Here is a 125,691-nt window from a genome sequence, read left to right as displayed (position 1 = left end):
CTGGAAGTTTAGAAGATTTGAGGAGACTAAGTTTAAGTTCATTGATAGAGACCCCCAAGGAACTAGCAGGAAACCTTTTTGAAACCTCTCGAGTAAGTTGTTTACATTTACTTTTGTCTAGATATTCCTGTGAGCAAGTTCTTGTGTTCTTTGAGAAACAACATATTGGATAATAGGCCTTGGCCACTTTCCTACTCTGAAAGGTTCTATGTGTCGTCAGCTTAGGTCTGATTACTAATTGTCCTGTGGTACTCGTTTGGCTAGTGGACTGTTTCATTTCAATTAGATAACTTAGAAAGTGAATACGTGATGTAGTAGTGCTTATACTATTTGTTTTTCAACTGATGTTACTATTCTTAACTTATCTTTTCTGGAAAAAAGAAAGATAGATTAGAAGGGAGAATAACTTTTGCTTACACCGGGTCCCCAAAATGTCCTAAAATATCTTTCGTTTAACGTACTGCTTAATATGTCATCGAGGAAACTTTAGATGATGGTTTTAATTTTTCTTCCGGATCCGCCCTTTGCCTTTTATGTTGCTCCAGCCGTGCTGAAGAAATGCGGGAGCTACTAGCCAACTTTCCAAGCTCAAGACCAAGAAATTAAGATTGAAGGGAGCATGTGTAAGGTTAGAAGAAAGCACTCAAAACAATGTATTTCCAGCGATCAGACATCGATAGCCAGCTGTATCTTTGTGTGGTCCTTTTTTAAACCTTTTTACTCTTGTTTGCCCCCAATGCAAAGGAAGTCAGTTGCCTTTGAGTTTATTTACTATTCTAGGAGCTGAACAAAAAAATGCATTTTTTAAAAAATTTAAAGATAGCTATCAAACATTTCATTCACAGAATTTAAGAAAAGGGGATGTCTTTCGCTGCCCAATATAAGACACTAGAGATTGTCTATGTGCAGAACTCCCAAATATGAACAATTCGCGGAGTTTTTTCGCTGGATTGTCTCCACAACAAACACCTGCCTGAACCTTTTCCAAACATCCCTGAAAGCACTCCGTGTCGCTGCCAAGAAACCAATCTTACTTTAAGCAATTACAGTTTGATATACGCAGGGTTTCTGCTTTCCCATCTTTGAATAGGTATTGATAGGCTAACAAAACTCTATTTTTTGACTTTTCCATCCATGATCAGAATTTTGCGCAGAAAGAACAGACAGGATAATCTCTACTTTGGTTAGTTGCTAATGTCCAAGCTGGTTCATTTCAGACCATTTTATGCCATATAATTAGGGAGACTTTGAATGATTCGTGTTATTGTCAATTCTTCTTAAAACATTTGCACTATACTCTTGCATTTTTTTGAGCTGCTTGATGGGTTTAGACAAAATACACGACCGTATTGGCCTCAGTCAGGACAGATGATTGATTTGATATCTGAAAAAAAAAACATGGAAACGTTATAATAACTAACTACATTTACAAGGAAAATCTGCACATAAATTATTATACAAACAAAATTTTATGAAAACAACATCCTCGACAAATATTGATTTTCTTACTTCTTTACATACCTGTAAATCAATTAAACCAAGATATTGTCGGTTTGGGTATATTCGTTCAGCCATTTATGTGTTTGCCGTTCGAATCTGGGCTTCTAAGACTGGCATGATGGATTTTCCTTTTACGCAACTTGTTGCCGCTTCAAAATAACTCGTTGTTGTAGTGTAAACAATTTTCTTTGCAAGTGTATGATCGTCCGATCTCATATGCCTGACAAGAGCAGAACGCTGATAATTCTTGGAGCCTGTTACAAACGCACATTGTTTTTTTAAAGTTTTTCGAGTGCTTGAGGCACGTTCACATGTAATACAGTGCATGCGATCATTCTCGTTTCGCAGCCAGTCCAAAATCTTGCAACCATTTTTCTTTGAAGTGTTTCTGTAGTTTACTGTTACTTTCAGTATCCTTTTTGGGGGCTGTTTTTGTTGTTGTTGAACAATTTTCTGTGTCACCAGATCGTTTTTGCTGTGACGGTCCAGCGACGAAAAAATCGGCAATACTTTTCTTGTTGTGCCATGACTGATACAGTGATGAAAGAAGAACGCTGATTGGTCAGCCAATCAGAAGCATCAAACCATTTTTACTTTTCACTTTTGATATCTAATTCGATCGACCTTTTGTGTATTGACCGGTTCCACGTTTTCTGCGTATCGACGATCGGATATAAAAGCAAAGGCTATTGCCAGTACGTTTTTTGTAAATCGCATGAATTTTTTTAAATTCTACGTTTTTATTTCAAACTGATACCTTAAAAAAAACGCACTGAGTACGTGTACGTGAATGGGTTGAACTGCTGCGTAACTCACTTTTAAATGCTAATTTATCGAACATGTTTACCTGTCAGTTGCTGCTGTCAAAAAAACCGGTTGATGCTGGTCATGATGTATGACCAGTAAACAAGTAAATGTAAATATACAGCCTTATGTGCTGTTGCTGGAATATTGATCGCTGCTAAATAGGTATTTGCTAGTCTCCCATAAAAAAAAACGACACTAGTCGCTAATAATTACGGGGACAACTCATAACAGCATTTGTGGTCGTGATTCTTTGCAATTATAATTGAAGTGCTCAAGAATGAAGGCAGAACAAGGGGGGGAGCACCTGTAAACATACAAAAAATGTTAAGCGACTTGTCCACGTACGACACTTCCATTCCCACGATTAGTCAGTTCACGTACGCGCAGAAAGTACTCAGGGGACCTCCAAAGGGAGGCAATCTCTACTTCTTGTTAGACATGCTCCGTCTATGTGAAAGTGCAATAGACGGCGAATAAATGTTTTTCCTGCACTATTTCAACTCGACAAACCAGTACTCAGGATAGCAAACTGCTATAGGCCATTGAAATATCCGTTCATGACGCACACAGGTTGACATGATCGTGTTCCGCAACCGGACAATCGCTTTGTTTAGTCTCATCCGTGCCGGCTGCTCACGTAGACATGTTGTAGAGCTCACATGCCACGGGGACTAGAAGAGGTGTGTAAAACAGTTCCACATATCCCAAACATGACAGATACTAAATAACTCATAAAAACTTAGAATACGCTGAACAGGAATCATATTATATTTATATATAAAATAGAAAATGAATAGAAAAAAATTTATATACAGCTCTCATGTTTAGATACATTAAATTAATCTATTTACTGGGCTATACCGTTGTATAGTTAAGAAGGTTTAATGAGTTATAGCACAATCTCAATGTACTAAAATAAGAATCACTTGTGTTTCAAAATAGCAGAACGAATGTTTTTATGAAATATTTCCACTGTCCCTTCTCAGAAAAATGCACCCCATCAGCACACAAAGTGTCAAGACCTTCTTCATTCCCCCGAGGCTTCCACATAATCTATAACTTCCATGGATTGTACCTAGTCTTTCAAGAATCTATGTTGGCAGAGCGCACCTTGGTTACATACTCAGGAAACAGGTAATTGTTACGACTGGTTTGCCCATTTTCAGTATAATGTGACCCGGGTGGGGTGTGTTGCTTGGTAGTCTTCGGCGGCATAGCTTCAAGTGATATAGCACTATAAAAAGGGCAACAGTTCCACTATAAAAGAAGACACAACACGAACATAACACTGTCTCCGAGTAACACTCTCACCTCGCGACAACATACACGCAACACACCGGCATACATGGACAGGCCGTCCTTACATGACTATATGCTGTTAATAGGACGTTAATAACTCAAACAAACAAACAAGAAAAGTATTGTCGCGAGGAAGCAGGAAGCTGAAAGCACAGTTAAGTGTGCATTATCAAAGGGTATTACGACACATTGTTAAAATTGTCAATAGTTTTTTAGAATCGTTTCCTTTACAGCTGTTGACTCGAGTCCAAATCATTTCACTCCCTATATGCACTAATCATGTGCCTGGGTCGCAGTGTCTGTACTTTGTGCCAAAAGCGAAAGAGGTGTTGTTGGTTGGGTCAAACTCGTCGACCGCTTTATACCTAAAAATGTTACTAGGGGACAATGGTCTATCGTGAATTCACATACTCAGATTGTAAGAGGATCTGACAACATTACATGAGGGGTTATGTTCGGATGACCTTTTACCACGTGTACTTTCTACACATTGCTACGTGGTCTCCATGAAAGCTGGGTCCACGTTCCGAGACTGGGATGGCACTTTTCTCATGCCGGAATGCGCACCACTTTTGGGGTGTCTGATGTGCATCCGCGTGAGTATCAGTGTAGCTATGAAGGCTTTCACAGTAGCTCCAATTTGAGCCCAAACCTGTTTTTGCCGTGGGTTTCATCCTCGTATCCGGGGGAAGAAAGAAGGGTCTGGTGGTTGAATAGGTTTTGCTCTTTTTTCTTCCTATTTTTTACTGCTACACACTACTTTGGCTTCAGACTCCGGTTAGACGAGAGGTAATATGGGCCTGTATTATCAATCGGCCTGGTCATGCCCGAGCCCTTGGTTCGTAGATCTCCAAGAAGGCGGTGGCTTAGGGTCAATCGTGAGTTTAATTTGGATTGTCTTGATTCTGATCGATTCTTGCAGGTGTACAATCTTGCGAGCGTGCTGTCGCAAGCTTGATTTGAATTATGTTTGTTCGAAAATATTCTTCCGAGTAATAATATCTGTTGTAACCCTGACACATTTGACATTGGATATCCACTTGTCATTCATGAGTGTCCCCCCTCGTTGGGCTCCGAGGTGGGTGGGGGCACAGCTAGCGCATTGTAATTAACTCTAAAGATGGCTTCCAAAAACAAACAAAATGAAACTACAACCCAAAATCTCCCCAAAAGGAATCAACACCAAATCAACAACACAAAAAGCGGCTACAACTCAAAAACATGCCCACCAGTTTCCGGTCATGTCTTCTACACAGATAGTGGCAAGGACCGACTGCCAGGTTTCTCACCTTAATTATTGCGAGAAGGGGCAATTCAAAGGCATTGCTGGAGTTGTTAAATCTGTGAAGCCTTTGCCGCTTGGGTGATATCCTAGATTAGAGGTTTTCCGCAAGGCATCAAGCGGAGAGAAACCTCCTTTGGATACCAAAACTGTTTTGTCCGGCGCTCAGATGTGTGTGTTAAAACTCCACACTCATCATTTTAAATTGCTGGCACGGTAGGTAATCAGGTGCCCAGCCTTGCGCAATGGACAAATGAGGCTGAGTCACTACTGTCATACTTCCAAGAGGAGAACCATTCCGGTCTCGTCCATGTTCAAACCATCCAGTGACGTAGGAAAGGTGGGAGCTTGGTCCCAACACACACATTTTATCCGTTAACACATTCGCTACACCAACATTACCACAGAGCGTAACTGCTTGGTTACCAACGTGTACAATGGTCACTGTCTACATCCACTAATCCATTGTGTGCCGTAAACTGCCGACGTGGTATACGCCATCATGAGAAACAATTGTAGACGGAAAATGGTATAGTCATGTACTGTGGCGACAGTGAGGTAGACGAAAAAAACGAATGTGACATTGTCAACCGTCATGCGTCAATTGCGGGGGTGACCATGCTGCGTCTGCTCGCACTGTCCCGCCTGGGACTCGGGAGAGGGAGATATTGACGGGTCAAATATACCCAAAGGTGTCTTCTTTCCGATTGCTTAGGAGGATAGTCGAGCGTTCAGACGCTGAATGTGGCAACCTGATGCTCAGATCACCCGCGCAAAGACGCCTGTTGACAGTGTCACCGTCAAACATGCGTCGGTCCAGGCCTTGGTTGACAAGCCTAACTGGGACAATGATGTCCCAGATATGGCTGATGCTAAGACCTGCAAAATAATCATGGGGGACCCGAACAGGTTCAAGTCTGGTCCATATAAGCCCCAACACAAACCACAACAAAAACCACAACAAAAACCACCTGGAGCTAAAACGCCAATCCCACCGGCGTCTCCAGAACTTACACAACACCAAACACCGAACATTAGGAAAAAAGTTACCGCCGCTCGTCATAGACGTGCTACATCTTCACCGTCTATTGACGTAAAAAAAACTCCCTGAGAAAGCCAAGCGACCAGCAAATACACCACCGCAGGAGCAACGCCAGACAAAAACCACCAAGGTAAAGCTGGCGAGGCTCCCTGCACTAAACAACAAACCCAGTAAGGGATCAGATGACCCTATCCTTGGACGGAACATCTATGATGTTCTATCGGACGACAGCGAGTTTGGTGACAACACATTTATCGCCACCAAACAACCTACTTCAAGCAGTCCTGTCGGTCCGACAAAGTATCCTCAGGGACCAATATAGAGACAAACACTATCATACAATGGAACATACGCGGATTTAAAGCGAACATAGAAGAATTAAAACATCTTATACAAACAAAAAACAAACAAAAAACCCATCCATATTCTGCCTTCAAGAAATAATGCTGAAAGACACCATCAATCTCCGACAATTTACACTATACACCAAAACTCCAACAACAGGTGGCCGCCCATCAGGTGGTGTGGCGGTGGCGGTGCATAAAAACGTTCCTCACAGACACATTCAGCTAAATACCACCTTACAAGCTGTTGCTATAAGCGCAACTCTTCACCGAAAAATAACAGTCTGTTCTATATATTTACCTCCAAATACTCCATTTAGTTGTGATGAACTGAGTAACATCGTATCACAACTACCAGTGCCATATATTATCATGGGTGACTTTAACGGTCATAATAGCCTCTGGGGCTCCCCAGGCACTGACGATAGAGGTAGACGTATCGAAGATTTTATTAATAAAAACAGCTTATGTCTTTATAACACCAATGCCCCAACATATTTACACCCTGCCTCTGGCTCGCTTACCCACATTGATTTATCGTTGTGCCATCCATCAATTCTTCTGGATTATGATTGGATGGTCAACGGTGATCTCTGTGGGAGCGATCACTTTCCAATTATACTTAAAAACATAGGGTCACCAAAACTTGAGGAGCCTATTCCTCGTTGGAATCTACATAAGGCGGACTGGGTTCAATTTAAAAATTTGTGCGCAGAGGAGCTCATTGAGGATAAATTTTTGAACCTCGATGACCCCATTAAAATTTTCACAGAGGCGCTCACTTCTATCGCTACAAAAACCATACCAAAATCCGTGCCAAAACCTACAAAGTTTCGTCTCTCAAATGATTCATTTATCAATAGATCTGGTAGAAATTCCGCTCTGAGGCGGTACTTGGCTTCGCCAACCGTCTCAAACTATAATAATTTTAAAATTTGGAGAGCAAAAGCTCGAAGGTCTATCAAATCCGACAAGAAAAGTACTTGGAAAGAGTACGTCTCAAAAATTAATTCCAATACATCTTCGAAGAAAGTTTGGGAAATGATTGGAAAAATCAGTGGGAAAAGAAAAGCAACACCATCCTCCCACCTCATTAACAACAATAAAATATTTTCTTCAAAATCCGAAATAGCTGACGCCTTTGCCAAAAATTTTGCTAAAAATTCATCCATCAAAAATCATTCCAAAAAATTTCAAAAATTTAAAAAGGAAAAGGAAAAGAGACGTCTTAATTTTAAATCCTCCAATAGTGAAAGTTACAATAGGCCTTTCGAGATACCAGAATTGCTCGAGTCCCTTGAGAAATCAAAGGACTCGGCAGCTGGACCAGACGAAATTCCATATATGTTTTTTAAAACAATTACCAGACTCTTCACTAAAATGTCTTTTAACTATATTTAATCAAATTTACTCTTCTGGCAAAATTCCTGAGTCTTGGAAGGAATCTACTATTATACCCCTTCCGAAGCCCGGGAAAGATGCTACTGATGCCAATAACTATCGTCCTATTTCATTGACGAGTTGTATTTGTAAAACTCTAGAACGTATGATAAATACCAGATCAGTTTGGTTCCTGGAATCAAACAATATTTTAAGTCCTTTGCAAAGCGGCTTTAGAAACCGCAGGGGAACGGTAGACCACTTAGTTAGACTAGAAACATTTATACGAGAAGCATTTGCCAAGAAAGAACATCTTGTGGCCGTATTCTTTGACCTTGAAAAGGCATACGACACAACTTGGCAATATGGAATCATGAACGATCTCCATGATATCGGTATACGTGGTAATTTGCCAAAGTTTATATCAAATTTTATATCTGACAGGCATTTCAAAGTTCGAACGGGTTCAACTTATTCAGAAACAGAAACACAGGAGATGGGCGTCCCTCAGGGTGGTATCTTGTCCGTCACACTTTTTGGACTAACAAGAGGCCCAGAGGGCCTGTATCGCTCACCTGGTTTGTAATGCCAAGTAATGTTCAGAATACAGGTTCATTGTTTCTTTTCTGAAGAAAATTTAATATTAACCTCTAAATCCCCTATTGGGCCCCACCCCTCCTGCCCCCAGGGGGTCAGAGCCAAAATTTATACAAGTTCTGTTCCTCTTCCCCCAAGGGTGTTTATGGCAAAATTTGGTCACAATCCAAGCAAAACTCTAGGACAAGTAGCGATTTATAGGATTTACCTCTATTTCCCCTATTGGACCCCACACGTCCTGTCCCCGGGGGGCCAGACCCAAAATTTATACAAGTTCTGTTCCCCTTCCAAAAAGGATGTTTGTGGCCAAATTTGGTTACATTCCATACAGAACTCTATGACTAGTAGCGATTTAAAGGATTTACCTCTATTTCCTCTATTGGGCCCCACCTCTCCTGCCCCCGGGGGGTCAGAGCCAAAATTTATACAAGTTCTGTTCCCCTTCCACCAAGGATGTTTGTGGCCAAATTTGGTTACAATCCATGCAGAACTCTTGTTATGACTAGTAGCAATTTAAAGGATTTACCTCTATTTCCCCTATTGGGCCCCGCCCCTCCTGCCCCCGGGGGATCAGAGCCAAAATTTATACAAGTTCTACTCCCCCTCCCCCAAGGATGTTTGTGACCAAATTTGGTTACATTCCATTCAAAACTCTATGACTAGTAGCGATTTAAAGGATTTACCTCTATTTCCCCTATTGGGCCCCGCCCCTCCTGCCCCCGGGGGGTCAGAGCCAAAATTTATACAAGTTCTGTTCCCCTTCCCCCAAGGATGTTTGTGGCCAAATTTGGTTACAATCCATGCAGAACTCTATGACTAGTAGCGATTTAAAGGAAATGTTGACGGACAGACGGACGACGGACGGACGGACGGACGGACGGACGGACGACGGACGACGGACGACGGACGCCGCGCCATGACATAAGCTCACCGGCCCTTTGGGCCAGGTGAGCTAAAAATTAACAGCATAACTAAATGTCTTGGCCAATCTACGGAAGGGTCTCTATTTGTGGATGATTTCTTGATCTGTTACAGATCAAAAAACATGCACACTATAGAACGACAACTACAACAATGTTTAGGCAAATTACAAAATTGGGCTGACGAAAATGGCTTCAGATTTTCAAGATCAAAAACTGTCTGTATGCACTTCTGTCAAAAACGAAAACCACACAATGATCCTGACCTCACACTCAATGGAATTAAAATTCCAGTAGTTGAACAAACAAAATTTCTTGGACTAATATTTGATTCGAAACTGTCCGTTGTTCCACATATCAAACATCTGAAGGATAAATGCTCGAAGGCGCTGAACATTCTTCGAGTTCTTTCCCATTCTGATTGGGGCACAGACCGTGAAATGCTTCTACGTATCTATCGGGCAGTTATTTGATCAAAACTTGACTACGGCTCTATTGTCTATGGATCGGCTCGCAGCTCCTATCTACAGATGCTTGACCCTATACAGAATCAGGGACTGCGTCTGGCACTTGGAGCTTTTCGAACAACACCTGTGAAGAGTCTCCATGTGGAAGCTAATGAGCCATCTCTAGACGATCGACGGAAGAAATTATCCTTACAGTATGCTGCTCAACTGAAATCCAACCCCAAAAATCCTGCATTTAACCTTGTATTCAATCCACAACATCAAGAAATATTTACACAAAATCAAAAGCTCATACCAACATTTGGCATCAGAATTTCAAAATTGTTGCTGGAACTTAATATAAATTTCGACACCATTGACGAGTACACCGTATCGGATGTACCACCATGGCTCATTCAAACACCTGATATCAATTTATCTCTATATGAGAGGGCAAAATCCAGTGCATTACCCGAAGAACACAAATCCTCCTTTCGGGAGTGCATTAGGGCTTTCCCTGACCATGTTCAGATCTACACTGACGGATCAAAAGATGGTGATAAAGTTGCGGCAGCATGCTGTACATCTGTACATCTAATCACTGCTCCTCTATCCGACTCCCGGATATTGCCTCCATTTTCTCTGCGGAAGCATGTGCTATCGGTCTGGCGCTTGACCATATCGAAGAACACCGCATTGAAAAGGCAATCATCTGTTCAGACTCTCTTTCGGTTCTTCAGGCTTTGAAATCAAGAAGCCCTAGAAATACTCTAATCCGAAATCTTTTAATCCGAACATTTCGATTATCTTCTAAAACTCAAATTACTTATCTCTGGATTCCCAGTCATGTGGGTATAAAGGGGAATGAACAGGCTGATGAAGCAGCTAAGACTGCTCTTCGCCTAGCACAAACAGATTTGAAACTACCATACACCGACATCAAACCTTCAATTCAGTCAGCCATCAAACACCATTGGCAACAAAGGTGGTCTACCGAAACAAACAATAAACTGTTTAAAATTCAACCTACACTTAATCCTAAACTGTCCAGTCGGAGAGACCGCAGAGAGGAAGTTGTACTCTCTCGGCTCCGAACTGGACACACATATTTTACACATTCCTATCTATTGAGAGGGGAGGATCCTCCTACATGCCATGCATGTGATTCTGCTCTGGAGCACAGTGGAGCATATTTTATTGCATTGTATTGATTTTAAACACATACGAGATAAATACTACGATGTCTCCGACATGTACACTTTGTTTCATGCCGTGAGACATAATCGTATTTTTAATTATCTCAAAGAGATCGGTATTTTAAGCAAAATATGAACGTTTTCTCATCATACATCGTATCAACTCAACATTTCATCGTTTCATCAACATTGTGCATGAGTTTTCTCATGTGTTTTAGCCAAATTTATTTTATCCCATGCAAACCTTTTTTTTTTATCAAATTAACGTTTACAATCTGTGTTTTAGTCCTTACTTGCTTTTTCTTACCCTGAACTTTTATCCTGATATTAATGCATGACTTGTAGTTTGGCCCTAAATGACCTTAGTTGTCGATGGGCCGTAAAACTCAAACAAACAAAAACAAACAAACCAAGGTGTAAAATAAGAGGAAACATACTAAAATCTTGGAAGCCCATTCTAATATTTCCCTATGATGTTATATGTCAAATGATTTTATATAACACCTTTAGCATTTTCCTTGTTAATTTGATGTTAATTGAAAAAAATCCATTCTTAATGACTATTGTCATCAAGTTCCTGGACCACAGTATCAGTTATAACAAGTATTGTTTTGCAGCAGAGAAAGACAAGGGGCATACTTTTCTATGCCAAAATGTCTTAAATATTAGATTATATCTGTCCTCTCAAAGAGACTTATCAATATCACCATGTGATTTTTTAATAAATTGGTCAATTGGTCTACTTTTAACAAGTTTTGTAAGATATTCTTTTGTAAAACAGCAAGTTTGATTGATATACATGGTATCCGTACTTCAATTCAAACCGGATAAACTTGTTTAGGCTCACCCATAGACCATGAAATGTTTGTACACTTTCTTAACTTCAGGATCGTTTTTACAAAATTACAAATGAATTTTTCTACAACATTTTTTTTTTTCAAATCCCCATTTCTCTGATGAGTATAATAAAACTGTCATTACAAGTGAATCAAATATTTTCAGTTTAAGATGAACAGGAAGAGATACATTCCTTTATTTCTTATAAAGGTTTTTTCCCTTTCTTTAAAAACGCTACCATTAACATTATTTTCTGTACCTAGATATGTAAACAATTCTTATAAATCTAATTCTGTATTCCATAGCATCAACTTGGTGTTGTTGTACCGGTTTAATCGTCTTGAGAATATCACATTTTTTTATCTTTTTGATATTAAAGGCCACTACCTTTCCGAAACGGCTTTTAATTTTAAAATGGGAATGTAAAAACAAGATCAATAATTTTTGTAGAGGGCTTAAAATTATTAACTTATCGTTAATACTACATTTATCATTACCTTCTGAACTATTTGATTAAAAATAAATAAAAATGTTTATTTTCCATAACGCGGGTCGTATTATGTTTCCCGCCGTCGCCCTAAATACCGCGCGGTAGTTGACTATCACTGCGCCAGACGGCAAAACAGCGAATTGACTCTCCACTGTATTCATATATTACGCAGGAAATCTTGCATATGTTTGGTGTCGTAACCTTATTTTAGGTCATCGGTATGCATTTTTTGATGTTATTAATGTTTTTTAAAAAATCTTTATATTTTGCTCCAGAAAGGTAATGGGCTTTAAGTTCTAATTTCCATGTTATGCAATATTGTACAAATTCATGTAATACTTGTTGTAGACCATCAGATATTTCTGATATCATAAGAGTGTTATTGGCAAATAATATGATAAAAAGTTTGGGATACATTCCAATACCATATACCGTTAAAAACTGGTATAATCTTGCGCAGGTAATTTTTAGGCTGAAAATGCTTTAAAAATCTACTATCAGTATATTTTGCGCATCAAAAAAATGGGGAAAACAATGTACAGGGAGTCCCCAAAACCGATGTATGAAGGTGACAATTTCAATCAATGCAAAATATTCCCATAAACGCTTGACAAACTTGCACAAAAAGTGTTGTACTTAGAAGAAATAACATATGAAAACCGCATTGTGGTTTGTTTTCTTTTATTGGCCACCTTAACCTGAAACTGAAATATCTAGCAGATGTCTCAAACATCGGCAGTCTGCTCCGCCGTTACTCCGTGCACATTGTCAATTGTTTGAGATATTACACATGAATAGTAATCAGGAATATTTGAAAAAGAGTAGAATATATTTACTTAAATTGGCACAATAAGTAATTAGTGTGTTTGGAGATCATTAACAATCAACTGCAATCAGCTAGCGGATACGTAGTTTAGCTTGCAACAATCACAGTGTGAATAATTTGTCAAGATTTTTAAGACAAAATATTCTTTTCCACCAGGTAAGATTCTAAGTCATAAAGGTAGATTGAAAATAAAAATAGGAAGGGAGATAAAAATAAACCAGATAAATATTTTGTAGCGGGATCAGACTGGGTTGATTATCGTTGATCAGGTAGCTCAGTCGGAAGAGCAACATTTTTTTCTCTCTCCTGTTTTTACAGAATTGGCACCCAACTAAAATAACCAACGGCTTGTGGTGTTTGAAAGGGTTTCGTATGTATTCAAAAATGGAGGGAGGTGTGTAGCGGGACTGGACTGGGTCGATTATCGATGACCACGGTAGTTCAGTCGGTTAGAGCACTCAGCTAGTGTTCGGAGAGTCCCAGGATCGAATCCCGGTCTTGCCGCTACATTTTCTCCTCGCCTGTAAATCAACAATGTTCGGTGATCTTGCAGAATTGCCTTACAGTGTTATAATGAATGAAGTAAATGTATGTCTCATTGGTGTGATTGATTTAAAGGCAGTTAATGTGGTGACCGAAAAAAAGGTAAAATCAATACTTTCAGAGTGATCAGGGAACATTAATAGTCAAGGTGGGGAAAACATAAGATGACCTGTGTTATACAAATAATGTTTAATTGATTTTTCATTAAATTGTCTCGAAGGTGATGATTAGTGTGTTATGAACAATTAGCTTACTATGTTTTGACAGCTAATATCATATTGTGTTTTAAATTTAAATAATCTTTTATTTATTCATTTCATTTCAAGCATGTACATGTCATAGAATATAAACAAATATCAGGTATATGCTTAAATCATATTACAGTTAAATTCACAATAAGGAATTTGAAGATGATGATAGTAATTATTTTCGGATTGAAAATCATTACAATCTTAAAGTGAACAGTCGGGCAAGGATGGCTAAAGTCGGTAAAAATGGTGTGAATGTATCCAGTATAATTTCTTATGAAATGGAAAAATAAAATCTCTCGTCAAAATCTGTCTGCGTACGAAGAAATTGATTTAAAGTTTGGGAATTCTAAAACGTCCTCCCGGTTCACTATGTCCGTGGTTACATTTCCAAAGCAGCCTCGCTTTCAATGCTTTCAACTTTTCTTTACTTTAATGGTCAGAACTGGGAAACTAAGCAGAACTTGACCGTCGTATTAATATGTGATAACTTTTGGAAGGCCAATGAACGCATTTAGACTGGTTTTCTTTGCCCGACTATTCACTTTAAGCTTCCACAGTTGAAAATTACTTCTTTTTGTTCATACAATTCTTCTCCTAGACTGTTTCCAGTTGAAATGATACATGCATGCTGACATTCTGTAAAACATAAGGAAACAATAAATGTATTAACAGAGTAATTACTGAAAAGGCTAATATCATATAATTAAACATTTTAATCATAAATAGCAATACCAGCATAGAGGAAATATTATTGAAGTTTAATTCCCGCTGTTCTTCAGTCCTCCTGTTCTTACATGTAATAGTTTTGTCCTTCATAAATTGATTGTAATGTACAGTCTATAGCAGTTGTTATATAATGTGCACAAAGAAGTATAAATACACACGTATGCATGGGTACAGTGGTACATTAATAAGTTATACAGAAAATGATGGTGCTGATCATGAAAAGCGTAAAGTCTATTTTGTTGAGTAAAAAGTTAAAAAATTAACATTGTTCACACCCTAAGATGTAATCGCACTAAAAACAGTGATCATTTGGGCTTTTGTGCGATTGCATTTGTAAGACTGTGCCAGGTGGTAGAGATTAGTTCCGCTCGAGTGATCACACAATGCAAGTGAGAGTCGGGAATATGTTTATGTAAGTTTTAATTGCTAATCTCTGATGCTTGTTGTAAAATATAAATCAGGATAATTGCTAAACAATTAACAGTTTTCTCTACATTTGTTACAGATTGAAACAGCTTTTTAAGTGCCGTTTTACGGAAGAATTATGAAGAAGAAATCGGCATTTTCGTCGATCTAGTAGTCCAAAAAATATCACTTCGAGTTATATGAACATTCCATATATGATTTATGTCATTCGGCCAAAAATTTACTTCGTATTACCTAGTTTAATGAATATGCTGTATGTATATATGATCAGAACGTCAAGCTCCTGTGGTGAAAATAACTAAAATGTTTTAAAAGTATGGTTTAGTGGTAATCTCTGAACGTGCTTTAGTATATAGATATAATCTGATATTTATACATGTGCTTATAAAATTATCGATAATAATGGATGTGGTAAATATTCATACCTTATTAACTGCCGTTAGTTTAAAAGATAACGCTAACTTGGTTCACCGTCTGTCACGTGCTATTCTATCAGTAGTCCAAGTTTGTCCAAAAATTTTGTTAGAGTTGTCTTTCTTCCATTGTGGATTTACACGTACATGTGGCATAACGCAGCCGTGATAAACAAATCTCAATATCGTCCTGAAATATATTTGCTCCCGAACTAATATGATTCAAAGTGCAAAAATCATTATTGTAACAATTTGAATGTTTGAGGTGAAATATAGATTTCATTTTTTTCCGTTGCGGGATAATTGTCACTAGTAGGGACTAAACGCGTGGGGCGAAGCGAAGCATTTTCGGGACGAAACGTCTTCATGTGTTGACAACAACATTTTCGGGACGAAAAGTCTAGATACATTGTACACAATTCAAGTGAAAATTTTCCAACCTAAGATCATTTGGATGATGTATATGGTAAGGATATGAAAGCAGTAATCTACTATTCCTATTTCAACATTACAGATACGCTTATTTCAGTAACTTTCATATTCAAAAATTTGCTATTTAAAATTCCCGGTAAAATCAAAGTTGTTGAACACACTGCCGCTAGGAGCGCTAGTATCTGCGAGCAAGTTCTTAGCCAATCATATTGAGGAAATTGACTGAAAGAGAATTTTGCAACCACGATCACAATGGCGAGGTGACCCTCGCCAAAAATGTGACACCACATTCAACAACAACAAAAATGTGACACCACATTCAACAATAACAAAAATGTGAAACCACATTCAACAATAACAAAAATGTGACATCACATTCAACAACAACAAAAATGTGACACCATATTCAACAACAACAAAAATGTGACACCACATTCAACAATAACAAAATTAAAATTTTGTATTGTCTGATTTGCCTTATTGTCTTTTTTTTTCTAAGTGATTTAACACTTTTAATACTGGAGTTTCGAGATCCCAAAACGATGTGGGTATAGTACAATTTACCGTCGATAAGTCCCACCTTCGGTGATTATGACGTCACGAAACTCACGTCAAATGACGACGTCATAATCACCAGAAGGTGGGACTAATCGAAGGTAAATAGTACTTTACTCACGTTGTTTTGGGATCTCGAAACCCCCGTATTATAAAACAGAATTATTGGAACTGTTTACGATTGTGTCTATGAATTTCAAACGGCAGATGAAGTTTAATTACTATCATTCAGATAGTGAATAAATCTTTTCCTGCACAAAAAATAGCATCTCATTTCAAGAGAAACAAATAAATAACAGGCCCAATTTGCTTTCGTTTTTAATATCATCTATGTTGAATGGTTGCAGGATAACCCGAGTACACAGAGTATCCAAGGTTTATTTTGGTGCTTAACAGGGAAAGCTGAATGACTCAAAAAAGCCTCGTGGTCTCTGCACCAAATTAAACTTGTGATTTAAGATATTAACCATGTATAATATCCCCTCTCTACGTCATAGCAAAACTAAAGTGACCACAGATTTGAAAGGCTTTAAGTTGGGCATCGCTCTCTGTAATCTTCAAAGGAAATTGTAGGCCCCGTTGACTCATCATTTATTTCTCCTGAAATGGCCTTCATCAGTTTCACTATGACATAGCCAAGGGGTAGTTATATGACAACAGTGATACTAACCCCGGCATAACAGGGATGTACAACTTTGTAATTATGCCAAATAATTGTGTTCTGTCAGCTGAGTGACAGAGGCCACATTTAACGTAGGACAAATGCATGTCATTGCCTATATGTAAACTCAGCAAAGACTAACATTGGTTTGTGCTTGCCCTTTAACTCAATAGTTTTTGTTATAGACTACTGGCAGGAGACCAATTCTCGCCATTGTTGTGAACTGCTATGATTACACACAAATTTTCAGACAACTTTTGGTGGAAATCACAATGGTAAATAAGTGTCCAATCCATTTAGCAATACATTAATATAATATCTTTCTCTGTAATTCATGTATATCTTGTATTGATTAATAAAATATTTTGAAATGAAATGTGATGGCAAGAACTGGTCCCCTACCAGTAATGGTGGTTTGAGCTAAGTATATTGATCACACCATTAACTTATTAGGTATGATAAACAATTGAGGACGGAGATGTGAAATTGACATTCTCACCTTCAGCTGTATAAAGAGGAACAAAGATCAGGAGATACAAACTAAATGTCATTGAGTTATGTCATTATTTTTATTTTGGATTATTTTCCGCTTCAGCATTCCAGATGGAACACCTAACGTTTTACATGAAAACATTTTTACTAAATTTAAAGATTCAGTATAAACATCACTATCACAGATATTCATATTGCACTTTTTCTTTTATCGTTTACACGTGTAGAAAGTGTTAGCTGGATTATCTTTACAGCACTGCTTTCGCGATATGAACATATGAATGGTACCATGACTACGCTCCACCTGTTCATGTATTGAAAGTTATAACATGTTGCAAGGATTTATAAGTGAGAAGGATTCGTGACTGTCTCTTTACATTACTAAACACCACGCGAGACGCCTAGGAACCGGGAATAAAAACCGTTTTTCTCAACAAATACTTGTCTTATCGAGTCAAACGAAACACCATTGTAAAGTTTATTAAATTTAACGACGTTTATTACTTGCTTTAAAGACGGAGTATTCAGAGGATATGTCTTAAATTTTCGTTAAAAAAAAATCAACAGCTCATGAAATGACGGTCACGCTTCAGAAAGTAAGACGGTAACCCTCGCACCCGCAAGCTACATCAAAGGCTGCGCCGGCGGATATCAAAGGAATATCAGTCGTCGCCCAACGTCACGGTCAGTGCACAAACACAAAAGCGCCTGCCTTGGACTTCCATAAAACCCAGTGTGACTTATCCTTCTCATATACGTCCTTGCATGTTGGTACGAGTGACCCAACAGATCTAACAGCAATCATTATGTACAACCAACACGTTAGGTGACAATTTTTACACTTAATTTAGAATTAGTAAATCGATTATGTCGTAAATAAATGAAGGACATTAGCTTCATTTCCAAAAGAAATCACTCCCTGTTATAGAAATTAATCTTAATTATTTCCGCGTTCATCACACACATGTCAGGAGGAAAACGTTACGATATCAGGCGGAGTGTTTGACATTTGCACGCGTGCTGTCACTTTCATTTCTTTACTGAAAATCCAAAACTTCTAAAACTGCAAATCGACACCAAAATGAAGAAATTACAAATCATAACTTAGTTCTAATTACTTACAGCCAATCAAAGTGACTGTGACGGCAGCTTGCATGCGTTTTTTAAATTTGTCTCTCCTAGCAGCCGGTCAACTCGGTATGTCAACCATTGATGTGATGCTGGCAAGTTCTCGTAGACATCGCGAGATTTACACCAAACTCTAGCTTGCGTAAATACGGCACAGGACAATTCATCGGCCGCTGTTTAGCGGACAGGGCTTCACACATGCCGAATATTTTCTGTTTTAGCGGATTTGACTATGATCGATTTAGGCATTTCAATAAACATTTGGTTTTACTTTTTATTTCATTGAACGGTTTTCAAAAAAGTTATTTTCTTCTTATTTTTCCTAAAAAAAAATAGTCCTAGTGAATTATCTCCCCTTTTCTCAATGTCTATTAGATTAACTTTCCTTATCATTTTCCTTGTAAAATTTGTTGTTGTATATTCTTAACTTTTCACACACGACAAACAGGTTAAATTGTAATATGGATAATTATCAAAAAGCAGCATGAATTGATAACTAAGCGACATAGTCATTCAAGATCCCCATCAAAGCTGAAGTAGGTTTGATTGTGGAGATTATGTGTATGAATTGAAAAAAACAGGAAAAAGGAAGTTGAGCTAAAGAAAGGTATGGAGTATAATTCAAGTTGGAGCGGGGCTGCAATTGTTGAATCAGGTATACAGCCTTGTAACACTTTATATTTGACTATATACACTAAGATGGGATGGAGTTTTGCCTACAGTAACATTTACATTTAAAAAAGGCCACTACTAGACCATAAGAACATATGTTATCTGGGAATTTCAATGGAAATATCTCTGCTGGTTTTAGACGTTGTGCTCCACGGACGGAAACGATTTCTTACACAAAAATCTGCCATTTTCAGCAATGTTTCCATGGTTACAGAAAAAAGTACAACTGGAGCTCTAAATCTAAACAAAATTAAATCAGTCTCATTTAAAGTAATCATTATATTATTAATATATTGTGTGTAAAATGTTGACTTTACTAAAACAAATTAAACTTTGATAGGTATATTGATTTATGTATTGATCTAATTAATATTACTTGTCCGCTCAGCCATGTCAACAAATTTTGACACATTTTTTTCCATTTGCCACTTGAGTAAATGTCAAATTATCTACGTTTGGTGTCCACGGCAACAGGAAACTTTAGGTGCCTTGAAATAACTTTCTATCGAAGAAATACAGACCTGGGACAAAGGCAGACTCGGAATCTTCACTGGAGTCTAAGGCTGAAAACAACAAAAACAACTAATGTATGAATTGTTGTATAATACAGTATATGGCAAAAAGGGTCAGCTTGTAGTTGACACAGAGGACCAGTACTTTGGCTTCATTTCCTAAGGGATGGCACCCTTATTGCATTGAATACGGTATATAGCATATATTTACAGACAATGACCATGTTTTCGCTATGTACATGTATGTTATACTCATAATTAAGATATTTTCATAAGTTTGCTACAATAACAAATCAAGACAAAGATGAAAAAAAGAAAATCTCCAGGAGGAGAAATTAAAAACAACCAACATCCTGCTATAAGTTCATAACATTTATAGTTTATGTGTTGTGGATCATCTTCTAGGTCAACTGAAGGATCCTAGTGGAAACAGAACCCTCTTGAAAACATTGTAAATAATCAAAATTAAAAGAGAAGCAACTCCTGAGTCCAATAGTACTGAATAAGCTGTGCCCTGATGACGGCCTGCCTTTCAGGCCAAACATGTCGGCAATTTGTAAGTACTGTAAATTAAAAGTCCATTTCCTTTCCGAAACATTTTTCTTATGGGAATATAAAACGAGATCAGTAATTATGTAGTGTTGATAACTTTTGCGACTTTACAAAATTATCGATGTTGTTTCACATTACCATTTTAAAAATTAAAAGCCGTTTTGGAAAGGTAGTGGGCCTTAAAGGCTTGCTGTCTTATCCTCTTGTAAAGTTCATCTCCTTACATGTATGTTATTTTCAAATAATGAATCATAATTTTGTATTGGTGATTATTGGTTTCACATCATCACTATTCAAGGGCGGCATATTACTATCACTGTTGACACATCCATCCCAGGTATGAAGTCTTATGTTTGTGACGACGGATGAGCAGGCAGTTTGGTAATTCAAAAATTCGGTATCGTAGACTAATGTACCCTTGGCTAGCAAAGTTGTGTTTTCTCATTGGCTCCTGATGAATATTTATTGTAAAAAAAAAAAAAAAAAAATCACCCAGAACAACAAACTAAACACATGATTTTGGGAACACCCTCTTTTTAATGAGGATAATGGACATAACAATATAATAATCCATAACAGTTTTATAAAAATATTTATTTGCAATTTTTAATCAGGTTATAAAATTGCTGAAATTATCATGTTTGTTTTTCCCTTCAAACCAGAAATTTAACTCAAAGGTACAAAGAAAAGCATACCGTATTAGACCAAATAAGCGCCCTCCCCCTTTTTGAGGCCTCTATTTCAATTGTCCACGCATAAATAAAGACCAAAACTACAAAATACTGTCTAGATTTGCAATAATTTCGTCTTATTAGCACCTTTTCATTTTTTTCAATTTTTTAAACGCCCTGGGTGCTTATTGGGTCGAATACGGTAATTGTATTAATTACAACACATTCAAAATGTAGGGTTTTGATGTCTTGAATGACAAAATTGTATGATTCAGTCCACATTGTACTTTGAGGCTTGAATTTGTTACACAGTTGAGAGTTGTAAAGTCAAGGGAGACAATCTGTATTGTATGCAATGGAAAAACCTATGGTACGACTGATAAAGATGGAAATGAAAATTAACTTCCAATATAATGATTTATTGAAATTATCTTGTGATAAGTATATTGTTACATGTACTGTATATATAGCACTAAAACCCTTTTCTACCTAAACCTCCTACTTTTGGCATGAAAAGGATCCATTTACTTTAATATATATTAATCTATGAATTAATGAAGAAAACCAACATTGATTTCTATTTCCTTTCATGGAAATAAGATACTACTAGTTCTACCATGAGATAATATCTCAGATTTTTGACACAGATATTTTGACTGACTAATGTAAATAAATGCAAGCAACAACGTCTGTAATCCTTTTACAAAAATACCTCTAAACTGTAAACCCACTTTCTTTCGCGTACAATTTAAGTTATTATCGCAAACTTCGCGACCACATTATCATCATAAAATCATTATCTTCCACGAAATCTTATACTATTAAATTGTTAAGTAAACTCTTTTAATCCACAAAAATTCATCTCCTTGAAAGAGCTTTGAAACAGACATTGCCAAACTTAGCAGCCATGAAAGATAGTCAGCAGCCATGAGTTGACAGTATGTGATACTTGTATGAAAACCAATCATTAGTTCAAAATCAATATACATTTAGCTGTAAGGACATTGCCAAAGATCTCCCAAGCTCTACAACCACAGAGAAGACAGTATCAAAATCTTTATTGTGTTTGTAAAAGCCAAAAAAATTTAGTATTAGTTTCTCAGGCCATTTTTTTTCCAAATCTAATGAGGCAGGCAGGTGTTGTTTTTTATTCATTTTTTATTCCCTACCAAAACAGCGAGGCAGGCACATTTTTTTTTTACATTATACACTGTATATATGTTCCTGATATATTCTACTTGCCATCATGAATTATATAGAAGCAAAAAAAAAATATATATATTGAAAAACGCTTTTAAAATATATCTTTTGAATATGGCAGTTTTATTATGGCTTCATCAACTGAGAATACCAATGCTATAGACATAATTAAATGAGATTTAAATTAGGACAGTTGTCTACACTCTTTCCGTACTCATTCAAATTTCCCATTCGCTACTGGACTGGAAGTACATATATGGGCTTCATGTATCTATATGCAGAGATCGTTTAAACATTGTTTTATGACTGTCTGTTACTTTGAACATCGGTAATATGTCTAATATTACCTGTAATTTACATATATAAACTTGATCGTCAATTATTTCATTGAAAAGAAACCAAAAATTATTTGACAGAATCCCGAGAAATACAACTGTTGACTGACAGATATATGTAACACGTGTGTAAATTAGCAATCATTCAGATCGTTTTTCCGCAATCTGTGGACATTTCTTGCACATGCATAATATCAACATAATATATTTAAGGTATTCTTTAATATTTTATAGTTTTTGACAATTTTTTTTTTATTTTCTCGATAACAATCACGCTGATATCCGTAGCAAAAGCAGTCCGCCACATGTTACAATTGTAAACAACTACAGCTTCAGTCTGCCGATTATCCATTTTACGGTTCAACGTTCATCTGGTACATGATTATTTTCATCTTTATTATATTTCGGATACATATTATATATTTCAAAACACTTTACCAAGATTATGCCAATGTATAACTTAGCTAAATCGACGAATAAAACATAAGTAAAACTTATGATTTTTGGACCATGCAAAATCCGGAACTTTAAGATGCCAGTCATTCATTTTTATTTATTTTGGTGATAAAAATAGGTGGTGCGGGTTTAAAAATCACCTGCGGCGGGACCTGAGAAACTACTAATTAATTTTTTTTGGCCTGACTACTGTAAACCAATTATCTTCCGCGGATATTAAGTTATGTGATTTCCGATTCAAAGCATTTTAACGGAAATAAAGTTTGGCAGATCTGAAATTGAATGGATATACCTTTGAATATCATGGTGCAAGAATATATAATATTTATTCAATTCGCAAAAATAAACTACACGTGAGAGAAAAAAGGTTTAAAGTATTCTGTACCAATAAAATAAGTTTTTCCAGTTTTAAATTTATAACTGGAAACTTATCGATAATTCAACCAAGCGTGGAATCATTTCAGGTATGGTCTAAGGGGAGGTAATTCTCAGTATTACACCTTTGGAGTAACATGTAATGATATGAAGGGGAGATAATCCTTCAGATTCTTTCTGTAATAGATATGTTCTTTGCATTAGAACCTTCTACCTCCTCAAACAGAGCTGTTGTTGAGTGACTTCCACTCATTACTCTTGTCAATAGGAATGAAAGAGAGAGCTTAAACCCATCATGCTGAAATATGGTTAGAAGAATACTCATTTGAGAAAGAAAACATCCTCAAGGATTTGACTTTCTTCCTCATCTCCATCTTCATCATACAGAGCCTCAGATTTTTGTGGAGTATTATACGCTGGACTGTCTCTCTGTAAATTCTGCCGAGGGCTATTCTTATTCCTGTGCACACCCCCTGACAATCCTGGGCTGTTCCTGTGACTGCGTACACTCCCCGACCAGGACGGACTTTTCTCCATTGTATTCAGTATCTCTATCACAGACAGTGTCTTGTTCCTGTAAATGGGGTTTAAATAGTAACATGGATATCGTTTGATTTCATAATGTTATACTATAATGTATAAAAATTTGATGATCATGGATGTTTTGACAGAAATGGGAAGGAAAACATATGTGTAAGTACATGTACAGTCAGACCTGCCTTAGTGACCACCTCTGTACAAAGACCACATATACCACTAGTACTTATATAACCAAATCCTTAGGGTCTCATGTGGTCAATTTCAACAACATGTGACCTGTGTATAAAGACTTTTTTTATCTTGGTCCATTAGATGGTTATCATAAACAGGTTTGACTATCACTATTGAGAGCAGACTTTCACTATTGAGAGCAGACTTTCACTATTGAGAGCAGACTTTCACTATTGAGAGCAGACTTTCACTATTGAGAGCAGACTTTCACTATTGAGAGCAGACTTTCACTATTGAGAGCAGACTTTCACTATTGAGAGCAGACTTTCACTATTGAGAGCAGACTTTCACTATACATGTAAATTGAGAGCAGACTTCACTATTGAGAGCAGACTTTCACTATTCATAGCAGACTTTCACTATTGAGAGCAGAATTTCACTATTGAGAGCAGACTTTCACTATTGATAGCAGACTTTCACTGTTGAGAGCAGACTGCTCAGAAAGCCTTCTTATACCCACCCTGCAGTTGGTTTGCTGACTGGTGACTGATTTGATCGACCTCTGTTGGACTGCAAAGGCAGGTTATTCTGGAATGACGATTGCAGTCCAGGGCTGCCCCTGGTGGCAGTACTGTGAGGTAAGGGGAGATTACCCAGTTGCTGTCCCAGTAAAAGGTCCTCTACTGACTCATTGTGTTTCTGGGTTCTAAATAAACAACATAATCAAATCCAGTTCTAACTTCAAAACTAAAATAATTTAACATATCATAAGTACTTTTTTTCTAAATTAATTTTCTCTTTCTTGCTTTCTTGTCTCAATCAAAGCAAGTAAATTGATATGTATTTCTTATGTATTAACATAGAGAAATACTCGTCAGGATATTTTTTATGGAGTTTGTAAATTAATTTCGAATGAACAAACATAAAACAACAATAGCTTATAATTACAATAATTAAACTGCAGCTTTATGTACTGAAATTTATTCCCAAACTCTTCAAAGAAAACAAATATCCTACATGGTGATAGTGAAATATATATATATATATATACGACTTCACCACATACACTGACCTAGGACTGATGTTGATATGAGAGACACTGGTCGCCGCGTCGACCCGGTGGGGACTGCTGGTTGCTCTATCGCTTGGTGACATCATCCTGATTGGTGACGTAGCCATCGACTGTTGATTGCGTTGTCGGGCATTGGGTGGAGTTTTCATCGCTTCGTCTGGAACTTCCTCACCTTCTGTATCAAAGTTTAGTTTCTTAACTCCATAATTGAACAAACTACCATCATCATCCCCCTGGGTCTGTCCCTGGGGGAGAGGCATGGATATAGGTGGGGGAGGAGGGACATTTTCCTTGGTGTCCTCTGGAACACCAAGATCCCTGCCAAGGGGGAATTTTCCATTTTTCTCAAAGAATTCCATCCGATCTTGTTGAAGATCTCGTTGTTGCTCTATCAAATTCTGTCGTGTTTTTATTTGAGCTTCTTGTGACCTCAAAATGTCTTTTAATCGTCGTTGCTCGTCTAGTAACTTCTCCCGTTGCCGCAGTAACTCACGTTTCCGGTCCGTTTGAGACAATTTTTTATAATAACTCATGTAACTTTTATCCCCGAACACCCCTGAAGGGTTTATGTTTGGAGAATGTACCTTATCAAAGTCTTCCTCCAGCTTCTCCTTGAACCCGACCTTGGATTTTTGTGAAAAGTCTCTGTTGTTCTCATTGTCAAGCACTAACTCATTAGACATGCGTGATGACCTTGGGCTGGGGTCAGGTTGTAGGGAATGAAAACTGCCCTCCTCTGAATTGAACACTTTGATATCAGCACTTTTCTGTGTACTGGACATGACCGGGTTTCTAAGGGCCAGTGGCACCTGATTGGGCAGATGTAAACGTGGGGGAGTTTGACCTTTGACTGATCCAACCTCTGACTGACCACCAATAGAACTGAGACCATCTTCACCAACCCCTGACCTCTGGTTGGCTATGGCTTTGTCTATTAACGATGTGTATAGCTTGTCATGTGATGAGCGTAAGTCACGGCCGTGACAATGTGATGTGTAGGGCAGGGAAGTCTCTGGTGACCTTGACCGCGACCTCGGCTTTTTATCTTTCTGCACCTGAAAACACAAACAGTTAACGGTAAGTGTTTGATAGCATCAGATGATTAAACTTCAAACGATTGAGGCAAACATTTCAGGGAAATATACCATCGAACTCAATAACACGATCTTGAAATGAAAAAACAAACAATCCCTGGTATGTTTTATGCTTTTCTTGTTTGATGAACGATTTTGTTGAACCACCAACAAATAGACAACTTTATGTAGAAACTGTCTGAAGACCTTTAATATTTAGCTTTTAATTATTTCATCAATTTTCCCATCCTCATGATTCCATGGGGTTACTTTCACTGTCGTAATGATAGGACGAGTGATAGTAACCCCTGGAATACTGGGGATGTCGTTTTCCTGAAAATAAAGGAACACTGATACGACAAATTATAATAAGAGATTTGAAAGAGATCTTGGCACCTATCACAGAATAACCTATGACAGTCAATAGAAGGAAAGGGCTTTTTCTTTTATTTTTCAATATTGAATATACAATGAAACAAGAGGCCCCATGGGCCTAAATGGCCATCTGACTGTTAATACAATATATATAGTAGAATTGTAATATTCAGTTTGTTTAACGTTAAATGATTTTAGCCTTTTTGACCTTTGTGACCTTGATTGAAGTTCAAGGTCATTCATTTGAACAAACTTAGTAGCCCTTCATTCCATCATGGGCTAAATATCGACGGACGAACCATGATGACTTAGGTCATCCTGACCCTTCAGGTCAGATGACCTGAAAATGCATCTGCACTACTAGGGTCCTATGGGAAACTATGCATGACATTTGAGACAGATCCCTTCTGTACTTTCTGAAAATTAGCAGTTGCTGGTAACAAACTTCAACAATAAGAATCTAGGATGGCTTTATCTTGTAGACCGATATGTCCCAAAATGCAATATGCACAACTAAAGGTACTAAGGAAATCTTCACACGGCAATATGAGAAAAGATTCATTAAGTACTTTCTGAAGATAGTGTGCTAAATATAAAGCTTGCTATCACTACTGACCTTTGAGGGGGTTGTGATGAGGTCGACAACCTCCTGCTGTTTCTGTTCAATTTTCTCTTGATATTTTGTCAACAGATCCTGACACTGGAACAGCTGGTTCTGTATCACTGTAACACAGTTATGTCCCCTTGTATCTCAATTCACAGTAACTCAGTTATGTCCCCTTGTATCTCAATAATTAACAGTGTAACACACAGTTATGTCCCCTTGTATCTCAATTAACAGTAACACAGTTATGTCCCCTTGTATCTCAATTCACAGTAACACAGTTATGTCCCTTTGTATCTCTATTCACTGTAACACCTAATACAGTTATGTCCCCTTGTATCTCAATTCACAGTAACACAGTTATGTCCCCTTGTATCTCAATTCACAGTAACACAGTTATGTCCCCTTGTATCTCAATTCACAGTAACACAGTTATGTCCCCTTGTATCTCAATTCACAGTAACACAGTTATGTCCCCTTGTATCTCAATTCACAGTTACACAGTTATGTCCCCTTGTATCTCAAGTTATTAGCTTATCGTTTATACTTAACTTATTATCACCTTCAAAACAATTGAATTCAAATAAATCAAATGTCAATTTTCACATATTATGTTTCCCACTGTCATCCTAATTACCGCGCGTTAGTTGACAATTACTTCGCTACATGGCAAAACAGTGAAACGAATCTTTACTGTTAACAAAGATTGTGCAGTAAAACTTTCCTTTGTTTGGTGTTGTAGCCTCATCTTAGGCCATCAATATACATTTTCTTATGTTACTATTGTTTTTACTGCCGTTCTATCATAAGATTGCACGATTTTGTTACAGTACTAGTGTATCGACTCACTGTAGGAGATTACATCGCTACATGGTACAGGTGAAGTGTCTATGTAACACGCATTGTGATTGGCTGAAGTGTGTATATAAATAAACGTTACACAATGCAACCTATTTGTGCAATCGGGACGTTGTAAGTACGTCGAAACAATTACAAATGTTCATAGATAAACATCTGAAAAATTAATATTTGTAAAATAGAAGTATTACGCTGTAAAAATAAATAACGCTGATATATAGAATTCGCGCTGTAATATACATGACTGTTGGGTGGTTTTTTCCGTAGTACACCTAGCACATGTGACGAACTTGACTGACAGAGTTTCCTGAAATAGCTGTTGTAAATATATAAATAAGATGATTGAAAAAAAATCAAACATGGAAAGAGATAACACACAATCAGGTTATACTAGCTGTAGAAGAATACATAATATTGATTTAAACATGATAATACTGGTACCGTTAATGAATAAATATGAAGGTCAAGAAGAAAGTATCTGCTAAAACAACTGTTCAGTTTCATAATTATGGTAAGGTATATTTAAAATGTCAATTTAACTCTGAATTTGAACTTTATACTGAATAAAAAAGTGTGGAAGTACTAAAAATCGTCGATCGCCAAGCTGCCAACGCGTGCATATTATAAGTTACCGGTAAGATACATGTGTGTTTGCACATGTGTAACGTTACGTTACACGTTACTATTTTAATCTCTCGCTAAAATTGCGCCAAAATTAGAAGCGGTTCAACCGATCACAGCCAAAATTAGAAGCAGTCCTCAACCGATCATATGTCGACATGTCAAAGCCACGAACCGATCTAAAAGTACGCGAAAGGGTAGTGAAAATGTACAATGATGGCATGGGGTGTCCTATGGAAATATATCTAAAGCGGCCGACGTTTGTAAATCCACCTGTCGGAAACATCGCAAAGTTGTGCGAGACACAACATGGTTCTCTGCTTCCACGTGTTCGGTCTATCATGACACCAACAAAGGTCAGTGAAGAAGTTGTTAAATTCCTCGAATATCGGAAGAAAATGAGACCAAGCATGGCAGGCTAAAAAAAAAACAGCTTTACTGTGCACACACGTTTTTCTCTTCTATTTTTAGATCAACTCAGCCAATCACAATGCGTGTTACATAGACACTTCACCTGTAACATGTAGCGATGTAATCTACTACAGTGAGTCGATACACTAGTACTGTAACACAATCGTGCAATCTTATGTTACTATTGTTTTTAAGAAACCTTTAGATTTTGTGTCGGAAAAGTAGTGGGCCTTTAAATTATTTTTATAGGGATTGAAAAAAATATTTTGATGTATGTACCTTCTCTTTCATTCAGAATTTTTTCTTGCTGGTCCACAAGCTGCAGAACCTGTCTCTCAAACTGATCTCTTTCTGTATGGAGTTGATCAATGGCTTTTTCCTTCTCATCACCGACTCTGAAACATAGACAAATTATTGTTCATCCTGAGAAATGATAATTCTACCATTATAATGTACAGAGTGCCAAACTACAATATCATTCCACACGATTGTTTTCTCCTGATGTATACGATGCTAGATTATTATACCACTAATGATTTGAAGATTTATGTGTCAAATTATTTGATAAATGAAAGGAATGTCAGTAGGTCATAAAGTTGTACTGTCTGGTTATTCTAACATTATATCAGAGAATTAACATTCTTACGTGTTGCCTTTATCCTAATAACTGTCATGTTGGCCTAACCTATGACAAAATTAACAACTGGTCGAGTGGTTCTGTCAATCGTCTGGAGGGGCAGAGTTCACATAGCCTACCCAACGTCAGGCGATAGAATGAGTGGGCGGAGTTATCTGACAATGTTCTAGAGTTTGATAGGCAATTTGGTCCCACCCCTAAGGCCCCTGGGAGTCAGTCATGGAAAATTTGTCAATAGGATTCAATGGCCATTTCATAGGGATAATTCTGACAACGTTTGCCTCATTTCCTTTGACAAATGACCAAATAATGCTCAAAAATGTGCTTTCCCTATATAAACTATAGTAAACTTAACCCCCTCCCCAAGGGGAAACCTGAGACCCCAGGGTCATATAATTCACACTTTTTGTAAAGGACCTTTAGACCTTTCTATCTATGAAGAGTATATGGCTGCGCCCGATAAGAAAAACGGTACTGACATTCTGAGAAACTTGATCTTTATTATAAAGAATTATCTTTTCATGATAAGTAAAAACAAACTGGTGTGACAACAGGAGGTTGTCATAAGATTATAAAGAATGTGACTGCACACGGGACATTTGACCCCGTCATCTGTTTATAGGAACCCAAATAAAATTACCAACAAAGTCTTACAGTTTATAGAATATGAGAAAGTTAAGCAACCTTCAATTAACATTCATGAGATAATAACCTGTTTATTGGAGAGGAATGTTCATACGGCGCAAAAAGTTCCAGAGATGACGCGAAAAATTATCCAGTCTATCCCGGCAGGCGGCTGAAACACGGACATCAGCTCATGAAAACCGTGTGACCACATTTATTGGGAGAGCTATGAACTTTGAAGCAGTTCTATGAATATGGAGTTCAGAATAGATCTATCACACGTGGGTCACACATATCACATGATATAAGCCACGCCCACCAACCAATCAACTCGCGTCTAGCATTAAATTGTAACCAAGTATGCAATAGGTATTGCGATATTGTGTGGAGTGTACGTCACGGTCACAGTCAGTGGTTAGGCTGTCACGACAGTAAATACCTCGCCAGTTCTTTGATGAGGTTGGCTATTCTTTTCTTCTCCTCCAGAGGCAAGTCTTTCAGTGACACAGATTTCTGTTTGTTGTCGTGGAAACCAGGTTTAATCCTGTGTGTTTCCTTGACCTTTACTCTTTCAGTGGCCTTGACCCCAGAACTGGTGGGAATTTTGAATTGGGAAGGTCTTGGTTTCTTTTGTATGTCTTCCTCCAAGCTCATATCCTGTTAATGAATACCATAAACTGCTACAACAACTATTTCTAATGTGAATCGTTGATCAGTCTGAATTTAAACAAGACATAATGGTGATCCTTGTTAGGTTAAACTCTCAAATAATAACTAAATTACTGTGAAATTTGAAGTATTGTTTAGGTGCTATCCAAACTTTTCAGTACTTTGATTGATTTGGTTTGATTGAAAGCCAGAGTTCCCAATTACTTACCGTATCCATAGACACAGCCAGTTGCTCCACTACAGGCTGAGTGATTGGGATTCTAACCTTTATCTCCGGGGTTTTTCGTGCGAGTAATTTCAACGGCCGCCGATTCCCTGGGGCTGAAACACCTACAATACAATGTATAATGGTATATATGGTATGTATTTTATATTCTGGAGTTTTAAATCTAAACAAAATTAAATCAGTTTCATTTAAAGTAATCATTATATTATTAATATACTGTGTGTAAAATGTTGACTTTACTAAAACAAATTAAACTTTGATAGGTATATTGATTTATGTATTGATCTAATTAATATCACTTGTCCGCTTAGCCATGTCAACAAATTTTGATACATTTTTTTCCATTTGCCACTTGAGTAAATGTCAAATTATCTACGTTGGGTGTCCACGGCAACAGGAAACTTTAGGTGCCTTGAAATAACTTTCTATCGAAGAAATACAGACCTGGGACAAAGGCAGACTCGGAATCTTCACTGGAGTCTAAGGCTGAAAACAACAAAAACAACTAATGTATGAATTGTTGTATAATACAGTATATGGCAAAAAGGGTCAGCTTGTAGTTGACACAGAGGACCAGTACTTTGGCTTCATTTCCTAAGGGATGGCACCCTTATTGCATTGAATACGGTATATAGCATATATTTACAGACAATGACCATGTTTTCGCTATGTACATGTATGTTATACTCATAATTAAGATATTTTCATAAGTTTGCTACAATAACAAATCAAGACAAAGATGAAAAAAAGAAAATCTCCAGGAGGAGAAATTAAAAACAACCAACATCCTGCTATAAGTTCATAACATTTATAGTTTATGTGTTGTGGATCATCTTCTAGGTCAACTGAAGGATCCTAGTGGAAACAGAACCCTCTTGAAAACATTGTAAATAATCAAAATTAAAAGAGAAGCAACTCCTGAGTCCAATAGTACTGAATAAGCTGTGCCCTGATGACGGCCTGCCTTTCAGGCCAAACATGTCGGCAATTTGCAGTACTAAAGGATTAGATGAACTCACGACTATACTACTTGAAAACCTGGCTCAGGAGTCGCTTCTCTTCTTAACTTGATGAAAGTTACCTGTGTTTTCTGTTGCCTCCAGTTTTATTACGAGATAGTCCAAGGGGGATCTTCAGTGATAGTAACCCCTGGAGTATCGAGGATGGAACTGTTTCAGATCATATTTTTAAATTTACAGTCTGCCTTCAAATGACTGTTAAGATTTTGAAGCATGTTACTATAAAGATGTTATGGAAATTGTTGAAATTTGTTTGTTTAAATTATTTTTGCTGTTATCTCATCTAAATGTACATTAGAAGAACAGAAAACTAGAAATATATTGTCTGTTTGACATTAAATGCTCGCTAAATACTTCCTAACCTTAATTTCCGGTATGAAATCATCCTCTGCAACAGGTGTATGTAGCACTTTCGCTCATTAACCTTGGGACTATTGCATGGAGATGGTTTACGTCCATGGTGTATCGTAATAAATACTTTCCTTTACTTCATCAGAACTTTAAATGTAAAATTACTTTAAACTTTTTTCAGTGTGTTCTTTGTTATAAAGAAGAGTGTGTTTATTATCATATTGATATGATAGACTTGTTTCGCTGATAAAAAAAAGTCGTCCGCTAGATCACTGTTCAGTCTCTTTGCACATGGTGACTTACCTGTGCCATGTACATTAGATCTAGAGCTCAGACACGTACTCGGACTGATATTTTATGATGTTTTTTCTTTTATTCTGTTTCTCTTACGTAACAAAGGCAGTGTAATTTAATAAATATTCATTATAACTGCATCAAATGCGGTCTGTGGTCACAGGGTTTAGTCAGCGATAGTGCAACGTACACCTATACGGTGATGTGAAATAAATCAAATATGCGTCCGGTACATAAAGTTATCCGTTTTGTCACTTTCTTTTATTGACTACATAAACCTCATTTGCATTGTATTGTTCTGGAAGTTTCCAAAGTCGATCAGATACTTAGAGTATCGTGACCGATGCAAGAGTTTGTATGATACGCCTGAAGTTTAATTTTACAAAACAAACGCGTTTATCAGTGCTGTGTAATGTCATTGTTGTTAATTTATAGTAGATTATCGGTGACAAGTATATCTTAGTATGTATATGAAAATAGTAAGCAATGCAGATGATTTATTTTGCGACTCTTACCAAAATTATGTACTGTACTAAGTTATGATAGTAATATAATGCCATGTCAAAATTTACGCCCTTTTTTGATGAAAAAGTTTAATACAACTTCATGCATTTTTTTACACGGAATTCCTCAATTGAGTAACTTATTGATCACTACAAACAGGTAACTATTGCCTATTAATCTGCAACTCTTTCTCAAAGATAGAAAAGGATCAAAACTGTTATATAACTTTTTAAACAAGACGTCCGATATAGTACCGTCTAGTCCTAGAAAATGGAATACAATTTTTAACAATACAGATTATGAAACTTGGTGTAAAATATATAAAATTCTATTTAATGTTACAACAAATACTAAACTACAGTGGTTCCAATATAGATTAATTCATTATATTTTGGCAACAAATTCATTTTTTGTTTAAAATCACAGTAGTTATCTCGAGCTCCCCTCTTTGTGCACTCTGCAATACTGAGCCTGAAACTATTACACACTTGTTATGGGAGTGTGAGAAAGTGCAAGAATTACTTGAAAGTTTTGACACATTATTACAAGCTCTCTTAATTCCCTTTTCTGTTAATACAAAATCCTTTCTTTTTGGACTCTTGCATGAAAATTATCTCCATAGTAATAGAGTGGACAATGAAATTATCATAATTATAAAGCAATACATTTACAGAATGAGATTTTTACACAACTCATTAAGCATCAACGTTCTTATCAACACAATTAAAGACCATTATACAATTCAAAAATACATTTCAAATAGTAAAGATGAAAAAGTAAAACTTAAATTTGAAAATGAATGGAGAAAATGGGAAAAACTAATCAAGTTATAATTGCACTTTGTCACACATTTACTTTATTAAACTTTTTAAATGCATATTTATAATTTATTTATTTTATTTTATTACATCCCCCCCTTCCCCTGCACAAAGCCAAAATTGCAATTTTTTTTAAAGATTTTTTTATACAGTTATAATTGTTCCTCCGTCTCCATCCTACCTAGACTCTTTTAACTTTTTTTTCATTTTCCTTTTTCTTTCTTTATAACTCTATCACTCTTTTCTTTTTCTTCTAATCCTGTCTTTGATTCCTTTCCTAATATTCAGTGCAATATAATTTTTCCCCTCATCTCCAAACTCCTAATTTGTATCATTTTTTCTCCTTATGTACTAGAAATTTAAGCTTCGTATTTGTATGTATGTGGATGTATATGCATGTGTTAAATATTTGAGTGTACCGTTTTTTAAGTAAGTGTGTATGTGTTTGAGAGTCTATTGAGTGTATTTGTATTTTTAATTGTACTGAATGAAAATTATGAATAAAAAGATAATAGTAAAAAAAAGCAATGGAGATGATTTATTTTGCGACTTTTACCAAAATTTTGTACTGTACTAAGTTATGATATTGATCACTACAAACAGGTCACACTTAATAACGACAACAAACGACAAGAAACGACAACAAACGACAACACGTTAAATACAAGGAAAAGTTAGTGACAACACAGGATATGTTATTCAGTACATTAAAATGAATATTTCTACCAAGTTTTATGAAGATTGGAGCAAAAATGAAGGAATTAGAGCGATTTGAATATTCTGAAATCGGCCGCTGGTCAACGATAGATCGAGTGACAAGAGGTTTGCCGTGACGGTATACCGACAACACATTGTAACATCGAAAATGTTTTGAAAACCTAACGACAACAGAAGATATGTTTTTTGTCATACTATAATGCATCTATGTACAAAATTTCATTAAGATTGGAATAAAAATGAAGACTTTATACCTGTTTTAATGTTACGAGATCGGCGACTGGTCAGGTTTATATCGTGAGTGTGTATGTTCAGTATTACCGACAACACATCATAGCATTAAAAATATTACAAAAACCTAACGACAACATAAGATATGTTGTTTGTCATACCATAATGCATATCTGTACAAAATTTCATTAAGATTGGAGTAAAAATACCGGAGTAATGACGATTTCAAATATGAAGAGACGCAGAGTGTATACATGTGTGTAAGCCAAGCTTACATGTACAGATCTAGATCCGACCGACAACACAAAATATTTTACGAAATTACGCAGTAATGTTACCGCAAATAATAATATATGTAACCTATATCTAAAGAAAGTAATTCATGCCAAGTGTAATGTATATTGATGAAGATTTGAATGAGTAATGATCATTGAAATTCTCAGTAGACCGACGGCTTGCATACAGTATACATAGAAGAAGCACACACGTGTGTATATTATCAGTGTGATTTCAGTTCGCGATTGTATTTATTGTTATGTAAACATATGGTGTTTATATATACTTCCCATATGTTATCTTAAGAAATACACTATTATATGTTTATTTTTTTTATTGTACATTTTTGTATAAAATATTTGCGTATATTTTCGAGAGCATGAATGAACGACAAAGAAAAAGCGCCGATAATGTCGTCTATCTTTGGCGAGGATGGACTGATCAATTCGGATACTATCAAAGAATTTGATTCAGTATCAAGCAAAATCGACGATATGTATGGTGAACGTATGGGTACATATTGGTCTGAAAAAACTTTACCAACTATCCGGCGCAGGGTGGTTGAGGCCCGAGTACGATGCCCCATATACCCAAAGGCTTGAAAAACAACAACTGCGAATCAATGAATGACATCATAAAGCTTGTTGGTGACTGGAAAAATTCGATTTGATAAAACGATTAGAGCACATACAAAACACGCAGTACAACCACGTTCGCAGATCGCTTCACGGAATAGGAGAGTACGAAATAACTCCGCATGCGCAACATTTAAAAATAAGTTCAGTATTTTGGAGAGAACTGCCCGTTGTAGAAAAGATAACGGAAAGTGCACAAGTTTTTGAAACTTGTGAAGCAGTAAAAGGAACTTATATCTTCCACTAATGGAATGCTAACTATTCCAAAAACTGCAGCCATCTCTAAAAAACCGGGTACGCGAAAACGTGTGCGTGGAAATCGAACAGAATCGCACGGTCCGTCTAAACACAAAAAAAGAATTCAATTCGTTTACCTTCTAATACTTTTCAAATGAATTACACGTATGTATGTGTGAGTAAAAATCAATCAATAAATGAAATATGTAAGTTCAGTAATAAAAAGTGTTAAATAAACGTAACATTTGTAAGCTTCCCGAAATTAAAACTTACGATACGCAAGCGAGATCTTGTGTGCCCGCAGGACGGGATTCAAGATAATAAAACTTAATCTTTCAAATAAAACGTATTAAATAAAGTCAAAGTTACCGCGTAAATAAAATAGTGAATTAATATAAAAAATATTTACGCAGCTAAAAATACACACACAAAAAAAACAACTAAATAGATTAGCTACACCAACATATAAAGGACCCTGAGTAGAACCACGTCCGTTCGTAGGGTCTGGAAACATATTCGTGTATTGAGTTCTACACCGACTATAATGATGTTTACACAACAATGGTTTAGACAAACACAGTATCGAGACTCTATGCACTCGTACACACGCGTGTACAGGTGTGTGCGAGTCGTCGATCTGTTGTCGGTAGTAAACCTGACCAGTCGCCGATCTCGTAACATTAAAACAGGTATAAAGTCTTCATTTTTATTCCAATCTTAATGAAATTTTGTACATAGATGCATTATAATTTATAGTATGACAAAAAAACATATCTTCTGTTGTCGTTAGGTTTTCAAAACATTTTCGATGTTACAATTTGTTGTCGGTATACCGTCACGGCAAACCTCTTGTCACTCGATCTATCGTTGACCAGCGGCCGGTTTCAGAATATTCAAATCGCTCTAATTCCTTCATTTTTGCTCCAATCTTCATAAAACTTGGTAGAAATATTCATTTTAATGTACTGAATAACATATCCTGTGTTGTCACTAACTTTTCCTTGTATTTAACGTGTTGTCGTTTGTTGTCGTTTCTTGTCGTTTGTTGTCGTTATTAAGTGTGACCCCTAAGTTATGATATTGATCACTACAAACAGGTAACTGTTACATATAAATGGATAACTGTTACCCATATGCAGGGCTGTACAGCCAGCTGATTGTAATCAGGAATATTCAATATTATTGGTTTCTGATTTCATCAACGGAGTTGATTTATTAAGATGCAAAGCTGTATCAAAGGAGAATGCAATTTTCCGCACATTTCCATCTTAAAACACTTGAAAGCTAGGCCTTTTGGCGAAGAAGACTGGATTCTTGAACAAGTCTAAACAGAACCGACCGATTCAAAACATGAGGATGCATACGTGCAGTCACCACAGTTTCACTCTTTGTGCTCCCCATTTGGAATATTTATCGCCAGGATAAAAGAAACACACTCTTCACGAAAACTTACCGTATTTAGACCAGTATGCCCGTCTCCCCGGCATAGCGACTTCTGTCATTTATATTTGGGTTTCCACATGAAAACATTACCGCCCTAACCTGTTGAATTCAGACGCTATTATCACAAGACAACATTTTAACTAGCGTTTCAGGTGCGAAAACGTTTCTGTGTTATTTTTTCAATATCTTTAAGACGCTTGTTTACTACGGCTTTTAGACACTAAGCGTATTTAGAGTGAAATCGGCCCAGAGTGAAGTCGGCCGGACCGATAGGCCTATGTAAGTTAAAATAGGTCCATAAGTTTATAGGCCTATGCATAACCATATGTCTTGTTTTGAGTATTGACTAACACTATCAATACTTCTACTATTAGATACATATTTTGAATATATAATATTAAAGAGTACAAAAACCAATTACCCTTGGAGGACTAATATTCGTCAGGGTAATAAAATCCCTTCGGATATAAACGAATCCCAGTTAAAACGGCCCCACTGTTAAAACGGCCCCAGTCAGAACGGCCCCACTGCAATAACGGCCCCAGTCAAAACGGCCCCGTTACAAAAAATGTTTAAAAAAGGAACACATGTTTATTTCAGCTTATATTCAGCGTTGATTTTGTTTATTTTATTTATAAGAATTTATATATTGCTTGTACATTATAATGATAGAAAAATACGAAACACGGCACCAAGGACGTATATGAGACATATAAATCCTTGACGGCACTAATTTGTAACTAATAATTTCATTATTCTACAATGCTTGTTACAGTGAAATTGTTTAATATCTTTGATAGGTTTTCTTGCTGTGTTTTGTTCTTTCTTTTGTACAACGTATTTTTTTCAAATTGGAAACTATTTATTCTAACAACACTACATCATAAATTATACACCTCTGTAAAACATTTCTTTGGCAGAATAAATGTTAAATTATGGATACTTTTGTTTCTGATATTTTATTATTAGATCAACGAATGATCAAATTGGACGCAAATAGCCGTGAAATTGGTCACGGTTCTAGCGATGTACATTTAGTCTTTTAATATAGTCAATGAAATATACGTGTTTATCACGGAGACTATAACGGACTGTGGGTCATAGACACAATCATATTTCATTCGAAAGCTTTAATTTTATTTTTCCATAGCCTCGGTAAAAAAACAAAAACATTAATACAGATGGCTTTTGCTGGAAATACTTTCGAATTAACTTCATACAAACATCTTATTATTGCATACATCTCGGTTATCTGCATAAGGTGTAAATATATATAGAAAGGAGAAGAGAAAGGAGAATATTGCATTTTGCAATAACGATAGTGAGAGTGAATTTTATTTCCTTAAAAGTGCAAAGTGTATGAAGATTTCATATTAGAAAACCATTTTTTGTCCGATATTCCAACATGTTTAAGTTGGTTCAATTACTTAATGCTCAATTACTTAATGCACAAAATATAAAAGAATAAAATAATCTTTGTAACTATATTTCATTAGCCCTAGAAAAGAACATTACTGTAATTAAGATTAAGACCAAGTTTTGTGCTCTCTTTCTCTAGTACAATACATTTCAATTTTATCAAGAATGTATGTTTTTATCAAAGTTGTGTGAGTGTGGCGTATATCGTCACTGTAAACCCAAAGCAAATAGAGAATCTGAACCCATAACAAGTTATGATTGACAGTTGTCACCACAAGATGAATTAGCCGTGGTCAGTGTATACCTAATTATATGGTAATTATATAGTGTATACGGTGTAATTGTAAAGGCGCTGATATCCCACAAAATTACGGTAAACTGTACGGGAAAGAACAAATCAAATCATGAATATTAGTAAATCAATACATGTCTATATATAAAGGATACAATTCAATTCTGCCTCATACATTCTGTTGGTCTCATGTAAAACTCAAGCCGTTCTCTTCGAAATTTCAGTGCATGTTATCATAATTCACATAATTAAAACTTATTTTAAACGTCTTTCATAACTAAGAACAAACATTTGCTCAAATTCACTAAATTTTTGACACATGTACATTTGATTTCTAATAGTTTAACAAAATGTTTCACATACTATCATTTGGACGTTTTCTATTTAATTAATGAGAAAGATAATCTATTTCTTGTAATTTCTTAGATACTGATATGTGAGCTACATGTAATTCGTTTTGTAAGATAATGTTACAAGCAAAACTTACCACATATTTTACAGTGAACATTTAGAAGACAAATGTATATAATCAAACACACTGAACATATTGAAAAATTTTGCAATAATTAAAGATTTGAATATATTTATTACTTTAACTGCATTCTCAATATTTTCCGTTTGTCAAAATATCAAAAACTCCTACTAAACAAGTACAAGTAATTTCCGAGTTAAATGCTAGCACTTTCCTTTTCAACAATATCTTCGTCTCAACCATACATGAATCGATGAGAAATCAATACTAAAAGTATTTTGAAGACATTTCAAATTGATTTCTTACTTGAATATTACATCTATCAAACGCTGCTAGAGATCGTGAACGTAAAAAAAAATCATCATTTGAAACATCATTTACTTGTTATGTAGGTATACAGTATTAACCTAACCAACCATCTTTAATAAGATAGACAACAAAAATGTTCATTCATTTAAATTTACTTTTAATTAATCTCAATGTGTTCCGTCATAAGCTTTGTCTTATATCTGCCTACATAAAAGTGAGGCCGTTTCGACTGGGGCCGTTTTAACTGGGGCCGTTATTGCAGTGGGGCCGTTTTAACCGTACTCCGATATAAACAAACCAGCAAGAAATAAAATATACCTGTTTTATCAACACAATTATATAGGCCTATAATATTTTGTCTAACTTGTGCAACAAGTTGTCTATCAATTCTTTATTAGCTCGCCTATTCGAAGAATATGGGAAGCTAATGTTGTCACCCTGGCGTCGGCGTCACCGTTGGCGACCCATTTCACGTTAAAGTTTTTGAGCAAGTTTCTATTTTGTCGATTGTTTAAGCTTAAGTCATCATAAATGTTTATGATTTTATTTTCCTAATGTGTATGGGTGCTGAACGTGATAATACAACCAATTTGGGGCCCTTTAGGGGGTTTTTGAGTCTGTTAATTGATGTCCTAAATACGCTTCCGTACATGTATTTAGGGGGTTTTTGAGTCTGTTAATTTGTCATATTTCCATGTTAAAGTTTTTGAGCAAGTTTCTATTTTTTTAAGCATAAGTCATCATAAATGTTTATGATTTTATTTCCCTAATGTGTATGGATGCTGAACGTGATAATACAACCGATTTGGGGCTCCTTTAGGTTTTTTTTTGAATCTGTTAATTTGTCATATTTCCATGTTTAAATAGTAAATACTTGAACATCAACTTCTTCTGAATATTCTGAATAGGCGAGCTTCGCTGTTCTCCAACAGCTCTTGTTTATCTATCGCGGTACGGACGATTTCTAACCGCCGGTCACTGGGTGATGGCCGACACAATCGGGACCTATTTTCGTCAGGGGGCTGTTTCGCTTATTACGAAAATTGAGATCATTCCAAATAAATGATGCGCAGCAGGCACTTGTGAGATCGTGTTTAAGCTGAAAATTTCTTGTAGTTACATCCATTTTAAATCTTTATGGAAAGTGGCGAAAACCTCTGTTTACATAGAATAACGTTATGTTTCCAAAAATACCGCACCAAAAATTTCGGTTAAGTTGAATCGCAAAAATAATTTAATAATGCTCCGACTATGGGTAGGCCAGGGCACCAGGCTACCAAAATCTGGGCTATGAATCACATGATCAGACATGTGACTTCCGGTACTTGTTGACATACAGCTGATCAGTACTAGTGCACATGGACAGTCAAACGCTGACTGTATTGTTTTGAAGTTTCATTTAAAATGGACTTAAGAAAATACCTTCATTTTGGGGTATATTCCTTCATCATATTGATAAAATCTCTTGGTTATAATACACACTCGCTTTTAAGCAAGACCAATCTTCCTGGATCAAATATACTTTGGCAGACGGCACTCTTTATGAAATCACGCGATAGTTCATGAGATATTAACATGAACATGACGAAAACAGGTCCCTGACGAATTTAGGGCACTTGACCATATACTATACTGAAGCTTTTAAATTTAGTAAAATGTTTTAATGTTAAATGTTAGGTGTTCCATCTGCAATGCTGAAGCGGAAAAATAATCCAAAATAATGACATAACTCATCACATTAAGTTTGTATCTCCTGAGCTTTGTTCCTTTATACAGCTGAAGGTGAGAATGTCAATTTCACATCTCCGTCCTCAATTATTTATCATACCTAATCAGTTATTGGTGTGATCAATATACTAAGCTCAAACCACCACTACTGGTAGGCGACCAGTTCTTGCCATCGCATTGGTATCTGTGTGGAAGTTGTGAGATTGTAGACCCGGCCGTGGCGGTGTGAGAGTGCAGTCTTTGTTGAATATTGTTGTACATATCTTTGACAGCTACCGGAAGGAGTGTTACTTCTATTTGTGTTCTACTTTCACTTTCAATCTGTTATCTCTCTTCTACATTGGCGCCCAACTAAATAACCCATGGTAGGTGGTTAAAGAGTCTCGGGTTGAGATTTAGGAAATCTCAAGAAAAACAGAGGGAGTAGTGTAAAAGGAGCGGGTCGGTGTGACTTGTACATAGTGTTAAATACGGTCTCTGTCACTCAGCTGACGGAGCATGCTTCTTTGGCTCAGTCGGTAGAGCCGTCGATTTCCACGCCGGAGACCCGGGTTCGATTCCTGGTCGGGACACTCGACAGGAATGTGTATTTTCCCTGTTCTTCTACATCTGTGTAGGACTACAACGCAAATTTACTTCAATAAAGTCATTTTCTGATAGAAGACACTTATTTACCATTGTGATTTCCACCAAAAGTTGTCTGAAAATTTGTGTTAATCATAGCAGTACACACAATGGCGAGAATTGGTACTCGACGAGAACTGGTTGCCTGCCAGTAGTCTATTACAAATCTATTGAGTAAACAGGCAAGCACAAACCAATGTTAGTTGCCTGTTAAAATTGCCTGTTATTTATTTGGTTTCTCTTGAAGTGAGATGCTACTTTTTGTGCAGGAAAAGATTTATTCACTATCTGAATGATAGTAATTAAACTCCATTTTACTGTCGTTGGAAATAAATAGACACAATCGTAAACAGTTCAAATAATTCTGTTTTTATAATTCAAAGTGTTAAATCACTTTGTCAAAATTGTTAAATAACTTTAAAAAAAAAAAAAAAAAAAAAAAAAAAAAAAAAAGGTAATACAGAATTTTTGTTATTGTTGAATGTGGTGTCACATTTTTTTGCAGCACAAAGTGACGTTACAATCACAAGAAGGTTAAAATTCAGGGTTGACAAGATAGAAAAAGTTCTTTCAGATGTACACATGAATCATATTGACAGCTGATAAAGCATTTTGTATCGACAGATACAGCATTTTGTATCGACAGATAAATTATTTTGTATCGACAGATAAATTATTTTGTATCGACAGATAAAGCATTTCGTATTGACAGAAAAAAGCATTTCATATTGACAGATAAGCATTTTACATTCACAGATTGAGATAAAGTAAATTGTATTGATGGATAAAGCATTTTGTATTCACAGATAAAACATTCTATATTAGACAGACAAAGCACAAGTTTCTATTTGTCAAGCAGTAGGTATCGGTCCGTATTGTAGGTGGCAGTTGTAGAAAAGTTCTTTGTTTGATGTGGATGATAAATTATCAACTTGACCAGATTTAGTTGGTAGTGGTAGGTCCAAGGTTGATTCCAATTTGAACAAGATTGTTGTATGATATGTTAGCTGTGTTCTTCTATACTGTCGTATGAGTGATTTCACCCTTTGAATGCATTTTTTTTTCTTTCAGTGATTGGATTTGTATCATAAACAATAACAACTTTAAAATCGAATTCATACCAAAAAGACTTGATCTGCATAAAAGATCCACCATGATGTATTACCAGTATGAAACAAAACACTTGACTCATGTACACTGAACCAAAACAACATTGAATGTGATGTCCTGTTAAGCGTCATGCATGGATGAATGCACCCTAAAGAATCCACTTGGAAAGCTAACTTTTTCTGTCGAGTGAACGGAATTTATAAGGACGCAGCCCTTCATGAAGGTTTGTTTGTTTGTTTGTTTGATTTATTTACGTCCTATTAACAGCTATGGTCATGTAAGGACGGCCTCCCATGTATGCGGTGTGTTGCGTGTATGTTGTGCGAGGTGAGTGTACTGGGAGACTGCGGTATGTTCGTGTTGTGTCTTCTTGTATAGTGGAACTGTTGCCCTTTTTATAGTGCTATATCACTGAAGCATGCCGCCGAAGACACCAAGCAACACACCCCACCCGGTCACATTATACTGACAACGGGCGAACCAGTCGTCCCACTCCCTGTATGCTGAACGCTAAGCAGGAGCAGAAACTACCACTTTTATAGACTTTGGTGTGTCTCGGCCAGGGGACAGAACCCAGAGCCTTCCTCACAGGGGCGAACGCTCAACTCAAGGCCAAAAGTGAGGCGGTGCCAAGGAAGGCATTAGGAAAGATAAAGTCAGTTAGGAAGAAGAGAAAAGATAAGATCCTAAATTTAGTCGCCTTTTACGATCATGCAATAGGGGCAGCAGGGTACAATTCTAACGTTATAAGGACGCAGCCCTTCGTGAAGGGCACGAAGTGCGAAGCACTTCTAAGGTAACGCATACATTAAAATAAAGAAAAAACACAATCTTCAAAATTCAATCCTACAAACTGACAGCAGAGATTTAAATAGTATTTAAATCTGCTGACAGCTTCAGTTTGCGGCCGCCATTTTTTTATCCACTGTAAAAAATCTCATCAGCGTGAATGCGATGCTTGAAGTCAGTTCATTATATAATCAAGCTATTCAAACGCTTTTAAGATCCGACGAACTTAATCTTCATCCGGCAGAAGCTCGGTGCTGTTGCTCTTTATTTGCAAGCGTTCAAGTGATAATTAAACTACCGTCCAATATAATCACCTGACCAAAAACGGCATACTTGTAACGGAAATAAAAGTTTCTTTCTTCTCTTAGGTGGGTTTCCGTCTCAAATGGGGGTTTTGGGACAAAGATAGAGTATGAATATATGGATACAAATAAACCAAAAATTCGGCTCCGTTATTTCCATAAATTGAACTTTTTAACATTGCATAATTTATGCTTACTGAAACATCTGGCGGCGCCCTTTAAGGCTTGCCTTCAGTCATATTATTCTGGAAGTTGAAAAGGGAGTTGGAAATCGAGTTAGGCTCACATAAGAGAAAGACATTTTTTTAATAATTTTCCGTAACAGATATTCCGTTTTGGGTCAGATGATTATACTGGAAGGTGGTCTATCAATTGAACGCTTGCAAATAAAGAGCAATGGCACTAAGTTTCTGCCGGATGAAGATTACGTTTGTCGGGTCATAAAAGCGTTTGAACTGTTTGATTATATATTGAAGTGACTTCAAAGCATTGCATTCACGCTGATGGGATTTTTCACAGTGGGTAAAAACATGGCGGCCGCAAACTGACTAGCTATCAGAGTGTAGGATTGAATTTTGAAGATTGTGTTTTTCTTATATTTTCATATATGCGTTACCTAAGAAGTGCTTCGCACTTCGTGCCATTCGCCATTATAATATGAAAGGCCGTTCATGTCAGAAACGAGATAATTTAACGCGTTTTAAAAATGTTAACGCGTAAACATTTAACGCGTTAAATGTTTATTTTATCACGTCAATAATTATTTTATCACGTTAAAACATTTAACGCGTTAAACTTGACAACCAATCAGAAACGTCGTTATGTTGGCACATAGGAAACTGTGTTTTTTCGCCTTTCCCATATGGCCGAAAACCCACAGCCGCTAGACAATGATATCAGTAACAGTATGATGACAATATTGACAAAAATTTACATGATCAAGTTTAGACATTTAAACGATAGAACAGTATTTTATGAAGGAACTTGACACTCGTTCCTCTTTAAGAAGTGAGAAGAACTTATTCAAATGTCTTGACAAGATGTTTTGATGGAAATTGCAAGGCTGTAACCTGGGATTATAACCGATTCGATTTGAATGAAGAATGATAGAAATTCCAAATTTATTTTAGGACTTTTTCCATTAATCATTGCGCCGTTATCTCAGCCAATTAGAAGCGACGTTGCAAACGGCTGTGTCATTTTAATTTGTTTCCTTTATGGGTTGATAAAGTAAATCTATAATTCAATGAAATAGCTCGTGGAAATGAATTATATGATAATATTGCTGAACAAATGTAAAAACCTATTGATTGTGACGATACATGTAAACATGACATCATAATCTTTGTGTGACGTCACATTACTAATGTTTCAGTAGATGAAAACGTACTTCTAAGCAGGTCCGTTTCATATATATGTAGAACCAAAATTAGAAATTCCGTCGAGACAATCAGCTGTGAGGTGGGCAGGACGTAATTCAGATCTCTTCATCAGTTGCCAGGCGACCGACGTGAAATATGAGCGGAGCTAGTTTCTGATCACGGCATCTCCCCTAACGTAACCAAATGACATCAGAATCTGGCGGAAACCAAACTCGTCATGTTCATCTTCTGAAATGAAAAATGTAATGAGGCTAGTAGACATAAACATATGTTACGTGTATGTATATCTGCAATCTATATGGTGTTATAACGCTTTAGTAGAATTAAATAATGTCTGAAGGCGGGTTTTTTTTTAGTTTTACTAAGGCCATTTAAGGATGTATTCCTCTGAGAAGTCAAAATTTTCTTGTATTAAACTTTTTATCTCATATAGATTTTTGGAAATAGGAGTTCATACCATAAAAGAAAATGGAAGAAAAAACATATGTCCGTGTGCTCGTTTTTGAGCTATTGTCACTCAAAGATACCTATAGCTAGTTGACAAAATATTGGATTTTTAGGGAATTTTGCCGTTTTGACCATGGAAATATCGCGCCCACATACGGTAATCATATTGCTCCGTTTCTGTTTATCAAAATAATACTCAAGTACATATTACACGATCTCTCCATTTAGTGACCGCATTCACACGAATGTTGAAGTACTCTACGGATGTAGCCAATGCTGGTTTGTATACAAGCCCTCAAAGTAAGGTCAATCTAAAGGAAATCTGGCACGTTAGGTACGTTATCAGATTAAAACATATGTATATTGTTCTTCCTCTTCAATTCAAAAGTTATATATGCCGTAATTTTTATAATAACGAACCAAGAGCGTTTAATATGTCAATAAACATGCCTCATGTTTTACAATTTGTGACAGATTAAACACTATACAGTAAATGTATTTTTTTTCTAAAATTTTGCAAGCCAAGCGAAATAAGGTTGTTGATTCTAAAAATGGAATAATAATAAGGGGTCAATGTCCTTGAACTACATTCAAAGGTTTAAAATAAACACCAATAGATTGTAATTTCACATTTAAATATATAATAATTTCATCACATTGAACACTAAAAAGATTCACAACAGAAAAGTCGTCGCACAGGCGATGTAAGGAATGTTTGCAGTAAAAAGGAGTGAAATTTATCCTGATAACAAAGTATTAGAAAAACTCTTTTTGGCCGCCATAATGGTCATTTCTAAAAATTCGTGTATACAAAATCTATAATTGCAATTTGCTCCAAATACAGAAAAAATATTTATTGAAAATTACAAAAACTCTTTGGTTGATGTTGGTTTGGAAACCTCACCAGATCAGTCCTTAAAATGATCAGAAATAAATTTGATTGATGATATCGACGACTTTGTCGACGATGATGATAACTGGTCTGGGTCGATACGGGCAACTGTAAATGGTTATATAGATGAGAATGACAATGAATGCTTTTTTTTACTTCTACGGTCGATGATAGGTGGCTATGATTGATGTGGATTAATAGAATCTTATATGGATCTGTAAAGTGGACAGGGATATCTCAACCCGAGTGAAAAATTTTGGCTGGTCAACCCGAGGCTTGCCGTGGGTTGATGGTCTAAATCTTTCACGAGGGTTGAGATATGTCTGCATGTCCACTTGATAAGTTGATAGACCCATGTTTGATTCTTTTTCTCCCATACTCTAACGAAACATTATGAAAAAGCAGTTTTTAGAAACATTTTCAAAGCACCGCAATCAAGGGAACGTCCCAGTGCATCAAAAGACAGAGTTTTCTTTTCCCAGCAACCGCGGGATAACCCTGTCAAGTATGGGAGAATATGATAATGATCATGTGAACAGTTTAGGGGATAACTAGGATGAGGGGTATGGGGATGACAGGATTGATAAGCACGATGAGGTAGATCGATCCTTTTTGGTCTGCATATACTGATGAAGTTGTTATTGGAAAGCATAAAAACAATGACAAAAAAATAACGAAAAAAACAATCAAATTGCTACTTGCAAAATTTTGACAGTGAATTTCAGGGACGAAATAGTTTGAAAAAACTGTCATAATTATTTTGGTTTACGTACTCATCTCGCCCAAAGAGCACGATAAAGCTCATTGTTTATGTATACTGGGACGAAATATCGTTTTCAATGGATGTGACAGGTGTAGAAAATGTATCCTGTATGAAGACCACGTGGTATAAAGGTCATCTGGACGTGACCTCCTATGGGATATTGTCAGATCCTTTATATAACGGAGTGGTTATAAGGATCTGTATTTTAATCAGATTGAAAATTTACTAGTGCTATAAAACATAATAAAATAATGGAAAATGATGTTTCAAGCACTTAATCTGGCGGGCATAAAGCACTTTCTTGACGATTATAGAAATATATCCATAACAGGAAATGAACTTTGAACTGTTAATTGAGTTTCATTTTTCCTGGTTTAAAAAGAAAATTGCATAACATTGTAAAATCAGTTTCACCATGGCTGTCTACAGGGTCCTGTTGTTATTCATGCTGTTTTGTACAACGTCATGTCAAGGTAGGATAATCAGCCTTTAGAAAATTTCACCATCAGATTAATTCGGATTTTTGTATAAAACTAAACTTGAAGTGATTGTTATACTTATCTTTTTATCTTGATCTAGACAATTTAACTGTATTTATTTTATTTTTATTATATTTCATTTATTGTTTATTTTCATGGTACTCGTGATGGTTGAAAGGCAAGATGGTATATTTCATATTATCCCCTTTTACGATGATAAATTTACATCAGTTTAGGATGTACTCCTCTGAGAAGTCAAAATATTTCTTGTATTAAACTTTTTTTCTCATATAGTTTTTTGGAAATAAGAGGTCATACCATATAGGAAATTGGAAGAAAAAACATATGTCCGTGTGCTTGTTTTTGAGCTATTGTCACTCAAAAATACCTAATTGACAAAATATTGGATTTTATGGGAATTTCGCCGCTTTGGCTATATACACAAGAGATTAAAGCCATAATTTCTTAATGAGGTATTTAGTTTAAACAGTATTTTATTCATATAATGATACATATGTAAATACAGTAAATAAACACATTTCGGGATCGGAAAACAAGCTTAAAGCTTATATAAATTCCTTTCCCTGGATTGATATGTATGGATGTTTGTAGAATTTATTTTCCATTTGTCTTCTTTAAAAAATAAACCAGTTTTGATTAATAAGATTTTTTTTTCTCATAATAACAACATATGCTACCCCTACCCCTTAATTTTGAGCTACAAAATGCACCATTTTCAGCCATTTTGCCAAATTTAACCCTTTATTGAAAAAGATCTGGTATAAAACTTTTGTTAATATTTTGCATATCAACAGCGAAAGGGTTGTTCTTTCTTAATCAGGCAGTGAAATTGGGGGTCAATGTGCTTATTTTTTGCGCCATTTGAATATCTGTTATTTTTCTGTATTTTAAAGTAAAAGAATTGAAGTGCTCAAATGTAAAATAAAATGACAAAAGTGTATAATTTGACACATTAATGCCTAATAATTTTAATTACCATGAACCCAGTAAAGATTTACAGCAAAAATTAGCTCAATACAGCTAAAAATAAAGGCGCAGTAAAAACAATTTCAGTAAAAATTGGTAAAATTTGTGGCTCTACTCAAAGCGAAAAAAGACACAATTTCAAAATGACCGCCAAATGGGCCATTTCTTAAAATCCCCGTATAAAAATTTTACTAAAACAGAAATGTGATGTTTTTGAAAAAAATTGCAACTGGCAACTTAATACAGATATTGATAGATTTTATTTTAAATTTCAAAACTTCTTTGATCTATGTCGAAACGAGACTTCAACGAGACTGAATCCTCAGAAGGATACATCCTTAATGTATTTTGTCAAATAAAGCCCGATATTTTCTAATGCTATTGCACATTTAATGAGAGTCTTAACTGTATAAATACTTGCCAGAACAATCAGTTCCTCCAGTCAACCTGTCGGCGGTATACGTAGCGGACGGCACCATCATAGTAACATGGGGCAGTCCCGATGGCTTAGCAAGATGGTGGATTTCTCAGTTCTTTGTCTTGGTTACTGAAGCAGAAATAACTATGGATTTCGGCTATTTATCGCCAGATGAACATATGTATAGATTTAATAGAACCAAACCAGAAACGACCTACACGATCAAAGTATCAACACTGATTAGCGATATAGTCAGAGGCTCAGCAATAGCAAATATAACCACAGGTAAGTCTTCGAAAACAAATGAAGAATTTTAAACAATCTTTTCTTTAATTTGGAATCTAAAATATTATGCATGTAGCATAACACAAGTTTTAGCACATAAATGAAGAATTTTGAATATCATATTCTTTATCTTGAAATTTTAAAGCAAACTGGTATTAACAAATACATGCATGTAGCATTACATATGTTTTAGAACACAAATGAAGAATTTTGAATATCATATTCTTTATCTTTAACATTTAGTCTTAGGCGTAATTTTAAAACAAATATTCTTTATTACATAATTTTGTCACAATAAGAAAGTCTTTGAACAAAAGAGGAGTTTTTTTGAAAAGCATTTTCTTTGTCTTGGAATCGAAAAGAAAAGAAAAAGTTGTTCATACATAGCATTACATAATATTGTCACATTTACGAAAGCCTTAGAGCAAACAAAAGAATTTAAGATATTATTTTCTTCGTCTTGGAATTTAAAAAGAATCTTTCATACATAACATTACATAACATTGTCGCATTTAGGAAATTCTTAGGGCAAAACGAAAGCTTTTTGACATTATTTTCTTTGTCTTGGGATTTTAAATCTTTCATATAGCATTACCTGATTTTTTCACATAAACTAATAAAACAATTTCTTTAGCTTTAGAGATTCACATCATATCATATGCATTATACCTTAGAGCTTTACCTGCTGTCAAAGTCTATTATTCATAGGCGTTCGTCGCCTCTCCGACCTTATCTTTTGTCGAAGTCTATTACTCATAGGCGTTCGTCGCCTCTCCGACCTTATCTGTTGTCGAAGTCTATTATTCATAGGCGGTCGTCGCCTCTCCGACCTTATCTGTTGTCGAAGTCTATTATTCATAGGCGTTCGTCGCCTCTCCGACCTTATCTGTTGTCGAAGTCTATTATTCATAGGCGGTCGTCGCCTCTCCGACCTTATCTGTTGTCGAAGTCTATTATCCATAGGCGTTCGTCGCCTCTCCGACCTTATCTGTTGTCGAAGTCTATTATTCATAGGCGTTCGTCGCCTCTCCGACCTTATCTGTTGTTGAAGTCTATTATTCATAGGCGTTCGTCGCCTCTCCGACCTTATCTGTTGTCGAAGTCTATTATTCATAGGCGTTCGTCGCCTCTCCGACCTTATCTGTTGTCGAAGTCTATTATTCATAGGCGTTCGTCGCCTCGCCTCCGACCTTATCTGTTGTCGAAGTCTATTATTCATAGGCGTTCGTCGCCTCTCCGACCTTATCTGTTGTCGAAGTCTATTATTCATAGGCGGTCGTCTTTAACGAAATGTTTACACGGCTGATTAAACCTACTAACACGCTTTTAACCGCGATTTGGGTTATTTGGAAACGGTAGGAACGAATTTGCTGAAATTATGCATGCTGATAAATCTTGGCGTGATCTATCTTTTGACATAATTAAATATAACTATGAAAACTCACCCGAGGGAGAAATTTTGGTTCAAACATGCAAAAATCAACAGTTTCATCGATAGTTTCTGTTTAATTCGACCTAGCGAACAAACGTTGACAAACTGAGATTCTACAAATTGAAAATTTAAGTAATTCCGAATAAAACGGTATCTTTGGTTTTTGAAAATATTATGAACTACCACAAGACGGTCTTGGAAATTGGTGGTATTTCGCAGACCTGTTCCCAGTAAATTTCCACGGCAGAGGAGATTTCGGGACGTGGGCCGCCTTCCTTCAATGCTATTCTGACCGATTGGATCGACGAGTGAACCATTCACAAATTGATCGTATTTATGACAATTCTGTTCATTTTACTATATAACTACTTAAATTTATAAAACGTTTTAGAAGTCTTGCAATGATATTCAAATATTTGTTGGGGATTGCGTGTATTGTGGAAATGAGTGCTGTTTGGGGCGTTCAACCGCACAAAGGAATAATAATAATGTTATACGACAAGCGCCACCTGGTAGAAAGAATGTGCATGGTAACGTTGTGTCACTTGTGTATCTGGTTTGAACCGGTTCGGATTGATGTTGAAAGCCGCCGCGCTTTTCAAGTTACAATTAAGGATTAACTTGAATAGATTTTTTATGTTATGGAGATATAACACAAAAATCTGAGTGTACTCTAAATAAACCGCGAAGCGGTTAATGATGAGAGTACACTCAGATTTTTGTGTGATATCTCCATAACATAGAAAATCTATTCAAATTAATCCTTATAATTCATTTTACTAAAGATAATCTCTTCAACATTTAAAATTCATTTTGGGACTCTTTTGTCTATGGAATTATTACGCCGTCATCTCAGCCAATCAGAAGCGACGTTACAAATGGCGACGCCATTTTTTCCTTTATGGGCTGATAAAGTAAATTTTTAAGCCAATGAAAATGCTCGTAACAAGCAAAAATGAATTATTCGGCAATATCAGTAAGTAGGCCTAGTTATGTATTTTACTTGTTAAAGCTATCACTATCGGCGGATGTTAGTATTATTCGCTATCTAATATTTGAGGTTGCTGTTGCTTATTATGATTTTTTTCGTATGCCTATTGCAGTACCGAATCTGATCATGACAGCGACTGAATCAAGCGTTAGGCTAGGCAACACTACAAGGATTAAATTTTAAAACAACGTGTATTGTGTATTGCTTGATTGTACGATTACATAAGCCACAGTTGACGGCTTGACGAAGTAACACTTGTTGTTACGACTGCCGTCTAAAAATAGCACCGATCTTCACTTGTGTCAACATTTGCACTTGTGTACATAGTCCGCGATATCCTTTTGACGAGTCCGGTACAAGGCGTAATATATAAGATTAAGTGCAGCAGTTAAAAATTTGAAGACTTTGAATTAATTTCCTTGACTGAGTCAGGACATTTTGATTTCCTTGACCATACCATGTACTGATGACATGATTTAGTAGGGTCCTTAGTTTGTGGTGCAGGAAGTTGTTAATACTCCTGGTCCATTTTTTTTCTCTGGGTACTCCGGCTTTCCTTGAGCATCTTAGCACGTCCAAATGTGTAACATGGAAGATGTACAGTAACTGGACGGATAAAAGTTTCAAACATTGAATACAATCCCAACAAAGACAAGAGATTTAAATCCTACATATACTGTCACATGTAGAGATATATAGGCCTACATGTATACCAATATATGTACAAGATGTTTGTGTTTATACATGACATACAATTACGGAAGTTAAACGAAAGTTTTAAAACTAAAAGTGAATCACATTTATACATATCAGACCATAATGTTACCATATACCGGTACTGGAGAAACTAAGTTTTCTTTTTTAAGAGAATTTCTTCCATAATCTTGATTTTTTATTTTTTTTTATTTAGAAAAATGAATACTAGATATTTCAAAAAAAATCATCAATGTAAGATATCAAAAATGTAATATTTTTCTGATTCTAGAACCTGAACTAGATCTAGCCTTTCATAAAATCATTGTACAAACTCACATAGTAAGCAAAGTATTATAGCCTAATACTAAATGTTGAACATAAATTATATAAATTAATATCTCTCTCTATATATATAAAGCCATATGTAGATCGCTGCTATACAAACAAATATTGCAGATGTACATATGCTAAGAATATCTCATGTAGCTATATTCTGAACACAAATATAACTTAATGCAAGTTTAAGTGCTGGCTGGTGCTCAAAATCTCCTGCAATACTGAAGTTATCTCCCCTACTAACAAAAATACAAATACATGTCTATGTATTCACTGATTGAAAATGCTTTACAAGAATTCATTGTAATTTGTTACACATAATATGACTGAAGGCAAGGCCCTAAAGGGCGCAGCCAGATGTTTCAGTAACCATTAATTATGCTATGTTAAAAAGTTCAATTTATGGAAATAACGGAGCCGAATTTTTCACTCTATCCTTGTCCCAAAACCCCCCATTTCAGAAGGAAATCTACATCAGAGAAAGAAGAATTTTTTATTTCCGTAACAGATATATTCCGTTTTGGGTCAGCTGATTATATTGGAAGGTGGTCTATCACCTGAACGCTTGCACATAAAGAGCAATTGCACTGAGCTTCTACCGGACGAAGATTACGTTCGTCGGATCATAAAAGCGTTTGAACTGTTTGATTATATATTGAGCTGACTTCAAAGCATAATCATCGCATTCACGCTGATGGGATTTTTTACAGTGGGTAAAACAATGGAGGCCGCAAACTGATGCTGTCAGTGTGTAGGATTGAATTTTGAAGATTGTGTTTTTTGCTTATATTTTCATGTATGCGTTACCGTAGAAGTGCTTCGGGCACGAAGGACTGCGCCCTTATAAGATATATTACATATGAAACTCTTTAAAATCTGCAAGTTTGATATTGATGACATGATTTAATCATAACAGCATTTTAATGTTTTACTGCAGTTTTACTAAACTTAAAAAATAGACTTACAATGCTGTAACTTTACACAAGACAAACATTCTTCAAAGACCAGTATTATAAACGCAATTCTAACAAGGCATGGAAAATAAATGTTGGAAGGATATGGTATAGGTAAGGGGTCATTTGAAATTTGCCCACGAACCATTTTTATTAAAACTAAATGTTATATGTAGCAACATAAATGCAAACTCTTTAAATACGTTTAAAATTCAAAAGGTCCCAGGGGCCTGTGCTATGGCCAAATTAAAGTTGCCTAGTAGAGGTGTATGACAGGGTTCCCTTTTTGATCGAAAAACGTATCAAAATAATGGTTTTATGTCATAAAACTGTATTATTTTCTAAAGAGTATAAATATTATAAATTACATATTATGATCACAAATATGAAGGCAAAATGTAACAAATAAAATTTTGGCTACATTTTTAAGACAAAAAATGTTGAAATTTTTGGTGTTATTTTCGGCAATGTCAAATATTAACAATGGTGATTTATCCACTTGCAGTTTGAGTGCACCAAAAATATTTTCTAAAAAGTTGGCTCATTACCTGAGGATAATATTGTGAAATTTCAGAAAAATTGTGGACCGGTAAATTTGTCGTTATAATATGGCAAGGTCTACTTTCATAACGTTACGTAATGATATGAATATACTTATTTTGGATCATTCATCACGAAACGGTTTCAACATTAATATCAAATCTTATACTCATCTGTAACGCTTGATATGATTTCAAATTCATTTATTTAGTAATATTTTGTAGAGTTTTACATTATTAAAATTACAAAACATTTCGACGTTTTAAGACCTTAAGCTGTTTTGCATTTGAAGCAGCTTCATTTATATTTCCTGTTCTAATGATTTATTTTGTAATTATGGAGCATATTACCAGTGAAGAGATTGATTAAAATGGGATTCTGTAACTGTGTGGTTTGAGAGCGAAGAGTTACTAGGTTACATGGATTATTTGTTACAAACATTCATTAGTTCAATTATTTGCACTTCTGATATATTACCATTTATGTTGATTCATGCTAACAAATGTAAATCTCATCACTTTTACATATTAAATTGTTTTAGATTTTAAGTTTAATTTGGTCGTTGCACTCATTTAAATGTATCATTTTTGATTTAGATACATTAATGCCAAATACTTCTTTAATCTTACAAAATAACTAAGTGAATGTAGTAGTTTTTATAATGAAAATACACGTTATCTGAAAGTAGATCATCAAAACTTGATTATATGTTTATTGTCAATAATCATATTTGAATTCCATGTTAGTATTATTTGATAATTAGAAAATTAACAGCTTTACTGAGTATTAGACACAAAGGAAAGGCTTCAATCACAGTACATGTACATGGTGTATATCCCTGTGGCAAAGAGTGTGTGGCGATGAAACCGTTTTATTCCATACTATATAAACTGACTTTGAGTTTAGAATTATATGAATTTTATAAGTAATTCTGATGTAATTCTTATTGACAAAAACATCTCTAGAATATTAATTGGCGGATATGGTATTAATCGTACAGCGATAATGGAGAAACAGTCAAACAGGAAATAAGGGGGTCTGATCAAACTGGAAATCATTTAGATGCAGTGTATTACACATACTGTATGTTGCTTAGCTTTGTGTCACTATAAATTAATTTATTTGGCTCCCTCGACATTTATAATTCATGTTGTGGCAACCAAATGTCTTATACATGTAAAATCAAAATTTAATACATGAAACGATAACCTTGTGCCATTTTGATTGATAGTACTATGTACGATACACAAAGCTAATTATGAAAAATAAAGCTGTAGATGCTTTTAGTTTTTAAACTGAAAAAAAACTCAGTTAACCTTTCTGGAAATCATGAAAATTCTGCTAAACACAAAAACTTGTAATGGTGTAATTTAGTGCCAACACTTTGAAAGCACAATATTTTGAGAAAAAAACAACAACATTATACATATATGTACTAATATACTGGATGTGTGAAAATTGGTAAAAACTTGATTCTTTTACATAATAATCAACTCCCACTCATTTTTTTCTAAATTTTGTTATTATTTTACTTCATATGCCTTTCAGTTGTAAATAAAAAGAATATTTCTGAGAATGCAGTTGCGATCATCATCTAGCTTGAAAAGTGGATGATAATGACCTAAATTTCCTGAACACTTTGTTATTGTGATTCAATATTTTGATTATTCTACAATATAAAGTTATAAAATCATACTTTACATTGAATGTAACTAATGAGTATAAATTAAAATTAGTAAATAACTTCTTCGTTTTCGTAACTTTATGATTGAAAAGGGCCGTGGTGCCACCATAGTGTAATATTGCTAAAAATAGACCTTGCCTCACTATGCCCTTTAAACGACAAATTTACCGGTCTACAATTTTCTTAAATGTTTTACTACATTTACTTCAGGTAATGAGCCTTTCTAGAAAATATTTTTGGTGCACTCAAACTGGAAGTGGATAAATCACCATTGTTTATAATTGACATGGCCGAAAATAACACCCAATATTTCGACATTTTCTGTCTTAAAAATGTAGCCAAAATTTTATTTGTTACATTTTGCCTACATATTTGTGACCGTAAAATGTGAATATTTATACTCGTGAGAAAATAATACATTTTGACGACAGAAAATAAGTTTTTTTATACTTTTTGGATAAAAAAGGGAACCTGTCATACACCTCTACCGGGCAACTTTAATTTGGCCACAGCGCAGGCCTCTGGGACCTTTTGAATTTTATAAACGTATATCAAGGGTGTGCATTACACAAGTTATACACAACGGAATATAAATGGAGAAAAATGACACAAAATGATAGAGGAAAGTGTAAATTTAAATAAGCCCATCCTTGCATATGAATATGATATGTACTTTTTAATACTCTTCAGAAAATAATACAGTAATGACACAAAGCATTGTTTTGATACCTTTTTGGATAAAAAAGGGAACCCTGTCATATTAAATTTTTAAATCTTTAATTTGGCCACAACACAGGCCCCTGGGACCTTTTGAATTTTTAAACGTATTTAAAGGGTTTGTATTTATGTTGCTACATATAACATTTAGTTTTAATAAAACTTGTTCATGGGCAAATTTCAATTGGCCGTGAAAGACGTCCTTTCAAAAATCGTCTTCTCCACTCGCAGATATGGTAGAATAAAATACTCTTCATAGTTTGAAAGGTCCCAAGACCTTGTACAAAAAATGTGAATTTCAAAGCCCTGTGGTCTCAGATTTTCCTCAGGGGAAGGGGTCAAATTTACTATAGTTTATATAGGGATAATACATTTATTTGCTCAATTTTCCCTGACTGACTCTCAGGGGCAAGAGGGTGGGGTCAAAAGGGATCAAAATGGCTAAAATTTAAAAAAATCATCTTCTGAATTAAAGATACGATGGATCCAAATCATCTTCATATATTAGTGGTCCATGGGTCGCCTCACTAATATATAATATTCAGCTTTTTCATCAACTAGGTTACAAAGAAATACTAGAGAATATCTTTAGTAGTATTTCCGAGCTGAAACTAGACAATATTCCTAGTCCGAGTACCGAATATTTATAAAAGTTTGCACTAGATTCTACTCTTAAATTTTAAAAAGAAAGGTTTACATTTTGGAATCAAATTGAACATTAGATACGTCATATTATATTGTGCTACAATAACGTTAAAGAGTCAATACATTTCAACCTGAAGAAAATGGTTTTTAAGACTCCTCTTTGAGATTTCGAATATTGAGATTTATCTAATTTCAAAAGATTCATATTCAAGAAAGCAATAGCATTTGATTTCTGGTAGAAATTTACTTTGACACGAAGCTATCTTCGGGATTTTGTTTGTAAGATAGTCAATTAAATTACTCTGAATCTTGTACGACATTTACCAGTAAAACAGACGTGTCTTTCTCTACTGTGAACGCGGAAGTCAAATAAATTACACTGAATCTCATATGACATTTACCAGTAAAACAGGTGTGTCTTTCTCTACTGTGAACGCTGAAGTCAAATAAATTACACTGAATCTCATATGACATTTACCAGTAAAACAGATGTGTCTTTCTCTTCTGTGAACGCGGAAGTCAAATAAATTACTCTAAATCTCGTATGACATTTACCAGTAAAACAGATGTGTCTTTCTCTATTTTGAACGCGAAAGTCAAATAAATACTCTGAAACCATATGACATTTACCAGTAAAACAAATGTGTCTTTTTCTATTTTGAAAGCGAAAGTCAAATAAATACTCTGAAACCAGTATGACATTTAACAGTAAATCAAATGTGTCTTTCTCTACTGTGAACGTGGAAGTCAAATAGATTACTCTGAATCTCGATTGACATTTACCAGTATCACAGATGTGTCTTTCTCTGCTGTGAACGCGCAGAAATCAAATAAATTACACTGAATCTCGTATCAAATTTACCAGTGAAACAAATTCGTATCTAGTGTGAACGTGGATAAAATCGCGATTGTTAATTTTCCGTCGTTTGTAAACATATCGATAAGGTTTCATTTCCGCGATAAATACGTCTGTTAATGTTAGTTAGACAAGAACTGAGTGACGTAGCACACAAGAAGTGCTACGTCACAACATATATATCGTGATCTATGACCTGTTTGTGCTGGTTACAGACAAGGTTTACGCGTGGGGACATTTTTTTGCGGTTAGAACGTCTCCGCAAAATTAGCGTAAATTCGCTCTCGACTAAATTACCACTAGCACAGTATAAAGAAATAATATATCGCTTAAATTCTACATTATGGTTTTTAAATACAATTAAAGTTTTGCAATTGCTTTTTATGTCTTGGTCATATTCAGTGAGCTTTATTATAGTTTTCCGCTGTTATGTTGAATTTTTCCCCTGTAGATTCTGCTACCTACCTCAGAAAAGGTGACCAGATGAAACTGCTACTTCCTAAGCCGCCAAACACAGAGAAATATGTCATTGCGCTTAACACTAGGACCATTTTCCAATTCTTTGACGGAGAAATTGATGGAGGCAATACAACGGAGGACGATGTAAATGTCCGTCTCACATCAGAGCACGCTGAACTGGAGATAGACAGTACAAACGTAACACATGCTGGGTATTACTACACAAAAATAATATCTGGAGATATTGTACTTGGAGGGACTCTTATAGTTGTTACTGGTAAGTACACTACGTCGTTCAAGTATTTTAGTACATTGCAAACTTTCAATATTGACATGATCCGATTTTGCCTCCAACACGTCGTTTTCAAATTACTTGAGTAAAGAACTATTTACCTTCGATTAGTCCCGTCTTCCTTCTGATGATCGTGACATCATAATTGAAGAAATGTTTGTGAGGTCACAAATACCGGAAGGTTGGAGTAATCGACGGTAAATAGTACTTACACCCTGGTTTGTTTTGGTATCTAGACATCGACGTATTGCGGGCCAAATCGAATCGATATTGAGAATTTTTCAATAAAGTAATACTTTAACCCCTAAAATATTAAAAATTTGTTATTATGGGATGTACATTTTGTTCTTCCTTTTCATAATGTTTTTAAACACATCAGCAATGTAATCCATAGAAGCCTACGTACGAACCCAAAACCGTTATTATATATATTGATGCTCATTTATTTCCTTGTAGAATTTCGCTCTATCAATTTTAGTGAAGTTTGTGTAAAATAAGTCATTGTATGTAATGTAGATTTAACCTGAAACTGATCTGTGACTACTAGCCATAAACTACTGACAAAAACTGTGTGCTTTGATCAGCAATACGAAATGTTTGAAAAAAATATCCAATATTTCATGCTATAAACACTACAAATATAAAACAATATCAACTTGTTTCTTCTTTCTAACATTCCCTTTGACACTTTTGGTCTTCCGTTGAGCGATCGATGCCGAGAGGAAAGCGCTGGGTTATCTCCCTTCGTCAATGTTGTTATATTTCTGCTTCTCTAGCAACTACAAAAACTACAAAAACTACTACATCTTTATCACAGACATCCCATATCATATAGAATATTTTGATGTGAATGATTTTCAGACACACCGACAGTGCCGACAATAACTTCCTTCAATACTTCCCCTCTTGTCGACGAAACTGTGATACTGGAGTGTGCATCGTCTGTATCACGGAGTAATCCTGATAACCACGGCTTGTCGATGACGTACAACTGGAAATTGAACGGAAGTTTTGTTACCGACACAAGGTTCACTGTCAAAGACACAAGCCTCGTTATCAGTTCAGTACGTCCTGAGGACAGATACAGCAGGTTTACCTGTCAGACGAGAGAGGAGACACGGGGATACAGCGGGCCGCCCTCGGAGGACAGCGACGAATTTATTATAACACCTCTCTGTGAGTATATTATACCAAAAGAATAGAGGAACTGTGTAAAATATATTCCTCTACCATTGTACAGGGTATAGTTCAAAGATCATCTAGATTATCATAAGATTGTCAATCTTGTGTGTCGTAGGCGTTGGATTTACAACATATATAAAACTCAACATTTTTGTGAGTGGCGATGTATAGATATAAGTGTATGGAATTGACATAAGTCCAAAATATTTTAATCCATTCTGTTGCATATGTCTGTCATTTTGTATGCTATGGACAACATAACATCGACGTCTACGTATTGTACGTAATTTAAAATTCAAGCTAGAAATTGAGATTAATTTTATATTTTGGAACTAGTAATGCATTCTGGTAAATTTATTTGCAATATTAAAGATGCTACATCGCTGACGAATAGTATAAAATCTATAAAAAAAACCCAGGAGCAGTCGAATTAGTTTTTTTCACTGTTAAAAAGTTATTGAAAAGTTTGATTTTTTTCTTTTTTTCTTCAAATAAAAAAATCAAAAATAACAAGTTGCGCTCCAAATCAAGTCCATGACATTATGTCCTATTTGAAATGAAGAACTGATTGCGCATCTACCAAATGAAAAGTAGTCTGTATTAAATACACATACAAATATACATTTACATGAGTGAATACCAACTATTGTTTAAGCGATGAGAAGCGTCGATGTTTTGTCGGCGATGGAGCATCTTTAAAAAATTGTAATAGTAGATATTTTAATTTAGACACTCAGACAAGCAAATTTGGAACGTATGTTAGCATAACAATAAATAATGGATCTGATGAAAATGTTATTAAAGTCAAAATATCAGATAATTGTATTCTGCTACGATATGGTTGATAAGGAAATCGAATGGGCGAATATTGATAAATTCTTAAATAAGAAAGAATTTGGCATTATTTTAAATATTGGCAATTAAAAATAAAATTGAGAAAAAAGATGACTATCATATTGTGGCATATTTTCTATCATCGTGTTAATGAAGGTTTCGCTACTGTACTTAATTGGTAATTCTGTTGACCCATCGCGTTATAACAATTGAGATATTCATTCGGCAAATCGACAAATTTGACACGACTTGTCGACATTATCATCTTGGAGAATTGTGGTTGACTATCGTAGACCTTGTGGTATTAAGCCAAGAAGACATTTCAAAAACTAAGTCGACCTACTGACACAACTATATCGACAAGGGCCTTAATAACCCGACTGATCAACATCATTACCTTTACAATCTCGACTTCAAATAACACGACGGCAGAAATATGTCATCTTTCTATTCATTGGCGTAAGTAGACAGAATGGGATCCTTCTATAATCAAAAGTGTCACAAAAACATAATTATGTTATGAGAAATCGGTTTTGAAAAACTTTGAAGGGAAATGATATTATAAATTTACTATGCTAAATGACAGGATGTATGTTGTGATTCGAATCACAACATTGCACGTTATGTCTGTCACAGACGGACCTCAGTTTGTTGATATAGAGGGCGCTGACGGTCGGTCGCCGCTGATCATTGGAGATGTATTTGGTCCCGTGATCTGTAAGACTGACTGTAACCCCGCCTGTATGATGGAGTGGAGGAGAGAGGGCGTTTTATTACGACGTACTCCGACTTCTGATAATACGCTGGTGCTGAGGGATAGCCAACTTCCTAGAAAAAGGAAGGAAACTTACACCTGTACAGCACGAGTGCCGACAAATGCAGGATTCACTACATCGGCAATGGAAAAGAATGTCACAATTGAAATACATTGTAAGTATAAAATTCCCAAAAGGTGGCCTGAATGAATGCCATTGTGACAAATATCTGGGCCAAGTTCTCCAGACTAAACACAATTTCTTACCATCAGAAAATTGACCACGAAGATGTATAATCTATACGAGTTGTCTCAAAATTGAAAGTCGGAGATTGGTTTGTGATGTCGACAGGGTTGGGGTAATTAAAAATGTAATTGTAATTAATTGCAATTAATTACATTTTTTCAAGTAATTGAAAGTAATTTGTAATTAAGAAATATCTCAATTACATGTAATTGTAATTGTAATTAATTACATTATAAAAATGTGTAATTAACAATTACATTTCAATTACTTTTCAATTACATATATATTTACTTAATATGTCTATATATACTAATACTAAGATTGATGAATGTATGACATTTATTTCGCTATATTTAGAATTCTAAATATGTGAGGCAGTGACCATAGTATACACTATATACTTGTACCTGTTCTACCTGTAGTTTACCCCTCAGGCAATATACAGGTGTGAACTAGTACTCATAGCCTGTGATTACAACTCACAAATGTCTTGCTTATATAACACCTGTTGAATCAATATCATTTCACAAGTAAGCCTATAGCTGTGATGGCTTCACAAAATACACTGAGCCACTTTTACCTACCAAAGGATTTAAATGGAAAATTTAAGGCAAAGTGCAAACATTGTGTAGCAGAGATTTCAGGAAGCCTGAAAGTAACTTCCAACTTTGTTACTCACATGAAGGTAAGTTGATAACTCCATTTTGTTTTGAATTTTATGATATAACTATAATGATAATTGTACAAATTAACACAATCAAACACCAGTCTTCTTGATAATAATAATTTTAAGTCCAAATCCAATGCAAGTTAATACATAATGTTTATTAACTAATTGCTGAGAATTATGTATTCATCCGACCACTTTTTAAGGTCTAAAAATGAACTTATTAAAGATACAACCTGTAATATATGTATAACCCTCAATATCTGATAAATATATAATATCACTAATTTCAGAGAAAACACAGAGAGATATTGTTAGAGAGAAAACATATCCAGGGCCCTTCTAAATCATCAGATCAAGACCAATCTGCCTGTTCACTTGATACATTTGTGACAAAAGCCAAGAAATACTCCAATTCTGATTCACGACAACATCAAATAACTGATGCCCTTCTGCATTTTGTTGCTGGAAATTTACTTCCACTATCAACCATTGAAAGTGAAGAATTCAAAACTTTAATGGCAAAATGTGATTCCAGATATCAGGTGCCCAGCAGAAAACATTTCACAACCAAACTGTTAAAGGAAAAATCCACGGAAGTTCAAAACAATGTCAAACATCAATTACAAAGAGCACAGAGTGTTTGTTTGACCATAGACCTGTGGTCAAATCGACAAATGAGAGGATTTATGGGTATCACTGGACATTACATTTTGGATTGGACCATGAAATCAGTCATGATTTGTTGTAAGCGAGTGCGTGGAAAGCATTCAGCAGAAAACATTAGGAATGAATATGAAGAAGCTATTGCATGTTTTGGAATTGGCTGCAAAATTGCTGCAGTAGTTAGTGATAATGCATCTAATATGGTGAAAGCATTTTCACTTCCTGGGTTTGAAAACATGAAATCTGATGATAAGAATGATGATGATGTTGATGAGGATGATGACAGGAGTGAATGTTGTGATGATGAGTCTGAGAGTGAATCATTAGAGGAACAAATTCTTACTGACAGTTTACCTACACACTCTCGTTGTTATGCACACACCTTGCAACTAGTTGTGAAGGATGGTCTTAAGCAATGTAGCTCACATTTAAAAAATATTATAGCCAAAGCTTCCAACATTGTTTCTTTTGTTAGGAGATCAATTTCAGCTTCTGATATCCTAGAAAATGAAGCCAGGTTACAGGCAGCAAACGCCACAAGATGGAATTCGCAACTAATAATGTTACGATCAATCTTGAAAGTACCAGAAGAAAAATTAAATAAAGTTGAGTGTAGGCAAACACTTTCTACCTATGAAAGAAAGTTACTTTCTGAGCTATGCTCTATCTTAGAACCATTTGAACATGCAACTGTTTTAGTACAAAAGGAATCTAATGTCAGTGGTAGCTTGACAATTCCTGTAACATTAGGTCTAGAACATCAGTTAGCTTTGGTAGAAGTGAATTACAGCTCTAAAATGATATCTGCTCTGAAATCTTCCATACAAAGCAGACTATCACACTACAAAACAAGTGAAAACTACATTCTAGCATCACTTTTAGACCCAAGGTTTAAAACTGTATGGTGTAAGGGAACAGATCTTCACAACAATGTCAGTCTCTTAAAACAGAAGGTAGATCACCTGATTAGTATATCTAAGGAAGGCAAAACTATAGATGATAGCTCAGATGAGTCACCGCCCCCTGCCAAGAAAATTAAAACAGAAGACTTTTTTAGTTTTCTTCCAACTACACCCTCACGAAAGAGACATCACTCAGGTCTTAAACCAAATGAAGTAGACATCTACATTGGTGAAGATTGTACAGAGAGATGTTGTGACCCATTACAGTTCTGGAAAGATAATTCTTGCAGATTTCCAAATTTGTCTATTTTAGCTAGCAAATACTTAGCTATACCAGCCACTTCAGCTCCAGTGGAGAGATTGTTTAGTGTTGCTGGCAAAGTATTCCGACCAGACAGAAACAGACTGTCTGATGATAATTTTCAGACTCTGATGATGATAAAATGCAATTCAAAAATATGAATACCTGGTACTTAAACATTTGACAATATTACTGCAAGTCCAATAAAATTGTACATGTAATACTAATACACTGTATAAAACTTACCAGTACACTCAATTGTATTGTATGTGGTTTATGTGAAGTGAACATGTGTATTATTAGACAGAATTTACTGATAGTGACATATATATGTATAAATGCTTCATTGTATGACTATACAAATGTGTATATGTTATTAAAAATAAACATATTAAGAAAATGTAATGTGTAATTGTAATTAATTACTATTTGAATGTAATTGTAATTGTAATTAATTACATTTACAAAACTGAGTAATTGTAATTGTAATTGTAATTGAGTTTTGACCAAGTAATTGTAATTGTAATTAATTACATTGCAATGTAATTGACCCCAACCCTGGATGTAACTATGTTAATGCGTTGTTATTAGCCTCGAATTAGACTCTATTCGCCATTGAACAAAAAAATGGGAACGAGAGTCTGTTCCGGTCCACGTTTGAATTTTACAACCGGTAGAGGGCGCATTGACACCGTAAAAAATGCAAAATACACCTTCTGTGTGCTTAACGACATTCCGAATAATGGAGTTTTGTACTTTTCGTTTTTCGAAAATTTAGTGTTGCTGACAGTGCATTTTTCATACGGATGTGTTTCTTAAATTTGTTTACCGATTTTCGATAAACCTTGATTTGATATTAAAAAAGATAATAATATGGACTGATCCAGACTCTCATTCAGCGACGAGACTACGATATAACCTGCCCGATATGACTCGAAATGAAAGTTGAAGATCAGTGATTGACATATTTTCGGCACTGCTGATGAAAGCACACGTGAAACATTCACAGTTTATTTGACAATTGCCTCACATAAAACATGTCTCTGTATTTCATATCGTTAATGTTGAAAACCACTGATGTATCCAATTTTTGTTCTCTAAGTTCCTGCCCGAATCACAAGACTAAGGTATCAAAATGAAACAGAGGAACTGAACCCTGTCGTCACGAATGATGTTATCAGACTCCCTGAGGCTGATAGTCTGGTACTCAATGTTGATGCAGACAGTAACCCAAATCCTAACGTAACCCTTATACGTCATAATCACGTGATCACGTGGACAGATGTTGCTGGCGTTACTGAAGGATATGAGTTGGTATTAGACAATCTTAAATGTGATGACACTGGGACGTATGACGTCAGAGCGAGCAATGACATCACTAGGAATACTTCCGAAAGACAGCTTGAACTTCAGGTCACTTGTAAGTATAATATTATGTCTTTGCGTGTTAATGAATTACCTCCCTTTCGAGTATGTATCCATTGTGCCGTCATTGTTGTGGGAGCGTTATTTTCCGAGAGAGCAATCTGATTAAAACCAGCTCTTCAATACGCTTCATAGCGTAAGCATATTGAAGAGCTGGTTTGAATCAGATTGTCGAGAGAGGTACATGATGTTATTCTCCCAAATATATAACGTCTTACTCAGTACCTACCAGCAAGGGCAAATAACTGTAATATGCAAATATAAAATTCTTAGCCTGGTATTAGTAATCGAGCTGGAATTCAATAATCTACATAATATTATCTTTATCAAATGATTTTGAAATATATAATCAATAAATATCAAAGTGTGGTGAACCGATATTTTAATTGCGTTCAACGTCATATTAACAAATATTTCAATTCAAGAGAGAAACTTTTTTATCTCTACAAAATCATCAATAACATTCCTATTCAAAAAAATAAAAGTTATTTTGGAAAGGAAGCGGGCCTTTAACGGGCGATTTAGGTGTTGCTATATATATATCAGTGAATTCACTCGATGGTTGTCATTGGAGACTCAGGTTTCATTGCCGGTAATTGTCTCTCGAGTACAAATTTCATACATTATAGCGTTATCCTTTCTCGATACTCCAGGGGTTACTATCAATGTCGTAATATCCACCTAAGGACTATGTCAAAGTAAACTAAAGACAGTTCATGATAAAAAAACACTGACCAATCAATCTACAGAGACTTGTTTTGAAGAGATATCTAAAGCAATGTTTTGCTTCAAATCCATACACTTGTACCATTATTCGATCCTTTAAATGTACATTGAAAGGCCAAACTATCGGATTCATCTGTTATCGCACAGAGAACCTTCAGTTTTTCTCATGACAAAGTCCAAATAATTCAGCAAGTTAAAACTTGTCGAAAAGAGCATTTGATTAAATACCAATTATAAGTGTACCATATGAGTAAACCAAAAGATGGGGAACCAATAATTAAAATGGCGATTCCTTATCAAAACGTTATTTTGTTTTTGTTTTAGGTGCACCCCGGAGAAGAGATTCCAGTAATAGTACAATATGTCTGACGGGAAAGAGAGACCAGATCATTCCACTCGATGTCATTGTGATTGTGAACCCGTCACCCACTGTACATTGGTCTGATGGTGTGATGGACACGTCTATAGTACAGAACAACAGCTATACATATAATCTTCAGGGATCCGTCCTGATCACGTCCGCGGAGGGATACATGTACCGTCAGGTTAACATCAGCAACGGCGTAGGAGAGTTATTGACCATCATATTCAAGATCCGTGCAGAAGGTAAATACATATCCGTAAAGCAACGTGATTTGGTTCGGATTTATAGTACAGAAAATAACGTCATATTGGCATCAGCCCTCTTACTCGGGTTGACTTGAACCAAACATATCTGGATTTGGCCCGAAGGATGATAAAACAGTCTTACATCCATTAATTGTATCGTACTATTTTATCCAATACAATAATATTTTATACAAGATCTTTCCCACTTTTAGCACAGGAATGGATATAAATCTAAGTTTTTTTATGCATGGGTGTAAGCAGAATTTAACATTAGCTTGAGCACCACAGTTTTTAAATGTTTTTACTTATTCAATATTAATATTGATATTTTGAACCTAACTTTTAATCTTGATTTCCCATCACCTAGGATAATTACCTGTAATTAACCAGCCAAAAAGTGGTCCATATATATCCGGTGTACTATCGTCAAGGATCATTTCTAATGTCTATTTTTAATTTATATTAGTGTTTCCTATATAACACTCATACAAGGAAGATATCAATAAATAAACTGGTCTTCATCTGCAGCCCCAGACAATATACAGTTCAAGCTGCCTTTTCTCATTCTGGCTGGACTTGTCGGTATTCTAACTCTGACGATTATTGTCCTTACCTTAGTAATCAGAAGACAGCACACTGATAAAGGTAAAACATATTTTTTCTGGAACTGATATTGTCCTCTTGTTTCTATCTCTTTTCATTGTTGCTGTGATTCTACCTAGTTTAAGTTTTATTTGAATTTATCAAATTCTTTATACTTATATTCACCTTCTTTTGCCGAAGATATTATTACTTCAAAAAATATTATGTGATAGATAGTATTACTCTCGTGACTATGTAGTATGAAACTTTTTAAACTCGTTAAATAATCTGATATGCCACTAGCCTAAAGGCTCGAGGTATATCAAATTATTGAACGAACTCGTTTGATAATTTTCATATAGCCACTCATGTATGATCCTCTATTCATCAATTTCGATAATTTCACTCGCTTTTGACCAATCGGAATGCCGCATGATAGTGGAAATATCATTTTGATTGTTACGTCATCAGTTTTTCGCGCAAAAATGACGTTTTGTTTATGTGTAGAAATAAAAAAAAAGATACCACGTAATAATCGCAAGGACAAATAACTCTATACAATACAACGGCGAAATAACGTTTGGGGGAACTAGAAGTGATGATCTTCTGTAAATGAAAGCGAGAAAACATATGTTTCTTGATGAATACCATAACATCTCGTGAGGTGGGAACTCTGATATTTTTCACGAGAGTATATCAAAGTTTCGACCTCACTCGATGAAATATAACTAGTATTCATCAAGAAACAAGGAATGTCCTCTACTAAAATATATATATATCGTTAATATTTCATTATATTTAACAGAAAAGAAGAGAGATGGGAATCCAATTTCTGCTAGAAACCACAGACTCCAAAACATTGCTAGTCCTGAGGATGAGAATGGTAGATCATTTTTCGTTTTAATAATATTTACGAATACTATTTTTTTTCAAATTAAACAGGCAATCATAACAATTTTTTATTATTATTATTATTTTGATTTCTTTTTTTATGTGTTTTTAGACATTCATTTTACAAAGGTATGTTGCTATGTGGTCAAAGGAGAAAAAATGTCTTAATTCTTAATATTCAGACCATTGTAATGTATTTATAAATATTTTAGACAGATATAACCATAGGTATAAATGACTACGTATGTAATTGGACAATTAGTATTGTGAATGCAATGTTGGAAATACGAACTGACGCATGGCCAATTATCTAGATGAAATGGATGAATGATCTAATAACTTTGAATTACTAACGATGTCTTCTGGTATTCACAGATCACGTGTATGCCTCTGCGGACGAGATTGGAAGGGAGAATGTTTCAAACACAGCATCAAACCATGGAACTCAAACGGAGAGCATCAAACGTAACTTTAATTACTATTACATCAATTAAAATGATTATTGCAATGCATGGCAATATTAAATTCAGCGGAATTATATATCTCTCTATTATATCTATTATATTATATTTCTTTTTTATGGTAAGTAATCTTGCTGGAATATGAATATTTAAAAAAAATATTGATAAGAAAAAAGAAAAGAAACACCACAATTGATACTGATGTAAAATGTTCTGAATATCATAATTATTTATCTGCAAGGACCTCTTTTTTCTATTCTTTTTTTACTTTAACACTTTGTTATATATTCATTACAGGACAACACTATTCATATGCGTATTTTAGGGACCAAAGGCAGACAACACTCAACAAAAGTAAGATAAAGATTTTTATTATTATCTATTTCTGGTATATATACATAATGCTGTCATAGTTCTCTTTGTGGTTGTGTTTGTCGTTGCTGTTTTTCTATCCCATTTTATATATCGTTTCAATTTCTTAAATTAGAAATTTACCTATGAAATAAAATTGTATTCGCTCTCTTGTCTCTAATATATTATTATGTCAAAAACAGATTAGCCAAAAGTCGTTACAATAGGTGATTTTTTTCTTTTAAAATAATCTTACAGGAATATAAATATGAAAAAGAAAATTCTTTCAAACCATTACGCCGTTGAATTACGCCGTTGAATAGGCCAGCCAGAGGCGGCGTTAGCACATTTTAAACCTAATTGAAATGCTCGTTACATAGTTAGCACATTTTAAAAGCCAATTGAAATGTTCGTTACATAAATGATTGAATCACTGTATCATAACAAGAGAAAATATGAGAAAAATATTGTTTGAAGTTTGGCTAAACAAACAAACAAACATGAAGAATAACAGGCAACGTTGAACGTTACAAAAGTGTAAATAAGGAGATCATAATGATGCTATTCTGTGATGACGTTAAGCCCGCAAACTGATGACGTCATAGTCAACACCTACCTTCAAGAGCGAAGATAACTCTGTAAGGCCAAAAAATATGTTTGTTTATGCTTACCCGAAAGATACTAAAATAAAAATCCCTACCTACCGACCCTATTTTTGGTAAATGTAACCCTAAACAGACATTTGTTTGCCTAATAAGCAAATTTATACGGAATACTTAAAACATATTGAAGTCAGCTTTATTCGAGTTACAGCTCAGATTTCAAAAGGAAATTTATCTTTACGTTTTTTTATACATTAGGAGCCAGTGAGAATGTAACGTCAGATGACCAGGAGTATATAGAGATGTATCGACCTGCAGGTATATATTATTTCGTCTTTGTATATTACAGAGTTAGCTCCCTTGCGGGTAGGTATCAATTGTTACGTCATTATTTTGTGAGAACAATTCACGTCATTTTCTCCGAAAAGTATGACGTTACGCTCGCAAAAACATGACGTCACAATCAGTACCTATCCGCAAGTGCAGATAACTCTGTAATATGCAAACCCGAAATATGCTTTGTTGGATTCGTGCTATCAGTGTTAAATACGTGTAGATAATTCCGTGCAAAGCAGACAATTTGATTAAAAACGAATCGTCTTTTATCAATAGCGCTAAACCTGCTTTTTTAATTACTAAACATGAGAAAATTAGTTTTGTATAACAACAATAACATTTCTCAATATTTTAAATTATTTGAGAGATTCTTTTTTTCTTTGAAATCAAAACTCCTACTCCATCATATAAGCTACTCAGCTGTGCTCGGGCCTCATCACACTTTCCCGTTTGAGCAAATATTCAAAGGGGGGATAAATTCGTATTTTTTATCTTTTTAACTCAAGTCCGCGGTAAGAAAACAAACAAAACTGACTGGACGTACCAGGACTTGTATCAGACAACAGGTATGTATATGATAAGATTAATTAATGATATCAATGTTATGGACCATTGTGATTGATTACTGAATTTCAAGAATTGTATAATTGAGTTTCTTTCTTTCTAATGACATTTTTTTTTGTTTTATAACTGATTTGTGTGCTTACAACAATCATAAAATTATATTTTTAGACCCTGAACACTTATATGGATTTTAATTTGGATGAAGTTGAAATGTAAGTAGAATGACAATTAGAAATGATTGACATGATCATATTCAGACAGAAACGTTTAAATTTATACGTGTCATAATCTTCATACCCACTAATCTAGAAGAGTTTTCAATATTTTATTCACTCCCAACAAACCTTAATGAACCGCGAAGCGGTGTACGATTAGAGCACAGTTATAATTTAGTGTAATATCTCCATACCATTAAAATGTTCAAATTATTTCAGATATCTCTTCAAAATTCAAAATTAATTTTAGGACTCTTTTTTTCTATGAAATCATTACGCCGTTATCTCGGCCAATCAGAAGCGACGTTACAAAAGACGATGCCATTTTATACTTTATGTACTATAAAAGTAAATTTTTATGCCAATGAAAATGCTCGTTACAAGCAAAATTGAACTATATGATAATAATGTTTAGTACACGTATGAAACCAATTGTGTAGTAAAAGTAACGTTATAAATATGTGTGACGTCACATTACTATATTTTGGTAGATGAAAGCGAACATCTAAGCAAGACTTCACTCGTCTTATATAAAAACAAAACTGCAAATGTGGCCAACAGAACACCGATATTTAAAATAATAGATATCATACTAATGTGTAATATCATATTTGAGTCGTGCAATATGTATAAATATATACATATATTTTTAAAGTCCCATTATGTTTTAATGAATACTCTACAAACTAAACATCGATGATCCTTATAAATTTATCTTTACTTAATTTTGTTCAAATGTGTACAGTTTCGATAAAAATGCATTAGTATTAAAATATGAATTAGAAATATATATAAATAGAACACGTAAATGTGTTTGCCTGAAAATAGCCTATGTGTCTGTACGTACCCGGATGATCACCAGGTAAATCCCAGCGACTCCAGGGGGGGGGGATTTAGAACATGTTTAGATTTATTCAATGTTTTACAATGCTCATCCTTATAAAACTGGTTCTTCTTTCCAAAGTAAAAAACCAGACTTCAGTAGAACTATATACTCCATTCTGACGACTTTAAGCACGCACTTGTACGCAAAAACTATAAAAGAGCGAAGTATTACTGGCTGCCTTCGACTGGCAACTCTCGAGTCGACAGAGTTATTACTCGGGCAGCCGAACGCGCACGCAGGGTTCTTACTCGAGTATGCTATATATAGATTTTATACGGAAAGTGAAGGTCGTTTTCAGAATCCTCGTATTTGGAGAGTTTGATCTGAATCAAAATGTCGGAACGAGGCTGGCCGTTTTCATTTATTCGTAACAATCGGTTCCGACGTTTGCTAAAGTTATTATTTCAAGTATAAATCATCACTGACCTATAGTTTTTTTATACAAGCTTACGAAGGCTTTGTCAACGCTCGTTTGAAATAATATATATAAAATATTCAAATCCGTCTTTAATTCACAAAAAACAACTAGAGGTCCAATCAGTCAAACCGTGTAAACGAAAACGGCCTTACTCTCGGAGTGAAGCATTCGACTGACAGAGAGTTTGACATTTCTATAAATAACCTCATTCATTCTCGAGAGTTGCCAGTCGAAGGCAGCCACCAAGAAAAGAATTCCCGTCAGTTGCCTCTTCATCGAGCGCGTATACCAGCTTCACTCTAATTGATTGTTCGCTTCATACTTGCTTATTTCCGAGTAATGTAACTGACTTTCCATGGTTAACTCCCTTATTGTTTCATATGACCAATCTCTGGTAATAGTGTTTAAAGGATTTGAAGATTTTAAGTAGGATTTTAATTAATGTTTATAGAGACTCATTGATAGAAACGATGATAATAAGACGACAATGCATTAGCATTCTGTCAACAAATATAACTGGGGTCAAAGGTTATACAACGCAGTCCTCATGTGTGATTTTACCCACGTATGGACTGTTGCACAACAGATCGTAAATAACTGAATCCACTGTTATTCCCCCGCCACAATCCAGATTAACTAAGGCATTTTTATATATGAAATATCGCCATAAGGTAATCCACTCTATCATTTGGCAAAGTTTAGGATCTTTTACGACTAAATATTACGAAAACATAATGGGGCTTTAACGTTGAACTTGTTAGATTATCACATCACACACCTACCTATCGCGTATGTAAGATTAACTGAAAAAAAATGAGTGATTCCTGCTTAATATACTTCTTTTTATTGGTAGAAACCAACAACACAGACCTGGAAATGATGAAAAGAAACGAAACAGACAACGGACATCTTCCCATGTCATGTAGCGATACTAGGAATGTGTGTTTTTGTTTTAATTTTGAAAGTATTTTTAAAAACTATTGAGGTAAATCCCGATGGTAGCAAGTGTTCGAAAATGATGATTTAAAAAATGACTTACATCAAGAATTGACGTTCTAGCTTTAAAGCAACCGTTGAATGAAAATAACTTCAAATAGCACATTAGAAATGTTAGAAGTCATTTTGATATAGAAACAGAAGCATGTTTGTATCTCATGTCAATGTATGTTACATTATCACCATGATATCAAAACTATCTTGCATCGTATTTCTAGTGTAATTTACCATTTGTCATTTTCCATTGACTGTACTAGACAAGACATATATTATGACGTCATGATTGGCGTTGAGGAAATTGATTTAATATATACTTTTTTTTTAATTTTTCACATGTTACTCTACTAGTGTAATATAGCCTGGAGCGATTTCATTAGCTGACAATTAATTGCGACGTCATGATAAAACAATAAAATGACGTCAGGAAAGATGACGTGACGTCAGGATTTCGAGAACGGCGGAACAAAATTGCGGCCTCCGCTGGATTTTTGCAATACATTTTGACGTAAGATTCTTTGAAATATAGCTTTTTTGTAGTTCTGTGATAAAAAAAAGTATCTGAAATTTGTGTTCATTTAATATGAGAGATTTGCTCACCAAGCGTCGCAAAAATAAAAAAATTCTATCAGAAAAAAATTCTATATTTACGCATACACATTATATAAGGAACAAAGAATGCTCATCACCGACAATGAGAATTCGGAAATGGGAAATTTGTTGATTACTTTCTTGTACCTTGTGGTTAAAACATTACTACTTATATTAAAATGATACAAAGTTTATCAATAAAGCTGAAGGTACTCGCCTGACACTAATGCTATAATTGTGTTACATGATGTCTCAGACATGTACACGTGTCAGCCATTAATGCACAAAACACGTGGATATCGTAAACAGCGCCTATACCCGACAGCAAAGCTTAAAATGTTTGGTTGTATTGGTTAAATGTCCTAATGACAGCCAGGGTCACTTAAGGACGTGCCAGGTTTGTTGGTGGAGGAAAGCCGGAGTACCCGGAGAAAAACCATCGACCAGCGGTCAGTACAACTGCCCCACATGGGATTTGAACTTGTGACCCAGAGGTGAAGCGCATGTGGTACTATGTCAGGACATCTTCACCAATCGGCCACAGCGGCCCACATGCTTTAAATATTCTACAAGCATATAACGAATTGGAATTAAACGGCAAAATCTACAAACAAACACAAGGTGCCGCAATGGACGCAGTAGCCCTGACATATGTGACACACGAATGTCCGAAATTATAACTGTATTCATATGACTCATCAGACAAAATAGGAAAACCTGACCCACTCAAAGCATTTAAAATCCGACTTAATAGGGGAGAGTTTAAAGCATCAGAAATTGACGAGTCTGACAAAAAAAACGAAAGTTCACAATCCAGCCTGATGAAAATTCTACCAAAGACTGGGGTCGTGTCCCATCGATCACCAAATATAATCCAGCTCTACGGAAATTAGATAATAGGGTTAGAACGTGCGAGAACACGTGTATTGGACACCATCTCGTCCCTTGCCTTAGGAACAAGACCCTGGTAGATTAATTAAAATCTTCATGCAACACGGTTTCCAATGAATGTCAATGTTTTAACTTCGACTGAGAGCCGTATGTATTTTCAAAGTACGGGATCTAACACGCGTTTATCCTTTATACTGACCAATATTGGTTGAATCGGCCTAACTAGTCTTAACATCTTGCATTGATTATCACTGATGACTAATCATTCAATAAATACGTCATGTTAAACAGGCCTCAGAGAGGAATGCAAATGCGATACCGGTATTGAACTAAATGGAAAACATTGCTATAGTGGAGCGGCTAAGGTCTATTTTTCGGCAAAATCGTTTAAAGTTTGGAAAAAGCATGTGAGTTATGGGTTACAGAAGGTGGTTTTTGGTGGCCATTTTCAAAAACAATATGGCGGCCGCTAGGGGCCATGATTTTTTGGGGTCCATTTTATTCCTGAAACCTTATGTCCTGAAGGAGCCATATGCAAAGTTTCATGCTTTCTTCAAACTTTGAACGATTTTCATGCTTAGCCGCTCCACTACTAGCTTGGTACCAAATCAGCCTATCCTACAATTAAGATATAAACTGGTGGGTCTATGATCAGACCATTCGTAAATACTAAAATTGCTCGAAACCTGTAAGGTCACAAAGGTGTAAACTCTTATGGAGTCGAGTGGTAAATTCACTTACATCTGATCAGCAGTACGCATTGTTACTGATACACCGTTTAGGCGTATATATCGATTGTTACGTCATTATTGTGTGAGCGCAATTCATGTCGTTTTCTCCAAAAAGTATAATGCAACGCTCGCAAATACGTGACGTCACAATAAATATCTACCCGCGATTTTTTCCCTTTTTGTCGTTGATGCCAATATTATAAGAACATTACGCTAGAGGTCCAATTGCAAACACTGAAAATGCAATTCCCATGGGAAGCAAATTGCAAACGATAACATAAAACGTTTATACTGAATGATACTGACCGATTCTTGACGACTTTTGTATCGCTATTCACATAAAAAATAGCCTTTTTTCACAATTCGAAGAACGCACAATCCCGACTTGCAAGCCTAGACACTCATGGTCACTTTTCCCTACTGTTATTGAATCCATGTTCACTTTGGTCCCATCTGAGTACACCCAGTTGTCGTCGAGTTTCATTCCATCAATAGTGTACAATGTACCCGATTCTACGGATGGAATGACGCTGTTATCTTCACGATTTCCTAATCCTCTGACAGACAGTACTTTACTGCTTCATCGCTTCTGTTGGCCACACCCATAACTTTAAATACGAAGCGAGTGGCGTCTTACTGGTAATATTTTCTATCTACCTCAGGCTTGAAGTTGTCCATTCCGTGTTTATCTGACATTTGCTAGAATTTGATGTTTCCTCAAGAGCAAAATACCCTTTGTCATAAGTGTATTCAACTTTTGATGTTACAAGTAAACTGCCAAATGTCCGAGTTGAATTTGGAATCAAGGGAGGTTCAGCACGATTCTTGTTAAGTATGCTGGTCTCTAACGTTATTGCTATAAAAGGTTGGTATCCGTTACGCCTATGTGATTTCGGCATTTGTTGAACATTCCTGTCCAATCATAAGCACAAATGACTACATCATGCTCGCTGATCGGGACCATACAGCATAACAGACACCCCGGTTATATTGTATAGGAAAGAAATCAAGAGGTCTGTTAATCAATAAAAAAGCAGTAGCATATCAACATTACGACTACCATATACTTACCTGTCTATGACATGTATTCCTATGATAATAAACTCTCGCGCTAGCAACAACAATACATGCTATTTCTGTATATGGCACAAATGTTCCGAATTTGCATATTACAGAGTTATCTGCACTTGCGGGTAGGTATTGATTGTGACGTCACGTGTTTGCAAGCGTAACGTCACACGTTTCGGAGAAAACGACGTGAATTGCGCTCACAAAATAATGACGTAACAATCGCTACCTACTCGTAAGGGAGCTAACTCTGTAATATGCAAAGACAGCATACATTCATTCTGCGCTTTCAGAGTGTTAAATTAATAATATGGATAGTGAGTTATGACAGTGTTCTTTGTTTGTTATGGGTTGAGTGCAATAGTGCCAATATACAAGAAATATTAGTACATCACGTGACAGAATCCTGGATTCTGATTGGCTACACACAAGGGAACTATTTGCAATAGTGCCCGGACAAGCGGGCACTATTGAAGTGACGTGAATTGAATGTGAATGCATTGAGACGTCACCATTACATGACGTCATTATAACGTTGCGCTTCGACCAAGACATCAAGATGGCGGACAGGCTGTTGTGTGCAGGGGTGGAAGCAAATGTTAACGTTGCTTCTCTACGAAAGACTCGTGATGAGATAGTGACCTCGCCTTCGGCTCGGGCACTATTTCATTCCTCAACATTACTATGAGGCAATAGTGCCCTCTCAACCAGGCCATAATAGATAGAGATTACAATCATTATGTCTCTTATTGATATTGTAACATCCACAGGGTGTCACAACCTGCCCGGTCTACTCCGATAGTGTCCGTATGATTCCTTTGCATTATCTACATAATCGTTAGCGACATATTCTGGTTCTTTCCGACAAACCTCACACAGATACCATTTTCAACACAAAATGTATAGGGACGTCTCTGCATACAGTCTCAACTGGGTAGCTCCATGTCTGCTCCATTATTTGCTTTTTGAAATTTCTGTCTCGTTCTAAAATGACACAGATTGCGATAAAGACATGGAACTAATCACACCAAACTGCCTAAATAGTTTTTCTATAGTCGCAGATCCAAGGGAAAGGGGAGCGGCGGAACCAAATGCAACAGAAAATGTACGAAAAAATGAAAATGTATATCTAAAAGTTTCTTATTAGATTTTAAAAAGATTATCTCAAGATGTAGAAGTTTTTGAGAATTTCTACTATACTATGGGGGTCTGGATGACCCCATGGCCAGTTCCCTTCCTTTTTTCGTTTCAACAAAAACATACCTTAATGTAATATATTGGCCGGTTTCTCGGTCCGGTGACAGGAACGACCCAACTCAATGAATGGCTGCTACACGTGTGTTTTTTATTCAGAACTCCCCATAAACATCATTCATCAATTCTGTAACTTTTAACTCAGATCATGACATTAGACGTCAAAAATGATCAACTGTCATGCTTACATGGCTTCAAATACTAAAAAGTGTACATGTAATCCTCAGAATGCAGATTTATCATTTATTCCAGAGCTTCTGGGTGGCCCCACACCCCCGCCCTTTTTTTCGCATTATGCTCTTGTAAATACTAGTTTTAAAAGTTTTGGTATTGTACTCCAATACTGTAACATAATGGAATTTTTTTTTTTTAAAACTTAAATTCAAAATGTGACGCTAGACATGAAAGCGATTATCTTCTGGAAAATACGTTCATAAAATCCCCAGAATACAGGATTTGCAGCATTCATTCGGTAGCCTCTTGGGTCCCTAGGCCTCCAGACAGCTCACCTTATTTGCTTGGTCTCAAGACCCTTTAACCTCCAAACCCGAGTCCGCCCCTGCTCTATAACTTTGTTGAATAAGGTATTTAGTTCCTTACACCACTATCTATGGTTACTTAGTACCACAATCTATAGAAGTGTATATTATCCTTGTTATACAATAGGGAAATATCAAATGAATATAGTCGCATGGAAGATTATGCTATCAGTGTCAGAATTAGCTGTAAGGTCAATAGTTGACACCTCCATCGTGATGTGTTGTGAGAGCGGTTTCACATTTGGAGGCTTCGGTATAGGTATTAGTCATGTTGAGTCTCCGTGTGATAGCAAATCTTTCACATTCTTGACAACATATACATTTGGATGAATTTTGATACATACAAAGGAATATGGTTGGGTGGTTTTTGACTCTTTTGATATTGTGATTTCACATTCTGTAGTGATATGTTATTGGAGCACACTGTTAAATAAACTTAATAACATATCCTGTCATATAACGTTATACTGAAAGTCAAAACAAGATATGAATATTAAAAAAGAGTTTAGCATAAACGTGTTAAAAAAGACCATAAATATTTATGATATATTATAAGCTGATACTGCATATATACATGTATATATATATATCAAAGCTGAAATTGTTTTATGAATTTTAATTTCCAGTTTTATATGCAGTTTATATTAAACCGTCATTTAAATTAAGTTCAATGCATACATGATTTTATAATCTCATTTGCGGTGACTAGTCAATCTGCGATATCCCAGGGCTTATGCTCATTTTTTTCAACTACTGGACTATGCCATAATGAAACTCAATTATTTCAGGAACAGAATCCTCTCTCAAATATTGTCGCGAATAGAACCTTCGGTTTTGATATGAAATAGTCAAGGGTTGGATATAACGACGGTTAAAGTAATCATGTATATTTACAACGTCAAAAGGCCATCATTATTCATACATCATTTAAACATCTTTGCATTTATTTCTCTTTGATACCGGTAATATCGTATTAATATTAATCGCTATACATTTTAACCACATGAATAAGAACACTGCATATAGATGAAACATTATTTGAAAGCATCGTTTGCAACCATCGAACCACATGTTTATGAATTGTAAATTATAGTGAATCATTTGTCTCTAGTTCGGGCAAGAGTACGAACCGTCTGGTTGATAGCAGGCTTAAGCTGAGTATGTGGAATATTTTCATTCGAAAGATACCGCAAAGTTTAAAAAAAAACATTAATAGTCTACTTGTCGACGGACATGATCATCATGAGAGCGATTAGGAATGATTTTATTTTGAAGTTTATTATTCTGTCTGCTATGGCAACCTTTGTTGTTTCCGAACGTTGTACGTTCTTCGAAAATTTAGATATATACAACGTGACAAATCTAACGGACTTTCACTCAATGGGACTTCAGCAGTGTGAACGAAAATGTCTATCGTCCATGAGGTGTGACGTCATAGCATTTCACGTTCCTTACCTTACCTGCTACATCGGCATGGATAATAGAACAACCCAAACTACTGGCGGAGGCAACCAACTTGTTGTAAAACGGCGTTCTGAAATCCAGTCATCTGGTCATACTCCATGTGCCAATTACCAGTGTGACTCAGGTCACGTTTGTGTTACATTATCTAGCGGAATAACTCACTGTGTTGGTTGATGACGTGGCGATCCACTCGTGATTTCAAACTCAATTCGATCTTTAGTTGAGGCAGCAAAAACTATACTGAGGTCGGTATTGTTTTTAGAGTAATAGTTCATGGAAATAGAGCAGTTGACGTAACATCACACTGCCAATCAGAATATTCGTAACTAGTGAAGACCAATACTACAGAAAAACTTACCCTTGTCGATTTGTTCGTAGAATCTAGATCGATGAATACTGTTGACGGACGTAAAGTCAGCAGATATGAATGGTAGTCTTGATGTCGATTCGTTCGTAGATTCTAAATTATCTTGTTGACGGACATCAAATCAGCAGCAATTACTAGGAATATTCTGACGCGTCAGTAACAGTTTCTTCATTCATGGGAGTAATACTCATAAATGTCTCGATGTCAAAATCGGGGAAAAGAGCTCTAACAGTAATCAGTCTTATTGATGTATTTGTGAACGTCGATAAATAAGAACAGAACATTATTTATGCTTATTCATACATGTATCTGATACGAAAACAACGAGGAAGGATAACAGCGTCGTTAAGATGGAAATGAAAGTGTGCAGTTTTCACACAATCATAGAAAAGTTACCATACCCGTAATATGAAGCTAAACATATTATGTATACTGAAATATACATTCATCACACAAAACTAACATCTGAAGCGAAGCAAACGCTATATACTGAAATGTCTCGTGTATTCATTTAAAAAAGGAAAAAAAAACATTCACAGACATTAACAACGCAACCGTGGTCACACATCAGATTTCTGGGCTGAAGTGGATCTATTCACATTTATCGAAATTGTACACTAAGAATCAGACGTCTTATATTACCTCTGAACCGCGGAGAAGGAATAAAGTCACTCACATGTCGGACATCAAACACGAACTATTTCGGTTTCTCACGACTTTAACTAAAGAAACTCTGACTACATGATACAAATGTTTCTTATCATTGTTTATATGATTTTCCTTGTTACGCATACCAATCACTATAACATTGATTATAGTAATGACGCTTTGTGACTGACTGAAGCCTAATATACACAGTTATCATAGTCAGTTTTGTGTATTCTCACTTAAAGGTGAAGGGAATGTCTTTTTATATTCATGTTTCTCTGTATGATATGCTGAATGGTAAATATCTGCGCCATAAGAATACAATGGAATCATAAATAGTTACAATGCTGCTACGCAACTCCTGTTCACTACTACTCATTTTCCTATTTCATGAAAATTAAAATAATTTATAATTCGTATGTAGTGTGTGTCGTTTCGAAAATTGAATAATTATTATGTGAAATGCTATTGTGTTCACATGTTACAAACCTTAAAGTCAGTTAATATAGAAATAAACAAACTTAACAAAAAATGACAGTTAAATGCAATAGTTTATTCGTTTATTTCTGTTCCTTCATTATAGTGTTTGTGTATCTGTAATACGGTTTGACTATAAATAAATATGTATGACTTTCTTATGAACCATATAGTTGTATGATGACCAGGATGATGATGCTATGCTATTGCAACTAAAATAAGAACAATGTCTGTGTTCCAAACTCTTGTTGTTTTGAGTTTTAATCTCAGGGCTCAGTACAAATGGAGTGGGACCACTGGTTGATCCGTTGTCAGTATAATGTGACGATGTTTAGCCTAGAATATTCAACTAACAAAACAGTTTTTTCATGCCTTAGCACATCCTCGGTACTCCAGGGGTTCCGATCACTTACGATCTCTACACCCCTGGACTATCTCATAGTAAAACTGGAGGCAACAGAATAGAACAGGTAATTTAGTTATTTGATGTACATCAAAAGAGCCGTATAACGGTACACTGTGGTTGACTGTGTGGCTTTGATGTTAGGCGTCGCTCTCTCTGTAGTCTTCAAAGGAAATCTTTGCTAGCCTGTGATTGGTCAAATGTTTTCCGCTGAGCTGCCTTCAATTTCTATGAGATAGTCCAGGGGTGTAGAGATCGTAAGTGATCGGAAGCCCTGGAGTATCGAGGATGGCCTTAGCAGTCAACAGTCAAAACTCTTTTCCCGAGGTGTTGGGACCAACCTGACTGTTTTTCCGAGGTCGCATTTAAACAATAGCTTAAATCGTGTTTAATCGTGTAATATGTGTCTAAATAACACAAAAATGCATATAAAACAAAATGCATATAAAATAATTTTATGTGGTTTAGGTACATGCACAATGAGTACTTCATTCCATATAGGGCATTGTGCCGTGTATTGGTTTCGGAATGGAATTAAATATGTTTAATATCTTATCAAGTAAAATAAGATGCTCAAACTTTTCAACAATGGTAATGGTGCAAAATAAGAAACTTTTGTAACTGAAAAAATACGAATTCTTCCGCTCCTGTTTTTAATAGCGAATAATACCATTCATCAGCGGTGGAGCATCTTTCACGATACCTTTAATTTGTCGATACTGTATTTAGACCGGTAGAATCGTTTGTAACAAGCGTATGTTGTATTGCTCAACTTGTTTGTATCTTTGATAAAGGTAGTCATATAGTCTCATTGTCGGTGATGAGCATTGAGCGCTGGTTGAAGTTGGAAAGGAAAATAATTACTTTTATATTTCTTTCTTCATTTAATACCGCAATAAATATATCGTTGTTCCATGACAAGTATCAAAGAATGCCTTAAACACAGTGAGTTCAGTTCACATGTAATATAAAACCACAAATAAATACTGACAGAAAAAAACATTTACTAGTACATTGATAGTATTTTAAAGCTAATCCAAATATGATATCTGTGACAAGACATTTCATAGCAGTAAAAGAATTGGTAAAAAGGCAACAATACACGTTATACTTTCTACATAGAATTTTTTATCATTCTGTTTTGTAACTTTTTGATGGATAGTCAATAAAATCAACAATGCAGGAAGGGCATTATAAGGGAAGCAAATATACAAAGGACTATGAATGATTTGTGCCCTTTTTGGCCCCGAAATCCATCTATTTTTAAACAAAGGAATAAAAAATATAATCATTGCAGTTGACATAGTTAGTAAATCCCTGATTTATTTATTATAACTTTTTTTCTCCCAATTTTTCAGCTTTATTTTGCCATGATTTGATGGTTACCATCCGAAATATGCATAAATTGAATAAATTTGAAAACTTTATTTTTGGCCTATTTTTTTTATTGTTTGAGCGCAACCTTGAATAAACTTCACATTTATTTTGAATATGTAGGTACCTAAGATACATCTTTAGGAGAAATATAAAGTTTGTTCAAGGATGCACTCTTATGGTTAATAGATGAAAAACTTACCAAGATATAGCCAATTTATTGCATAGTAAGGATGGCTACGATAGGAACAACAACTGCAATGATACATCATTACCATAGCTATTATATCAAAAATGTATTCGATATATACTTTTCACAAACTTGCAATTTAATCACTAAATATTTGAAAATTCTGATTGATTACCGTACATAGTGCTATATCAGTTTCATCTTTTGGTTTTAAGTAAATTATTTTAACGATTGTTCAAAGAAAATGTGAACAGAATAAAGTTTAACACAACTATTATCCACTTTTAGAAATCTGATGTGTGACCAGGGTAGCGTTGTTAATGTCTGTGATTGACTTTTTTCCCTTTTTTAAGATGAATGCACGAGCCATTTAAGTATATACCATCTTCTTCACTTCAGATCACAGGTAACGTAACACGTCTATGATTCTGTAAAAACGTTATCTTGTTAAAATTGCACACTTCCATTTCCATCCGTAAATGTGGAACCGATTATAGGTAACGACAATGCTGTAGCCGAGCTTCGTTGTTTTCGTGTCAGATATACCCGTAAATAAATCTGAATAATGTTTTGGTTTTATTTATCGACGTTCACAAGTAAATCGATAAGGATGATAACACACAACAGTTCGCATTAACCCGAATTTCATTCCGAGGCATCCATGACTATGACTTTCGTAAAGGAAGAAACTGTTATTAACTCGAGATCCGTCAGAATACTCCCATTCATATCTGTCGATTTTACGTCCGTCAACAATATTCATTGATCTAGATTCTACGAACGAATCGACAAGGGTAAGTCTTTCTGTTGTATTAATCTTCACCAGGTGCGAGTATTCCGACTGACAGAATGATGCTGCTTCAGCTGCTCTCCTAACCTGAAATATGGGTTTAAAGACAATACCGACCTCTGTATTATTAAAATAATTCTGGACACACCGAAGGCTTGGTGATGTCCAGTTCAAGTTTGCCTGACAAATACTTGTTGTGGTTGTTCCTTCAAGAGCGAAATATCCTGAATTGCAAGTATATTCGGTTTCTGCTGCCACAACTAAACTATTAAAAGATCGAATGGAGTTCGGAATCACGAGTGGGTCTCCACAGTATTTACCAACACAGTAAGCTACTCCGCTAGATAATGTAAAACAAACGTGACCTGTGTTACACTGGTGATTGTCACATGGAGTATGACCAGATAGTTGGATTTGAGAACGCCGTTTTACAACAAGATGGTTGTCTCCCCCGGTAGTTTGTGATGTTCTGTTGTCCATGTCGATGTAGCAGGTGAGTGAACTAACGTGAAATGCTATTAAGTTACATCTGATGGACGATACGCATTTCCGTTCACACTGCTGAAGTCCCATTGAATGAAAGTCCGTTAGATTTGTCACGTCGAATGCATCTAAATGTTCAAAGAACGTACAACGTTCAGAAACGATGAAAGTAACAATTGCAGACAGAACAATTAAATTCAAAGTAGAATTGTTCCTAATCGCTCGCATGTCTGTCGTTTCTGTAGACAGGTATACTATTAATAACTTGTTTTAAACATCACTCTGTCATTCGAATGAGAATATGCAAAATGTTCTCATCTAAAGTCTGCTCTCGACCAGACGGTTCGAACTCTTGCACGATCCATTGACAAATGATTCTGTCTCTTTCATTTACAAGTTATAAACATGTGGTCCGACGGTTGTTTACGTTGCTATCAAATAAAACTTCATCTATATGCAGTGTCGTTTTTATGCAATTAAAATATATAGCGATTATTATTAATAGGACATTACAGGTATAAAAATAAGAAATAAATGAAAAAATGTTTAAACGTGAATAGTAATTGCCTTATTACCCTGTAAATATACATGGTTACCATAATCGTCGCTATATCCAACCCTTGACTATGTCATCTCAAATCCGAAATTTCTTTGTGGTACAATAAATCAGAAAGGTAGTTTGGTATTTTATGTATGTTGACAGATTTTATTTCCTGAAAGATTTTGAGTTTCACTATGATAACGAAAATAACCCCTGCAGAATGACTTCTCACTGCACGTGAGATTATAAAATCATATATGCATTGAACTTAATTTGAATGGCGGTTTAATGTATATTGTATATAATTCATGAAAACAATTTCAGTTTTGATGTAAATATCTAGAATCAGCTTACTGTTATAACTATTTTTGGTCTTTTAAACACATTTCTGCAAAACTCATCCTTTTTAAAATTCATATTTTGTTTTGACTTTCAGTATCAATTTTTATGACGGATTTGTTATTAATATATATTAATATTCCCTCATATAAATCAAAATTATTCAAATGTGTATGTTGTCAAGAATGTGAAAGATCTGCTATCACACGGAGACTCAACGTGGCTATTCCGGATTTGCATATTACGGAGTTATCTGCACTTGCGGGTAGGTATTGATTGTGACGTCATGTTTTTGCGAGCGTAACGTCATACTTTTCGGAGAAATAAATGACGTGAATTACGCTCACAAAATAATGACGTAACAATCGATACCTATTCGCAAGGGAGCTAACTCTGTAATATGCAAAGACGGAATGGCCCGCGGGAAGTAAAATAGGGCATTTTTGATGAATTTTTAAAATAAATCCCAGGTAGCCCGCTGCGGCAGATTATCCGCGTTCCATTGGTTGTGATGATAGTTTTTACTATTTTTGCTATCAAATGACAGAAATTCACAAACGGTTGCCTCTTATTCAGTAACTATATGAATAGCATTTGCATTTGAGCAATGTCGTTATATCACTTCATATTTATACAGTCAGTATTTTTATAAAACTCTATTTTTGTTCTGATGTATTTACACAACAACCTCTACAGATCCGTTTTTATTACACATTGGTATTGTTATAACCATAAACACATTTTCATATTTCAGCCTAAAAGTAAAAACCGATGTAATAAGATAACAAACACTATACGTATTATCTCATCTTCCAAAAAAATACGGATGCTGTGGAAAACACTGCGGAAGTCAATACTATCACAAAAATATGTATAAATGTAAACATTGTTTCAACAAATCATTTATACCATGGCGATACGATAAAATAGTAAAACAAATGTATACATAAGCGCTCGGAATTGGATGGTACTTGAAAAAAACATCCACTGGATAATTTTTCCATTTTCCGTTTTTGGTCCTATTAACAAGTAGGTATTCCGTCTTTGCATATTACAGAGTTAGCTCCCTTGCGGGTAGGTATCGATTGTTACGTCATTATTTTGTGAGCGCAATTCACGTTGTTTTTTCCGAAACGTATGACGTTACGCTCACAAATACATGACGTCACAATCAATACCTACCCGCAAGTACAGATAACTCTGTAATATGCAAATTCGGAATATCTAATGAAAGGATAAATTCAGATCTTCTATCAAGCCAAATTACCCACGTCAGCTATTTTGTATTGCTAAACGTTAGTGAACTTACAGACAATAGGTAATATACACAAAAAGATGGCCTAACAACGCACATACCCGAAACATGGCAAACTGACCTGAATATGTTGTTGTGGTTCTTTATATTATCTTTCTGAAAATAGGTTCATAGGGACCTCAGTTTGCCAGAGATTTACAATTGTAAATAAAAATGTATGTGTTGCCGTTTGTTTCTTATTTGGATCCAGGTATGACTGATCAAGTATCACATGATATAAATACATTATTTTAGCTTTTAAATTTTTAAATTTATCCAAATTGTTGTGAATATATCTTCTCAATTTTTTTCAGATGGTAAACGACGCCTAAATTAGCATATATTTGAAAAATAACAGGTTAGTGTTGAAACTTTAGAAACTATGATGATAAAAAGAGAAAACCAAACATTTTCCACTTGTAGTATAGTACTGACAGTCCGATCCATAGCAAGGGTCTGGTACACAGTGTAAATATCTCCATCAAATAAGTGTCTATTTTTACTTTCCATTTGTAATATAGTACTGACAGTCCGATCCATAGCAACGGTCTGAAGATTTGGCTCACCTTTAATGATAGTTTTACATACCGTTGAGGTCACATCTCTTTTTAGTATCATTTAGGTGAGGTATTTTCGACGGGTCGTTGATATTGATAGCCATTAAAAATGTCCTGTGCATTTAGCGATGATGAATCCATAAGTGATTTACAAGAAATATCACATTTGTAAGGCGTCTTTCCATTATGTGTTTTGAGATGTAAATGGTCATTTTGTGCAACATGTGAATCATTATCACTAATATCTGAATGTAGTTTATTCGTTTTTTCTTTTCTGTATGTGTCCTGAGGTGTGTCTTTAAACTACATTTCTAACTAAACCCCTTATTACAAACATCACATTTGTAAGGTTTCTCTCCTCCGTGTGACATGAGGTGTGTCTTTAAATTACATTTCTGGCTTAAACCCTTCCCCCAGACATCACATTTGTAAGGTTTCTCTCCTGTATATGTCCTGTGGTGTGTGTGTAGGTTTGGTGCCGCACTAAACCCCTTTCCACAGACGTCACATTTGTAAGGTTTACACTTTTGTGGGTCCTAAGGTGTGTTTGTTGGTATTATGCCAAACTAAACCCCTTACCATAGATATCACAGCTGTAAAGTTTCTCTCCTGTGTGTATCCTCAAATGACTTTGTAGGGAACCTGACCCACTAAACCCCTTATCATAGATATCACATTTGTAAGGTTTCTCTCCTGTATGGTCCTAATATGTGTATGAAGGGAACCTGCACGACTAAACCCCTTATTACAGACAACACATTTGTATGGTTTCTCTTTTAAATGTATCCCGATGTGTGTCTGTAGTTTTTGTGTCATACTTACCCCTTACCACAGACATCTTATATGTAAGGTTTCTCTCGTGAATGTGTCCTAACATGTGTCTGCAGGCTTCGTGACACACTAAAATCCTTGCCACAGACATCACGCTGGTAGGGTTTCTCTCTTGTACGTATCCTGAGGTGTTTCTGTAGGTCACCTGCCTGACTAAACCCCTTACCACATACATCACATGTGTAAGGTTTCTCTCCTGTATGTGTCCTGATGTGTGTCTGTAGTACATCTGTCCGACTAAACCCCTTTCCACATATGTCACATTTGTAAGGTTTCTCTCCTGTGTGTATTCTGAGGTGTGTCTGTAGGACATCTTTCCGACTAAATCCCTCACCACAGACATCACATTTGTAAGGTTTCTCTCCTGTATGTGTCCTGAGGTGATACTGCAGGTGATGTGCCACATTAAACCCTTTACCACAGATATCACATGCGTAAGGTTTCTCTCCTGTATGTGTCCTGAGGTGTCTCTGTAGGCTACCCGACATACTAAACCCCTTACCACAGACATCACATAAGTAAGGTTTCTCTCCTGTATGGATCATAATGTGTGCCGTACTAAACATCTTACCACCGATATCACAGCTGTAAGGTTTCTCTCCTGTATGTGTCCTTAAGTGTGTCTGTAGGACATCTTTACGACTACATCCCTTGCCACATACATCACATTTGTAAGGTTTATCTCCTGTATGTGTCCTGAGATGTGTGTGTAGGGATTGTGAGATACGAAACCCTTTACCACAGACATTACATTTGTAAGGTTTCTCTCCTGTATGTGTCCTAATGTGTGATTGAAGGTGATGTATCATACTAAACTCCTTACCACAGACATCACATTTGTAAGGTTTCTCTCCTGTGTGTTTCCTGAGGTGTGTCTTTAAGTGACCTTTCTGACTAAACCCCTTACCACAGACATCACATTTGTAAGGTTTCTCTCCTGTATGTGTCCTAATGTGTGATTGAAGGTGGTGTGTCATACTAAACCCCTTACCACAGACATCACATTTGTAAGGTTTTTCTCCTGTATGTATCCTGAGGTGTGTCTGTATGTGGCCTTGCTGCCTAAATCCCTTACCACAGACATCACATTTGTAAGGTTTCTCTCCTGTGTGTGTCCTGAGGTGTTTCTGTAGGGCATCTTTCCGACTAAATCCCTTACCACATACATCACATTTGTAAGGTTTCTCACCTGTATATATTCTAAAGTGTGTCTTTAGGTGTTGTGTCATACTAAATACCTTACCACAGAATCACATAGGTTTCCCTTCTGATCGTGTCTTCAGGTTTGTACGTATGTCTTGTTGTTCCAGATCACCAAGCCTTCCACCAGATGGATACCTGACTTATCAGACTGTTCTCCTGAATGTGTACTGTTGTGTAGGTGTAGGTTTCGGTTGTCTATCTCCGGTAAAAGTTTTTTTGATATTCACTTCGAATGTTTGCGTCATCTATTTCTGCGTACGGTATTGTCGATATGGTTTTTCTTTTTTTCTGCTAAATTAGTCATTGACTGCTTCCGTATAGTATCAAAATTAAAATGTTTATATCATTTCTAGTTTTATATCAACAATAACTGTTTTTGATTTCAACATCTTTTTTCAACATTAACTGACCGGTTTAAGATCGTCTTTCTTTTCACTAATCAAGTCCTTTTTGTTTAGCTTCTGAAACAGAGAATAAAAATACTAGTGTTATTCGTAACAATACAACAACTTAATTAGCAAACGTATATACATATATTTACATTTTGCCACATCGACTCCCATTACTCTAATGATAATCGTGATCTGCATTATAAGCCAATAAACGCAGCGTAGACTTGGTGTAGTAATATCTACATAAATGGATGTTAGTCTTGTTGACTGACACCATGTTAGTCCGCGGGGGAAAATTGACATTGTAGTTGAATGAACCAGTTTGGTTATGAAACTATAATGAAATCTTTTAAATGTCTGGATAATTGAAAGTAAAACTGAAAAGTGATTGAAAAACATTGAAATTTTGTTGTCTTTCCAATTTTTATAGGGACTTTATTTTATCACTTTGAACTTGACTGTTGAGGTTAAATGGCTGAAGCGGGAAATTCAAATGTTCACTCGCATCTAAATTATGTTTTACTTTGAACTAGAAAGTAAAATGTAAATATAACAATTAAAGGATTGTTAACGGTCGCTATTCTTTTTATCTGCCACCCAAATTGCATTTATATCTCCAATAAATGCAATCTAACAATCCTTTAATTGTTATTAACAAGACTAACATCCATTTATGCAGATATTACTTTAGTTACAAAAGTTATTTACTTTACACCATTACCACCATTGGAAAGTTTGAGCTTCTAATTTTACTTCAAGATGAAAATATTAGAAAAAATGAATTGCATCCCGTAAAAATTCTTTGGCACTATGTACAATATAGAATGAAGTTCTGACTGCGCATGCACCAAAAGCAAAATAAATTATTTTATATTATTTTTTGTGTTAATTAGACATATATATACACGATTAAACACCAATTGTTGTTCATATGATGAGTATCATTTATGGTCTGTCGGCGGTGGAGCATCTTTAACCATATGTCATATCTAGAGTAATTAACTGAAACAGGCGTAAATAGATATATGTAGCTTTATAGTATATAATGTCACAAGATGAAAACAAGAGATCCCACAGGGATTTTGGTGCCTACCAAAGAATGATCTATATCTGACATGTGACAGAGGGATATTCTATCTGCTTTTTACAATTTAACTATCAAAATCCAAGATGGCGACCTATCGGCCATCTTATTGACCAATCTGTCCCAAAATGCATTATGCACAATTAGGGCCAAAGGGGAATCTACATATGACATTTACGACAGATCCCTTCAAAACTTTCTGAGAAATAGCAGTAACAAACTTTAACTATCAAAATCCAAGATGGTTGCCTCACAGCCATTTTGTTGACCGTTCGGTCCCATAATGCAATATGTACAACTAGGGCGCTAGGGGAACTTACATGTGAAATTTAAGATAGATCCCTGCAGAACTTCCTGAGAAATAGCGGTAACAAACTCTAACTACCAAAATACAAGATGGCGGTCAGTCGGCCATATTGTTTACCGATCAGTCCCAAAAGCAATATGTACAACTAAAGCCCTGGGGGAAGCTATATGAGCTAAATTTGAGAACGATCCCTTCATTACTTTCTGAGATATAGCGTTAACAAGAAATGTTAATGGACGGAAGGACGGACCACGGACGAAAGGACGGACCACGGACGGAAGGACGGACCACGGACGGAAGGACGGACCACGGACGAAAAGCGATTTGAAAAGCCCACCATCTGATAATGGTGGGCTAATATAGTTTCGAAAGTTTGTGGAAACTAAAAAAACTATTGAATTAAAATATTGACCAAGGTTTACAAAATAGCACTGTTATCATAAAATCATTTAAACTATCATATGCAAGGAAGTTTGCCATTGAAGGTTACATCTGGCGTATTTATACATATCAGTATTGACACTATGCGGTTCACTTGATTATACATAAAACAAAATATTCAACTTGGGAATAGACGTATATTTTTGGTTATTCATTTTTTCACTAATTTTGGAAAATTGAATTTATGGAAAATGATATTTACCATAACTTTTGTATCCAGGTATATCAATATTAGGATACAGATTCTTAGTCTTGTTCATTATTTAATATTCATACAATGGGCATACATACATGATACGAGTATATTCGTCTTGTGGTTAAAAATGGTTGATACAATTTAATTGTATAAATATTTCATTTTGAAATAAAGTTCAGATAAGCGTAATATAAAGACTCGGATTATGAATCAAACTTCATCATTGGAAAGCAAACTATGTATACAAAGATTTTCATTTACAAAATACATGGGAATTAATAGATATGTAGCTTTGAATTAGGGACTGCTTAATAAATGTTATAAAAAGAAATATGTATACTCAGATTAAACAATTAACTTCTGGTTTTGCATTTATATTTGTACTTTGGTTTTGATAACAAATATACATATTTTTTTGTTTTAATTTATCGAACAAAATGGGAGACTGTTTAACTTGCCAGTATAATTGCATTATGAAAATTCTATGTTGCTATGACAACTAAGTACATTCCATAGTACCATTACAAAACTTAAAGATGCTCCACCGCCGACAGAGCATACATGATATTCATCACTTGAACAATAATTGGTGTTTAATCGTATATATATATATGTCTAATTAACACAATAAAATTAAATTTTTAATGATATCTTATAGGTTCTCTGTCATAGCACTACAAAATCCTCATAGGGTTTGTTACTTTGGATCGTGGGCAAAATTCAATGGTAGCTGTAACAGTTCCTTGGTAGATAATTCACGAGCATAGCTTCTATCTCATTAACAACAAAAATATGTCTTAAATTTATTATGAAGAAAAGCAAAGCTTCTTTTTTTTAAATACGAATAAATATTCATGTACATGTATGTCATATCTGTTAAAAAATACATATATCATAAAATGTTTTGTTTTAAATTCCGTTGATACAGCTAATTTACCTCAGACGAATGGTGGTTTGAAAAACACAGGAAGATGTTTTAAACGTTTGGAATTATGAATATCAACCTAGTCAAAATGTCAGATTATATTTCATCTAATCTTTGACAAAAATATGTCGATGATAAGTCGTTCTGATACACGACAAATTATTAATTGATAATACAAATATACAGAATATTGAACAATTGGGAACTGTTTGGGCATGTGAGCCCACCCTTGATAAGCAGGTATAGCATTGGTTGGTCACTCTGCGGATTTGTTATTAATATATATTAATATTCCCTCATATAAATCAAAATTATTCAAATGTGTATGTTGTCAAGAATGTGAAAGATCTGCTATCACACGGAGACTCAACGTGGCTATTCCGGATTTGCATATTACGGAGTTATCTGCACTTGCGGGTAGGTATTGATTGTGACGTCATGTTTTTGCGAGCGTAACGTCATACTTTTCGGAGAAAAAAATGACGTGAATTACGCTCACAAAATAATGACGTAACAATCGATACCTATTCGCAAGGGAGCTAACTCTGTAATATGCAAAGACGGAATGGCCCGCGGGAAGTAAAATAGGGCATTTTTGATGAATTTTTAAAATAAATCCCAGGTAGCCCGCTGCGGCAGATTATCCGCGTTCCATTGGTTGTGATGATAGTTTTTACTATTTTTGCTATCAAATGACAGAAATTCACAAACGGTTGCCTCTTATTCAGTAACTATATGAATAGCATTTGCATTTGAGCAATGTCGTTATATCACTTCATATTTATACAGTCAGTATTTTTATATAAACTCTATTTTTGTTCTAATGTATTTACACAACAACCTCTACAGATCCGTTTTTATTACACATTGGTATTGTTATAACCATAAACACATTTTATATTTCAGCGTAAAAGTAAAAACCGATGTGATAAGATAACAAACACTATACGTATTATCTCATCTTCAAAAAAAATACGGATGCTGTGGAAAACACTGCGGAAGTCAATACTATCACAAAAATATGTATAAATGTAAACATTGTTTCAACAAATCATTTATACGATGGCGATACGATAAAATAGTAAAACAAATGTATACATAAGCGCTCGGAATTGGATGGTACTTGAAAAAAACATCCACTGGATAATTTTTCCATTTTCCGTTTTTGGTCCTATTAACAAGTAGGTATTCCGTCTTTGCATATTACAGAGTTAGCTCCCTTGCGGGTAGGTATCGATTGTTACGTCATTATTTTGTGAGCGCAATTCACGTTGTTTTTTCCGAAACGTATGACGTTACGCTCACAAATACATGACGTCACAATCAATACCTACCCGCAAGTACAGATAACTCTGTAATATGCAAATTCGGAATATCTAATGAAAGGATAAATTCAGATCTTCTATCAAGCCAAATTACCCACGTCAGCTATTTTGTATTGCTAAACGTTAGTGAACTTACAGACAATAGGTAATATACACAACAAGATGGCCTAACAACGCACATACCCGAAACATGGCAAACTGGCCTGAATATGTTGTTGTGGTTCTTTATATCATCTTTCTGAAAATAGGTTCATAGGGACCTCAGTTTGCCAGAGATTTACAATTGTAAATAAAAATGTATGTGTTGCCGTTTGTTTCTTATTTGGATCCAGGTATGACTGATCAAGTATCACATGATATAAATACATTATTTTAGCTTTTAAATTTTTCAATTTATCCAAATTGTTGTAAATATATCTTCTCAATTTTTTTCAGATGGTAAAAGACGCCTAAATTAGCATATATTTGAAAAATAACAGGTTAGTGTTGAAACTTTAGAAACTATGATGATAAAAAGAGAAAACCAAACATTTTCCACTTGTAATATAGTACTGACAGTCCGATCCATAGCAAGGGTCTGGTACACAGTGTAAATATCTCCATCAAATAAGTGTCTATTTTTACTTTCCATTTGTAATATAGTACTGACAGTCCGATCCATAGCAACGGTCTGAAGATTTGGCTCACCTTTAATGATAGTTTTACATACCGTTGAGGTCACATCTCTTTTTAGTATCATTTAGGTGAGATATTTTCGACGGGTCGTTGATATTGATAGCCATTAAAAATGTCCTGTGCATTTAGCGATGATGAATCCATAAGTGATTTACAAGAAATATCCCATTTGTAAGGCGTCTTTCCATTATGTGTTTTGAGATGTAAATGGTCATTTTGTGCAACATATGAATAATTATCACTAATATCTGAATGTAGTTTATTCGTTTTCTCTTCTGTATGTGTCCTGAGGTGTGTCTTTAAACTACATTTCTAACTAAACCCCTTATTACAAACATCACATTTGTAAGGTTTCTCTCCTCCGTGTGACATGAGGTGTGTCTTTAAATTACATTTCTGACTAAAACCCTTCCCCCAGACATTTGTAAGGTTTCTCTCCTGTATATGTCCTGTGGTGTGTGTGTAGGTTTGGTGCCGCACTAAACCCCTTACCACAGACGTCACATTTGTAAGGTTTACACTTTTGTGGGTCCTAAGGTGTGTTTGTTGGTGTTGTGCCAAACTAAACCCCTTACCATAGATATCACAGCTGTAAAGTTTCTCTCCTGTGTGTATCCTCAAATGATTTTGTAGGGAACCTGAACCACTAAACCCCTTATCATAGATATCACATTTGTAAGGTTTCTCTCCTGTATGTGTCCTAATATGTGTATGAAGGGAACCTGCACGACTAAACCCCTTATTACAGACAACACATTTGTATGGTTTCTCTTTTAAATGTATCCCGATGTGTGTCTGTAGTTTTTGTGTCGTACTTACCCCTTACCACAGACATCTTATATGTAAGGTTTCTCTCGTGAATGTGTCCTAACATGTGTCTGCAGGCTTCGTGACACACTAAAATCCTTACCACAGACATCACGCTGGTAGGGTTTCTCTCATGTATGTATCCTGAGGTGTTTCTGTAGGTCACCTGCCTGACTAAACCCCTTACCACATACATCACATGTGTAAGGTTTCTCTCCTGTATGTGTCCTGATGTGTGTCTGTAGGACATTTGTCCGACTAAACCCCTTTCCACATATATCACATTTGTAAGGTTTCTCTCCTGTATGTATTCTGAGGTGTGTCTGTAGGACATCTTTCCGACTAAATCCCTCACCACAGACATCACATTTGTAAGGTTTCTCTCCTGTATGTGTCCTGAGGTGATACTGCAGGTGATGTGCCACATTAAACCCTTTACCACAGATATCACATGCGTAAGGTTTCTCTCCTGTATGTGTCCTGAGGTGTCTCTGTAGGCTACCCGACATACTAAACCCCTTACCACAGACATCACATAAGTAAGGTTTCTCTCCTGTATGGATATAATGTGTGCCGTACTAAACATCATACCACCGATATCACAGCTGTAAGGTTTCTCTCCTGTATGTGTCCTTAAGTGTGTCTGTAGGACATCTTTACGACTACATCCCTTGCCACATACATCACATTTGTAAGGTTTATCTCCTGTATGTGTCCTGAGATGTGTGTGTAGGGATTGTGAGATACGAAACCCTTTACCACAGACATTACATTTGTAAGGTTTCTCTCCTGTATGTGTCCTAATGTGTGATTGAAGGTGATGTATCATACTAAACCCCTTACCACAGACATCACATTTGTAAGGTTTCTCTCCTGTGTGTTTCCTGAGGTGTGTCTTTAAGTGACCTTTCTGACTAAACCCGTCACCACAGACATCACATTTGTAAGGTTTCTCTCCTGTATGTGTCCTAATGTGTGATTGAAGGTGGTGTGTCATACTAAACCCCTTACCACAGACATCACATTTGTAAGGTTTTTCTCCTGTATGTATCCTGAGGTGTGTCTGTATGTGGCCTTGCTGCCTAAATCCCTTACCACAGACATCACATTTGTAAGGTTTCTCTCCTGTGTGTGTCCTGGGGTGTTTCTGTAGGGCATCTTTCCGACTAAATCCCTTACCACATACATCACATTTGTAAGGTCTCTCACCTGTATATATTCTAAAGTGTGTCTTTAGGTGTTGTGTCATACTAAATACCTTACCACAGAATCACATAAGTAAGGTTTCCCTTCTGATCGTGTCTTCAGGTTTGTCCGTATGTCTTGTTGTTCCAGATCACCAAGCCTTCCACCAGATACCTGACTTATCAGACTGTTCTCCTGAATGTGTACTGTTGTGTAGGTGTCGGTTGTCTATCTCCGGTAAAAGTTTTTTTGATATTCACTTCGAATGTTTGCGTCATCTATTTCTGCGTACGGTATTGTCGATATGGTTTTTCTTTTTTTCTGCTAAATTAGTCATTGACTGCTTCCGTATAGTATCAAAATTAAAATGTTTATATCATTTCTAGTTTTATATCAACAATAACTGTTTTTGATTTCAACATCTTTTTTCAACATTAACTGACCGGTTTAAGATCGTCTTTCTTTTCACTAATCAAGTCCTTTTTGTTTAGCTTCTGAAACAGAGAATAAAAATACTAGTGTTATTCGTAACAATACAACACCTTAATTAGCAAACGTATATACATACATTTCCATTTTGCCACATCGACTCCCATTACTCTAATGATAATCGTGATCTGCATTATAAGCCAATAAACGCAGCGTAGACTTGGTGTAGTAATATCTACATAAATGGATGTTAGTCTTGTTGACTGACACCATGTTAGTCCGCGGGGGAAAATTGACATTGTAGTTGAATGAACCAGTTTGGTTATGAAACTATAACAAAATCTTTTAAATGTCTGGATAATTGAAAGTAAAACTGAAAAGTGATTGAAAAACATTGAAATTTTGTTGTCTTTTCAATTTTTTATAGGGACTTTATTTTATCACTTTGAACTTGACTGTTGAGGTTAAATGGCTGAAGCGGGAAATTCAAATGTTCACTCGCATCTAAATTATGTTTTACTTTGAACTAGAAAGTAAAATGTAAATATAACAATTAAAGGATTGTTAACGGTCGCTATTTTTTATCTGCCACCCAAATTGCATTTATATCTCCAATAAATGTAATCTAACAATCCTTTAATTGTTATTAACAAGACTAACATCCATTTATGCAGATATTACTTTAGTTACAAAAGTTATTTACTTTACACCATTACCACCATTGGAAAGTTTGAGCTTCTAATTTTACTTCAAGATGAAAATATTAGAAAAAATGAATTGCATCCCGTAAAAATTCTTTGGCACTATGTACAATATAGAATGAAGTTCTGCCTGCGCATGCACCAAAAGCAAAATAAATTATTTTATATTATTTTTTGTGTTAATTAGACATATATATACACGATAAAACACCAATTGTTGTTCATATGATGAGTATCATTTATGGTCTGTCGGCGGTGGAGCATCTTTAACCATATGTCATATCTAGAGTAATTAACTGAAACAGGCGTAAATAGATATATGCAGCTTTATAGTATATAATGTCACAAGACGAAAACAAGAGATCCCACAGGGATTTTGGTGCCTACCAAAGAATGATCTATATCTGACATGTGACAGAGGGATATTCTATCTGCTTTTTACAATTTAACTATCAAAATCCAAGATGGCGACCTATCGGCCATCTTATTGACCAATCTGTCCCAAAATGCATTATGCACAATTAGGGCCAAAGGGGAATCTACATATGACATAGCAGTAACAAACTTTAACTATCAAAATTCAAGATGGTTGCCTCACAGCCATTTTGTTGACCGTTCGGTCCCATAATGCAATATGTACAACTAGGGCACTAGGGGAACTTACATGTGAAATTTAAGATAGATCCCTGCAGTACTTCCTGAGAAATAGCGGTAACAAACTTTAACTATCAAAATCCAAGATGGCTGCAATATGTACAACTAGGGCCCTAGGGGAACATACATGTAAAATTTTGAGAAAGATCCCTCCAGTACTTTCTGAGAAATAGCGGTAACAAACTCTAACTACCAAAATACAAGATGGCGGTCAGTCGGCCATATTGTTTACCGATCAGTCCCAAAAGCAATATGTACAACTAAGGCCCTAGGGGAAGCTATATGAGCTAAATTTGAGAACGATCCCTTCATTACTTTCTGAGATATAGCGGTAACAAGAAATGTTAATGGACGGAAGGACGGACCACGGACGGACGGAAGGACGGACGGAAGGACGGACCACGGACGAAAAGCGATTTGATAATGGTGGGCTAATATAGTTTCGAAAGTTTGTGGAAACTAAAAAAACTATTGAATTAAAATATTGACCAAGGTTTATAAAATAGCACTGTTATCATAAAATCATTTAAACTATCATATGCAAGGAAGTTTGTCATTGAAGGTTACATCTGGCGTATTTATACACATCAGTATTGACACTATGCGGTTCACTTGATTATACATAAAACAAAATATTCAACTTGGGAATAGACGTATATTTTTGGTTATTCATTTTTTCACTAATTTTGGAAAATTGAATTTATGGAAAATGATATTTACCATAACTTTTGTATCCAGGTATATCAATATTAGGATACAGATTCTTAGACTTGTTCATTATTTAATATTCATACAATAGGCATACATACATGATATGAGTATATTCGTCTTGTGGTTAAAAATGGTTGATACAATTTAATTGTATAAATATTTCATTTTGAAATAAAGTTCAGATAAGCGTAATATAAAGACTCGGATTATGAATCAAACTTCATCATTGGAAAGCAAACTATGTATACAAAGATTTTCATTTACAAAATACATGGGAATTAATAGATATGTAGCTTTGAATTAGGGACTGCTTAATAAATGTTATAAAAAGAAATATGTATACTCAGATTAAACAATTAACTTCTGGTTTTGCATTTATATTTGTACTTTGTGTATGATAATAAATATACATATTTTTTTGTTTTAATTTATCGAACAAAATGGGAGACTGTTTAAGTTGCCAGTATAATTGCATTATGAAAACTCTATGTTGCTATGACAACTAAGTACATTCCATAGTACCATTACAAAACTTAAAGATGCTCCACCGCCGACAGAGCATACATGATATTCATCACTTGAACAATAATTGGTGTTTAATCGTATATATATATGTCTAATTAACACAATAAAATTAAATTTTTAATGATATCTTATAGGTTCTCTGTCATAGCACTACAAAATCCTCATAGGGTTTGTTAATTTGGATCGTGGGCTGTAACAGTTCCTTGGTAGATAATTCACGGGCATAGTTTCTATCTCATTAACAACAAAAATATGTCTTAAATTTATTATGAAGAAAAGCAAAGCTTCTTTTTTTAAATACGAAAAAATATTCATGTACATGTATGTCATATCTGTTAAACAATACATATATCATAAAATGTTTTGTTTTAAATTCCGTTGATACAGCAAATTTACCTCAGACGAATGGCGGTTTGAAAAACACAGGAAGATGTTTTAAACGTTTTGAATTATGAATATCAATCTAGACAAAATGACAGATTATATTTCATCTAATCTTTGACAAAAATATGTCTGTGATAAGTCGTTCTGATGCACGACAAATTATTAATTGATAATACAAATATATAGAATATTGAACAATTGAGAACTGTTCGGGCATGTGAGCCCACCGTTAATAAGCAGGTATAGTATTGGTTGGTCAGTCTGCTTGACCATTACAGCACCTAAAGTGACATTAAACAGTACAACGTAATTTTAATATCACAATGATCAATATAACGAGCTAAATTTCATGATTGCTAGATAGAGTTCAAATCAGAGTTTGAAAATATAATCACATGCGTAAACTGCAATGTAACATACAGGTATTTAAAAACATTATTTTACTTACATTTCTGGATCAAATTAATTCAATGTAACAGAGAAATTCTGGTTCACGAATTACAATGTGGTGCAGTAGTCACTGTTCCAGACCTTGAGTATAACATTCCGTGTGTAAATGTGGCTAACACGAGATATCAAATGCTTTAGTACAGTGAAGACCAGCCGAGGGCCATTGTAATTAGTCTGTCAATCAAGGTTTGACTACAGTATGGAAGTAAGGGAGGTTATCCTTTTATTTATTGACATGTATTGTATAACTGACAATACCCGAGGCTTGATTTAAAGATGCTCCACCGCTTACAAATGGTATTTTTTTACTATCAAAAACAGGAGCAGACGATTTAGTAATTTTCTTCATTTTCAAAAGTTACTTACTTTACACCATTACCACCATTGAAAAGTTTGAACTTTTTATTTTACTTAAAGGTAAAAAAAATGAAAAATAATTATTTGCATCCGAAAAAAATTCCATGGCACTATATCCTATATGGAATGGACTACTGATTGCACATACACCTAAGACGAAACAAATTATTTTATATTATTTTTATGTTAATTAGGCATATATATACATGATTAAACACTACTTATTGTTCAAATGATGAATACCATTTGTGCTCTGTCGGCGATGGAGCATCTTTAAAGGGCCACTACCTTTCCGAAACGGTTTTTAATTTTAAAATAGGAATGTAAAACGAGATAAAGAATTTTGTAGAGTCGCAGAAGTTATTAACTATACGTTTACAAGCACTCTTATCATCACCTTCAGAACTGTTTAATTAGAATAAATAAAATGTTAATTTTCATAACGCGGGTCGTTTTATGTTTCCCGCCGTCGTCCTAAATGCCGCGCGGTAGTTGACTATCACTGCGCCAGACGGCAAAACAGCGAAATGAATCTCCACTGTTATCGTACATTAGACAGGAAATCTTGCATATGTTTGGTGTTGTAACCTCATCTTAAGCCATTGATATATATTTTCTTTGTTATTAATGTGTTTAAGAAACCTTTAAATTTTCCTCCGGAAAGGTAGTGGGCCTTAACAGCAATAACAGCAATTAAAAATAAACAAAACATATGACTGACTAAAACGCGAGATTAGCTGACATTTGTAACAATATACATGCATATATACACTGGCCAATATCTACAGTGATTAAACACCGCTGTTTAACTAGGTATTGGAGCACTTGTATAGCTATATTGAGAACGTCACAAAGCATATCTGATACGATTGACTATAGCTAACAGCGTTATCTGATCGGAGCGTAACCTACCACAGTTCTACAACGTAGGTACACCATGCTCGAACGACAGAGGGTTAGATATAAACAGTGCCAGCATGCCATATATCTATCATATCATGGATTTTAGACATTACTTGAATAATTACGCCGATGAAATTGGATTTCTCAAACGTGAAACTCAAGAAATTGAACGTCTGCGGGACCACATATGATGGGAAGACAGGGTACAACGCTTGATATCATAGCACACAGGTATGTTACTTAGATTTTAACTCGATTTTGTACAAAAAACGAAATGGTAGGTAAACTGATCAAAATCATATATAATTGACCAACCGACCGACTTAATCATAATAACTTACGAATGGACAAAGGGCATATTCTATACTATCATACGTTGTCTATATAAAGTAACTTTGGACGAAGATAGTTTCCTAAGTTATAGCGCGTACCAAATCCAATTTTTATATTGTGAAAAATCGAATAAGTATTAAAGACAACCAGACGAACAAACGTAAAGGTCAAGTCGACAATAAAAATGACCAAAACATGATTTAAAAAGGGCGAAGAACAACGCATGAAATATGATCACCAGCACACTGAACATAGACGAACAAAATACGTTATACTGACAATTAAATCCGTCGATTGAAAATACAAGGAATATCACGCAAATACGCAAGATAACGTTAAAAGAACAGCGAAACAAAACGAAACACGACATCAAACGAAATGTGACAAACTACAGACGAAATGTTACAACGACAAACATTTCACAGACGATATGTGACAAACGACAGACGAAATGTGATAAACGACAGACGAAATGTGATAAACGACAGACGAAATGTGATAAACGACAATCGAAATGTGACAAACGAAAAACGAAATGACAAACGAGAGATGAAATGTGGTAATCGACAAATACACGTGATATACAAGATTTGTATGATGCCCTATCTATTTATAGATCAATTTAAATAAATGACAAACAACTGACAAAGTGTGACGAACGACAAGCCAAATGTGACAAAAGACAAACGAAATTTTAAAACGACAGACGAGGAGTACTGAGTAAAAACCGATGCAGTCAATTAAGATAACAATGAAGTCGTGAGCAACGAATTTTCGTTTGTACTTATTTACTATTTTAAACTAAAACATTATAAAGTAACTGAGACAATCTGTTTTAATTAGAACAGATCATCATTCTCACTCCGTTGCGTAGGGGGTCTTACAACATACCATTAGGGGTCACGTTCTGGTGACCCTTATGAACCCTGTATGTCAATTAAAAACCTGTAATCGACATTTCGTCACAACATGCAAACATTTGAAGTTATGTTGAATTAAATGAGCGAAATGACGTCATACGCGAAAACAGTCAATTTAAAAGATCACCAAAACGTGATCCCTAATGGTATCCTCTCAAACTCTCTATGAAATTGGATGATGGTAAGGATTTTTATTGGCAGCAGATTGTAACTAAAATGTGATTTATTTTTCAACTGTTGTATATTATGAATGAGATAATTCTCGTTAACAGGTCACGGTACTGACTTAAGTTCTATATAATCACCCTAGCAATGGACAAGAATCATCTAGCAGTCCCGTTACAGAGAAATAACGACAGATCTAAACAGATACCGGAACCGGAAACTGGATCCAAAGAAAAAGAACGACACGGACGCACAAGTCACAACATAATCCCTCTCCGGAACCCCGACGGGACTCTTGCTAAAGTGACGAGTTTTGGCGATTCCGCAATCGACCATCTTCATTACGTCACCGTATTCGGTGAAGATAAAAAGAGAAGGAGACATCGCCATTATGATGACGTAGAACCCAGTGGTGACATCCTTGACAACGGAAATGTAACTCTGGATAAGTTTCGGTTTGACTATTTATTTGGTGGTGAGTCTAAAAGTCCTAAACCGGACGACGATCATGCGCATGCGGAACACCATCATTTCAATAGAGGTGTAAGTAAGAATATACCATATTATGGATCGCCGGAGATAATTACTACGTTCACCACTTCCCGGAAGCTTGGAGAAGTGTCTAAAATAGTCCCGATACAGGACGGGAAGGCCTGGATCAATACAGTCGGTGATCCATTTCTAACGCTCATTGACCAGACTGGAAAACGATTGAACCGATCTCCGGTTTATGATAATTGTATCTGGGATTTTACTTTAAACTTTAAACACAAGATCTTCATGACAATAGATCGGAGTTCCCTCGTGCATGCATTGACGCCGTACGGAGAACAGACGGCTGCCGGGAACTTCCTTGGGTATCAGCCTTACGGAATTGACGCCACTGAAGACGGTAGACTTCTTGTTTGCATTCGGCCATTAGCTGGGACTAAAGGTCATAGCAAGCTAGTTATTATTGGCAAAAATGGCCAAATTATGCGTGAAGTTGAAACTCGCGAGGACAAAAAGACGCCGCTGTTTCTGGATCCGTACAATGTCCACAGCATTAAAAGCGGGAAGATTTATATACGGGACGGGAACACAAAAGTCGTGTGCTTAACTGAGAATGGTAAACACCTCTACACGTGGTCAAATCACCCGGATGATGTTGACCCAGAAGAAGAGGAAGTGTTTAGCCCCTCACGTTTGACCTCCGACCGTCACGGGTCATTGATTGTGTCGTCCAAAGATGCCAATAAAGTGTACATTTTGACGGTAGACGGACAGGGACTCCGATGTCTGCTGGACCACACCCATGAGATACAGGCCCCGTGGGGACTGGGGATCGACAGGGACAAGAATCTGTGGGTGTCGTGTAAGGATCGGAAAATACACATTGTAAAGTACTTCATCAAATAAGGGATATGTGGTTCTCCACACCGCTACCACCGTACTGATGGAGTGAAACAAAGAAAAATGATAATTGACATTACTATCTATTGATATTCCTATCTATAGCACTGATGTCATTATTTCATTGTATAAGATGTGTGTCCCTTTATCAGATCTCCACGGGTGACCATAACTCTCTGTTATATCCACGACACTGGTAGAGTAACCCATTTAATTCAGAAAATGCAGTAATACGGATCATTCTGTATTTGCGTATTAGAGAGTTATCTTCCTTTTACTGGTATACATGTGGTATATTGTATCGTCGTGTGTTTACGAGCGTTACGTCATACATTTAGAGAAAACGACATTAGACTGAATTGCCTGTCGTGGTTTTTCTACTTTCCGCTAGGGTTCGCTCCGAAAATACTAATAGTATCTTTGAGTACGGCTTAACGAAGAGAATTGGTACTAAAGCAGGTAATACAGCAAAAAAAACGACGTAAACTCACAAAACAATGACGTAACAATGGATACCTACCCGCAAGGAAGGTAATTCTGTAAAATGCAAAGACGGAATTGGCACCGTGTACATAAATCGATCAGGAATTTTCCAAGATGGCGCTGTCCCTTTGAAAGATAGTTTCCGGTATATGTTTTCTTCCATTAACACATATGTTAACGGATATGGGACGAATAGCTCAATAGTTTCACTCTTTGTTGAAATACATATGTACGCGATTTCATGAATATTTCCGGTCTTGGTTTGATAAACGAAAACTCTCCATTCCAAGTTGTACGCTACTAAATATACCAATTAAAGCTGAAAGGGAAATATTTTTTTTTCCTTTTTGTTTCATTTGTAAATTTAACAAATTATATCTTTTTACCTGTGACCAGATTTTATATGCGTTTACCATCACGATTTTGTCTCGTGCTGTGTTGAGACACGTCTTCGCGGGAGACATAGATTAAAAATCGTGAGTCTACCACCACAAACATGATTTTTTTTTATTAAAAGTAATGTCCTATTTAACAGCCAGGGTCGTGTAAGGACGGCCTCTCGTATAAGTGTAGTGGGTGGTGTGTGTTTTGGGAGACTGTGGTATATTCGTGATGTATCTTCTTGTATAGTGGAACTGATGCTCTTTTTATAGTGCGATATCACAGAAGCATACAGCCGAAGACACCAAGCAACACACCCTACCCGGTCACATTATACTGACAACGGGCGAACCAGTCGTCCTGCTTCCTTTTTGCTGAGCGCTAGGCAGTCCTGAGCAGAAACTACAACTTAAAAAGTATAGGCTATAGTTGCTGCAATATTGTAGCTCAAAAGACTTTAGACGTGAAATAGTGTCGTCTTTAGAAGATAAAGTATAGGCGGGTTACGTATATTTGTTCTAAGGCTATGGTGTGTCTCGGCCAGGGGTTAGAACCCAGAGCCTACCTCACAAGAAAGAGCCCTCAACAGGAGGTCAAAAGTGAGGCGGTGTCAAGGGAGACGTTTGAAAGTAGAAAGTCAGATAGGTAGATAAGATAAGGTCCTAAGTTTAGTCGCCTTTTATGGTCATACAATGGAGGGAGCAGGCACACAATTCAAACGTCCTACCTGCAGGGCTTGTAAACAACTATGTATGTTTTGCACACGTGTTTCACACCCCAGCAACATAAGTGATCCACATGCGTCACGCATGATCACTAATTCAATAATAAAAGTATCGAATACTCGGAATGTTATACAAACGTTGGTGTACCAAATGCTAATGTCGTGGTTAATATACCCGTTACCGTGACCACTGATACATATCATTTACTATAGAATAGATGTGCGAGACCGTAACGCCTTGCTGGTACTTGTAGGGCTCTGCCCACCCCTACTGTTAGTTGTATAATTTTGTTATAAATCTAATATAACAAAAGAATAATGGGTAATGAATAATAATTAAGTTAATAAAAAGCATCGGGTTGCACACTTTGTTATGCCATCCTATATTTAACATATAAATGAATATTTATAAGATATTTTGTATATACTAGTACTTATACTTGTACTTATATTATTGAACAAATAACTATTTATTATTGTAATGTTTACTTTGTATTACTCTTATATTTAAAAATGCTTTGTATATTTGTGTTTATTATTCATGCTTTTGTAATCTTCAAATTTGGAGGCAATAAAGAGAATAATAATACACCTCGCGAGACAACCCCTGCCAATTTGGTGACGTCGAGCTGCAACACGGATGTGATCAGCTATAAGGGCGCGGTCTCCAGCGATCTAGATATATATTACATATAATACCGGGTAAATCAGGTAATGTTTGTATTTTTCTATGGTTTTGTTATTGGGAACGATGTGATGTATTTATATTGATGTTGTAAACATGTTACATTTTTTGTATGTATATTATAACTATGTCGATGTATTTGTTGTATAATACCAAATCGTTATGGTTAGCAATAATAGTCATCGGCGTATTTACGGGTATGTCATAAAGGAGGGTAAATGTCAGGCTCCGCAGCCATGTGTACATATGTATACTACACCACTACTTCATCTTATCGATCCCTTTGTATACTTAAAGAACAGAGCTAGCTACAGTCAAACAAGGAAGTTTTAGTCAACGTACGCGTGTGCACCCTGTATGCTGGACCTGTGGAACACGCCTCCTACTAAACAGGAGTGGATGAAGTCCCTACTTTGTAATATGTCTTTAACAACCGTTTAAATAAGCATGGTTACAAAGTACCTTTCTTACCTGTTTTATAACAGTGAATTATGATGGATCAACTATATCATATAACCGCTACACCAAGAGTAGTCCACCCAATATTGATATCTTGGCAAGGATCTCTCTATATGCATTACGTGTTTACCCGCAGGTGTATAATTAGCATATACAGGTATATTTGGATGCGTACTGGTCATTGAAGGGGAACATGAGTAAACCTCAGTGTATGGTGTACATCAGATATGTTTTAATTCAGACATATATTCTCATTATGTTTCATAGAGGATCTGTCAACATCGCATTAGGCAGGGGCGCAGGCATCCTCGATATTCCAGGGGTTCTGATCACTTACGATCTCTACACCCCTGGACTATCTCCTAGTGAAATTGAAGGCAGCTCAGCAGAAAATATGTGACCAATCACAGGCCAGCAAATATTTCCTTTGAAGACTACATAGAGAGCGACGCCTAACACCAAAGCCACACAGTCAACCGGAGTGTACCGTAATACGCCTCTTTTGATGTACATCAAAGGACTAAATTACCTGTTCTATTCTGTTGCCTTCAGTTTTACTATGAGATAGTCCAGGGGTGTAGAGATCGTAAGTGATCGGAACCCCTGACGTATCGAGGATGGGGCGCAGGACGCGCGCGGGGAGGGGACGACATTCACAATGATTATTTCTAAATGCAGGTAACTTTAAATCGGAAAAGTAAAACTACCGTTTTAAGAACGCTTTAAAATCATCAAAATACATTGAAAAACTCATCTCAGCCATTCTCATCGTAATATTTTTCCAAACAACAAAATCTCGCGCCTTCGGCCCTCGCAAATTCATCAAAATGTATCGAAAACTCATCTCAGCCATTCCTAATTTTCCATGGGGAGACCCCCGGACCCGCCAAACACCAAAAAATCGTGCCTTCGGCGCTCGCAAAATCATCAAAACACAATGTACATCGTAAAACTCATCTCAGTCATTCTAAATCGTAATATCTTTCCAGGGTCATCCCCCGGACCCCCAAACATCCAAAATCTCGTGACTTCGTCGCTCGCACGCTAATTTGCATATTCATAAATTTTCTGTTAGCGACGCCACTGTCGGTGACCGCCTTATATCCCTACGGCCCAATAGTCCGAAGGCCCATTAGTCCTAAGGCCCGTTAGTCCGAAGGCCCAATAGTCCGAAGGCCCGATAGTCCGATAACAGATGATATAATTAGGATTTATATGCGAACAGTACTTGAAATGAAACAAACGTTTATTACAGTTTTCGATGCAAAAGATTAGTTGTAAACTTGCTAAGGTAGACTTACATGTATGTGACTATAGAATTGATACGGAAAATGATATGAAACAACGAAATGTAGCGTATTTTCAAAAAGAGCATAATCTTGAAATACATTAACGTATCTGATATTAAAGAGTATTAATTTTTATAGGTACATTGCAATCCTGCTTAATATTTCCCCAAAATAATATCATTATGCGGACCATTTCCATCATTATGGGTAGAATAAACAATTCAAAGAATGGGGAAGTCGTTAAATACATGTATATATTGTACAATATAACGACGTTTACAGGTATAATAAAAGCCATTTTTCGGTAAGATTTGATCATATACATAATTTATTCATGGAGCAATGTTAATCCTAATGCAATACAGTGTACAAAAGGCTAACAATCGGACATTTTAAAGCTTGCATGTTTGTAAGATAATCCATAGAATGTATGCTTGTTAGAATGTAAGATGTTATTATTATTATTTTTTTTATTATTTTGATGTAATTTTGACCTGGCATTGCTCTATGAAGAAATGACAACTTGCTGTCCACAGAAATGTCAGATCAGCAGTGCCGAAAAATGTTTTCGTCAAAATACGTTAATTATAACAACTCTATAACCTGCAATATTTACTAATTTTCGAACTAACGGGCCTTCGGACTATTGGGCCTTCGGACTAATGGGCCTTCGGACTAATGGGCCTTCGGGGGCCGTAGGGATATAAGGGTGTCACCCCACTGTCTATAGATGTGCACAACAATAACATGTAACGATATATAAAAAAATATAAAGTATCTCCTGTGGGTGCGGGACGCGCAGGGGGGGGATTACAAAATATTGAGGACCTTTTTAAAAATCAGCAAAATGAATATTATATTTCTGGTTGCTTTTTAGCTGATATACAGTAGTGTGTTTACCTTATTAGATGTTATGTATAGCATTGTTTAACGTGCGCGACTTTGGCTCGGATATGGGTACAGCGTACATGTTGTACCTGCTTAATCATATTGATCAATCATACGATTTGGAATTTCAATAGTATCAATCAAAATACTTAACAATGTCGTGGAATTTGTCAATATTTTTTGTTATGTATTTCATAAAGAATGTAGAACAATACACTTATGTCATATTTTGCTTCGTGGTTATGTAACAGTTGTAGCCTCACTGAATTGTCCCTTTAATACAGTTCTAGTTGGTTTTTTCTTCTTTTTTTCCTTATACGGGCGCAGCCCTTCGTGCCGAAGGGCACAACGTGAGAGCACTTCAAAGGTAACGCACACTTGAAAATATAAGAAAAAACACAATCTTCAAAATTCAATCATACACACTGACAGCTTCAGTCTGCGGCCGCCATTTTTTTACCCACTGTAAAAAATCCCATCAGCGTGAATGCGATGCTTTGAAGTCAGTCCAATATATAATCAAGCGGTTCAAACGCTTTTATGATCCGACGAACGTAATCTTCGTCCGTAATCTTCGTCGGTAGAAGCTCAGTAAATTGCTCTTTATTTGCCAGAGTTCAAGTGATAGACCACCTTCCAATATAATCAGCTGACCCAAAACGGAATATCTGTTACGGAAATGAAAATTTCTTCTTTCCCTTATATGGATTTCCTTCTCAAATGGGGGTTTTGGGCCAATGATAGAGTGAGATATATGAATAAAAATAAACAGAAAATTCGGCTCCGTTATTTCCATAAATTGAACTATTTAATACTGCATAATTAATGGTTACTGAAACATCTGGCTGCTCCCTGGCTTTAAGGCCTTGCCTTCAGTCATATAATATATATTTGGGAAAAAACCTTAAAATTATAAAGACAGGTTTAGCTGACTAATACTGTGTGTACTGGTTTGGTGATGTACAAGGAATCAAAACTTTCCGGAAACCGGAAGTCGATAACTAAATAGAGAATTAAGATAGGTAGCCGGAATACAATAACCTACTGATGGTATTGAATAATACATTATGTACAATATACCATGGTTATGATATCTCATAATTATAATAATAATCATGCTGTAGAATTTCCGGCATCGGTCGATACGACACCTATCGGGGAAAATGGGCAGTACCAAGTCATGGACAATTGGGCTGTGCGTTTCAGCAGCAGTCATTACTGCTATTGTCGTAGTGGTGATGTGTTTCAGCTACCTAGAGTATTACGAGGTACGTATGCTTTACATACGGTCATACTAGATCAGATAAAGTTAAAAGTAATCAAGAACATTCTGCACTTTCTGTAAACGAGGAAATGTTTTCTCATTTACCGAAAATGCTGATTATTCCCGACTGTATCAAGCTACTGTCTCATCGCTTAGTTGTATAGTCCTATATTAATACAATTATCTTTTAATATGAGTGTCACTGTGAAGTCATACTGATCTGTCGGAGTTACCTCCCCGTACTGTGACTGACAGAGTGGAACGAAGGGAGGTAACTCTATATAAATCAGAATGTATTAAGTCAACACGTACCTTTTTTCAAAGGCCCACTACCTTTGCGAAACAAAAGTTAAAAGTTTCTTAAAACAATAATGATATACTCGTACGAAAACGAATATTAATGGCCGAAGAGGATCCAAATGCAGGATTTCTTGCGTTATCTATGTTAATCAGTGAAGATACACGAGGCTGTTTTGCCGTCTGGCGCAATGATAATCAACTGACGCGCGGTAATTAGGACGACGTCGGGAAACATAAAACGACCCGCGTTATGAAAATTAGCATTTAATTTGTTAAAAAGGTTATGGTAAGTGTAGTATTAACGGTAAGTTTATAACTTAAGTGACCCTCATTAAATTATCATTTTAAAATTTAAAAGCCGTTTCGGAAAGGTAGGGTCCTATTCAAGTAGTCAATATATTTTCTAGATTGATGCTAACAGTTATTTTGTGTGTTCAGTTTGCTATTTTCCACCACTCGGTATTTTTCGGCTGATTCCGTACCTAACGGAATCCGTCGGTGTTTGCTGAACATTACTCCGTGTTTTTCATTTTTGCAGTTCGGATTTATCCGTCAGAGATCGACAGGGATCGTGGATTTGAGCAAGGTACATACGGCCGGGAGGCAGTTGCTTGGTCATGATTACGAGTTTAAGGCGTTTCAAGCAGACGCTCACCTCATCGAGCTCGATGACATCGACGTTTTTACGTCAGATAAACTAGAGGTCAAACTGACAGTGTATTTCCAGTATTTCCTGAGAAAAGAGGACTTGAGCCTTCTACATGCTGCCTACGATGTTTACTACAAAGATCTAATGAAAACAAGTGCGGAAGACGCTGTAAAGGTGAGATTTATAATTTTAGAGTTAGTTTCATTATTGCGTGTTTCGGGGGTCAGCGGTCATACATTTTCTGTATTTACATATTTCATATGTGTAGTTAATTTTTGCGAGTAGGAATTGATTGTGAGATCATGTGTGTACGCGCAACGACATAGTCTGCATAGAAAACGCAGTCTCGCATAACCCTTGCCGCTAAACGGGACTCTGGGCCTGGCACCGTAAAACTATTATCGGATAGATTTTTCACTCAAGTGTATGATTTGACATAGACTTGAGTAAAACACCTGTCTGAAAAAGTTTTATAGTGCCGGGCCCTGGTCCGGTTTGTATATATACTTCAGTTTTGTGATTTCAAATCGAGGCTTACCAAAAAAAGGCAAAGCATTCCATCAGCTGATAGAAACACACTCATAGATATGACGCATCCTGAACTCATCGGGTATTATCTATTCCACGAGGAGTTCCGGATGAGATATGGCGGACACATTTATAAAAAACACAAATGTTATTTCAGTTAAAGATGCTCCACCGCTGACAAATGGTATTTTTTCACTATCAAAAACAGGAGAAGACGATTTAGTATTTTTCTTCAGTTACAAAAGTTACTTACTTTACACCATTACTACCGTTAAAAAGTTTGAGCTTCTAATTTTAATTCAAGTTCAAAATATGAAAAATAATTAATTGCATCCCGAAAAAATTCCGTAACACTATATCCTATATGGAATGAAGTAATGATTGCGCATGCACCAAAGGCGAAATAAATTATTTTATATCATTTTTTGTTTTAATTAGGCATATACATACACGATTAAACACCAATTATTGTTCAAATGAAGAATATAATTTATGCTCTGTCGGCGATGGAGCATCTTTAAAGGGACAATTCAGTCTAAGAATACGTTCAAATTTGCACATATTTCGGAAACAAACCAGTTTTAATAGAAAATTTGATATTGCCAGAAAAGTCCACCGCAATGTATTATGAAATGTATGTACAATGTAAAATGTTCAAACTCGCTTACTGTCCGCCATTACGCATAGTGGTCGGATGTCTTGTATACCGAACCCTGGCCCTTGTCAGTGTAGTAAATATTTTTTTGTCTAGAAATACTCACCTTATTAGATGCATGTTCTTGTCTAAAAATTCTTTCATCAACTCCTCAGTGGCTATGTTTTGAATTTCTTTAACGTACGTGTCTTTGGCTCTTTGTTTATCGGTTCAGCGCGCCCTCTAACGGTTGTAGAATTCGAGTTCAAACTAGACTGGAATACCTGCCTTAGTACCAATTCTCATCGCTACGCTGCGCGCCTATTATATTTTCGAGCGAATCCTAGCGGAGATTAAAAAAAATAAAAAATACGGCAGGCAATCTAGTCTAAATTCAAACATGACCCGGACAAGAGTCCTACTTGTAATGTTCTTATTGAGCGGATTTGTCGCCGATCACAGTGTATGTACCAATGTTGGCGCTCGCTTTCGGTGCGAAGCACTTCTAAGGTAACACACACATGAAAATATAAGAAAAAACACAATCTTTCAAATTCAATCCAACACACTTACATCTTCAGTTTGCGGCCGCCATTGTTTTACCCACTGTAAAAAATCCCATCAGCGTGAATGCAATGCTTTGAAGTCAGCTCATTATATAATTGCCTTCAGACATATTAATTCAGAATTGTTCATACAAAAGAACGAACCTTTTAGCGGCAATGCATACATGAGGTTTCCGATAGGATGACAAATGAAGTTTTAGAAAGGAGGGATACGCGACGTGACGGTATATGTTCGATTCCTCTTGGTCATATGGATGAACCAATGAAATTGATCATTACTTGTGTATGATTATTCTGTATTTGCATATTGAAGAGTTATATACCCTTGATGGGAGGTTTCGATTGTGACGTCATGTGTTTATATTTACAATTTCACTGCAGTTCCACTATGTTACCTTACCAAGCGCAGTTGGCAGTCACAAAGACTATGAACTTCAATCGCTTATTATTAGCGTCACGTCACACTTTTCTGAGAAAACGACGTGACTTTAGCTGAAAAACAATGTCGTCACAATAGATCTACTCGCAAGGGAGGTAACTCTGCAACATGCAAAGACGAATTAAGAATTACGATAATAGTATTAGTTTGATACCTTAGGGTGCCACAACGACCTTCAACACCCGTGACATGATAACGAACCGAGCCGTTCTGGAGGCGACACTTTTCAAGGCTGTAAGCGACAGACTTGGGGGAACCTGCTGTCGACTGAACTGCTCTGCATTTTTACACGGTACTCAAACTTCTTTCTCTTGGCATAAAATATTTCGGTGCACAACGGTAAAATTGCGGTACATCAGGCTGGTTACTAGGTCGAGTCCAGGGTTACCATGGATACCGTTTTTTCATTAATTAATGAACAAAATGTCCCCCGTTATTGCTGTAGAAGGTATGATTGTTTGTTGTATGGACCGGTATGGTAGCTCCGTCAGCACTGAGAAAGTATTTGCACTTATAAGCCCTAAGGCTAAAAGTAAGTTTATAAGACAATCAATTTTCGAGAAGAAAAAAGATAGATTCTATACGCAGTTTTATCAATGAAATAGCAGACGAAAATTTACCCTTTTATATACCTGCCTAGCCCTTAGCAATAAAAGTAGTACGATTGGTTTGTCCGTTGTCAACATAACGATATGTATTTGCCAATATTTACGTTTCCGTTTTCTCTTTGCTATATAAGCTTACCAACTGCGAAATCGTTTACACTTGCGTAAACGCAGTGGTTGACGCGCAAGAATACACACACCGGAATACTGACTTCCGCAAGTAGTACGAATGCGTACCGATTAGGCCTATTGTATTTGTATGACAAATCTTCAATATACTGCATGTATGAATGTAATGTAAATCTTAAATTATATTCATACAGCAAATAAAATATTTAACAAATATTGTATAAAATGGGATGAAAAAAAGATAGTATAATAGAAAAAAACAGTTTTATTTTATATGAACACTTAATTTTTAATGAAAAGGTCGGTCGAAATGTACAATAATTATTTTTATTGTTTTTTTTTTGTTTACTGGTGTGTAAATTGCATTTTTGTAAGCAAGTTTAACGCTCGTTAATGCCTTTGGGATAGCGGGTCTGTAGATAGGTAATCAGAATCTCTCTCTATCGACGCTTGGTTTGTGTCTAGTAGGAACAGTGCTCAATTACAATCACCTGCATGTATTTCCATCTATTGCTGGGTAAGTTGAAATGTCTGGCAACCGGACAGTCAGGTTTGTTCTGTTTGATAGACAAACGATGATTGTTGATTCTGACGTTGAGTGGACCACCGGTTTCCCCAACGTATTGCATTGTGCATTTCCTACACGAGAGGAAGTAGATGACATTGCTGGATTTGCACGTCAGGTTCTGTCGGATGTTGTATGCTCTGTTGTTGATAGCACATTCAAATGTGTCTGTGGATGCTGTGTATGCAGCAGGAGCAAGAAGGATGCTGTGTATGCAGCAGGAGCAAGAAGAGGAAGTTTGCTGCTCACTTCAAGGTCTTTTACATTTTTTGGTCTGCGGTAGGCTCTGGGAAAATACGCCTAAGTTTGGTTGATGACTGAATGATTTTCCAGTGGTTCCTAAGGATAGAAGGGAGATGTGGTAATTTAGGATGGAATGTTACCACACAGGGAACACGTTGAGTGGCAGTTCTGGTTTGGTATATGAGGAGATTGGCTCTATCTAGGGCGCGGACCTTGTCGATTTCTTGGTCGATCAGATGTTATTTGTATCCTCTAGAGAGAAGGTGGCATTTCATCTCTTCGCACCGGCGTTCGAAGGTGGTATTGTCGGACACTATACGACGGATTCGTAAAGCTTGTGAATAGGGAATGCTTCTGGTGGTATGCGAGAGATGACAACTGGTGGGGCGGAGGTATAGATGAGAATCAGTTGGTTTGGAATACAAGTCAGTACTGTACTAAAGGCCCCTTCAACTAAGGTGGATCTAGTGTCTAGAAATATATTGGTATCTGATGATATATCGGTAGTGAATTTGATGGTATATATATATATTATATATTAGTAGTTAGATGGTAGGAGTCGTATGGTTAAACAGGATACAAATAGGTTCCCCAAGACCCACCTGTATGTTTGTATAAATTCGTATTTTTTTTCACGGGGTTTTAGTAGATTTATGATTTGTGCTGTCTCTCAGAATATTGGGTTCCAGGACTGCCTTGTACACCATAGGTTGTTGACGCTTTTGATAGTTACATGTACCGGTGCTTGCACTGTCCGCCCATACAGTATTTATGTTTCACACAAGCGAAATTTAAATTATGTGTCCTTTCCGTAGATTACTTACTGGGTTTTTGTACAGATATTTGCATTTCACATATCACATGGAGCCCTTGATGTTGTATAAAGCTTCATGACTGCTTCAAAGCTGCATATCAATTGCGATCTCTCCCAGGGTTCATTTCGGTCCCTTATTCAAAAATCGCGGAACCGCAGTGAACTCTTGGAGAGTTATCAAAATCGCATGCTCTCGAGAGGTTCACTGTTTTTCCGTGCGTTCCATTCGCGGATTCGTACCAGTTTTACTAAAGTGATACGGTACCGCCAAATGGAACGCGTTTGGATTTTCCATGATGACGGCACTCATATGAAAGATACACTTCGAATAATTTAGCCAAGTATTTTCGGTGTTAACAATAAAATGGATATAAAAGTAAAAAATAAATAGTTTCGGAATACATTGAAATAAATAATCCATGTAGTTTTTATCGGATATAAAAAATCTCTGTCTTGTTATAAACATTCCGATCACAAATGAAAACTCTCAGGTCCGCCATCGTGGATCCAAGTGGTACGCTTCTGAAAACGAACCACCTGTACCGGTACAGTTCTGCTGGTACGGTGCGTTTCATTTGAGATACAACAGAGGGAATTGGTACTAAGGCAGGTAATCCAGTCTAGGCTCATCGTTGTTCCTCACTCACAAAACCTCTCACAAAGTTCATAGCGGTCCCTTGATTTCACCGTGAATGAGGGAGCGCAATGAACCCTGGGATAGATTACATTAATGAATCAGAGGACCATAGTGAATATCTGGGAAAGAGGTATATCACGTTCGCTTTGATCTATTTTGACAGCTTGCCCAGCCGGATGTAAACCACGGGGCACTTGTACAACAGAGGACAAGGGACTATTTGCCGACGTGAGGTATTTCCAACTTGGTCCAGTTTCCATCTCCTCCTCGGTGAAGGAGCGGTTTATGAAGGCGTTGACCCTACAGGAAGAAGCTGAGGAAGAAAAACTCAAACAGCAGGCACAGGTCATACGAAAAAACACGAAGGCTGAAGTAAGTATTCATAGGATCAAAAGGTCATATTATTTCGAAACTGTGTCAGCATTGAGGTTGAATTCCTTGTGTTTGCTTGGTAATTAAATGAAATTCTTTTATTCGTTTATAAGACTCCTGTTGAAATTTGGGTGTATATAGTATTATGTAGAGTATGTTTTTACCGATTTTTGATCTGGACCTCTAAAACATCTAAAAATGGTCCTAGGGCACACTTGTGGGTCCATAATTATATAAACTGTAACGAAATCTCAGATCCTTGTGGTTGAATAAGATTCAAATGGTGACGTCGTTGTATAAACGCCATTTATTCATATATTCCCAAAACATGGCTAGACAACTGAAACGTGTTTCTAACATCATACTATTAACTTCTACAGTTAACGCATTCATGGTTCCATAGAGGATCTGACAACATCCTTTTAGGGGTCACATTCTGGAGACCTTTATACACCCTATGTTCTGATTAGACTGGTTCCCACCTCAGTTACCTCCCTTGCGGAAGTTCACTTAGTGCGCAGAGCGCAGCCTCGTGGACAGTAGAGAACTAATGGAAGGGAAACAGACCACAATTCTGATGAAACGTAAGGTTTAAAGAAATAAATAAAAAAAGAAAATTCAAATGCGTTTACTCTATCTAGCTACAGCATCTGTATATATATATCAGGCGATATGCATTACTGCATACAGACCTACACGAAAATGGTTCTTGATGGCAGTGAAACGGACTTCGTCCCAGTCACGAAATTTTGAAGAAGCTATTTGATTGGCTGTTTGAAAGGTCGTCAGAACGTGAACCCATATGAGGCGTTGTCAGATCGACTGTAGAACGGAGTGAGAATAGGTATCTTTATATTAATCAGATTGATGAGACGAAAGACGTTTTGAAATTGAACTAGGGAAACACCCTCATGTACTAGTATGTAGATAACAGATATACCGCCCCTTTACCTTGTCTCCAGTAACAGCCATTCTATCATATGGAGTATACGGAACAATTGTTGCAGATTAAAACGATCCTAAACGAGGCTGACGAAATACTTGCACAAGGAAATGCGACCGCCAACTATATCCGTTCACTGTCTGAAGCAAACTACACAGCTACTGTGGAAAAGGCGCGGACTGAAGGGCTGAAACAAATCTTCACCAGACTCGGTGTTACTAGTCAGGGATACAAGAACAGTTTCGACTACGTCCGGACACTCCGGGGTCTTAGCCATGTACACATTTCTGTTGATTTCCAACAGCTCATTGCCGGAAACCTTCGCTAATCACCCGAACTGTAAATGAGTATCATTATTGTGTAAACCAAGTCTGATAGTAGTATTTTATGGCAGAGCATTCTAGGAGTCTCGCCACTTCTGTCTTTCTTAACCCCCGCCAAAATACAGCTTATATTTAAGATACTGCCCATGTATTCTCTATATATCTATCCGATGAGTGTATTTAGCGATGCGTCAAAGTATCTTATCATTGATCAGATTCATTTCTGCACTTTAAAGACCATGAATGTTGACCAATTTGAAAGAAATATTGTCAGTGGATATGTTATGGGGCGAAGTTTGCTAACGATCATATTTGACCCTTAATAATGGTTTGCACAAGCATTTATTTTCTCAATTAGGAGTAATAGGCACCAGCAGCGCTAAAGACGACACCATTATCTGTCTAGAAGTCTTCTGAGCTACAATATTACAGCTGTAGTTACTCCATGATAGTACGTTGGTGATGTGTATGCTGTATTACTATTATCGTTATTGCTAGGAATGTGAGTAAATTGTAAGAATCTATTACCCAGCAACTAAAAGCAACCATTATTATTTTATTCGACAATATGCAAACAAAGGGAAGTAACTCTAAACGATTGGGCTTATGTCCTATCTTTTGAGGACAGCCTCTCCTAGTCCTGCCTATATTATTAGGCTTTTTCCCTAATACATTGTCAGCTCGTGATACCTTAAAAGTAGATATAGTAGGAGAGAAAAAAAACAAATAATATAAGCAGGTTTAGTGGACTAAGCTATTTCTGCATGTCTATATAATAGAATCACTATATATTTCACAAGACTGTGGTATATTCATGTTGTGTCTCCTTGTCATAGTAGAACTCTTTACCTTTTTAAAGTGCTATATCACTGACGCATGCCGTCAAAGATACTGAACAACACACATCGCCCGGTCACATTATATTGACAACGGGCGAACCAGTCGCCCCACTCAATTTATGCTAGGCGCGATGAAACACTTTTATAGATTAAAGTGCGTCCCGACCAGGGGACAGAACATCAACTTAGCTGTAAAGTGTTGTGTGTCATCTAAACTTCCTTAATACTGTTATTGTATTATGTACAGATTTGAAAATTATAATTACAGCTCATATATCCATGTATATATGTTTCTTATACTGATTCTATTTTATCTAGACCTCTAAAACGTCTAACACGATCTACAGATGATCTCTACACTAGGTCCAAATATATTTCAGTTCAGATCCTTGTAGTGAGTAAACTCTACAATTTAAAATATCTATATTAACTTGATCTTTAAATGCAATTTAATAACCTAGAATCACGTGGAATCATTGTTCTAATTCTTTATTTCTTTAACGAGGATTGCACACAGCCCTAGGGCCACTAGATGCTCTCCTCGACAATTGGAATCATTGAGCATACTTGTAATAAAATACATCTGATGGAGGATATTTTTTTTTTCCTTTTTTTTTATTCAATATATGCATGTAAATAACAATGCTTTTCCTTTCACAGAAGGACTTCCATACCAATTTCCATATTTTAATTGATTATTTCAATTATGCACTTCCACCACTTTCTCATTAATTATATATACAATCATTGTTTACACATCCATTCAATAAAAGTTACTTTAAGGGGAGGGGCGGGGGAAATTCTTAAATAAAATAAAATTTTAATATTCGTTTACAGGTTTTATACATTTGATAATTTTAGAATATATATCACATAATGTTTCATTTAATTTCAAAACAATCATGAAGTAGTAATTAATATTATCACTAGAAGTCAGTTCCGAACGGTCGATATAGATAGAGTTTACAAATATAGGGAACTCAGGCTAGTGTAGTCGATAAGAGGAACATTAGCTGTATAATTTAAACAGTCACCGTACCAGTTACACAAGTGTCTTCATTCACTCCAAATATTGATGCAAATCTTGATAACTGTTTTGATGAACTAGATCCCTGTGGTGATTTAACTCTACCATTTTTATTGACTGAATGCAATATGGAATTGAATGATTGTAGAGTGTATAGAAGCAGTATGTCTACAAAAGGTCACTAGAATGTGACCCCTAATGGGATGATTTCAAATCCTCTATGTTGTATTTAATCAGATCGTATTTCGCATATTATGTATTGTATTTGCTGTCTTTGTATTTTGTATGTTATGAAAGTTCGGTAAAAATAAAGATCTTTTGTATCTTGTGTTTGAAGTATTTGTTTGCTTTTTTTTTTTATTTGGTTGTTTGAACTTGTTTATACTTTTATTGACATCACATCGCATCAAGAATACATTTCAATCGTTCAACAGCTTCTTAAACAAGCCTATTCTTGGCATATACGGTGCTGTCCGGTGTGTCTGCGCACCTAAGGCATTCGCCGGTGGCCCTTGGTATCAATTCCGGAAAATGCGAGGATTTATACATCAAAGTAAACAAGAAGGTCTCAATATTCAGTGACAAAGATAAAAAGTTATTAAAATATCTTTTAATTTGTGCCTTTCTTGTTTTCAAAGTACTCACCCAGGCGTATCGGCGATTATTGACATGTCCGGTAAGTCTGCGCAGGACCAACAATTTTCATTTTCTTCAAGCTACGGATGCCCATTCGTGTCAAACAACGTACTGTTTTAGTGTAGAGATGATGCTCACATATTTGGTGTTTCATATTGATAGTTAAAAAGTGTTGTCTCGTACCAATTTCAACAGAATTGTAAAAGAATTAGAATGAAAACGAAACGAAATCAATATCAGAAAAAAAATCATAAATTAAAAAAAAAAACTGTACCTAATGTCCATTCCTCTTTTCACATAAGATTTAGGGGGGGGGGGGGGGGGAAAGGTAAATCATTTAGGGGGGGGGGGGGTTAATAAAAAAATAAATCTCAATCTAAACAATATCTACTGCTCATTAGAGCAACCGGGACATAGGAATTCGTCGCTCTCATCCAGGCTTTCAACAAATATCACACCTGTTGCACTGTCCTCAAGATACAATTTTAGAGAACGATCGAGCCTAATACCATCTGGCTGCCATTTCTGACATGCAGCATTTCTCGTCATCATTCATGACTTCGGCATCATTAGAAGAAACTCCTTGAGACTTTTTGACGTCATTCTTCCCTCGGTGTTTTGATGCGGTCCTTTTCCTTTTCTGGTCGAAACTTTCGCCTTTGGTTGTCCAGCAGGATCTTCATTTTCTTTATCCTCGCAAGTGATTACAACAAATGGTGTCACAAAGCTGGACTTACTTTTCTTTGCGGGGTCGTTTGCCTTCGTGGATGCTACTTCTGCTTTTCTTTTTTCTTCCTGTCTCTTTTTGGCCTCTTCATAGAACTTGTCTTCAGTCACGTTTGTTCCATATGGTGGAATTAAAGACCTTCTTTTCTTTGCTGTTGAGCTATTCTCTTCTTTCTTCCTAATGAACTCCTTTCCTTTCTCCTCAAGAAGAATCTTCACATCCCTGTTTTGCTTCCTCTCCTGTCTTGTTTATTTTAAGCATGTTCTTCCTTTTTCACAAGAGTTGGCTTTACTACTGGTGCAGAAGGGTTCAGTAGAAAAATCCCCGCTCTTCTGAATCCAGCCATAATGTTGGAAATATTCATAGCACTGTTGTAGCAACTTGCTATGAATTTCGGCAGCAAATCAACAGTGATTAGTTTGTTGGGGTTAAGATGTATGGATTTTTGGAACTCGCTGTTCAAACTCTTTTTAAAAGGACTGAAAACAGAAACAGGGAAGGTTGTAGGACATGACTTAAATGGAGTGATATTACAAAAAGGTAAGCATCATCTGCACGTGCTGCCTCGTTTATATCAGCAATGATGTGTGTTACATGGCCGTCATACAGAAGCAGACATGGTCTGGCTTTCACATGAAGTGAAAATAGATTTTTGAAAAAGTCCAAAAATGTTGCGGAGTTTGACCAGCCAGTTGCTTTCGCTCTATACTGTGTACTTGGTACACCGGTTGGACATTTATCTTTTGATAGGCGTTCACCCTTAAATATTATGTAGGAGGGAATGGTCTGGCCCAAGGCGCTGCCAGCAGCAATGAGCGTAGTGGTAACCATATGAGACCGTCTTGCGGTAACCATATGAGGATTGGTGCCTGTTTTAGCTGGGATTTTTGGGGGTTATGGTCCAGGTTTATAACTGTCTCAACATTCTAGATGTTTGCTGGGATATCCTTTATTTCCAAATCTTCCAGTGTCTTTGTGAGTTCAGTAATGTAATTTGCAAGAACATCTTCAGTTACAGCATCAACCCTTGATTTCTCTCTCTTTTTCGGTTTCATCATCTTGATGTCTTGGAACCTCTCCACAAATCCATAAAACCAATGTTTGGCTGGCTCAACACTCTTCTTCCTCATTGTTGTACATATATTTTTGCCAATGTCCATCACTTGCGATCTAGTATATGCATACCCTAAATGAGCCATCTTCATATAATGCTGTGCTAAATGTTCTTCTAGTCCACGGATGAACAAGGTTGGCGCTCCTTTTCTAGCTTCAGGCTTTCCAGGAGAAACGTAGTCTTAAAGTACACTCTGGCACACCATGGCTTCTTACTGCTTTTTTATAGGTAAACCTTTATTCTAACATCTTTATATGCCTCCCTCAACATTGAAGCTGTGTAAGCTATCTTGTGGGCTGACATTGTTATTACCTAAACAACTTAAATTCAATTAATTTAAAAGCTGTACAAGAATGAAAGCTATCAAAAATTGCACCTCAGGGCTTCAATAGAAAAGAATGCAGTGCACCCTCTCTAGGTCAGTGATCGTGACGTCACGTCAGTAGATGAACAAAATGGTGGTCGTCTGCACTTAGAACGAATATACGTACCCGGCCTGCTATACCTTTCGGCCGGGTACGAATTGGTCCCTATGTGTCTTAGTGGAGCACTGCCTCCGAAAATCATTCGGGCACAGTTTTCTATACTTTTTGTAGGTTTCCAATTATTTTATGTGTATACATGCATTTACATATCATTTTTGTCCAAAACAAACATAACTGTCATTCTTAATATCTACCGTACCGCTCACACGACGTCATTTTCACAATTTCTGGACTTGCCGTAAAAATCCCCTTCAGAAAGACCTTCATATGTATTACGTAAAAAAATAGTGCCTCGGTGGTAATTTGATAGTCTATGTGGTTCAGTTTTATTGCCTAGTAAGTAAGCGATATCGAACAAGTAAGATGAAATGCAAATAAACGTTTTATAATGGTTTGCATAAGCATTACTTTGCTCCTTTAGCAATAATAGGCACCAATTGTAGCTCTAAAGACGACGCCATTTTCTGTCTAAAAGTCTTTTGGGCTACAATATTGCAGCTAGTCTGCACTGTGCTCCTCAATCGACACCAAGTTGTTTTACGTGCATCTAAATCACACTGTATGCACAGAAGGTATAGTTAATGCAAGCTTTATTGTTAGATTGCAATTGCAGGATATATCAATGCCGTGTATCAAGTTTTATAACATGGAAGTACACTATCGTTGGCGGAAACTATACCAGCGGCCGGTTTATGAATATTTATGAGCGAGATTGTAAACATTGGCAACACGTGTTGTTATAGCTCTTTATCTCTATTAATTTTGTATAAAATGTGAAATTATATCAGATACATAAAGTAAAAACTTACCTGTGTTGATTTTTATGTTGCTTTGGGTAATTTTAGATGGGTTTAAAATACGGAGATAGAGATTTTTATCGCTTGACAGGCCAGCGTCTGACAGCCGGAAGTTACTTGATTTGTTGATGCGCAGACTTACCTGAAGAGAAGATTTACCGGACACT

General features: G+C 35.9%; 6 protein-coding genes across 9 annotated transcripts; 4 read left to right on the top strand and 2 right to left on the bottom strand.

Annotated features, from left to right (window-relative positions):
- Nucleotides 1-20,837: 20,837 nt before the first annotated feature.
- Nucleotides 20,838-37,925, bottom strand: LOC138305452 (protein hinderin-like). 2 transcript variants are annotated; one of them, XM_069245686.1, is made up of 10 exons: nucleotides 37,783-37,895; nucleotides 32,329-32,396; nucleotides 31,692-31,733; nucleotides 31,230-31,351; nucleotides 30,792-31,009; nucleotides 29,371-29,486; nucleotides 27,214-27,320; nucleotides 25,150-26,204; nucleotides 24,598-24,783; nucleotides 20,838-23,940 (listed from the first exon to the last, which is right to left on the bottom strand). In XM_069245686.1, the coding sequence occupies exons 4-10, from the start codon at nucleotides 31,236-31,238 to the stop codon at nucleotides 23,688-23,690; spliced, it is 1,944 nt and encodes a 647-aa protein (XP_069101787.1). In that variant the 5' UTR covers nucleotides 31,239-31,351; nucleotides 31,692-31,733; nucleotides 32,329-32,396; nucleotides 37,783-37,895; the 3' UTR covers nucleotides 20,838-23,687. The 2 variants fall into 2 exon arrangements, with proteins under 2 accessions (XP_069101787.1, XP_069101786.1); XM_069245685.1 differs by lacking the exon at nucleotides 32,329-32,396 and having other exon boundaries at nucleotides 37,783-37,925.
- A 10,689-nt stretch (nucleotides 37,926-48,614) lies between these two features.
- Nucleotides 48,615-75,501, top strand: LOC138306501 (uncharacterized). Of its 2 annotated transcripts, XM_069246963.1 has the most exons (15): nucleotides 48,632-48,774; nucleotides 50,192-50,470; nucleotides 59,772-60,056; nucleotides 60,933-61,247; nucleotides 62,724-63,017; nucleotides 66,727-67,044; nucleotides 68,100-68,381; nucleotides 68,913-69,029; nucleotides 69,772-69,849; nucleotides 70,233-70,322; nucleotides 70,616-70,672; nucleotides 71,530-71,589; nucleotides 72,114-72,173; nucleotides 72,340-72,383; nucleotides 74,544-75,501. In XM_069246963.1, the coding sequence occupies exons 1-14, from the start codon at nucleotides 48,717-48,719 to the stop codon at nucleotides 72,363-72,365; spliced, it is 2,319 nt and encodes a 772-aa protein (XP_069103064.1). In that variant the 5' UTR covers nucleotides 48,632-48,716; the 3' UTR covers nucleotides 72,366-72,383; nucleotides 74,544-75,501. The 2 variants fall into 2 exon arrangements, with proteins under 2 accessions (XP_069103065.1, XP_069103064.1); XM_069246964.1 differs by lacking the exon at nucleotides 50,192-50,470 and having other exon boundaries at nucleotides 48,615-48,774.
- On the top strand, nucleotides 63,051-66,024 carry LOC138306502 (zinc finger BED domain-containing protein 4-like). Its single transcript, XM_069246965.1, has 2 exons — nucleotides 63,051-63,773; nucleotides 64,049-66,024. The coding sequence occupies exons 1-2, from the start codon at nucleotides 63,636-63,638 to the stop codon at nucleotides 65,783-65,785; spliced, it is 1,875 nt and encodes a 624-aa protein (XP_069103066.1). The 5' UTR covers nucleotides 63,051-63,635; the 3' UTR covers nucleotides 65,786-66,024.
- An 8,231-nt stretch (nucleotides 75,502-83,732) lies between the features above and the next one.
- LOC138305990 (zinc finger protein 845-like) lies at nucleotides 83,733-108,843 on the bottom strand. Its single transcript, XM_069246301.1, has 5 exons — nucleotides 108,724-108,843; nucleotides 97,498-98,549; nucleotides 97,130-97,345; nucleotides 91,356-91,377; nucleotides 83,733-90,724 (listed from the first exon to the last, which is right to left on the bottom strand). The coding sequence occupies exons 2-5, from the start codon at nucleotides 98,117-98,119 to the stop codon at nucleotides 89,524-89,526; spliced, it is 2,061 nt and encodes a 686-aa protein (XP_069102402.1). The 5' UTR covers nucleotides 98,120-98,549; nucleotides 108,724-108,843; the 3' UTR covers nucleotides 83,733-89,523.
- Nucleotides 103,097-108,029, top strand: LOC138305987 (uncharacterized). Its single transcript, XM_069246296.1, has 2 exons — nucleotides 103,097-103,400; nucleotides 104,695-108,029. The coding sequence occupies exon 2, from the start codon at nucleotides 104,735-104,737 to the stop codon at nucleotides 105,983-105,985; it is 1,251 nt and encodes a 416-aa protein (XP_069102397.1). The 5' UTR covers nucleotides 103,097-103,400; nucleotides 104,695-104,734; the 3' UTR covers nucleotides 105,986-108,029.
- On the top strand, nucleotides 108,137-122,728 carry LOC138305988 (uncharacterized). Of its 2 annotated transcripts, none has more exons than XM_069246297.1 (6): nucleotides 108,137-108,278; nucleotides 112,013-112,156; nucleotides 112,991-113,275; nucleotides 115,428-115,560; nucleotides 118,425-118,633; nucleotides 119,641-122,728. In XM_069246297.1, exons 2-6 carry the CDS (start codon nucleotides 112,052-112,054, stop codon nucleotides 119,902-119,904), a joined length of 996 nt encoding a protein of 331 aa, XP_069102398.1. In that variant the 5' UTR covers nucleotides 108,137-108,278; nucleotides 112,013-112,051; the 3' UTR covers nucleotides 119,905-122,728. The 2 variants fall into 2 exon arrangements, with proteins under 2 accessions (XP_069102398.1, XP_069102399.1); XM_069246298.1 differs by lacking the exon at nucleotides 108,137-108,278 and adding an exon at nucleotides 110,874-111,255.
- The last annotated feature ends 2,963 nt before the right edge of the window (nucleotides 122,729-125,691 follow it).

Source organism: Argopecten irradians, chromosome 13 (genome assembly GCF_041381155.1).
Source record: "Argopecten irradians isolate NY chromosome 13, Ai_NY, whole genome shotgun sequence".
NCBI lineage: Eukaryota > Metazoa > Mollusca > Bivalvia > Pectinida > Pectinidae > Argopecten > Argopecten irradians.
The sequence above is the reverse complement of the archived record's forward strand: the minus strand, read 5'-3'. Positions and strand labels throughout refer to the sequence as shown.

What these genes read in the sequence shown, in the direction of transcription:
- LOC138305990 (XM_069246301.1), bottom strand. Translation starts at nt 98,119, where the DNA reads ATGACACAACACCTAAAGACACACTTTAGAATATATACAGGTGAGAGA. An exon ending in ACAGACACACTTAAGGACAC is followed by an intron (nt 97,346 to 97,497) that starts ATACAGGAGAGA and finishes ACCTCAGGACAC; the next exon opens with ATACAGGAGAGAAACCTTAC. An exon ending in AACAAGACTAACATCCATTT is followed by an intron (nt 90,725 to 91,355) that starts ATGTAGATATTA and finishes ACACCTAAAGAC; the next exon opens with ACACTTTAGAATATATACAG.
- LOC138305452 (XM_069245685.1), bottom strand. Translation starts at nt 37,831, where the DNA reads ATGACAGAAGTCGCTATGCCGGGGAGACGGGCATACTGGTCTAAATAC. An exon ending in GGCATACTGGTCTAAATACG is followed by an intron (nt 31,734 to 37,782) that starts GTAAGTTTTCGT and finishes TGTTGTTTTCAG; the next exon opens with CCTTAGACTCCAGTGAAGAT. An exon ending in GTCAGCAAACCAACTGCAGG is followed by an intron (nt 23,941 to 24,597) that starts GTGGGTATAAGA and finishes CCCCATTTACAG; the next exon opens with GAACAAGACACTGTCTGTGA.
- LOC138306502 (XM_069246965.1), top strand. Translation starts at nt 63,636, where the DNA reads ATGGCTTCACAAAATACACTGAGCCACTTTTACCTACCAAAGGATTTA. An exon ending in ACTTTGTTACTCACATGAAG is followed by an intron (nt 63,774 to 64,048) that starts GTAAGTTGATAA and finishes CACTAATTTCAG; the next exon opens with AGAAAACACAGAGAGATATT.
- LOC138305988 (XM_069246297.1), top strand. Translation starts at nt 112,052, where the DNA reads ATGGGCAGTACCAAGTCATGGACAATTGGGCTGTGCGTTTCAGCAGCA. An exon ending in GTGCGGAAGACGCTGTAAAG is followed by an intron (nt 113,276 to 115,427) that starts GTGAGATTTATA and finishes TTGATACCTTAG; the next exon opens with GGTGCCACAACGACCTTCAA. An exon ending in CTGCTCTGCATTTTTACACG is followed by an intron (nt 115,561 to 118,424) that starts GTACTCAAACTT and finishes CTATTTTGACAG; the next exon opens with CTTGCCCAGCCGGATGTAAA.
- LOC138306501 (XM_069246963.1), top strand. Translation starts at nt 48,717, where the DNA reads ATGGCTGTCTACAGGGTCCTGTTGTTATTCATGCTGTTTTGTACAACG. An exon ending in GACTCTTATAGTTGTTACTG is followed by an intron (nt 60,057 to 60,932) that starts GTAAGTACACTA and finishes AATGATTTTCAG; the next exon opens with ACACACCGACAGTGCCGACA. An exon ending in GCTTGAACTTCAGGTCACTT is followed by an intron (nt 67,045 to 68,099) that starts GTAAGTATAATA and finishes TTTTTGTTTTAG; the next exon opens with GTGCACCCCGGAGAAGAGAT.
- LOC138305987 (XM_069246296.1), top strand. Translation starts at nt 104,735, where the DNA reads ATGGACAAGAATCATCTAGCAGTCCCGTTACAGAGAAATAACGACAGA.